This window comes from Eschrichtius robustus, chromosome 17, assembly GCF_028021215.1.
Source record: "Eschrichtius robustus isolate mEscRob2 chromosome 17, mEscRob2.pri, whole genome shotgun sequence".
NCBI classification, from domain to species: domain Eukaryota; kingdom Metazoa; phylum Chordata; class Mammalia; order Artiodactyla; family Eschrichtiidae; genus Eschrichtius; species Eschrichtius robustus.
The window spans coordinates 52,910,096-53,054,200 of record NC_090840.1 but is presented as its reverse complement, the minus strand read 5'-3'; the positions used below and the strand labels follow the sequence as shown (position 1 = coordinate 53,054,200).

Sequence of the window (144,105 nt, the reverse complement as noted above, 5' to 3'; positions counted from 1 at the left end):
TCTTAAACGGGGCCAATTTGCTCTGGAAAGTCAATTGCCCAAGTGACCTTAGTTGGAGAGTGGGTAACTTGCTGGGTATCTGTCTTAAAAAAACAAAAACAAAACAAAACAAAACAAAAAACCAAAAAAACCTTTTATGATTTCAGGGAGTCTGGTCACCAACTGGAGGCACAGGCGGCAATGGGATTTCAGCCCTGGCAGGTCCTGTGGTTTATTGATGCAGAACCGTAATAGAAAGTTCAACTGCTTTAGGAGTCAACCCAGTTTGTAGTACCAGCTGTGCCACGCGTCATCTCACAGTGCTTACCTATTCATCCCTTCCCTCTAACGTTTGAAAATCATCAGATCTTCATACTGTCACCAAGTTTGGTCTTTTCCAGAATGTCATACATTCTCTTTTCCAGTGGAATCGTACGGTATGTAGCGTTTTCAGACTGGCCACTGCCACTCAGTACTATTCCTTCATGTCTTCTCATGGCTTGATAGTTCATTTCTTTTTAGTGATAAATAATATTGCATTGTCTGGATGGACCACAGGTTATTTATCCATTCACCTACTGAAGGACATCTTGGTTGATTCCAAGTTTTGGCTCTTATGAATAAAGCTGTTATAAAAAACATCTGTGTGCAGGTTTTTGTGTGGAAGTAAGTTTTCAGTTCCTTTGGGTAAATAGCAAGGAACCAGATTGCTGGATCATGTGGTAAAAGTATATTCAGTTTTATAAAAGAAAAAAAAAAGTGCTAAACTGTCTTCCAAAGTGGCTATACCATTTTGCGTTCACACCAGCAATGCTTGAGAGTTCCTGGTGTTTAACCCCTCGCCAAGGTTTGATGTTGTTACTGTTCTGGATTTTGGCTATTCTAACAGGTGTTTAGTGATATCTCTATTTTAATTTGCATTTCCCTGATGAAATAAGATATGGGCATTTTTTCATGTGCTTATTTGTCATTTGTATATCTTCTTTGATGAGGTGTCTGTTAAGGTCTTTGGCCTGTCTTTTAATTGGGTTGTTGATTTTCTTATGGTTGAGTTTTAAGAGTCCTGTGTATATTTTGGATAATAATCCTTTATCAGATATATCTTTTGCAAATATTTTCTGCCAGTCTGTGGTTTAACGCCTAATTCTCTAGACCTCATCTTTCACAGAGCAGAAGTTATTAATTTTAATGAAGTCCAGTTTGTTAATTTTTTCTTTCATGGATCGTGCCTTAGGTGTTGTATCTAAAAAGTCATCACAGGGCTTCCCTGGTGGTGCAGTGGTTGGGAGTCCGCCTGCCAATGCAGGGGACAGGGGTTCGATCCCTGGTCTGGGAGGATCCCACATGCCGCGGAGCAGCTGAGCCCATGCGCCACAGCTGCTGAGCCTGTGCTCTGGAGCCCGTGAGCCACAACTGCTGAGCCCGCGTGCCACAACTATTGAAGCCCACGTGCCTGGAGCCCGTGCTCCGCAGCAAGGGAGGCCACCGCGGTGAGAGGCCCGCGCACTGCAACGATGAGTGGCCCCTGCTCGCCGCAACTAGAGAGAGCCCACGTGCAGCGGCGAAGACCCAACACAGCCAGAAATAAATAAATAAAATTACATAAAAAAAAAAAAAGTCATCACAAACCCGAGGACTTCTAGATCTTCTCCTATGTTATCTTCTAGGAGTTTTATAGTTTTGTGTTTAAATTTAGGTCTGTGATTCATTTTGAGTTAATCTTTGTGAAAGGTGTAAGATTTGTGACCAGCTTTATTTCTTTTTTTGCATGTGCAGTTGTTACAGCACTGTTTGTTGAAAAGATGATCTTTGCTCCATTGTATTGCCTCTGCTACTTTGTCAAAGATAAGTTGACTGTATTTATATGGGTCTATTTCTGGGCTCTCTGTTCTGTTCCATTGATCTATTTGTCTGTTCTTTCACCAATACCACACTGCCTCGATTACTGTAGTTTTGTAGTGAGTCTTGAAGTTGGTAGTGTCAGTCTTCAACTTTGTTCTTCCTCAATATTGTGTTGGCTATTCTGGGTCTTTTTCTTCTCCGTATAAACTTTAGAGTCATTTTGTCGATATCCACAAAATAACTTGCTGGGATTTTGACTGGGATTTCATTAAATCTATAGATCAATAGATTTGGGAAGCACTAGTTGGGAAGCACTAGCATCTTGGCAATATTGAGTCTTTTTATCTCTGAGCATCAACTATCTCTATTTATTTATTTCTTCATTGATTTCTTCCATCAGAGTTTTGTGGTTTTCCTCATATTGATCTTATATATATTTTGTTAGTTTAATGCTCAAGTATTTCATTTTTTGGGATGTTAATGTAAATGGTATTGGGGTTGCTTATTTGTTTGTTTTTAATTGGTATTGTATTTTTTATTTCAAAATTCACTTGTTAATTGCTGGTATATAGGAAAGCGATGAGATTTATGTTAACCTTGTATCCTGCAAGCGTACTATAATCACTTATTAGTTACAGGAGTTTTTTTTAGTAGATCTTTCCAGATTTTCTACATAGAAAATCGTGTCATCTATAAACGAAAACAATTTTATTTCTTCCCTCCCAGTCTGTATACTTTTTCTTTCTTTCTTTCTTTTTTTTTTTTTTTTCTTTTTTTGGTCTTATTGCATTAGCTAGGACTTCCAGTACAATGTTGAAAAGGAATACTGTAGTGAGAAGGAACATTCTTGCCTGTTCCTAATCTCAGCAGGAAAGCGTCTAGCTTTTTAGGATGATGTTAGCTGTAGGTTTTTTGTAGGTGTTCTTTAGCAGGTTGAGGAACTTCCCCTCTATTCCTAGTTTGCTGAGAGTTTTTATCTTGAATGGGTGTTGGATTTCATCAAGTGTTTTTTTCTGCATATATTGATATGATTATATGATTTTTCTTCCTTAGCTTGTTGATGTGATGGATTACATGAATTTTCAAATGTTGAATCAGCCTTGTATACCTACGATAAATCTGAAGTCTGCTCTTCTGAAATGAATATAGCTACTCCAGCTTTCTTTTGATTAGTGTTAGTGTGGCATATCTTTCTCCATTCCTTTACTTTTAATCTATATGTGTCTTTATTTTTAAAATGGGTTTCTTGTGGACAACACATTGTTGGGGTTTGTGTTTTCATCTACTCTGATAATCTCTGCCTTTTAATTAGTGGATTTTTACCATTGATGTTTAAAGTGATTATTGATATAGTTGGATTATGATACTATTTTCTATTCATTGCCCTTGGTCTTGTTGCTATTTTTTTCCTTCCACTCTTTTTCTGCTTTTTGTGGTTTTAATTGAGCATTTTGTATAATTCCATTTTCTCTCCTTTCTTAGCATATCAATTATACTTCTTTTTTTACTTTTTTTTTTAAAGTGGTTGCCCTATTGTTTGCAATATATGTTTACAACTCATCCAAGTCCACTTTCAAATAACACTATACTGCTTCAGGAGTTGTTCAAGTGCCTTATAATAACAAAGCATTCTTAATTCCTCCCTCCCACCCTTTATATCATTGCTGTCATTTATTTCACTTATACATAAGCTATAATCATTGAATATGTAGTTGCTATTACTGTTTTGAACAAACTGTTATCTCGTAAATCAATTAAGAATAAGAAAAATAAAAGTTTTAGTTTGCTTTCACTTATTCTTTCTCTAATGCTTTTCTTTCCTTTATTAGATCATGCTTCTGACCTATATAATTTTCGTTTTCTCTGAAGAGCTTATTTTAACATTTCTTGCAAGGCAACAAATTCCCTCAATGTTCGACTGAGAAAGTCTTTATTTCTCCTCAACTTTTGAAGGATGATTTTGCAGGATACAGAATTCTAGGTTGGTGGGTTTTTTCTCTTAACACTAAATATTTCAGTCCAGTCTATTCTTGCTTGCATGATTTCTGAGGAGAAGTTAGATATAATTCTTGTTTTTCCTCCTCCATAAGTAAGATTTTCCCCCCACTCTGGCTTCAAGATTTTTTCTTTATTTTTAATTTTCTGCAGTATGCATTTTATATGCCTAGGTGTAATGTTTGTTTTCTGCATTTATCCTGCTTGGTGTTCTCTGAGCTTCCTATATCTGTGGTTTGGTGCCTGACATTAACTTGGGGTAGATTCTCAGTCATTATTTCTTCAAATATTTCTTCTGTTCCTTTCTCTCTTTCTTCTCCTCTGGTATTCCCATTACACATATGTTACACTTTTGTAGTTGTCCCAGAGTTCCTGGACCTTCTATTCAATTTTTTTTTTCAATCTTTTGTCTCTTTGCTTTTCAGTTTCGGAAGTTTGTATTGACATGTCCTCAAGTTCAGAGGTTCTTTCCTCAACTGTGTCCAGTCTACTAAAGAGCCCATTAAAGGCAGTCTTCATTTCCATTACAGTTTTTTCTTTGTGATTCTTTCTTAGAATTTCCATTTATCTGCTTACATTATCCATTTGCTCTTGCATGTTGTCTACTTTTTCATTTACAGCTCTTAGCATATTAATCATAGTTATTTTAAATTTCTGGTCTGATAATTCCAACATTACTGCCATATCTGAGTCTGGTTCTGATGCTTGCTCTGTTTCTTCAAATTGGGTTTTTTGCTTTATAGTATGCCATGTAACTTTTTGTTGAAAGTCAGACATGATGTACTGGGTAAAAGGAACTTGGGTAAACCAGGCTTCAGTGCTGTGGTGTTAAGGTGGGGGTGGTGTGGGAAGCATTGTATAGACCTATGATTAGGTCTCAGTCTTTTAGTGAGCCTGTGGCCTTGGGCTATGAACTTCACAAGTGCTTCTCAGTTTATACGCCCATTAGGTGGGATAGTATGGCTAGAGTGGGCTGGGATTGGGTATTTCTCTTCCCCCGGTCAGTTAGGCTCTGATAAAACCCCAATAGATTAGCCTCTGGTAAGATAATTTCTCTGGAGAGCAGGTCTGGTTAAGAACAGAATGCTCTGACATATTTCAAATTGTTTCCTTTTCTTTTCCTCCCTGCCAGAAACGTAAGGGGCTTTTTCTCCAATATTCACTGTGAGAATCTGGTAGAGCTTCAGAAAATAAAACTCACAAAAGTGTGGGTATCCCCCAAAGACTGGGTCCCTATGGAGTTTTTAACTCTAGCAGTCTTCTGCACTGAGTCTCCAGGAGTTCATCTATTACAGTTCAGGTTTTCATACCGCCTACCGGTTCCCCTGGAGGTTTCTGCCCAGTAAGTTGTGATTCTCTGTTTCTGCCTGTTTGTCTCTCCAATTTTGGGAGCAGCAGTTTGCTTTGTGATCTCAATTCTCTAACCGGTCTAAGAAGAGTTGTTGATTTCCAGTTTGTTCAGCTTTTTACTTGTTAGGATGGAGGGATGGCGTCTATACTCTTTACATGCCAGACCAGAAACCCCAATCCTTCATTTTCTAAAATAAGTATTGTTTTAAGAATTTGATTGACAATTCCAACTGCTACTGCCTTAGTGGAACAAAGTTTCTCCAAGAAATTAAATTTAAAAATTCCAAAGCTACAATATTATATAATTTGGCATTATTATTAATAGAACACTGGTTATATCAATATGAAAATCATGATTATAACAGCATCATTAAATGATTTTGCTGAAATGAAGGGGAGAAAATAAATTTCATAGAGTAAGTTGTGTGAATTTTTATTTTATTACTTATCCAAACATCTACAGCCCTTCACCAGACTATGCAGACACACACGATAATATTAAATTTTTTCATCGCTGATAGCTTGTCCATACTAATTAAAATATAGCTTTATACATTACAAAAATTTTTATCTTAGGATAAAGGTAGGAAGACTGAACATATTTAACAGTTTGTTAGCTTGATTTATGACTTTTAACTGTGTAAACATAGAGGCGCAGCTACTATGGAAAACTGTATGGAGGTTCCAAAAAAACTAAAAATAGAGTTGCTATATGATCCAGCAATCCCACTCCTGGGCGTATATCTAGACAAAATTATAATTTGAAAAGATACATACACCTCAATGTTTATAGCAGCACTGTTTACAATAGGCAAGACATGGAAACAACCTAACTGTCTATTGACAGATGAATGGATAAAGAAGATGCGGTACATATACACAATGGAATACTACTACTCAGCCATAAAAAAGAATGAAATAATGCCATTTGCAGCAACATGGATGGACCTAGGGATTATCATACTAAGTGAGGTAAGTCAGAAAGAGGACAAATACCATATGATATCCCATACATGTGGAATCTGAAATATGACACAAATGAACTTACTTACGAAACAGAAACAGACTCACAGACATAGAGAACAAATTTATGGCTACCAAAGGGGAAAGGGGGTGGGGGAGGGATAAATTAGGAGTCTGGGATTGGCAGATACAAACTACTATATATAAAATAGATAAAAACAAAGTCCTACTGTATAGCATGGGAAACTATATTCAGTATCCTGAATGGAAAAACCATAATGGAAAAGAGAATGAAAAAGAATATATATACACGTATAACTGAATCACTTTGCTGTACACCAGAAATTAACACAACATTGTAAATCAACTCTACTTCCATAAAAAAAATAAATAAATAGAGCACGGTGCCCTCCTTTGTACTCTTGCCTGGGGCCCACAAACATGTGGGTAGGCCTGCTTGTGACCACTCACGTGATGCCCAGGCTTTAGGGGGCTGAGGAGCAAACAGCAGTAGGGGGACCTCCACTGGACGAGTCTGAACTGAGCAGAGGCATAGAAAAGAACAGAGGAAAAGAGAGGAACTTGGGCTGCATGGGCTCCTTCCCTCCTGAAGTTTCCTCCCAAACTCTTCTTGGTCTAACCCTTGAAAGCTCTCCCCATGGCTCCAGTCCCTCCAGGTGACATGTGTGAATTTGATGGCTTATTGACTTAATTTAGGGGAGTCTATGGGCACAACATTGAGGATAACCTTTATCTAAAAGCTTTCACTTGAAGTATGTTGCCTGTCGAGCCCTGCTATAAAAGCTAATTACTGCTCTGCAATTAGGTTCATGGGTGCCGTATGACCTAGTGGGGTGGGATAGGGAGGATGGGAGGGAGGCTCAAGAGGGAGGGGATATGGGGACATATGTATGCATATGGCTGATTCACTTTGGTGTACAACGGAAACTAACACAGTATTGTGAAGCAATTATACTCCAATAAAGATCTATTCAAAAAAAAAAAGCTAATTACTGCAGTGTTTGTAGCATAACAATTAACCTTTTGCTGTGGTTGTATCCATTATGGTTGGCCAGAAATAATACACCTTCTAATTACTACCTCCAGTATTACTGGAAAATAAAAATTTTGGTAGTAACATGACACTGCAGGAAAGAGCCACATATTTTCATGACAGTCTGATGTATAAGATTGCCTTGTTGGAGCTCTGGTATTGTCATTTGCAAGTAAAGAGATTCATAATGCAAACGAAAACCAGCTTCAGCTCTACTAATGCTTTGAGTTGCATTTTGTGCCTGTGATTTTACCCTACTTGGTTTTGTTTTTAGTGGCTTCACTACCTTCCATCTGGTCATCTTTAATATTTAATATTTTGTCCCTTTTTCTAGCCGATTAGCTATATTAAGTCAAACACTAGAAATTGTATTTCCCTAAATCTTTTTGCACCTAGAAAAGGGCTTCTGCCTCAAATGTAATGATAAAGATAATAACTAATGTCCTTTGATATGCAAAGCCAACTTTATACCTAATTGTGCATCATGGGCTGCTCATGACTATATGTCATTTTCTAAAATTGACTTAAAACAAATGGGATAAGTATGTGTTGTAGGGTGATAAGTGGAGGAAAATATGGAATTAAATTTTAAAGAAACTAGAATTAAAGAAATGTCACTGTTTCTGCTGTTCAGTAGAAAAGATTTTATAGAGGAGGTGGGCTTTCGGAAGCAACTGGAATGTAAAATTCTTGAGAGATTTGGTGTTCCAGACATGGTATGTGGATTGGGAAACAGGATAGTTTAAAACAATAGACCTTGTGTGTTTTCACTGGAAGGCAGAGGCAGATTTACCATGAAGCTAATGAAGCTCAAGCCTGAGAGCTCCATTTAATTTTACATTTGAAATCTGACCTTCTCTTAAAAAGAGTCCCTAAAATTTGTAAGCTTCAAGAAACTTACAATCAGAATTCATTCCTCTTGAAAGAAGGAAAACAAGATAGTGGAGGCCGGAGAAATGGGGTAATTCAGGTGGACTTTGAGGCAGTTAATAACAATTAGAAGAGTCTAACTGATTTCCTCTAGGTAAGGGGAAATAACAGGAGGTGAGGCTACTGACCTATGTTCTTATTAATAATAAACCTTGTAGAACTAGTTAACTTTTGTTTGTATAACTTTGGCAAAGCTTAAAACTTTAATTAATTAATTAATTTGAGGGGAAATGGAGTGCTGAGCCGGACACGTACATGCCCGTTCTTGTTGCAGAAATCTTCAAGCCAGGGAAAGCCGTGCCAGTCTTTGGCCCTCCACCCCTTCCTCCAATCTAGAGGCCCTTGCTGCCAAAGGGAGAGTTCATGGGAAAAGGAAATTCTTCTCCCACATTGCTTGGCCTGGCCCTTCACCTTCTCCATTAATGATGAGGCATTTCTTCCCATTGGGGTGGAAGTGGAGGGTGAGGATGGCGGATGGGGAGGTGGTCGTTATCACCCTCTTCCATTGGGTGGATTTTCTTTCCCACACTGCCTTATCGGAAAGTAGAATCCACACTCAAGGTGGATTCGGCCTCCAAATAAACCTACTAATGAACAACTAAAACCACAATAAAAATTTGGGTCAATTTCAATCTCTTTTTATATATAATTTCATATGATCACTTTCATTTTTAATTTGAACATGTACTTTTTACTTACATAACTATACTTTTGCTCAAATTGAATGGATTACAATCTTAAGGATAATATTTTATTTAAAAAAGAGAGGTGATTTAAACGGGAATTTTATGAATAAAATATTTCCATTTTAGTAAAAACTCTGGATAAAATAAATATTGAATTTGATGAATAAATCCACTGTAGCAAAAATGACAGTAAGAGAATTACATGGGTGGTTCGACAACCAGAGACACCAGGGATGGTAAAATCGTTTCTCTGGGCTTACTGTAATTATAAAACAAATATGAAAGTTACAGAAAGTTTTCCTAAATAAATTTAATTATTTAAAAACAAAAACACACTGACAGGTCTAGGCTTGAGTTGGGTGAGACCAGGACATGGTGGGAGGGATAGAGATGCAGAGGAGAGATAAAAAGATATACTTCTAAGGAGGTATAAGAAACTGTTGATGTTGGGTCCCTTGTGGCTGGTTAGAATATTAGAGTCTAAGGCAGAGGCTGATGTGCAAAGGGGACATTTATAGAGCATGTATTACTTTTATAAAAACATTTTGTAGGAAAATCTTACAATGTAGTATATATACAACAGAAAAGAAAAAAGAAAAACACAGTACTAAAACCAACAATGAGATACCACTATACATCTATTAGAATGGCCAAAATCCAGAACACTGACAACACCAAATGCTGACAAGGATGTGGAACAACAGGAATTCTCATTCAGTTGCCAGTGGGAATGAAAAATGGTACAGCTCCTTTGGAAGACTGTGTGGCAGTTTCTTACAAAACTACACATACTCTTACTGAGATAGGATGGGACCTGGGACCTGGGACCCTTTGCTGCAGTGCTTGCACCCAGACGCAGATCTCCTCGAGCAACAGAATACAAAGAAACTACAAGGGACTAAAAATAACTGCGTGCATGTGCAGTCGGGGTAAATCATGAACAAGATACAAAAAGGCCAAACCCAACCGCCACTTCTGAGGTGCCAGGAGCAAAAGCAGGACACTATGCGCGATCCCTGCACACGGCATCACGAGGAGGTGGGTGGACCACCTAAGCCGCCCCTCCAGCCTGACCCACCAATCCACTCCCACCCTCCCCCCATTTAAGGAACCAGCCCACCCCCTGCCACCCCTCGGAGAGCAAGCAAGGGCACCTCATACTTGTTTTCGCTCCCTCGTGCTGCAGCATGAGCCCCAGTAAAGTCTTGCCTGAATTCCTTGTCTGACCTCTTATCAATTTCTATTGATTAAAGCGTCCAGGGACCCTGGTCGGTAACTTTCCATACAACCATATGATCCAGCGATCATACCCCCTTGTATTTACTGAAATAAGTTGAAAAATTATGCCCATGCAAAAACCTGCTCTCTGATGTTTGCAGCAATTTAATTTGTGATAGCCAAAGCTCGGAATCAACCAAAATGTCCTTCAGTAGTGTTAGGGACTGAATGTTTGTGTCCCCTCCCCACTCCCAAATTCATATGTTGAAGCCCTAACCTCTAATGTGATGTTATTAGGAGGTGGGGTCTTTGGGAGGTAAGTAGATTTAGATGAGGACATGAAGGTGGAGCCCCCATGATGGGATTAGTTCCTTGCAAGAGGGAGAAGAGCACCAGAGCTTTCTTTTTCTACCATGTAAGGATACAGCCAGAAGGCAGCCATCTGTGAGCCAGGAAGAGCACCGAATCCACTGATGCCTTGATCTTGCACTTCCCAGGCTCCAGAACTGTGAGAAATAAATGTTTGTTGTTTAAGCCTCCAAGTTAATGGTGTTTTGCTATAGCAGCCCAAGCTGACTGAGACAGTGGGTGGATGGATAAATAAACTGTGGTACATCCAGACAATGGAATAGTATTCAGTACTAAAAAGAAATGAGCTATCAAGCCATGAGAAGACATGGAGGAATCTTAAATACATATTACTGAGAGAAGACAATCTGAAAAAGCTACAGAACTATAGTATGATTCCAACTCTATGACATTCTGAAAAAGGCAAAACTATGGAGACAGTAAAAGATCGGTGGTTGCCAGGGGTTAGTGGGGAAGGAGGGATGAATAGGAAGAGCACAGAGGATTTTTAGGGCAGTGAAACTATTGTACATGATACTACACTGGTGGATACATAGCATTAGACATCTGTTAAAACTCACTGAAGGTACAACACCAAGAGTGATCCCTAATGTAAAGTATGATCTCTGAGTGATGATGGTGTCAATGTAGGTTCATCAATTGCAACAAATCGTACCACTCTGGCGAGGATGTTGATAGTGGGGCGGCTGTGTGTGTGAGGGCAGGGAGTGTATGGGAACTCTCTGTACTTACCCCTCTGCTTTGCTGTGAGCCTAAAGCCAGTCTGAAATATAAAGTCTATTAAAAAGAAGAAAAGAAAAAGAAAAAGAGAAAGGAAGAGGAAAAGAAAAAGAAAGGGTTCCAGGAAAACTTCCCAGAAGATTGGAATCTTGCTTTTGAGAGCTTGATGGTTAGTCTAAAGGGATAGGTGAAGTTAGGAGTCCCTATCGGGACCTTAAAAAGCCACAGGCAAGAAGGAGTTGAGATTACAGAATAATATAATTAGTTAGACAAATGGGTAAAATAAAAGGAAGGTCTTCATGCAGGCACACAGGCATTCACACTACTCTGCTAGGGTCAAATCCCTAGCACTGGGATGGGAGTGGAAAGAGACAGAGGCTACCCACTCTCCCACGAGAGGTCTCTAAACACACACAGAATGGGAGGGAAATGAGTACTACCTCCTGCTCTAATGGAAAAATTAGATAAGGCAGAGGAAATTTCTAGAAAAGTGTGTATGTCTTGGTCATTTTTCATCCAGTTTGGCAATTGGAGTTCTCCCAAAGAGTTATACACTAGCAGACTGCAAAAAATGTTGGAATGGATATATTCCTTGGCTTTTTTCCTGTTGGACTGGTTTACCTATGGTTGAAGTATTGGCAGTCCATTTTATTCAACAAGAAAAACAGTGATTTAAGACATTTTGTAAATATCATGAGCTGCAGGGAAACTGTATCATGGAGGAAAAAAACCCGACACATCTTGGACATTAAGCATGATTATTAGATCTGCTTTTGTCATTTTATTTAGCATTTGATTCCCTGGTTAAGCCTTTTTGCATAAGCCCATCTCATGTATTTTTCTAAACCTAATTTATGCACATTTTCATTCCTGGGTAGGATGGAAACTCTCATACTGGAAAATTGATTCTCTTTTAGAAAAGGAGGTTTTTTGTTTTTTGTTTTTCTAATTGCTCCCATGCTTTGGGTAATGAGTCTTTTACAACATTTCTCCTGATCATGGTTCTAAACTTTAAGTATAACAATGAAATTCCTTAGAAACGGGAAGTAAGAAAAACAACTTTGAGATGGGAGAGGCCTGGAAAATGAATGGGGTATTCGGTGACATCCCAGGCTCTGTAAAGAGAGCCTGGTGAAAGGCATTGGGGGAGTATTTACAACTACCAGGTTTTGTGAAGTTATATATAGTTCCTGCAGGCAATCTTCTCCTTTACATCAGATAGCAAGAGGCAGAGTAGTGTGGCTAACATCTAGGGCTGTAGCTTTGGACTTCCTGAGTTCAAAACATAGGCTAGACATTTACTAACTCTGTACCTTAGATAAGTGCCTTCAGTTCTCTGGCGTGGTTTCTATATCTGTCAAATCAGTTCAATAATAATACATTTCTCACTAGGTCTTTTGAAGCTTAAGAATTAATTTACATAAAGCATTGAAACTATGGCCTGGAGAGTAGTAAGATGCCCAATTAATGTTGACCACTAAATCCATTGAAGAAAGCCCCTGGAGGCCTTCTGGAATATAGGTAGATGATGGTGGCATGACCTATTCTGATTGAGACATCGGGCATTCCCTGTCTCTTCCTTTCATCTCAGGAGGTGCTTTTGAGAAACACACAACAACCACTATTGCCCATGAATTTAAAGGTTAAGCTCTCTCATGTATCTGTGATCAGCTACAGGTCAGCTAGGTGACTCTGCTTCCAGGGGTTGGATGGCTATTGGCTGTGATACTTCTCCATATGGCCTGGCATTCTCCAGCAGACTACTCTAGCTAGGGTTTGTTCATATGGGTCTCAGAAATTTCTAGAAGGAGAGTGAAACTCTGCCAGGCCTTTTGAGATCTAGACTCAGAACTGGCATAGTATTCCTTCTGTTGCGTTCTGTTTGGTAAAGCAGTTCACAAGGCCAGCCCAGATTCAAGGGGTGGGGAAATGCCATCTCTCAATGGGCAGAGCTGCAATGTCATCTTGCAAAGGGGAGTGGAAAAAGGGAAGAAAATAACTGCAGCCATTTTTTGCAAACAATCTTCTACAGTGCCCAATTTAATAATTTCTTCTACAGATTTTCTGGCAGGTGGTCATGTAGCTGGAACACCTTCAAAAATGGGCAGGTCACTGTTTCACCCGGCAGCTCTCATTGTTAAAATGCTTTTCTTTATTATGCCTCTGTAGAGACACTGACTCTCACAGAATCTTAGAATCACAGAATTAAAGGTCATCCAGGCAATGAACTTTTTGAAGCCAGATTCCTGTACAGGAAGCCACATGAAGTCTGCAATTTCCAATGATTTGTCCCAGTTCTACCTTTTGGAGCAAAACAGTACATTCTGTATGTATTACTTATTTGTTTTCAAGAGATTCTAATTAAGGCCTACTTGGGCATTACATAACAGGTACATACTCTAATTCCCATTCATGCATTTTTTTCATTCACTTGTTCATGCATTTAATATTTATGAAACAGATTCCATGGGCCAGGCACTCATCTTAATATGAGTAAGAGCATGGTGTTTCAAAGCACTCATATTTAAAGCAAAGTTTCATTCTACCACTTGCCGACTATGTGATTTGGAAAATTTATTTAATTTCTCTAATTCTCAGTTTCCTCATGTGAAAATTGGGTATATAATATCTCTACCTCACAAGGTGGTTGTGATAATTAAATGAAGTAACAAATATAAAGTGCCTGGCCTTTAGTAGGCCCTCAGTTAATGGCAACTATCACTATTATTATTATTATCAAGGGATGATTATAGCCCTGGATATGTTTCCTGGGATCTCACGGTCTCCTGGGGTCTCAAATTACTCTCCACTTCTTGGCAATGCTTCTTTCTTTAGAATGAGTTATATTGTACACAGATAATATAGTATGGTGTAGCAATTTGAATAAATGGCCTTTCCAGTCAGACATAACTGGGTATGAATCCTGGCTCAGCCATTTACTATTCTGTGACTTAAATTCTCAAAGCCTCAGTTTATAAATCTGCAGAATGAGAATAATAATAATTTATAGATTCGGTATGAGGAATATATGAGAGAATGTACGTAAAACCCTTAGCATGGTGCCTGATACCTAGTGAGTCCCTCCACTGCCCACTCTCTACTAGATGGACGCTGTGAATTTTACTTGATGCTTTTTCATGATGTGCAGCATGGCATCATGGAAAGAATCAGAAGAAAACTTGGGTCAAGCCACTCTAGCTTTACCTTAATGTGTAAGGGAGGGGATGGATTCTGTGGTCCCCAGGATAGCTTGCAGCTCTAATAGCCTGCGATTCCCTTCCTCCAGGTTCTCTTACTCCTTTTATCAGAAGTAGAGTTATGTAGGAGTGTTGGGATGACCATAGAGAGTGCAAGAAAATGGAAATTCAAAGCCCTTGCAAGATTAAATGATCTCATATTGTGAGTCTCAGCTCCCCACGAATGTGCCAGGCCATGCTGTTGTTGATAATCAAGAATCGTGGTCTAGAAAGCCAAAGTTAGAGAGAAATTGCCCTCTTTTGCCCAGGCATCATGCCAGGAGTTTCACACAGTGCTAAAGGGCGCCACAGCAGCTGTAGCTCAGAGGACGGCAACTAGACAGTCTCTTTTGGAAAGCGGTAATAGCACTGTCAAATGTTACAGGTAAATGCTGAATAAGCTTTCTTACGTTTTCCTTTCTGTGTCCTCTAAAGTGTAGGAAAACAACTGTTTGACTGCCTCTTCATCTCATCTGCATTTTCTCACGTGCTTTCTCCTGATTTTCTTCAAGTGACAGTCTCGTATGCATAACCTATGTGGAAATAACTTAAAATTGAAAGACAACACTCACTGATGACCTGCGGCTAATCTCCCGCCATTGGCTTAAATGTTGTTCAGAGTTAGAAAGGAAGATTGTAGCAAATTACTGACTTCTATGTTCTAGTGCCTTAGACTGCTTTAAAAAAAAAAAAAAATTGATCCTAGTCTTAGCAAACGACGTCCTTAAGGACCACTCTCCCAGACGTGAGGACTAGATTTAACATGAGAGGGACAGGAGGATGGCAGAACTGGGACCCTGTGATTTTTTTTTTTTTTTTTTAACTTAATGTAAAGCTCTCCCACTAGTGTTAATAGCATATACACAGGAAAAATTCAGAGCGTACACGACTTTGACTGGCTTAAGTGCCATGGACATGTCATCAGGGAATACTAATCACAGCCCCCTCATCTTGCTACTGTTGTGTTAGGTTCCATTTAAAGCTCAACATTCCTTTTATGTTTACCCTTTCCTCATGGGGCTCCCTCGTAAGTTATCTAAGAAATGTACCATGTTTAACAATGTAGTTGAGCAAATATATATATATATATATATATATATATATATATTTTTTTTTTTTTTTTTTTTTTTTTTTTTACACTCATGAGAGAATGATTTCACTCCTGGGTGTGTCTCATTAGCACTGTTTCTGATTTGAACCAAGATAAGGTGCTCCTCCAACACCCTTGCAAGGATGGCTATGTCTTGTGAAATTCCTGTCATTTTCAACTGGAATATTGTTCTCTAAGCAGCTGACAACATATAGGCCATATCAATGTTATTTGCGTAAAAAATAAGTATCCAGATGTTACTCTGTTTGTCCAAACCATCAAAAAGCAGAAAAGATTGTGGGAAAGATAGCTAGTTTGGGCACAAAATAATATATTTTATAATAAATTATCATATTAGAACTATTATAAAACATTTACAAATCTTTCAGAATATGATAAGGAAAAGGTAAACATAAACATACAGTGTAATAAAGTGTGATTAAAGCCTCATAGCATGTCATAGTGGTGCCAGAGAAATCACCCCGGGGAACAAAACAGTAAAAAGCAACAAAACTTCTATCACTGTGTCAAGTCCAACAAACGTTATTTTGGCATAGTTGTGAACTTCTATAACGTATGATAATTAAGTCAGTTTTCCATAATAGTATGGCTTTAATAGTATGGTAATTATCAGTCAAGTTAAAACAAAAAACAAAAAACAACCAAACAGTCTATATATATTATAAGAAGGACAGAAAGACTAAAATCTCTTGCTAGACAAAGAGACAAAGAATAACATAGAAAAGGAAAATGTTCAGCAAATATATGCACAGAATTATAGCTAAAAGAAACATTGGGAAATGAATTAGACTACCATCTCTCTAAAGACTTCCTGTATCTTACCCTCTCCCTCCCAATAAAAATTTTGGAAATATTTATTTTAGATGATAATTATAATGAACATTTATTTGGTACTTAACATGAGTCAGGCATTTGCTGAATGGTTGTGTCATCTTGTTTGGTTCTACTAATAACTCTCTAATCCTGGGAGGTAAGTACTATTATCATTGCCATTTTTACAGATGGCTTCTAGAGATCGGGTAACTTGCCCAGGGTTACACACTAGTAAGTAGAGAGCAAGATGGAACCCAGGTCTCTCTGACCTTTGACCCTCTACCAGTCATTTGCCTGTTTGCTCTCAGCTCCAATCTAGCCCTTCCGTGATCTGCTCTGCATTGCAGGATGCTAAATCTGCACTGTCCAATACAGAAACCACTAGCCACATGTGATTCTTCAAGTTATATTAATTTAAAATTAAACACAATTTAAAATTCAGTTCCTCAGTCATAGCAGCCACATTTCAAGCACTCAATAGTCCCCAAGTGGCTAGTGGATATTGTATCAGACAGCAAAGATGATAGAACATTTCCATCACTGCAGAAAGTTCTACTGGACAGTGCTGAATTCTAGATCCTGAAAACTACATTTCCTTTCAATAAACTCCCAGTGCCAATGGAAGACACTGATGGGAGGTGGGAGAAGGGGAGAATGGCTACAAACTCTAGTGCCATTAGGCAGTTTTAGTGGCCCACAGCTGCTGCTGCAGTGGGTGGCAGCTGTGGCAGCACTGGGCCTCAGTGATGTGTCAGTAGTTCTGGCAACAATAGTAAGCCTCAGTTATTAGAGAAATGCAAATCAGAACTACAATGAGGTACTACTGTGTACTGGTCAGAATGACCAGTAACTTCTTAGAAACTCAAATTATCAGATCCACTCAGGACCTCCTGAATGAGATGTTCTGAGTGTGGAGCCCAGCAGATCTGTGTTTTCAGAAGCCCTCCAGGTGATTTTGCTACACACTGAAGTTGATTACCACTGGTCTAAAGACAACTTTTATTATCCATACCTGTAAATCCTCCTAGAGTTCCATAAGCGGGGTCCAAAAATTTCAGTCATTTAAAATGCAGGGTTGCATTATTGTGGGATTAATGAACTGATTGGCATGGGCTTTCTGAGGAGAATGAAAGCTCATAGAGTTGTGCTTTGTCTGAACTCATAGCAGGGCAAATTATGCTGGGGTTTTATGATAAATATATGTCTTCAGAATATATACACTCTATACTGAAATCCATGGTGCATTTAATAGACAAAAGGCTAGATGAATTTAAATAGAACTCAAGTTCATGGAGACCACTTGACACCTGTGATGTTTCACAGAATTGGAGGAAGCTTGGTTTTTTTTATTCCTACCTCTGCTTGTCTGATGGCTTCACTTTCTCAAGTTTGATTTTTCTTCTATAATTCTTTCTTCTCTCCTCCACCTGTGCAAAGATAGTGGATTTCCATATTTTGTGAAAAAGACCATCGCCTCCTGTATTGGAGAGGTTCCCTCCCCAGTTCCCCCCATGGAGTCTTTGCTTAGCCCAATGCATTACATTTAGTTGCCTGTGGATCTGTCATACCCCCACTAAATGGAGGACCTGACCCCTTGTGAGCAGAGACAGTTACTTACACCTCCCTGCATCCCTAGTTTTCATCACAAGGCCTGGTAGACAGCCAGAGTTCAAAATAATGGTTGAATGAATGAAGCAATGACTGAACGTTACAATTTACGAAATATATTCATCTATTCAACATCAAAATGTTTTGCATAGCAAATTTTAATACAAGAAATGCATGCCAGGAATTTTACCTACATGAATTTTAATATGTGAGGAACGCATGTACTTAAAATGCTGTGTACTGTGCTGTTTATCATTTGGTTCATCTTAACCTCATCAATTTTTCAGGAACTTCCAGCAGATTGCACCAATAAATACTGTCATGGGACTGAATTGGAAATTGGTTGATATATTTCAACATGAACTTAAAAAAAAAAAAAGGAAGATAAATAAAACTTTAGTTCAACTGATAATAATAATTAGCACCTGTTCGGCATTTTCCAGTTAACAAAGTGCTTTTATATCCTTGTCTCAATTCTGTCTCAAATTATGTCAACGTATTGAGAAAATTTTATTATGTACTTTAGATTTTTGTTGACATGTCATTAAGTCACAGTAGCAGGATAATTTATGCCAGTTAATGACTGTATTATTAGTTTATATTTATAATACACACCAATCTTTCAAAGATCATAATTTTCTTTGGAACATTTAGGCATGATCCTATACATGAGAACTGAACAGTAACTCAGACCACTAATAATTTAGTGAACTGTTTCCCTGGCTTATTAAACAGTAATGATTCCTTTCATTTATATGGTGTACTGTGAATACAAAGCACTTGCTGAAATGTAGATCCTCTGATTCTTGCAACAACCATATGATGTGGACCAAACAAATGTTACTTTGTGGGTGAAGAGACAGTAGTTCTCTTCCTCTCCTTCTTTCCCATTCCTCATGCCTCCTCCTGGGCCCCATTGCTGGCCTTCCCAGCTTGATTAGCTCAGGCTTAATATGTCATAAATCCAGTGATGCATGAATTGCAATTAACATTAGCTTCACTTAGAAAATTTCAAGGAAATACTTAGAAAGGTTAAAACTCAATATTTAAGGATATGCCACTATTTGGGAAAAAATAGGAAATAAAACAGGAGCCAAAGAGCCTTTAGCCTGTGGGTAATCACTCTTATAACTTAAGATGTGTATTAGCTCACGCTGCCATAACTAAATACCATAGACTAGGTGGCTTAAACAACAAAAGTTCATATATCACAGTCTGGAGGCTGGGAAGTCCAATATCAAAGTGCTGGCTGATTCGGTTTCTTGTTAGAGCTGTCTTCCTGGCTTGCAGACAGCCACCTTCTCACTGTGTGCTCACATGGCCTTTTCTCAGTGCATGTGCTTAGAAGGAGAAGGAGAGGGAGAGGGAGAGGCAGAGGGAGAAGGAGAGGGAGCTCTCTCAGGTTTCCTTTTATAAGTTACAAGGGCACTAATCTCATCATGAAGGCCCCACCCTTGTGAACTCATTTAACCTTATTTACTTCCCAAAGGCCACATCTCTAAATACCATCCCATTGGGGGTTAGGGCTTCAACATATGAATTTGGGGCTGATACAAACATTCAATCTATAACAAGATGTTACTGACTTTAAGACTGACAGTTGCTGATTTGCAATCAACAGATTTTCCCCCATTATTTTCCCTTGTCCCTTTAATACTCAGTTGCTTTCTTCCCAGTGAGCATGTTTTGCAGAGGATGCCTCTGATTGTTTTGGAGATGGACCATTTTCCCTTTCACACCGATAACAAGCCCAGAGCCTAAAGGCACCTGACAGAAAACACAGCCCTCAGGGGAGCACTATCTGTTCAGTACTTTGAAGTCGCACAATTAATACATAGTGCATACCCAAGATCTGGAGTATTGCTGAGTATTTATTGATTTAAGGATAAAGCACATACTCAAGGCAAAGCTCATCACAGTTCAGCAAAATTGTCTCATTGGTGTTTCAAATTTCAGCAGAACTAAACCACTCACTCAGGAAGACTTTACGTGCCATAAATGAGGTAGAACCAGCTGTTTATCATGTTGTGTAATCTTACACACCCTCTCCGCCTTGTTACTCAAAGCAATTTGGAGTCAGACAGACCTCATTTCAAATCCTAACTCTGAAACTTAGTCCTTAACGTGGCTTTTATAAACTCTTTGAGTCCCACTTTCTACAAATGTAAAATGGAGGTAATTATCTACCTCATGGACATTCGAAAGATTAGATGAGCTAGCACATGCCAAGTGTTCAGCAGAATGCCTAGCCAAGTAGCAAAGGTTTAATAAATATTTCAAGTTGTTTTACATTATTTTTCTTTTTCTCCTTCAATATTGGGTTTTCTCTATGTCCTGGATATTATATGCTAAGTATAAGTGGTGAACAAAGCAGATGTCCCCTTTCCCAACAGAGTTTAAAGGCTAATGGGAAAGACACTAAAGATGTAAAACAAGTGTCAATTACAAATTGTGATTAGGATGCTGAGAGAAAAGAACCTGGTGCCCTGGGAGAATAGCACAGGGGCCAACTGAGATCAAGCAGACAAAGAAGCTTTTCTGAGGAGGAGCCAGTGAAGCATAAAAGACTAGGAGGAACCACCTGGAAGAAAGGGAGGGAGCAGTATGGGGGAAGGTTCTGAAATGGGAAAAAGCTTGACGTGCTCAAGTATCTGAAAGATGAGCAGTGTGGATGCAGCATATGAAGGAGGGAGAAGATGGCTGAGAGTGAAGAGTGAGGCCAGCGACAGAAGCAGGAAAGCCTTGTCGTGTAAGAGTGAGGAAGAAGAGGGTGAGGAGGGAAGGGAAGGATAGCTGAGATTTACTGGGCACTTGCTATGTGCCAGCACAGTTCCAAGAGTTTTACATTTATGAACTTACAAAAAACTGTAGACAGGAGGTCTGCTATTATAGGCCATGGAATGGAGTTTGTTTTTATTTTGAGTGCAATGGGAAACCACTGAGAGATTTTAAGTGGGAGAGATACGATCAGTTTTAAATTTTGCAAAGCCCCTGCTGCTGTGTTGAGGAAGGATCAGAGATGTGCAAGAGTAGAAACAAGTCATTACATATCCAGCCACCCTTTTGCTCTTCCCCCATAACTTGACTAGTTGTTGTACATAAAGCGCTTTCCAATTAATGTATAAATTTATTATGGGAAGTTTATTGCAAGTGCAGCAGGAGAGAAAAGCAGAAGTAAAAATGTAACCACTGCAACATGTGATTGTTCTATACCTTGTATACAGCCTTGTGGGTGAAAAGTTTCCATTGAGATAAGAAGTCACATTTTGAGAGGGTAAAAAAAGGATGATGCTGATTCTTTGGTCTCCTAAGAATGGGACCTTACAGAATAGCAATCAGGTTCACATAAAGAGGGTCAATTGCACTTTTTCTGCAAGTCAGAAAAGAATTTTTTAAATGAGTCAAAGCTGGCCATATAAGGTGCCTACAATGGCATGAGAATCAGTCTAGTGAAATGTACAGTACTTCCGGGATCTAATGTACAGCATGGTGCCTATGGTTGACAATATTGTATTATATACTTAAAAGTTGCTATGAGGATAGATCTTAAATGTTTTCACCACACCCACACAAAATGGTAATTATGTGAAGTGATGGAGGTGTTAACTAACCTTATTGTGGTAATCATTTTGCAATATATATACGTGTATCAAATTATCACTGTTGTACACCTTAAATTTACACAATGTTATATGTCAATTATATCTCAATAAAGCTGGAAAATAAAATAAATTTTTTAAATAGATAAATAAATAATAAAAAGAAAAAAAAAAGTCTGGTACTTCCCCAAGTGTGTCAATGCCACCGCTGATGGATGGGGCTATCAGGGTGCTGACCAATTTGCTGAGTCTTAGCAGAAGTGCCGCTTCATCAGGAGAAATATTAACTTTAATATCTAACACTGGTTCCTTACACATGCATAATCCAATATAAAGAATTTAATGGGCATGTCTGAGTTAAAATCAAGGACTGACTACAGTGAGATTTCATGGTTTACTTTCCTCCCTCCATGCTTGATTTAGCAAATTAGTGACCTTAGAATTGAGAGTATGTCTGCCATCTCTTTTCTACCTTACATAGTGAATTAATTTTTTAAGGCTTAAATAAAAGTTCAAAAGGAATGGTTTTGAAGTTGACTTCTTTGAAGATATGTGAGAATTTGCAGACTCCTTCTAGATTGTGTTTAAACCTCTTAGTACGGCAGGACCTGGGTCTCTGGTTCTAGCAATCTTTGCAAGGCTCAGGTGATTTTACTGTGTCTAGTGTTTCAATCTGTAATCTTTTACGGTGAGATATAGTACTGGGGGAGACTAGTTAGACCACGGAAAGATCACCATGAGTTTAAAGCCTGTTTATTTCCATCTGTTAGAGAATCAGATTTTGCTTTTGTTGTATACAGAGTTAGAGCCAGGCTTATTGTTCTGACTGAGAGGAGGATGACGTCATTTCTCTGCTGACTGCAGTAATTGTTCAGGAATGTATTGATATGGTTTTCTATAGCTGAGTTTATAAGTGTTTTGCTTGTAAATGGCAGAGGTGTACAAGGGCATCTTTGCCTAGACAGGCCTTTGCACCCATGGGAAATCTCTGCTTTTCTTTCTCTCTTGGTCCCTGAGTTGTGCACAAACTCCTTTCCCCCTTCCTTTACCATTTCTTAAGCCCTGTGATCCAATGTCCTGGGATTTATCATTCAGGATTTAGTTACAGATAACAGAACACTCTTTCACTGGTTTTAGCAGAAAGGGATTTACTACAAAAAATTAGGTTCTTATAGAACTTCTGGAAGGGCTGGAGGGGCAGGGTCTAGGCTAAGCTCCCCAGGGATGAGCTCTAGTTCAGAGCTGACTTGGCCAGGGAATTGCTGTAAAGGAAGAGGAGAAAAAGTTAAGCTCTCGGTCAAAGCTTTTCCCATGAATTTGTCATTGATTAAATATATGGATCAACATCATTGCTTTATTATGGTGACGTTGGGGGAAAAACTGACCTATCTCTTAGGTAGTACAACATGGTCCACAGACCTGTAGCATCAGATCCCTGGGAGCTTGCCACAAATGCAAAATCTTGGGCCTCCACCCCCATTCCTACTGAGTTAGAAGCTCTGGGGTAGCCCAAGAATCTTGCTTAACAAGTCCTCCAGGTGATTCTGATGCAAGGGTGACCCACTGTCCTGGTTTCCCTGGGACTGCTGAAAGGATTCTTGGGACACAGGACTCATATTGCTAAAACTTGAAGAGCCCTGGGCAAGCCAGGACAAACTGGTCACCTCAGATGCAGCTCAGATTTGGGAATTACATCTTAGGCCATCTATGGAGCCGCTTGTAGGCAGGGAATAAGGAGGGTGTTTGTGAGTCATAGATATGAGGCACAATATTATTGAAGCAACGTGACAGCGAAATTCTGCTCTCTCAAAATAACTTCAGTTGAAACAGCAAAACGCTCATTTGTCACTCCTGTTCAGACACAATTGAAGAAAGAAGGTGTCAAAATTCTGAGCTGAATGACTTCTGAGTGTGAGATCTGACAAACTGAGAACGTGTGTGTTGCAGATAAATTTTCTCAAGTCATACACTCCGCTATATACATTCCTTTTCCTATAACTGAGCTTAATTTTCATCTCAGGTCCCCATCCTGCCTGATGGCAGACTGTAATCCTCGCCATTCTGAAGAAAACTTAGTCAAATCAGAGTTTTCTCATTCAAAGCAGGTGGGTTTTTTTCAGTCAGTTCATGGTTTTCCCTACCACCCCCCCATTCTCTGGATTCGGTCTAAATTCCGGGGAGCATTCACAGAGCCACAGTGTTGAAGGAGGGGGAGGCATCTGTCCCTGCCGGCATCTATAGAGATGTACTTCATCCCTGCAGGAAATTTCTAGGACATCTGGGCTCTCCATCTGGTCTCTGGTGGTTAGTCCAGGAAGTTCACCCTGCATCCCTCTCATCTCAATCTCAAAGCATCTTCAGGTCTGCGGGCCTCTCTCGGCTGTTCTTCCCCTCATCACACAGTCCAAAGGATGCTTATCTCATCTGGGGTGAGAAAATTTGCTCTTGCATAACCCTATTCTCTATATTGATGGTTTCAACTTTACACCTTGAGTTCTTCAGGAATGTGGCAGAGATTGCTATTTGCAACATTATATTCATTCTCCCTTTCTACTTCCCTAACACAATATTGATTTTATTTATATCAGTTTTGTGCCCTACAAAAGATTATATTTTCTAGGCTCCCTTGCAGCTAAGCATGGCCATGTGACTAAATTATGGCAAATGAAATGTAAGCCTAAGTGTTGTGTGGGACTTCTAAAATGGCCATGTAAGTGAGTTGACTCAATGGGAAGGGGCTTTGCCTTTCCCTAGTTCCTATTTCTTCAGATGTGGATATAATGGTCGGAGCTCTAGCAACCATCTTGTACCAGGAGGTAGTCTTGCAGCTGCAAGGAACAAGGACTAGGAGGGAACTGAAATATAGAGGAAGTCTGAGGATCTGATGACAATACCAGCTTTACACTACCAGACTGCTTTCATAAGAAAGAAATAAACTTCTATATTTACTATATTTACGCCTTTTCCGTTTTTTTTGTTTGTTTGTTTTTCTGTTTTCTGTTTCATGCAGCTTAACTAACTCTAACAAGGGATTGGCTTTTGTTCTTGAAAACCCTTTTCTCTCAAGCTACTTTCTCTGTCATTCATTTCAAAGGTCTACATTGAAACTTAAAAGCTAAAATCAGATTCCCTTTGTTTCTTTGCATTTATATTGTAACAACCCTTTCCATAAGGAGGACATCTTCTTGCTGCCTGAAGGAGTAGAGAGAAAGAAGCAAATGTTAATACTTCCAAATGTTATTATCTTCACACATGAAATTTATCCAGACTGTCACCATGTCTCGGATTAAAGCCTGTAATTTAGAGCTTTACAGATCTAAGAGAAACCAGAGAGAGAAATGAAAGATTTTCAATAAATTTGATGAGGTCCAAAATTTTCTCAATAAATTTGACAATGTCCAGCTCTACAGGAGTTTGTTTGAAAACAGTGGCTGCAGATGGCATATTCTGACCTGTCACTCCCAGCCACTGCTACTCAAGCCTAAGAGTTCTCCCCTCAACAGCTGAGGAGTCAACATCTGTATCATATTTCTCTGTATCTCCTGCTGAATTTCACAGTGAGCCCTTAGTTCACATTTCCTTATTGTTCTGGGGCTTGTCAGTTTGCCCCTTCGTGGCACAGATCACCAACCTCATGAATAACTGCAGCTCCTCTGTGCTGACGAATGTAGCAAATATTCTATTCCTTCTTAAGGAAGTAATGGTTATTCAACCATGGTTAACTAAATTCAGTTTCCTGAAATAGGTATGTATGACAGGGCATGTCTATCATTCTTAATTTTATTTTTCTGCAAGGTTGTGATGAATTTGGTTACCTAAGTTGATGGAATGGATGTTGATTTAGCTCTGGAACCTAGAGAAATAGAATTAATTCCAATAAATATTCAGTTTGTGTTAGAACATACTAAAATAAAAGTAAAGATATTTATGTTTCATCTCCAAGATTATATTCCCCCTTTGAAGGTCTACTCCCCTTCCTTTTTTAGATATTTATACAACCTAACTTCAAGTTTTACAGTATCAATTTACATGAATTAACTTGATTCTTTGATCACGCACCAGCAGCACGACCATGTAGACAAGGAGGCTGTGTGACATTTTTTCAGGACAGTCTTGATTTTTGTTTAATTATCTTATACTCCACCCCATTCCACAAAGAATACGACACCGCTCACAAGAGCATACACAATACTACCAATAAAATTCAAATACAGAATCAGGACCAAGGAAAATCAAGATCAGAACAAAGAAAACTTAAACATATAAACCCCAGGAACCTGAGCCAGCAATTGTCCCATTTGTCTTTGAGCTTCCGGAAAGCCAAAGCAAAAGAGAAGGCACAGTAAGTCACATAATTCTCATTATTAGAAAAAAGGAAGCAGACAACTTCCTCAGGAGGTGCATATTTTGTCCTGGAACCAAATTCTCAGAGAAACTTATCTTTTTATTTATTTATTTATTTATTGACTGCGCTGGGTCTTCGTTGCTGCGCGCGGCCTTTCTCTAGTTGTGGCGAGCAGGGGTTACTCTTCATTGCAGCGTGAGGGCTTCTCATTGTGGTGGCTTCTCTTGTTGCGGAGCACAGGCTCTAGGCACTCAGGCTTCAGTAGCTGTGGCATGCGGGCTTCAGTAGTTGTGGCTCGCGGGCTCTAGAGCACAGGCTCAGTAGTTGTGGCGCACGGGCTTAATTGCTCCGCGGCATGTGGGATCTTCCCGGACCAGGGCCCCAACCCATGTCCCCTGCATTGGCAGGCGGATTCTTAACCACTGCGCCACCAGGGAAGCCCTGAGAAATTTATCTTCTGGGATTTTATAAGGGGCCCCAAGTCGCATGGTGGACAAAATCCTCAACAATATTCACAGAGTAGCAAATTGTTTGTGACTCACTTTGTTTTACTTTAAAACAAAGCTGAGGAAATAACAGTTAAAATTCTGTGAATGACCTCTCAAATTGATATTCTAGGGAACAATGTTCTGAGAATATTAGTATGAGTGTAACTTAAAAATGTGTTCCAAGCTCAAATAAGTTTAGGAACCACTGAGTTAATCAAAGTCAAGCAGATTTCTTTGTTGCAGGATTTCTCACAAGCTTTGATGTGTAGATGTGCGTTGTGGTTCTCAAAAAAAAAAAAAAAAAGGACTACACAATGCAGTGGCTCTTATTTTACCATGGAAGCTTTTCTTCTGAGATTCACCTAAGAATAATCCCCAAGTTCTGTGACACATAGTTTGGAAAGGATGAGAGATGGTAAACTGATAGAAATACAATGATGCAAGGGTAGGGCAGCTGCTTTTGTGATTAAGAGCATGTGCATTGGTGTTGGGTAGATTTGGGTACAGATCCTGTCTCTGACACCTACTGGTTGCATGACTTTGAAAAAGTTACTCAAACTCAGTGAGTTTTAGTTTCCCATTTATAAAATGAAGTGCATTAATTAGCAATATGTTTGGCTACAGGAATAAAAAAATCTGTCAGAGTTACTGGGGATTCATTTTTCTGATATATAAAGTCCAGGATTGGTCCATCCAAGAACCAATGAAGCTATTCATGAATGTTGTCTTGCTCCAGGTTCACTCTGTCTTTCTGCTTTGACATCCTTAGCATGAAGGCCTCTGTCTTCATGCTTATTGCCTCATGGTTGCAAAACGGCTGCTGTACCCTCATTCTCAAACCAGCATTTCAGTCACAAAAGAGGAAAGGGATGTAAATTACTTTTGAGTAGCCATTCCACAGGGTCAGCCATAGGGAAATAATAAGAGACTCTCCCTCAAAGAATTATTTTGAGAATTAAGTGAGATAATGAGTATAGAGTGCTTACATAGTGCCTGGCACTAGTTAGTGCTCAATAAACATCAGTTATTAACATTCATATATAGCTTTGGATTCAGTGTGATACAACTCTAGCAATTAGAGTTCTGAGAAGACTGAAGAACACATTCTTCAGCCAGTGACCAGGGACCATCTCTTTTCTCAGTGGGGCTTAATTAGAAGCAAAAGATCAGACTGACACTGTCTCTTCTTATAAGGCTCTGGAATACTGGCAGGTAGAGATGCTGTCTGAGAGCAGGTACTCTAGGAAGTAGACAAGCAGGAGGAAAGCTGGCATCCTATTGTACAAACAAGGAACCTACCAGGACTCTCCTTGAGAGGAGACCCATCCATCTTTAAATAGATGCACACTATGGGGTTCCTAGGTCAGAATTTGATTAGGAAGCAATTTTGATGACAAAGCTTGGTCAAGTCCAATAAATATCTATAGCACAGAATGTAGTCAGGATGATTTGGGGACGTCTCAATTCTAAATTTTCTGTCCCATTGTCAGACCATGGATATAATGATGAATCCTGACTTTTGGGTCACAAAATAAAGTAACTGTATATAGAGATAACATTTTGAAATATTAACTAACGAATACGTGTTGAGCATTTACCATGAATCCAATATTGTCTCATGGTCATGGGGAACTGATTAACAGTTTTTTGAGACATTTTGGGAAATATTGGGATAAATATAGTACATATTAGGAGAAATTCATTGGCAATTAGAGGGAAAAGAAAGAAAAGTATTACAAAAATAGCTTAACTTGGGGCTAAACATTGTCATAGGTAATGAAATTCAGGCTAGTATGGTGATGAGGAGGAAGAGGGTGATGACATTGATCATAGCTGAGAGCAATGAAGCTGTCTTTTTTTTATGATAATGAGATGACTTGGACCACTCCTAAGGATGGGAGCTGGTTGCCAGAGGAACCAACCACCTGATTAGAGGGAGGGGCTTTCAGTCTCACCCCTTGATCTACTGCGAAGGGAGAGGGGCTGGAGATTGAGTTCAATCACCAATGGCCAATGATTTTGATCAATCATGCCCGTGTGATGAAGCTTCCATAAAAACCCAAAGGATGGGGTTCGGAGAGCTTCTGGGTAGGTGAACACATGGAGGTTTGGGGGGAGCAGCAAGCTTGGAGAGGGCGTAGAAACTCCAAGCCCTTTCCCCTTACTTTGCCCTATGCATCTCTTCAATCTGGCTGTTCCTGAATTATATCCTTTTATAATAAACCAGTAATCCAGTAAGTAAAATGTTTCTCTGAGTTCTGTGAGCTGTTCTAGCAAATTAATTGAACCCAAGGAGGGAGTGTTGGGAACCTCTGCTCTACAGCAGATCTGTTAGAAGCACAGGTGACAACCTGGACTTCTGGTTGGCCTCTGAAGTGGTGAAGACACTATCTCCAAGTAGATAGTGTCAGACTTGAGTTGAATTGTAGGACACCCAGCTGGCATGGGAGAATTGCTGGGTGGTGTGAAAAAAAACCCCACACGTTGGAGCCAATTACTCCAAAATTTGTATCTCCAGGCCTGACCATGCTCTCCTACCCCCAAGCCACAGACTTGAACATCCATCTGCCTTTCTGACAATATCTACTCGATGTCTAATAAGCATTGAACACTTCAGTCCCCAAACAAACTCTTCATTTCTCTCCCAAACCTGTTCTTCCCTCTATCTTCTCTTTCTCAGTAAATGATACCATCAACCAGTCAATTGCTCTAACCCAAAATCTAAGAATCATCTATGATTTCCTCACTTGTTCTCTGGCCCAATTCTAGGCCCAAAATGAAATTTTAGGGGCTTAACCTCTAAAGTGTATCCAAATCCATCTACTTCTCAAATCAGTAACCAGAGGGACCTTTTAAAAATAACCCCCTCCCCACCAATTCCTTGCTACAGCCCATGAGGCTTTGCCAACCTGGCCTTGGCCTTGCTGTCCCGTCTCACCTCCCTCCCTCAGCTCCAGCCACCCTGGCCTTTCCCAATCCTCAACCACACTCAGAGCCTTTGCACTTGTCCTTGACTTTGCCTGGACTCCTCTTTGCCCTGATCTCCATGCAGCTGGCTCCCTCTTGTCACTCTGGTATCAGCTCAAACATTCCTTCAGTAGAGAGGCCCACTCTGACCACGCATCCTGTACTGGGACAGAGTCTGCCTGGGGAGCGAGAGCTGGGCTGGAGCCCTTTGGACTCCTGCTCAAGAGGACAGCTTGGGAGGGTGATGGGCTGCAACAGAGGGAGTCTTTGGAGTGGACCCCTGGAACCAGAGGCAGAGTGGGGAACGGCAGCCACACAGCCCCCAGCACAGGAGTGGCAGTTAGAGAGGCCCAGCAAGGGAGTTTATGAGGAGACAGAAAAGTGCTCAGGCAAAAACAACAACAAGGAAACAAATAAGAATTTACAGTGTCAGAAGACCCTGACAACTAAAGCAAGCTTTTAACTGTGAAGTAAGAACTCTCGATTCCTTTCCCCTTATTATTTGGCAAATTCTGGAATAGGGCAGTGAGCAGGGAAGTGATGTGAGCTGATGAGAACCCCTCCTCTACAGCAGGTTGGCCACTTCCTGCAGGCCCTAGCAAGGGGGAAGTTGAGGAGAAATCTCTGAGTGCAGACTGACTTGTTGATACCTTTGTAGGACTTGCCATTCTGATTTCTGAATTGAGACCAAGTTTACAATCTTCAGTGACTACAGGGCTTTCTCTTACCTAAGAGTGCTCAGAAAAGTCTTAGGACTGCTGGAAGTGGCAGGAGAAAACCTTCCCATTTAGGATACATTTTAAAGGAACGCCATATTGTAATCATGTCCCAGGAGCTGTGCTACCCACTGTGCTGCTTACACTCACAAGCAGCCCAGCCTGGAGCTGAGCCTGGGTCTGTCTCCCAGGCCCTTGACCTGAGGCTGTTAAATGTGATCAAGGCTTCAACAGTAAATGTAGGGTTACCAGAGTTTCACCCACTCTATCTGCTTTGTCCAGAGGCATTCCCATGTTTTAACCTTGAGACAAAATGAAAGGCAGAGGACTAGGTACCAGGTGAAGGAACAAGATAAAACCCCAGAAAAACAACTAAATGAAGTGGAGATAGGCAACCTTCCAGAAAAAGAATTCAGAATAATGAGAGTGAAGATGATCCAGGACCTCGGAAAAAGAATGGAGGCAAAGATCGAGAAGATGCAAGAAATGTTTAATAAAGACCTAGAAGAATTAAAGAACAAACATCTAGAAAAATTAAAGAACAAACAGAGATGAACAATGCAATAACTGAAATGAAAAATACACTAGAAGGAATCAATAGCAGAATAACTGAGGTAGAAGAACGGATAAGTGACCTGGAAGACAGAATGGTGGAATTCACTGCCGCAGAACAGAATAAAGAAAAAAGAGTGAAAAGAAATGAGGACAGCCTAAGAGACATCTGGGACAACATTAAACACACCAACATTTGCATTATAGGGGTCCCAGAAGGAGAAGAGAGAGAGAAAGGATCCAAGAAAATATTTGAAGAGATTATAGTCGAAAACTTCCCTAACACGGGAAAGGAAATAGCCACCCAAGTCCAGGAAGTGCAGAGAGTCCCAGGCAGGACAAACCCAAGGAGAAACATGCCGAGACCCATAGTAATCAAACTGACAAGAATTAAAGACAAAGAAAAATTATTAAAAGCAACAAGGAATAAATGACAAATAACATACAAGGGAGCTCCCATAAGGTTAACAGCTGATTTCTCAGCAGAAACTCTACAAGCCAGAAGGGAGTGGCATGATATACTTAAAGTGATGAAAGGGAAGAACCTACAACCAAGATTACTCAACCCAGAAAGGATCTCATTCAGATTTGACAGAGAAATCAAAAGCTTTACAGACAAGCAAAAGCTAAGAGAATTCAGCATCACCAAACCAGCTCTACAACAAATGCTAAAGGAACTTCTCTAAGTGGGAAACACAAGAGAAGAAAAGGACCTACAAAAGCAAACCCCAAACAATTAAGAAAATGGTAATAGGAACATACATATCAATAATCACCTTAAATGTTAATGGATTAAATACTCCAACCAAAAGACCCAGGCTCGTTGAATGGATACAAAAACAAGACCCGTATATATGCTGTCTACAAGAGACCCACTTCAGACCTAGGGACACATATAGACTGAAAGTGAGGGGGTGGAAAAAGATATTCCATGCAAATGGAAATCAAAAGAAAGCTGGAGTAGCAATACTCATTTCAGATAAAATAGACTTTAAAATAAAGAATGTTACAAGAGACAAGGAAGGACACTACATAATGATCAAGGGGTCAATCCAAGAAGAAGATATAACAATTATAAATATATACGCATGCAACATAGGAGCACCTCAATACATAAGGCAAATGCTAACAGGTATAAAAGAGGAAATCGACAGTAACACGGTAATAGTGGGGGACTTTTAACTCCCCACGTACACCAATGGACAGATTATCCAGACAGGAAATTAATAAGGAAATACAAGCTTAAATGACACAATATACCAGATACATTTAATTGATATTTATAGGACATTCCATCCGAAAACAGCAGATTACACTTTCTTCTTGAGTGCACACGGAACATTTTCCAGGATAGAACAAATCTGGGATCACAAATCAATCCTCTGTAAATTTAAGAAAACTGAAATCATATCAAGCATCTTTTCTGACCACAGTGCTATGAGATTAGAAATAAATTACAGGGAAAAAAACTTAAAAAACACAAACACATGGAGCCTAAACCATACGTTACTGAATAACCAAGAGATCACTGAAGAAGTCAAAGAGGAAATCAAAAAATACCTAGAGACAAATGACAATGAAAACACGATGATCCAAAACCTATGGGATGCAGCAAAACAGTTCTCAGAGGGAAGTTTATAGAAATACAATCCTACCTCAAGAAACAAGAAAAATCTCAAATAAACAATCTAAACTTACACCTAAAGGAACCAGAGAAAGAAGAACAAACAAAACCCAAAGTTAGTAGAAGGAAAGAAATCATAAAGATCAGAGCAGAAATAAATGAAATAGAAACAAAGAAAATAATAGCAAAGATCGATAGGACTTCCCTGGTGGTACAGTGGTTAAGAATCCGCCTGCCAATGCAGGGGACACAGGTTCGAGCCCTGGTCTGGGAAGATCCCACATGCTGCGGAGCAACTAAGCCCGCGTGCCAAAACTACTGAGCCTGCGCTCTAGAGCCCAAGAGCCACAACTACTGAAGCCCATGAACTTAGAGCCCATGCTCCTCAACAAGAGAAGCCACTGCAACGAGAAGCCCACACACCACAACAAAGAGTAGCCCCTGCTCGCCACAGCTAGAGAAAACCCATGTGCAGCAACGAAGACCCAACGCAGCCAAAAATTAAAAAAATAAATAAATTTATTAAAAAAAAAAAAGATCGATAAAACTAAAAGCGGGTTCTTTGAGAAGATGAACAAAATTGATAAACCTTTAGCCAGACTCATCAAGAAAAAGAGGGAGAGGCCTCAAATCTATAACATTAGAAATGAAAAAGGAGAAGTTACAATGGACACCACAGACATACAAAGCACCATAAGAGACTACTACAAGCAACTCTATGCCAATAAAATGGACAACCTGGAAGAAATGGACAAATTCTTAGAAAGGTATAACCTTCCAAGACTGAACCAGGAAGAAATAGAAAACATGAACAGACCAGTCACAAGTAATGAAATTGAAACTCTAATTAAAAATCTTCCAACAGGGCTTCCCTGGTGGCGCAGTGGTTGAGAATCTGCCTGCTAATGCAGGGGACACGGGTTCGAGCCCTGGTCTGGGAAGATCCCACATGCCGTGGAGCAACTAGGCCCGTGAGCCACAACTACTGAGCCTGCGCGTCTGGAGCCTGTGCTCCGCAACAAGAGAGGCCACGATAGTGAGAGGCCCGTGCACCGCGATGAAGAGTGGCCCTCACTTGCCACAACTAGAGAAAGCCCTCGCACAGAAACGAAGACCTAACACAGCCAAAAATAAATATAAATAATAAAAATTAAAAAAAAAAATCTTCCAACAAACAAAAGTCCAGGACCAGATGGCTTCACAGGTGAATTCTATCAAACATTTAGAGAAGAGCTAACACCCATCCTTCTCAAACTCTTCCAAAAAACTGCAGAAGAAGGAACACTCCCAAACACATTCTACGAGGCTACCATCACCCTGATACCAAAACCAGACAAAGATACTACAAAAAAAGAAAATTACAGACCAATAACACTGATGAATACAGATGCAAAAATCCTCAACAAAATACTTGGAAACAGAATCCAACAACACATTAAAAGGATCATACACCATGATCAAGTGGGATTTATCCCAGGGATGCAAGGATTCTTCAGTATACGTAAATCAATCAATGGGATACACCATATTAACAAACTGAAGAATAAAAACCATATGATCATCTCAATAGATGGAGAAAAAGCTTTTGACAAAATTCAACACCCATTTATGATAAAGACTCTCCAGAAAGTGGGCATAGAGGGAACCTACCTCAACATAATACAGGCCATATACGACAAACCCACAGCAAACATCATTCTCAATGGTGAAAAACTGGAAGCATTTCCTCTAAGATCAGCAATGAGACAAGGATGTCCACTCTCACCACTATTATTCAACATAGTTTTGGAAGTCCTAGCCACGGCAATCAGAGAAGAAAAAGGAATAAAAGGAATACAAATTGGAAAAGAAGAAGTAAAACTGTCACTGTTTGCAGATGACATGATACTATACATAGATAATCCTAAAGATGCCACCAGAAAACTACTAAAGCTAAGCAGTGAATCTGGTAAAGTTGCAGGATACAAAATTAATGTACAGAAATCTCTTGCATTCCTATATACTAACAATGAAAGATCAGAAAGAGATATTAAGGAAACAATCCCATTCACCATTGGAACAAAAAGAATAAAATACCTAGGAATAAACCTACCTAAGGAGGTAAAAGACCTGTATTCAGACAACTATAAGACACTGATGAAAGAAATCACAGCTGACACAAACAGATGGAGAGATATACCATGTTGTTGGTTTGGAAGAATCAATATTGTGAAAATGAGTATACTACCCAAAGCAACCTACAGATTCAGTGCAATCCCTATAAAATTACTAATGGCATTTTTTACAGAACTAGAACAAAAGGTCTTAAAATTTGTATGGAGACACAAAAGACCCCGAATAGCCAAAGCAATCTTGAGGGAAAAAAATGGAGCTGGAGGAATCAGACTCCATGACTTCAGACTATACTACAAAGCTACATTAATCAATACAATACAGTACTGGCACAAAAACAGAATTATAGATCAATGGAACAGGATAGAAAGCCGAGAGATAAACCCACGCACATATGGTCAACTAATCTATGACAAAGGAGGCAAGGATATACAATGGAGAAAAGACAGTCTATTCAATAAGTGGTGCTGGGAAAACTGGACAGCTACATGTAAAAGAATGAAATTAGAACACTCCTAACACCATACACAAAAATAAACTCAAAATGGATTAAAGACCTAAATATAACGCCAGACACTATAAAACTCTTCGAGGAAAACATAGGAAGAACACTCTTTGACATAAACCACAGCAAGATCTTTTTTGACCCACCTCCTAGAGTAATGGAAATAAAAACAAAAATAAACAAATGGGAACTAATGAAACTTAAAAGCTTTTGCACAGCAAAGGAAACCATAAACAAGACGAAAAGACAACCCTTAGAATGGGAGAAAATATTTGCAAACGAATCAATGGACAAAGGATTAATCTCCAAAATATATAAACAGCCCATGTAGCTCAATATTAAAAAAACAAACAACCCAATCCAAAAATGGGCTGAATACCTAAATAGACATTTCTCCAAAGAAGACACACAGATGGCCAAGAGGCACATAAAAAGCTGCTCAACATCACTAATTATTAGAGAAATGCAAATCAAAACTGCAATGAGGTATCACCTCACACCGGTTAGAATGGGCATCATCAGAAAATCTACAAACAATAAATGCTGGAGAGGGTGTGGAGAAAAGGGACCCCTCTTGCACTGTTGGTGGGAATGTAAATTGATACACCCACTAAGGAGAACAGTGTGGAGGTTCCTTAAAAAACTAAAAATAGAATTACCATATGACCCAGCAATCCCACTACTGGGCACATACCCAGAGAAAACTATAATTCCAAAAGACACATGCACCCCAATATTCATTGCAGCACTATGTACAATAGCCAGGTCGTGGAAGCAACCTAAATGCCCATCGACAGACAAATGTATAAAAAAGATTTGGTACATATATACAATGGAATATTAGCCATAAAAAGGAACGAAATTGGGTCCTTTGTAGAGACGTGGATGGACCTAGAGACTGTCATACAGAGTGAAGTAAGTCAGAAAGAGAAAAAAAATATCGTATATTAACGAATATATGTGGAATCTAGGAAAATGGTACAGATGAACCGGTTTGCAGGGCAGAAATAGAGACACAGATGTAGAGAACAAACGTATGGACACCAAGGGGGGAAAGCGGCAGGGGTGGTGGTGGTGGTGGTGGTGTGATGAACTGGGGGATTGGGACTGACATATATACACTAATATGTATAAAATCGATAACTAATAACCTGCTGTATAAAAAAATAAAATTCAAAAAAAAAAAGTTAGCCTTGATTTTGCTCAAGAAGTAGTAGGTGAACTGTCCCTATCCTTCTTTTAGAGTTCTCAAAGCTGTCTTAGAAGGATCTTTTCTTTTAAAGGATCAATTTTCTGTGCTCATTCAAGTGATATATTTGAATATACATATTTAGTTGAATCTTTCCTGGTTGTGACAGCCAGGGAGAAAGCTGGGATGTCTTAAGAACAGACAGAACCAAACAGGTCTGCACAGGATCTGCAGGGGCGTTGCCAGCTTTGTCCAGTATGCTGGAATGGGGCATTCTGTCTTCCTAGAGAACAGCATCGCATATTTGATACCAGCAGCTGGACATTATTAGTGCCAAGGAAAATTGTGGAAACCCCAAATCCATGGCTGTACCACTCCTCACACGGGACTCCTTTACATCTAAAATCATGTCTCACTTGCTAGTTACCAATCTGGGGACGACTACCCTCCGGAGAACTTACCAATGAAAGCTCAGACAAGTTTAAAGGGACAGCATAAAGTTTCCAGAACCCATAACTAACTAAGCAAGCTTTCTTCCTCTGCATTATCCTGGGTCAGTTCTTCTGCCCAGAGTAAAGCACAGGCTCCCTAGGAAGATTTCTTGAAGATGGTTGCTGTCTTCATCTCATGATGCCCAAGGTACATTTTGTATTGGATAAGAAGTACTTATCTTGGGAAAAAGGTACATTTGTGGTGCATGAGAAGAAACAAAGTACTTAAGTAAGGAGCCAGCTCTCTGGTACATTTACCTTTAAGAGCTGAATTTTATATGTCAGGCCTTGCCCATGTCCTGGAATTTTCAGGGCTGGATAACAGTTCAACAATAATAAACGACCTTGAGTTTATCCTCATATGTTGGGCACTGTGCTAAGAGCTTTACATATATCAATACATCCTTACTAAATCCTCCTGCTATCATTGAGACAGGCTGGGACCTGGGACCATTTGTTGCAGTGCTTGCACCTGAACAAACGTCTGCTGGCGCAACAAAATACAGAGAAACTATAAGGGACTAAAAATAACTGCGTGCACGCTCAGTTAGGCCAAATTATGAACAACAAGATACAAAAAGACCAAAGACTTGACTGCCACTTCTGAGGAGCTGGGAGCAAAAGCAGGGGACTGTGCATGCACCCTGCACACAGCACCACCAAGGGGGTGGGCAGACCACCTAAGCTGCCCCTCCCACCGCCAACCAATCAGCCCCCATCCTCACCCCATTTAAGGGACCAGCTCACCCACCCCCCCCACCCCCCCCCCCCCCCACTTCAGGGAGGAAGCAGGGGAACCTGTTACTTGTTCTGGCTCCCCCCTGCTGAAGCAGGAGCCCGAGTAAAGCCTTGCCTGAATTTCTTGTCTGGTCTCTTATCAATTTCTATTGTTTAAGGAGGCCAAGAACCCTGGTCAGTAACACCATGAGATACTCTTAGCTTCATTTTATAAACAGGCAAACAGGAACATGAAGAGCATAAATGACTTACCCAAGGTCATAAACCTAGTAAGTGGCGAAACCAGGATCCAAACCCAGGGAGTCTGATTTAAGACCTCTCAAAGAGTTTTGGAGACACTAATTCTGTCTGTGATCTGCTAAGGCACTGGTTCTAAATCCTAAATGCGCGTTAGAACCGTCTTGGGAGTTTTGAAACGTCTTGATATACAGGTTGCACCCTAGACCAATTAAATCAGAATCTCTGGGGGAGGGAACAGGCCTGAATAGTCTTTAAAGCTTCCCAGGTGATTCCAATGTGCAGCCATATTGCAAACCGTCAGTGCTAAGCAATCATAATTCTTTCCACCTGCTAAAATTTTTTTTTTCCCACTAGAAACTAATTCTATTCCATTTCATCCCTTTCTATGAGAAACAGTGTTGCCCCTTCTCCTGGGGGACCCAGCTAGCCCAGGCCTTCATCTTCCTATTCTAGAACAAAGAGGAAGGAGTGATTACTATGATAGATCTATAATACTTAGGTTTGCAATACGTTTTAGAAAGACCCCCAAATTTACTAGTATTACCTTCAGAAGAATTTTAATATTGTGGCACAACCAAAAGATGGCTATTGCCTTTGCTGCTGTTAAGAAAAAAGTTTAAAAGAAACAAAGATGAAATTTCACAGATTTGTATCCAGGGTGCTGTCATTGATCCTGGCATTAACACGGACAACTTGGAGGTGCTGAGACACCAATGCTATAAAAAGGGCTGTGAAGTCACTTGCCATCCATCATGACAGGAAGAAGATTAACACATTCTAGGTACTTACTCATGGTGCAGTGGCCAGAGCAGGCGTTTTCCCAGACAGGCAGACATAGGTTCAAATCCCAGCTCTGCCATTTAGTAGCTGCGTGGCCTTTGACCTTCTAGTCTCCATTCCTTGGAGAATGGAGACTAGAAGGTCAAAGGCCACGCAGCTACTAAATGGGGGCTAACAAGGCTCATGTGGCGGACAGCTTTATTGATTACAAATCGTGTGTGTGACACACCAAGCACTGTACCTGGCACAGGGCAGTGATTATTATTACGTGGCACACAGTATGTTATCTGTGTTATATCATATAACATGTGTTATCTCACTTAATTCTCACAACACACTCTCAGAAAGATGCTATTATTTCCCCTGAGAGTCTCCACCATTTGCCCCGGGGCACAAAGCTGTTAGATGCCAGGTTAGGATTTGTCTCCTGCACCTGAAGCCTGTCTTCTCTGCTTTTCCTGGCTGGCTGGCTGCAGCCCCTTATTTCAGAGGCCATCCCATGGTTGATTTATCTATTAGAACAGAGGGAGACTTTCTCTGGATAATAAAATTTAAAAAGCGAACAAATTCAGCCACCTCCCTGGCACACGGCGATGTTATGAAAACGGCTATTTGGATCAGAAAGGGCAATATTATTTACCCTTTTTCCTGTTAACATTAAGTCCTACCTGGAGAAGGTCTAGTTAAGAAATTAAAACTGCAACGCTCACTCTGGCAATACGTGCCCAGACTTAGCTCTCTGCTGGGTTGCAGTCTGGGTGATCCATTGTCTGATAATGTCAGGATTGTTTCACTGTTTCATATTCCCAAGAGAATTAAGTATACATCCCTTCTGATTCTGGCTTTTATGGTCTTCCATCAGGGATGATTTTAAGGAACAATTTGAAGTAATTTAAGGAGAATTAAATATTGCTGAAGTAGTTTAGGAACTCACAGCAAGGGAGGCTGGTAAACATGGCCCAGCTGAGAGAGCCACCCGCCCTGTCAAAAAACCCAAACAAGTTTTTTCACTTCGTCTTATACTGTCTTACCAAGAACCCTGTTGATCAAAAAAAACCTTAGGAATCACATTGGTTTGTCCCTTCTCTTCATTTCCTACAACCGATCCATGAGCAAATCTTAATGTTTCTATTTCCAAAATGTACTCAGCATCCATCCACTTCTACCCATCTTCACAACCATTATTCTGTTCCTTATATCTCTCCCCAGGGCTACTGCAGTGGCCTCCTAAATGGTCCCTGCTTCCATTCCTGCCTCCCTCCAATCCATTCTCCTGTTAACATTTTTTTTCAGCATTCATCACCACCTTAAATTATCATAATAATTTCTTTCTTTATGTCGTTATTGTCTGTTTTCTCCACTAGAACACCAGCTCCACGAGGGCAGGGTACCAGTCTATTTTATTCCTCACCATATCCCACCTTCTGACATATTGAACTTCTTGATAAATACGTATGGAGTAAGTGAAAGGGGAAGTGAATATAGAATGTTAACCATTAAATCATGTTTGTAGTTTGCCTACACAGAAAATTCTCCTGCGATTGACTTTCCAGAATGTGGAATGGGGTAAAAGGACCTTCTATATTTCGATGACTCCTAAAAAGAACATGAAAACAATATATTGGGAACACAGTTTGGAGCAGGGGTTGCAAACACAAATGTCTCAGGGCTCCAGCAGGTAACAAATGGGGAGGCTGCCATGTGTCAGCCACAATGAGTGGTGGGGGCCCTCACGAGCTGGAGACCCCCAACTTCAGCTAACACAACCTTATCAGCTCCGGCTTACTGTATGTGAGTGACAATAAGGGCCCAAGGATGAAAGGTCTTCCAAGTTTTCAAAAGAAGATAGAAAGTTTGTATATTAATTAGAATTAGGTTTGGCTGTGAGTTATGACCTGAAAAAGCAGCTTAAATGAGGTAAAAGTATATTTCTCTCTCACAAAAAGAGGTCCGGGATGTATGGTCCTGGGCTCATGGAGACTCAGTGGAATCAGGGATCTGGGCTTCTTCTAACTTGTTGCTCAGCATGGCATGTCTTCCATTCCCAAGGTTACCTCATGATCCTGGGGACTGCTGTGACTCCAGCCATTACCTCCTCATTCCAGGAAGCAGGAGGGAAAAAGGGGAAGAAAGGGCCTGATCATTCTTTTACAAGGAGACTTCCTGGAATCTTCCAAGCGTCACTCATTTCATTGGCCAGAACTTAATAATGTAGCTACTCCTAACTTTAAAGGAAGCTAGAAAGTATAATCTTTATTCTAAATGGGCATGTGCCCAGATAAGGAAGAAGAGGAGAATGGATACTGGAGTTCTAAACTAGGCGTCTCTGCCAGAGCTGACTTTTTCTGTGACATTCTCAAGCTTTAACACCTTAACAGCCAAACAAAGCACGCCTGCCATCTGGTTCAGCAGAGCTGACAGTTTGGTGAACCCTACTTAGGGGAGCAAATAAGGATGGGATACATTTCTGTGGCATGTGCGGCAGCCAGTGAGCAGGGCTGGTGAGGGTCATAAACAGCAGGTCTTAGGGCGTGGAAGCAGCAGTGTGTTCAGGTGGCCTGGGAGGTGGGGGTCGGGTGGGAGCACTGGGTGGGGGGTGACAGCCGGGAAAGGATGAGGAGGTACAGCCCTTCACCTGGGCACCCAGAGAGCGCTCGGGTGTTGCCAGAAGTGGCTGCCCTGGCTTCCATCTCCTTTAGGTCTTAGCAGCTCTTCTGAGGGGGGCAATTTCAATCTCCTCTGAATCCTAAAGTCTCTCCTCTTTCTGACCTTCACCGAAGACGCCTCTCACACTAGGTCAGGGTCACCCTCTCTGGAGGGAGAAGGGAGCCTGGCCAGACCCAAATGCCCCAGGAGCTCACCAGCCCTCTCTTGTCACTGCTGTCACCCTCTTAGATTTGTGCCCAGCTTAATCTCAGCTCCGTGGCAATTCCCCTCCAAATGAATCTCCCAGCCACGCTAGACCTTCCTGCTGGGAAAGGCCTCATATTATACAGTAGAAAAATCCCTGGATGTGCCAGCAAACTTCCCTCAATTGAATCCCTGCTCCTCCACTTACTGGATGAGTGGACCACAAATACTTCTTAAACTGTAAATGTAAATTGTGTTCCCCTTACCTATTTCACAAGGCTTTTTGGAGGATTCACAGGTATCACTTAACGTAAAAGCCCTTTGTTTAAAAGAAACAAAAAATCTAACCAGCTCTACACACAAATTTAAGGTTCCAGTAAAGATTCTCTGTAACTGTCCATGTGTTTGAAATTGATGACTTTACTGACACAAACTTTGCAATAGAAAGTGTTATGCTAATAGGACGGTAAGACTCAATTCCTGTATCATACACACATGAAAAAGTTGCCAGATGAATTTCCAGTAACATGGTTTAACTTCTGGTCTTGGTGAAATCCAGATTGTTCTGGAGAGGGGAAGATCATATATGCCCTTCATTCTCCTCTCCTCCAGAAGTGAGAAACTGTTTCTATATAAGACAGAGACACCCTCTCAAGTTGATAAATTCCAAACAACAGTGCCGCAGTTAAGTGATGCAAAAACAAGGTTGCAAAGAGGAACGAGGCTTAGCTGGTGACTGGCTTAGCTGGTGAAGAAACACTGCACAAAAACACAGTGCACGTGCCCTGGGACAGCAAGCCCTTGAACTTGCAGGATCAATGCCAAACTTTGGCAGTGGGTGGCTCCTGCTGAATCATACCAGAGGGGTCGTGGAAGTCACAGGTTTTGCTTTATTATTATATTTAAAAGTTTCGGAACATGAAGTTTCCTAAAAGCCCTTTCTCAAAGAATCACAAAATGACAAAGGTTTGGGAAAGTGTAGTTTTGTGCATAGTAAAGGCTTGGACAGTGGTTAGGAGAATGCCCAGATCTGGAGTTTAGGACAGAAACCTATCCTGGCTATAAAATTAAGATTACACTGCAGAGCAATTCACACCATACACTATACCCCAGCGTCTAAGCCAGGCCCCTAGTTATTAAGTTCACTGTCAAATTCAGGATATACAACCATGACTGGCCAGACTCCAAATCTCTCAGCATCTGCACGGTGCCTGACACAGGGTTGGCATTTAATGTTTACTGAATAAATATACAATCCATGGAAGGAAGGAAGGAAGGAAGGAAGGAAGGAAGGAAGGAAGGAAGGAAGGGACATTGCCCACTTGTGTTTGAGGAATAACAGAGTTAGCAGGTAAAGAGGCCAAGTATCTGAATTTTTAACCTTCTCCGGACTATGACAGATAAACACACACCATCAGACTACCTATTTCTGCTAAACATGGAGTTTATTGGTATCATTCGGTACAACTTTAGTCCTACCTTACCCAATTCCAGGCATGTTAACAGTCCTTTAAAAATCATGCTACATTACTTCGGAGGAAAATACTTCCTCCTTAACATGTTTAAAGAAATGCTAGAAAATTTTATTCCTACCGATTTTGTTTTTTTTACTGCCTCAGCTACAGATTTCTAACACAGTGCATGTGGATCTAATGTCCATGTGAACGCACACCAACTAGGTACTGACTTTTTAAAGCGATTCCTTTGCAGATACCAAATGACACAGCCCTGGGCTGTGCAGAGAGGCCAAAGGGAAGCCAACATGTTCCAGATTTTCTCCCTCTTGTGAGCCTGGTCTTTGATTAACAACTGCAAATGGCCTTATTGGAGAGAAAAAACACAAGAACACAAGCAAAGGGAAGTGGAAAGCTGGAAAAATGCAATGTCTGCTGAGCCTTGAGGGCTCCGAAGTGACCACTACTGTGATATTATGGTTCAGAAGCTGACGTGGACCCTGGCCCGGGGGGATGCTGAAGGCAGATGAGAGAGAAATGGGTGTGACTGTATCGCAGAGGCCCTCCCTGGGATACACCATAGGTGTTGGTGGGGTTAGTTTGTGTAAAATTGGATCTGAATCTGTCTCATCCTGAGCTAAGGAAACAAGAATAACAGTTTTCCTGTTTCTTGATTCCTCATACATGTGGGTTTAGAGTTGGGTGAAAGCCAACTTTTAAGTGAACACGGTAAGCTGTGAGATGGTGGTATTTCAAAAAGGAAGAATGATAGAATAAGCTTGCCTGAAACAGTGCGCACGACCATGGCCAGGAGAGCTCAGAACCGACTGTGACTCTTTCAGGCAGGAACCTACCCCTTCTACTTTTCCATTTCCTAAACTGGCCCGTGCTTTTGCTCGCCACTTTTCCATCAGACCACACTGCAGCAGTTGCAAGGGGCAAACTGAACATACATTTGCAGTTTATTACCCTATGGGAGTACTCTGCCAATACATTTACGTGATAAATAGGAGGCTGAGAACGTCCCACCAGGCTAAGACAGTCTCCCAAGGCACTCAGCAGCGTTCCCACACAGCAAGGGCCACCCACGTCTTCAAGGTTCCGCGATGGGGTCCAGGATGTGAAGGGCACCAAAGAAGTCCCTCTGCCCTTCAACTGGTTGAACACTCTGCTAGTTGACGCAGTTCTTTGTGATTCTTCGACTTCTGTCCACCTGTCGGATGCTGTCCGCGACGTTAATGGTGACTTCCTTTCCAGACGTCCGCTTAGCGTCTCTTTTAGCCTGTTAAAAAGTTTAAACACTGTGAATTGAGTTACTAGGAAATATCCAAAGGTCCTGACATTTGCATTAATCTCTTGAAGTCGTTACACACACACACACACACACACACACACACAGATGGAGGAAGAACGACCCACAAGGACACATGCACATATACTCCTTTTCATAGGCTGCTCTGTTGAATCTTTAATACCAACCTAGTGCAGAGCTTGGCATAGAAATGCTCGGTAAAGCACCGTGGAATGAATGGATGAGTGAATTGGCGAAGGTCCATCAAAGGGCAATGTGATTCCATATATATGAGTCAGCATACGGTATTTGTTTTTCTCTTTCTGACGTACTTCACTCTGTATGACAGACTCCAGGTCCATCCACCTCACTACAAATAACTCAATTTCGTTTCTTTTTATGGCTGAGTAATATGCCATTGTATATATGTGCCGCATCTTCTTTATCAGGAAAAAAGTGGTAGACATAGAAAATGGACTTGAGGACATGGGGTGGGAGGGCGAAGCTGGGGCAAAGTGAGAGTAGCATCGACATATATACACTATGGAATGTAAAATAGATAGCTAGTGGGAAGCAGCAGCATAGCACAGGGAAATCAGCTCGGTGCTTTGTGATGACCTAGAGGGGTGGGAGAGGGAGGATGGGAGGGAGGCTCAAGAGGGAGGGGATATGGGGACATGTGTAGGCATACGGCTGGTTAGCTTTGTTGTGCAACGGAAACTAACACAGTATTGCGAAGCAATTATACTCCAATAAAAATCTATTAAAAGAAAAAGGGTTGCAGGGCAGAAGTTGAGACACAGATGTAGAGAACGGACATATGGACACCAAGGAGGGAAAACTGCGGTGGGGTGGGGATGGTGGTGTGCTGAATTGGGCGATTGGGATTGACATGTATACACTGATGTGTGTAAAATTGATGCCTAATAAGAAACTGCAGTATAAACAAACAAACAAACAAAACAAAACAAAACAAAAAAAGGGCAATGTGAGAGGTTTCACAGCTGGCTTTGGTAGAGCAGCTAAGGGTTTGAGCTTCGGAGTCAGACAGACTTTGGTTTGAACACTGACTATATAATTTCACTGTGGGCAAGTTTTTTCTAACCTCTCTAACCCTTAGATGAGTTTCCTCACCCGTAAGATGCAGGATAATAATAGTACCTAACGCATAATGTTAATATAAGGATTACCTAAGGTAATGAATGTAAGGTACTTAGCACAATGCCTGTCATTAACTAAAAATGAGGGGTAAAAAAGACTTGATAAGTATAATAAGTAAAAAGTAGGATATATTATCCATTTCTTTTTTTCAATTTTTTTATTGAATTAAAGATTCTTTAAATTCCATAGTGCCTTACAATTTTCAGAAGTTTCACACACATGATTTCATGTAATCCCATAATAACCCTTTTTTCCCCCCAACCTTATATTGCCCCTCCCTCCTTACCTCTCCCCATTGGTAAGCGCTAGTTTGTTCTCTATATCTGTAGATTATCCGCTTAGAAGTGAAGATAAGTGAGGAAAGTCCAGAATCTATATTAAGTACTAAAGTATTGACTAAATTGCAGGTTCTTCAAGCATACGTGCACAATCCTCCCATTTCCCCTCAAGGGAAGACAGCTGGACCAGTGGGGGGTCATTCTGTGCCCGTTCCATTCAGTGATCACGTGCTCGGAGTGAGCCTGAGACTGGCTTCACGAGTTGTCTCCATCGGGGATGGACAGAGATGTGTGCCCCCAACCCCCCTCCAGGAAGGCCCTCTGCCCAGCTGCAGAGGGTGCAGCAGGCAAATAGCCTCCAGCTGTCCCTTCAGGGCGGCCTCAGCTGCAGAGAGACCCCTCACCCAGGGCCTTCCCTTCCTAGGTGGCCCAATGCAGGGGTATAAACGTCTGGCCATTTGACCCAAAGCAGGCCAGCTCTGACCTGCCATTTAGCTTCAGAGCTTCCCATGGGGTGGGGTCAGCAGAGGCTGTGGGCGGGCCTGCATTGTGGCTCCACTTCTCCCTCTGCCCGCTCCTGCTTCCGGCCCTCCCTCCCGCAGTGTTGACAGGGCACTTCCCAAAGAACATCTCATATAATGACATCTCAGAGTCAGCTTCCCGGAAAACAGTCAGTCTCAGATCTGTGGGAGCATCTCCCCATTCTGGATGTGAGTCTAGTGTTGATAGATGCAGATTTTTCATACAACATGGTCCCTGCACATAAACCAAGTACCAATACTTCATCTGTAGTGCATCCCAAGAAATGGTGGTCTATCACATCACTGGAGAAAAATAAATTGCTCTATTGTATTTATTAACAAATGATATGCAGGTTTCTAACAAGGCACATATATCCTGTGTAGTAGCCGCTGGTGATGCCCCTTTCAGATTCCGTTTACTTGGCTGGTGCATCCATCCCTCAGCTGCTTTGAGTTTTGGCTGCTAATCACTCAGAGCTGCACCCTTCTTTGGAGACTTGCCCTCATCTGATCAGAGCCACCTCATCCAGAAATACCAAAGAGGTTATACCCTAATTTCTAGAGACAGCCTAAAGCCAATGCCTGATTATTGGGAATATAAAAGCTGGTCCTTTTGCCTCAACGGGGTATAAATCTATGATGCCATTCATGCTCTGGAGTTCCCTTTGGGATCAGGCTGAGGCTACACTACAGCTGTTCAGTTGAGCTCACATATTTGCTGAACTCGGTCCTCTGCCCTACCCTGTTTCCCACTACCTTAAGGGTTTCTTTCACCTGAGACTATGCTTTCACTCACTTACTTGCACAAGAATCCTCATCTCAGGCTCTGCTTTCAGGGACCCTGACCTAAGATAATACTCTATGGGTAATTTGAGGGATGTTTAAGGATCATTTTGACTATATGCAACTTTAGCCTTATCCATTGATTTCATGAGATAGGATTTCATTGTTTTCCTCTTCAAGTTCCCAGTGCCTAGCACAGTCTGAGACCTAAGAGGCCCTCCATTTTTTTTTTTATTGTTATTTTATCCAGTATTTATTTAGTACCCATATATTTACTGCTTTTTTGGTTCTTCATTCCTTGCTATATTTCTGAGGTTCTTTCTGGGATCACTTTCTTTTTGCCTGAAGAACAGTGTTTAAAATTTCCTTTAGTAGGTGTGTGCTGGTAGTATACTCTCTCAGGTTTTCTTGGTCTGAAAATGTCTTCATTTTACTTTCTTTATTGAAATACAGTTTTTCTGGTACAGAATTCTAGAATTCTAAGTTGACGGTTACTTCCTTTTAGCATCTTGTAGATCTCTTTTCACTGTCTGCTGGCTCCCAAAGTTGCGTGTGAGAATTCAGCTATCATTCTAATTATTGTTTCTTTTAGGGTAAAAGATCTTGCTTTTCTGGCTACTTTTTTTTTTTTTTTTTTAAAACATCTTTATTGGAGTATAATTGCTTTACAATGGTGTGTTAGTTTCTGCTTTATAACAAAGTGAATCGAGGCCTTCTATTTAACTTTGGTTGAATAAATGGATGAATGAATGAATAAACACCATGCATTTCTTTTTTTTTTTTTTTTTTAAATTGGAAGTTCTTTTTTTTTTTTTTTTTTTTTCTATTTATTCATTTATGGCTGTGTTGGGTCTTCGTCCCTGTGCGAGGGCCTTCTCTAGCCGTGGCAAGTGGGGGCCACTCTTCATCGCGGTGCGCGCGCCTCCCACTATCGCGGCCTCTCTTTGTTGCGGAGCACAGGCTCCAGACGCGCAGGCTCAGCAACTGTGGCCCACGGGCCCAGTTGCTCCGCGGCATGTGGGACCCTCCCAGACCAGGGCCCGAACCCGTGTCCCCTGCACTGGCAGGCAGACTCTCAACCACTGCGCCACCAGGGAAGCCCCAACACCATGCATTTCTTAATGCAGCCCTGCTTTAACAATCAGAAGTCAATGCTGTCTAAGGACTTATTAACGCTCAGTTCCTCCAAGCCTGAACTGGCACCAGGGCCTAGCAGTGACTTTTATGGGTTTATTTTCCCCTAAAAGCAGAGAACTCATAAAGTCCCACAACCAATTTTGTTTCCGAAAGAAAACGGTGGCAATTATGAGGCTAATTCCATCTGATTTCCATTTCGGGTGTTAATGCATAAAAGCTTCGAGGACTGGGACGTGGAATAGAGACACAGAGGCCTTATTTGAAATGAGCCAAGTTGAGGACAGCCATTCCCCTCAAACCGGTGGGCAGTGAGAGAGCTTTCCAGAATGGAAATGTAAACTTTCTGAACTGCATAACTGCTTTTCTTTAGAGTTATTGGCAAGATTTCACAAAAAGTTATTAAAGATTCTACACAGAAAGTGCTCTGCTCTATGTTTCAGTCTGTCTTCGTAAGCTTAAAAATTCAAGCAAACATTCAATAGTTGGATGATTCTTAATTTTTCAGCCTGTTTAAGAATCAAAGGCTACAAAATAGTCATTCCCAGAACAGCCACAGAATGTGTATGGTTTGCATCTCAAGTAGAGTGGGGCAATCTCTTAAATCTGTGTAGCAAAAGCCTGACAATGGAGATGTTCAGAGGACAAGCTTCGGGGCCAGGCAGACCTGGATTTGGCACAAGGCTTTGCCATTAGTTAGCTGCATGAGGCACTGCTTTAACCTCTGAATCTCAGTTCCCTCATCCAAAAGCGGGGATAATACCTACTTCTTAGTGGGGGTTTTTGTTTGTTTGTTTGTTTTTGGGGGGGAGAGAATTAAGCATGTCACTTAGCACTAATAGGGTGATCAACTTCTCCTGGCTTGCCCAATGCTGTCCCGTTTTCAAACAGAAAGTCCCACATTCCAGGAACCGCCTCAGGCCCCTGCAAACCAGGACAGTTAGTTGCCCCAATTATATAATAGCTTTTGACATTAATTCTATTCGCAAAATAATGTCAGTCAAACATACCAAATTTAAATCAAAAACTTTCTTGTTCTACTGAAACCATGACTATTGCTATGACTACTTCTAAATACCAATAATAATAATAACTCTACGAGATCCACATTTGGATAAAGAACAAACTGGAGTTCTGTATTCTAATGATGGGCACAGAAGGTTCCAAGCCATAGACAAATCCACTTTCAAATAATTACACTGTATTTAATTTGGCAAATTAAACAACCAGAACAACAATGCATTGACTTAAGGTGTTTTATAAAAGAGAAACTTCCGAGTCCGAGACCTCAGAGAGGCACCCACCCTTTTTATAGCAGCGCGATTATCTAGGAGGTTGGTAGTTGCTGAAATCTAGTCACAACTTGGAAACCTCAGATTTGAAGCCCAAATGAGAGGGACAAAGATGAATGAGAAAGAGAACCACAATGCCAGATAGTTTCTCTAGAAGTTCCAAGAAAGAAGTTGCTTTGCCCTCCTCTGAGAAAAGAGCTATATAGATACACGGAACAATTACACCATTTGTACCTCTGGGACTATGACATTTTGTATGACATAGATATTTTCCCCTCTGATATGGTTTTTAGCCAGCCAAACCTTTTAATTTAGCAGCCAACCCTCTTTATTCAATGACAGGAAAAGAAAATGTGTCCCTATTGCAATTACTGTCTTAAAAAAAAAATCTTATACTTCCCAACTCAATGCTGAGAGAAGCCTATTTAGTACCTTTTCCTTTTGCAGCTGTCTGCTAATTTCACTTCTAAAATTCTTGTTTTGTGAGTTTTATCACCATTGATTTTTGTTAATGGGCCACACTCTTGTTTCTCACCTGGTTTTACAGCTTTTCTATTCTTCCCTTGCCTCATTTTAACTTCTGCAGGTTTAGAATCATAGATTTTAGTCCTCTTGATACTGCCTCTTTAATTAAAAGTCATTTATTGGCCGCCATTTCTCAAAGGTAACCAGATTGACTGTGATAAATTCCTGGCAGATGGACGTGTTTCTCTTGGGGTTTAGAAGTCAGTGACCCAGCTCATTCTCGTGGAAGGAGGCCCGGACCCAAGAGGGCAGCTAAGTCAGCTCACCTTTTCTCATTTTCTCCCAAATGGAAAGAACGATGTTCTCTGCTTTAATTTGACTGCACAAATATACCTAACACGGGCTGCACCAACCTTTCCACAGTTCCTTGTAGACAACGAAGAAAAAAGGCTTACCGAGTTCATGATTTATCAGACACCAATTTTCTGCATAACTAGTATTTTTTAATTATAGAAATGATACATAATTATGGTAAAAGAAATTCAAAGAGTAGAGAAAAGCACAGTGAGAAGTAACACTTGTTCCCATGCTCTGGCCATGCTGTGTTTTCCCCAGAGGTAATCACGGCCAGTCATTTCCTAGGGAGTGTTGCAGGGATTTTCTAAGCAGACACAGTATGGGGCTGCCTTATTCTCTCTCCCGGTATTCTGTACTTTCTTCTTGGCCTTTAACCAGACTTTGGATTATATATTTATTTGCTTGTTTACTTGCTTATTTCTACATCTTCATCAGATTAAAACTTCAAGGAGGGAGGGACCCAGTCTGTTGTGTTCACCACAGTGTCCTCAGCATCTAACTTGGTGCTCATCACATAATAGACCTCTGACAAATAATTTGATGAAGAACATGTGTGTGAAGATACATCTTCAGAAAGAAAGAGAAAAAAATCCTGGGGAACAGAACCTGTCTGCATTGCCCTGCCTAAACATTCTAGAACTTTCCTAGGATTTCAATCATGCTCGTGATTGATTGTTCCTTGCACCATCCCTGAGGCACGGCCAGGAATGTAGCTGTGTTCACTTTTCCTGAGGAGGCAACTGAAGTCACTCAGGCTAAAGCAATTTGCTTGAGGCCAGTGTCAACAGAGGTGGTGAGTTGAACTAAAGATGGTGGGAGGCTGGACGTGGGCTGTGGGCCTCACACCCAGCCTCCCACAACTGCCAGTGCTCACACTAAATTCTCCACCGTTTTGCTTCAGGAAATGAGAAGGAAGATCATGAGGTTTAGAGGGAGACAGACCTGGGTTTGAACTCCAACACAGCCAAGTCACTACTCCTTCTGCCACGCTGGCCAAATACTTAACCTTCCCGAGCCTGTTTTCCCAGCTGGGGAATCATGCTACTTACCACTCAGAGCTGTGAGGGTTAAAGAGGAGGCCATCCACATAGCGTGTCTGGCTCACAGCAGACACTCTGACAATGTTAGTTCCTTCCTCTCTGCCTTCCTGAAAGATTAAAGCCTGAGCCTTGTCAGCTGCAACTCAAGACATTTTTCTTCTTTTCAGTCAAGTCCCATTAAAAGGAGACACACAATAACAGACTTCGAGCTGTTCCCAAATTCCATGAATTTATTTGCTGCTGCTTCATTGGCATTAATGAGAGGTCATTCAGGAACCATTTGATCTTAGCAACTCCACCAAGGGCCAGGATGCTAGCCTCCAGGGGCAGGGATCAGACTATGCCTCAGGCAAAACTCTCAAGAACTCCCCAAACCTCAAGCAAATCCCGTGCAGACCACAGCCACTTGTACTAATTCAGGCTAACTCAGTCTAGGGGTTTTTATTTATCAGGTATCGGATGCCAAAGGGAGTTGTTGCTTTTCAACTTAAACCTCAGATAGATCAAACACTAGGAGGGCAGTAGAATCTGCTTTAGAAGAGCAGCTGGGCTCCAACAGAACAGTCATCAATCACTAAAGGTGGGGAAGGGAGTGAGTGGGGAGTGGAGCCATGGGAAATTTTTCTAATCTTTTTTTTTGGCTGCATCCAGTCTTAGTTGTGGCACATGGGAATCTTCGTTGAGGCCTGTAGGATCTTTCACTGTGACACATGGGCTCTTCGCCGCGGTGCGCGGGCTTCTCTCTAGTTGTGGCGCCCGGGCTCCAGGGTGCGTGGGCTCAATAGTTTGTGGCACTCAGGCACTCTAGTTGAGGTGCGAGCTCAGTAGTTGTGGCGTGAGGACTTAGTTGCCCTGGCGCATGGGGGATCTTAGTTCCCTGACCAGGGATCGAACCCGCAGGTGGATTCTTAACCACTGGACCACCAGGGAAGTCCCAATTTTTCTAATCTTAATGAAGTCCTAGGCCGACCTCATTCAAGCAACAATCAGTGAGTACATAGTAGGTGCATACCCCTGAAGCAGGCTCAGGGGGCAAGGGAAGAATACAAAGAAGAAGGAGGTCTCTGCCCTGAGAGTCTTCTAATCGAATTGGTTTTTCTGCAGACCCTAAGGTGAATACTGAGTTTTGCAATTCTTCATCTACATAAGGTAACAGCTGATATATAGATGCATTGTGGAAATCACCACACACACACACACACACACACACACATCCCTATGCTGCTACATTGCTTCCTTTTCCCAGGCTTAAACTAGAATATACATCAAAGTGTCCTTCTAACAGGTTTCCCTCTCTGGTTGTCCTCAACGGTTTCTTTTTTTCGCTCTCCTTTTAATGTCATGTTTTTGTTTCTCTAGGAGAAACTCATATTTACTTTCCAAACTCTCCTCACGGATCTCGTATTACCACCATCCAGGAGAAATTCTGGGCTGGTCCCATCCTCCTTTCTGGATTAGGCCTCCCTCTTTGGTCACATCCACGCGTCTGAGGCTTCACCTACCTTTCCTGGACCGCACCAAGCCTTGCTGACAGTCAGACACTGGAGGGGGTGAGGGGGAGGGGTGGGCAGGAAGCGCAGGAGGCCGAGGCTACTTAGCTGAGAATCAGTCCAGGCATCAGCTCATTTCTTTGGCAAGGTCCGGCCACTTTGCCAAGAATAATAAAGCAACTAAAAACGATGCAACTTCTGAAGACGTGAAGGCTCACTGGGAGGCCAGCCAGACTCAGAGCTTCGTCTGCCCCGAGCTACATCCACCATCCACTTTTCTACCTTAGCTGAACACTTGAGGCGATACCTCTGGAGTAGAAAAACAAGAGTCCTAAGCCTGAAGAAACGGCACATTCACGTTGGAGAGTAAATGTCTGGAGGCAGCCCAGAGTTCCTGAGCAATTAATGAGCAGGAGAGAACAAGCAGCTACAGAGCTTCCCCTCGCGTTGTTTGTTGAGCTCAGGGAAGGCGGGGGGAGGAGACAGTCGATGATTTATCAGATGCTGCACAGTCAGAAAGGTCCCAAGTGACTGGAGCAAATCAAGGTTTACTAGAGAAAGAGCGCCCCACTGAGACAGTTCCAATTTGTGAGACATCATTTGTGCCACAATCTTTCTGCCAGTTAGCACCTATTAACACTGGGCATGAGACAGGGGCCAGAGGGAATTGAAAGAAGAAGATGTGGTTTGTTTGGCGAGACAGAGCGGAGAAGGGCTCCGAACGCTGCTGCTCACAGCGGCTCACAGGCCTCAGCAACGTCAGCTGCCCCTCATGGCCCTTTGGAAAGTGACCTGAACTGTGGACCACATCTATGTTAAATCAAGTAGTTGCTATCCCCTTCCAGGGGCCTTTGCTTTCCTTCGCAGCACCATTTCAAATCTGTCTTCATTTATTCTGTATTATCTGCCTCCCCAGGCTCAGCGCCATTAAAATTGGCAGCTGCTGTCTTTGCAGGAGCAAAGGGTGTGTACCGAGAAGACTGCAGAAAGCAGGGAGACGAAGCACGGTGGAACCAGGTGACAGGAAGCATCAAAAAGGACAGACAGAGACATTCGGATTCCGAGGAAGTAGCACCACATTGCTCAACTCCAAAGGCAGCATCTGCGTTGCAGGCTGTGACTGCCCCGTGCACACAATGCAAGGGAGTGGTAGAAGCTGCTTCCTGAAGTTGCACAACAGAGGCCTGAATAGAAGACCCTACAGGGTCCCCGTGGTTTCACTGAGCACCTACTATGCACAACATCCTGAGCTGGGCACATGTTCCAGAACCTGGGAGAGTTCAAGGCACATGCTGCTGCTATATCACGTGCCCCTTCGTCCCAACCCTGGTCCACCACTTTCACCTGGCTAGCCCTCCCCCTTCCTTCTCCTGCTCTCAGATATGGCTTCTCTTCCCCCAGAAAGCTTTCTCTGACATCCAGGTTGGGTTTATTCATTCAATCCCTTGACAGACTTTTGTTGCTCCCCTGCTAAGTGCCAGGTGCTGTACTGAGCACACAAGAGGTGCCCCTCCTGGGGGTTCCCTCAGCATCACATGACCCCCTGTATAATAGCACTTACCACACTGTGTTATAATAGTGTATCCACTGCAATGTCTCTTCTACTAGACTGTGAACTCCTTGAGACCAAGGACTCTATTTTATTAAACTGTGCCTTTCTAGAACATCAAAAAAGAAAAAAAATTGGCTACTGCTTCAGAGCAAAGGGCATGTGTGCCTGTTCCACTCTTGGATCCTTGGCATCAGAACAGTGCCTGGCACCCAGATGGCACTCAGTGGACGAACATCAGATGAAGGAATCCAAAGAGTGCTTACAGGACCTGATGAGGAAATTTTCCAGGCCCAGTGAGGACTGGACAAACTTGGTCTATAAATCTGAACGGGAACACTGTGTAGACACGTGCATGAGGATGCATGCTTTATGAACGGGTTCTTCTGGAGAAGGAAAGCTTTTTAAAAAGTGCCCAAGAACCATCAGCTGATGGCCCGATGATGTCCAGGGGAACGCGGTGAAGTGCTAATAGTTCATCTTGGGGGAGCAAAGGCAGACCGGATAAGGTGAGCCCGACACTGCCTGAGCCAGACACAGAAAACGCAGGAAGCTCTAGCCTGGAGTATGAAACAAGCTAGGAAGAGACAGTATGTCAAAGGCCCTGGACGGAATAGGAAGAAAATTATTTTCCTTAGGCAGATTCTAGGCAGCTGAGATCTGTGTTGGTACGAGATAGCTCTGCTGACAGAAGCTTCAATCAGAGGTTGACTTGTCTTGTAAGCTGACACCTTAAGTAGAAACCTTTGCCTTTGAGGAAGTCAGGATGCCTGGTGGCTGGTGAGGTCTCAGGACAGGAAGACCCCCTGATGCATTTTAGCAATTGTCTGAATGCTTAAAACTGAAGCGATCTGCTCCCTGATCTTATTTTGGAAATACTTACAACACAGCATCGTTCACTGAATCGTGAAAACAAAATTTCACAATTTTGTTTTGTGGCCAGCTTATCAGTGTGTGACATCTGCCCCCTGGTGCTGTGTTGGTCAGGTGTGTGGTCCTCACTCCCCTGCGACACAGTTTTCACTGTGGCTGGAGCCTGGGGCGGGCTGGCTTCACCCGGCCCCATTTTAACTACCACACAAGCTCCCAGAGTGCACACGTGTGTGGTGTGGGGAGAGCTTTCCTGAGCCGCCTGAGTCTCCATTCTTATCTGTGAACTGGAGACAACAATATCAACACTGTAGAGTCATTGTGAGGATCAAGTGAGATAATACAAGGAAGTGCTTAGCACCCCAGGCGGCACCTAGAAAGCTGCTCTCACGGGCCTAAGAAAGACAGGACTAAGCACGACTTACTGGCCTTAAATTCTTATGGTCCATAACTGGAACTTATCTGCTGCTGGTTAGCATGTAAAGTGGTATAACCACTTTGGAAAACTGTGTCAGTATCTATTAAAGTCAAATATATCCCCATCCTATGAGCCAGGAATTCTACTCCTGGGTATATACCCCAGAGAAGTGAATGTCCACCCAAGGGTACAAGAATGTTAACAGCTATATTGTTCACAATAGCCCCAAACTGGAAACAACCCAAATGTCCTTCAAGTAGAAGGGTGAACTTGTGGTATATTCATTTAATGAAATATACATAGCAATGAAAACGAGGAAATTTTTGCAACTCACAGCAACATGGATGATTCTCACTAGCATAATGTTGAACAAAAGAAGCCGGACACGAAAGAGCAAATACTGTATGATGCCATCTATAAAAGTCAAAAATAAACAAAACTGGTCTATAATGCTAGATGTCAGAAGAGTGGTTATATTGTTGGGGTGTGGAAAGTGAGTGGCACACCCCAGTCACCGTGGTGAGGGGCACACAGGGGATTTTTGGAGTAGTGATACTGTTCTGTGTCTCCATATGGAAGATGGTTACATGGGTGCGTCACCTTATTAAAATTCATTGAACGTATGACAGAGTTGTACATTTTTCTATGTATACGTTATATGTGGTAGATTGCACTATTGCTCCTAATCTTTTCCTGTCTCTCTACCGGGGACAGAGTACACTTCCTTGTCCTACTGATGTTGGGTTTGGCCAATAGGAGGTTAGATGGTATGGTGTGAGCAGAGACATGAAATGTGTTTGCCCTCTTGGGTTTCTGCCATAGCCATGGTAATATACCTCAGAGAGCTGCTGCTCTTTTAGCCTGATTCACAGAATAAAATACACAGAACAGACTGAGCTAGACCTGGAGCCTGGAGCCTGAAGTCAGGCCTAGCCATTCAAACTGTGGCTGATTGTGAGGAGAAAAAGATGGTTGTTTTAAGCCACTGAATGTTGATTTGCTTTGTCATGCAGCATTATTGTGGCATTAGCTGACTAATACATTATTCTTTGACAAAAAAGTACTTTAAGATCTCTATGCTCCACTTTTCTAATCGTCACCTGTTTCAATTTAAAGTTACCAACACCCATCTCTAGCACTTATATGACTTGTTCATGTCATCAATCAAGTGCATCTCAGTTTCCTTGTCTCTGAAATGGGATGACGCTTACTTTACATGCTCTTGGGAGGATTCAATGAGGCAGTAGACCTAAAAGCGCTTTGTAAATTGCAGAACACAACTTTAAAGTGATGGATGTTGGAAGTGAGGTTGGAAAGCAAGCATGTGCCAGGCAAAGCCGCTTCCTCCCATTCATGGAACATCTTGGCTCAAAAGGTGAGGGCACAGTGTGGGGAGGAGGTTAGGGTACAAAAGTCAGGGCCTGCCCTAGAGCAGTGACCAAGCTTCTGAGCATAGTTCTGTGGGGCCCAGACTGCCTTGGGAGATGGCAATGATGCTTGGGCCTCTAGAAAGCCAGCTTATGCACAGACAAAGCAGGCAATACAGGACACCAGGAAGGCCACTGCTGCCCTCGGATCTACCCCCAGCCCATGACCTTCTACACGTCTGAAGAGCCACCATCAGTGTTTCCTTTAATTGGCCTGTGGTGCTGGGTGCCTTACTGCCTTTCTCACAGCACCTCTCAGTTCACAAAGAACTGGCCCACCTGTTCTCTCATCTTGGTACCATTTCCATTGTGTGGATAAAGAACCTGAGACTCTGGGAGACTGAGTGATTCCTGCAAAGCTACTTAGTTAATTGAATTTGCAACAGGTTTTCTGACCAAAGCTTGGAAAGGGAACTCACTGATGTGGGCAAGAATTCCATCATTAGATAACCCAGTTGGATCCTCAGAAAAACAGATGGCGCTGGCCTGAGGGACAGGACCAGTACGTTTTGACAGGGGAGAGGGGAAAAATGGATTTGGAGTATTGGGTAAGTAGTGGACTTTGAAGGTGGGAGCTAGAGGGGATGGGGAAGATGAGGAAGCGAGAGGGAGGAACGGAGTGGGGAGAGGAGGAGACTGCAGACCGCTGCGCTGGTCTGCTAAGGAGCGGTCAGGGGCAGCAGGAACACTTCCCAACAACAGCTCTGAGAGAAATGAAAGAATCAGACACGATGCCAGCTAGGTCCAGGGACTCCGTAGCCCTGCCTCATCTCCAACAGCAACAGTGTGGGGTGATGCTGTCACCACATTCTGCAACAAGAACCCCCCTTGCAGACCCTCCCACTGCCCAGCTGGTTGGAGGGTGTGAGGTAGAACACCAGGCTTGTCTCCTACCACGCTGGTCTTCTTCCCTGCCAACCCCTAAGATGGTCGACTGCCTGGCCTGAGACTAGTTCCCGTAGCCAGTACAGACCTCACTATCAAGATGCTGAGAGCTGCAACAGCAAAGGAGGTCCTTGAACAAAGCTGTGTTTAAACAAACACACACTTCCTTTAGAGCGCAAATATCAAGGACCCATTTCCGCTGATTCAACGAAACACAGCCTCAAGGCAGGGGGTGGGGGGTGGAGCCTTGCTATTTTCTTTGCACCAATTTTCACACGGGTGGGTGGAGAATTTCCTTTGGCAAGGTGGGCTGTCACCGCTCCTTCCCTGGGTGCTGTCTCAGCTTGGCTCTGCCCTGAAGCAACCTTCTCCCCCTGCCTCCGGTCCCAAGTCTGTTCTGTGGCTGCGACCTACCTCTGTGGTCCGGAAGCCATTCTGTTTCTGGGTCAGGGGGCCTGAGCTGAGGCCCTGGGGATTTGGGCACTGGGTCCCACAGCTCATCTTCTTCTCTGGGTTGGATATTCCACTTGGGGCTGTCGATCGGGGCACACTGTTGGAGGGCACGCCATCTTCCAGCCCACCTGGGGGAGGGAAGCAGAGGATGCGACTAGCGTCTTGCACATAGCAGTTACTGAAAACAATCTCCATGAGTGTGGAAGAAAAAGACAGCCAAAAAGAAGAAAAAAAAGTCAAGCAGAAATCCCACCATGCAGAGCTACCATTTTCTATAAGAACATGTGTGGTTGTTTTTTTTTTTTTACAAAAATGAGAATGTAAAATAATTTTGTAACCTGAAATTTTAATTTAATAATACATCAATGACATTTTTCCATACCCTTAAATATCCTGCCATATTATTTTTCACATACTTACTCTGTCATTGTATGGATGTGTCACCATTTATTTAACTAAACCCCTCTAATTGGATATTTGTTTTCACTTTTTCATATCAAACGTTACTGTGATGAAACTCCTTGGGGTTAAAGCTTTATTCTTAATTACTTCCTTAGGATAAATTCCTAGAAATGGGTTACTGGTTTGAAGGTTATATATCGTTTTTTACATAATTCCACCTCAAGGTATTGGACTGAGCATGTGTTCCTTCCATGAAATGCCAGGAAATGATAGAATGAAGTTTAAATATAGCCTCATTGAAAAGCAAGAGGAGGGAATTCCCTGGCAGTCCAGTGGTTAACTCTCTGCACTTACAATGCCAAGGGCACGGGTTCAACCCCTGGTCTGGTCAAGGAACTGAGATCCCACAAGCCACGTGGCATGGCCAAAAAAAAAAAGAGAAAAGCAAGAGGCGGACTACAGAGAGAAATTCATGGATAACGAGTATCTGATTGAAAAGATAAAAGGCGGCCCAGGGAGCATGAGGGCGAGTGCCAAGTGGGAGACGAGAAGCCAGCAGAGGCTCTGTCATGGCCGCAGGGAGGCCAAGGGCAGCCAGGTAGGTCAGTCATTCTACTCCTCCACCAGCTGAGGCCAGTCAGCAATGACGGAGCAGTCTGTGAGGGTAGGACATTGTGATATGAAAAGAAATATATATTTGGTCTTTGTCCCCAGTTCCTGGCATAGAGTTCCTAAATCTCTTGCCATTTCCTGAGTAACAGGGGTGACAGCAGCACCTTTTGTTACAACATTTGGTATTTGCTCGCACTTCATGACACAGAGCTCCCAAATTCCTTGGAATTTCACGAGTGATAGGACAGAGAGGGCACTATTTGTTATAACAAGGCAACTCCTGGTGGCCCCCTAGATAGCTTCAGAGGGGGGCTGGTTGCCAGGAAGACCTAACCTTGATTAGGAGCTTGGAACTTTCAGCCCCACCTTCCAACCTCTGGGGAGGGCAGAGGGGCTGGAGACTGAGTTAGCCGCATGATGAAACCTCCATAAAAATCCCTAAGTGACAACGTCTGGGGGAGCTTCCAGGTTGGTGACAGCACATATGTGCTGGGAGGGTGGCACACGCCAAGTCCACAGCATCAGAAGCTTGTCAGAAGCTCCTGCACTTGGAACTCTTTTGGAGTTCTAGGTACCTCTTTATCTGGCTGTTCATTTGTATCATGTATAATATCTTTTACAATAATCTGGTATACATAAGTAAAGTGTTCCTGAGTTCTGTGAGTCATTCTAGCATATTACTGAACCTGAGGAGGGGGTATGAGAACCCTGATTTATAGCCAGCTGGTCAGAAGTCCAGGTGGCAGCCTGGGACTTGCAACTGGTGTCTGAAGTGGGGGAGAGGCAGTCTTGGGGGACCGGGCCCTTAACCTGTGGGTCTGTGCTAACCCCAGGTAGTTAGTGTCAGAATTGAATTGAGTAGTAGGACACCCAGTTGGTGTCTGGAGAGTTGGAGAATTGGTTGATTTGGGGGATAAAAACCCACACATTTGGTGTCAGAAGTATAGTGAGTAGAAACAGCACAGAGAGGGCCTTGGCTCAGAGAGAAGGGCAGTGCTCTCAGGGGCTAGTGACACCTGAGAGAAAGAGAAAAGGCGTGCCAAGAAGGCTGGCTTTCTGAAAACAGTACCAGTAGAGTAAGCCAATAGTTGTTTCCATCCTTGCCTTCCAAGCTGGCTTCTTAAATAGATGCAGCTGATGTTCTAACAGGAAATTTCAGTGACAGAAATTAGTACAAAAATAAGAATATACAAACAGTTGGAGAAGGTCAACACCAAAAAAGAGAGACAACAAACTCTATAATGGAGACCTCAAAGGAAATGGAATTAATACAGGATGTAGCACAGAATTTTAAGTAAGTGTATTTAATCTGCTCAGAAAAATAAGGGAAGATAATATGAGGACAAGAGTGACCAAAAAGGTTCAATTAGAAATATTTGGAATAATAATTTCGTTTTTTAAAAAATTTATTTATTTCTTTATTTTTGGCTGCGTTGGGTCTTCGTTGCTGTGCGTGGGCTTTCTCTAGTTGCGGGGAGTGGGGGCTACTCTTTGTTGTGGTGCACGGGCTTCTCACTGCGGTGGCTTCTCTTGTTGCAGAACACAGGCTCTAGGTGTGCAGGCTTCAGCAGTTGTGGCTCGCGGGCTCTAGAGCACAGGCTCAGTAGTTGTGGCGCATGGGCTTAGTTGCTCCGTGGCATGTGGGATCTTCCCGGACCAGGGATTGAATCCGTGTCCCCTGCATCGGCAGGCGGATTCTTAACCACTGCGCCACCAGGGAAGTCCCTGAAATAATAGTTTTAACTGTTGAAATGAATTTTAAAAACTCAATAGCGAAGCTGAATAGCAGGATAGACACAGTTAAAGAGCAATTTGGTGAAGTGGAAGAGCAAGCCAAGGAATTCTCCTGGAAGGGGTAAGTGAACGTATGAAAAACACATTAGGAAACACAGAATAGAAATCCAGAAATTACAACCTTAAGCTAAGAGGAGTTCCAGAAAGAAGGAGCAGAAAAAAACTGAGCAGAAGCCAATACTCACAGAAATAATACTAAGTATTTCTCAGAACTGAAGAAAGACATGAAAGCCCAAATTGAAATAGCCTACCAAGGGAATGTAAATTGGTGAGGCCATTATGAAAAATAGTATGGCGGTTCCTCAAAAAACTAAAAATAGAGTTGCCATGTGATCCAGCAATCCCAATCTTGGGCATATACCCAGACAAAACTATAATTCAAAAAGATACATGCACTCTTATGTTCACCGCGGCACTATTTATAGTAGCCAAGACATGGAAACAACCTAAATGTCCATCGACAGATGAATAAAGAAGATGTGACATATATATATACAGTGGGATGTCACTCAGCCATAAAAAAGAATGAAATAATGGCAACATGGATGGACCTAGAGATTATCATACTTAGTGAAGTCAGAAAGAGAAAGACAAATATCATACGATATCACTTATATGTGGAATCTAAAATACCCCACAAATGAACATATCTATGAAACAGAAACCGACTCACAGACATAGAGAACAGTCGTGTGATTGCCAAGGGGGAGGAGAGGTGGGGGAAGAAAGGATTGGGAGTTTGGGATTAGCAGATGCAAACTAGTATATATAGAATGGATAAACAACAAGGTCCTACTCTATAGCACAGGGAACTATATTCAACATCCTGTGATCAACCATAATGGAAAAGAATATGAAAAAGAATATATATGTATAATTGAGTCATTTTGCTGTGCAGCAGAAATTAACACAACATTGTAAATCAGCTATACTTCAATAAAATTTTAAAAATATATATGAAATAGCCTACCAAGCACTTGGCAGGACAAATAAAAAGAAAAACACAACCCAGACAGATCTTAGTGAAATTTCAGAATGTCATTGATAACAAGAAAAGTTTCAGAAGAGGGAAAAAAAATCAAGAATGAGATTGACATCAGGCTTTTCATCAGCAACTAACAGATGTAAGGAAACTATGCAACAATGTCTTCAAGATTTCAAAAGATATACACATTTTAAAGTCTTTTGCAATTCATTGCCAGATTTATCTCTATAAGTCTTTCTCCAATCACCCTATTGCCCTTCTGCTAACAGTATATGAAATGGCAATGTTCCCCAAACCCTCACAAACACTGAACATTTTCTTGCTTCTTATCTTTGCCAACTTAAGAGGCAAAATAAATTATCTCATTGCTTTGGTTTATACTTCTTGATTTACTAGAGATACTATTTATGTGCCTATTGGCTAATTGCATGTATGTGTTTTTTAATTGTCAAGTCATTTGCCTATCTTACTTTTGGGGTGTTAGCCTAGGTTTGCTTTCAATCAAACTTAACGAAAACAAACAAAACCCTTTCCCAGAGTGTTGAGAAATTATTTGCCATGAGGCAGGCACAGTGTGTCTGATATACTAAGGGAGGGAGGAGCAGAACTGATGAGGCTGCAGTCCCAACGCAGCGGAGGGAGTAATGATCCAAAGGACACACATGTCCACATGTCACCCACCTGCTCTGCAAAGTGCAGGCTCTCGACCATGGCCATGGGACAGAAATCAGAATTCAAAGCATTGTAAGTCACAATAGAAGATGCCTGGTCCAAAGTTTCCTGACTGGCATGCACTGTGATTAAGTTCCAGATGTGCAGAGAAATGGATTCCTTCAGCTGGGCTCGCCCCAAATCTTTGTGCCCCTCTTCCTCCACCAGCTGGCAGCCTGCCCCCCTTCTCTTCTCATCCTCCCACCATCCTGTATCAACAGTGCCTCAAATGCATGTGTATAGACACCCCAGCACACAAACTCAATCTCCATCCCCACTGCTCCTGCAAACAGCTGTCCCTTGGCCTAGGGGAGTGCAAACCCGGAGAATGAATCAGGTGAAGAGGACCATGAAGACCCTGGAAGCAGGTTTGGTGTGATTTGGGCTGGTAATTCCAGGGTCCTGGCACCCACAGAAGAGTCTAAAACAGAGCTTTGGGACTTCCCTAGTGGTCCAGTGGTTAAGACTCAGCGCTTTCACTGCTGTGGGCCCGGGTTCAGGCAAACTGTTGTTACTGGTCTGCTGTGGGATAAGTATAACAACTGAACACAAGCATTTGGAAATATCTATGGCAATCTGACATTGCTGGAACACCCAAGATTGAACTTGTCTGATCCAAGAGGGTATAAGACCAGTACCAGTGCTGTCAAACTCACATGGTGAGTCACAAGTGCTGTGAGCTGTGTATTAATCACGCACATAGGATCACATATTTGTCTGTGATGGACTGGGGGAAAAAAGGCAACTGGTCCTGAAGAAGGGATGGAGGCTTTGGTAGGTATGATCCCTTGGCCCCTGGATAACTTGCCTTGTATGGAAGGATGGAGCCTGGGGGTGGTGGGCAGAAAGGGGGGCCTCTAAAGCACAAGACCAAGGCAGATACCTTGCTTACCTAAGTGTAAGGTGCTTCCTGCCCTTGGGGCTGCTGAGTGGGATTCAACATTGGCCAGTACTGCCTTGACTGTTTACTGCAAGGGGCCACGTGGATGTTACCATTTTCTCTGTGGGTCACAACTTGGTACCTGGGTTGAGGGCAGGTAAGAGACCCTACTGAGCCATCCACTGAATGCACCATGGTGCTTCCAGCTTGCATCCAGATGACCCCCACTCTGTCCCACCCTAAGACACTTTAAGATGCAAACCTGACCCCAGTCCTCCCCTTGCCCATGGTCAGGCCCCTAAGGGGGTTAGAGGACATGAAACACAGCTCCCTTCCCCCTTCCCCCACAAGGTAACCCAGTTGACCCAGGAGGAAGGTGGCAAGGCAGGCAGGGGAGGCTGAGGGCGCCAGGGGCCAAGAGCAGACAGTGGAGAACACATCGAGGGAAGCAGAGAGGCAACAGGAAGTGGGCCCAGGCATGATTTAGAGCTCCAAGCCCCTGGCACACGTGCCATTGTTCCATAGGATTTCACATACAAGACACAAATTCAAAGACAAAATTATTAAGAATTTCAAGACGGTGACTGCAGAGCATTAAATCCTAAGCACAGGCCCCTTCTGAGCCCGGCAGGCCCTGTGGGGCTGCACTGGTTGCACACCCATGAAGCCAGTCCTGACAACACTTAAAAGAGATCAAGGCAGAGCTGCCGTGGCTGAAGTACAAATAGGCAGTCCTTCCCTCTAAGCAGCGCAGTTATTCCCTGGGCATCTCTACTGAGCCTCAGGGCTTCTAGAAACACCGCTGGAAAGTCACTCATTTGGTCTAGTGTTTTCAGTTTTCATTGGTAACTGAACAAAAGTTAGAACTCTGTTTCCTTTTTTTCTTTAATATTAATTTTTATTGGAGTATAGTTGTTTTACAATGTTGTGTTAGTTTCTGCTGTACAGCAAAGTGAATCAGCTACACGTATACATATATCCCCTCTTTTCTGGATTTCCTTCCCATTTAGGTCATCACAGAGCACTGAGTAGAGTTCCCTGTGCTGTACAGTAGGTTCTCATTAGTTACCTATTTTATACATAGTAGTGTGTATGTGTCAATCCCCATCTCCCAATTCATCCCACCCTCCCTTCCCCCCTTGGTATCCATACATTTGTTCTCTATGCCTGTGTCTCTATTTCTGCTTGGCAAATAAAGAACTCTGGTTTCTTAATCCCCAATCTGGGGACTTCCTCATTGATTAAACGGGAAGAACAATTCCTACTTCACGGGCTGCTGTAAGGATTAAACAAGACTATATATTAAGGTTCTAACGTGTTTGGCACATACATTGTACTTATTATTACTTATGGTCCAACACCAGCTGCCTTGTCTCCTCATGGCATCTCGCTCCATTAGCCATATTAGTTACATTCTTGATTTATGAGTCACACAATCAGGCCCTGTGAAGTGCTAAAAGACTGGCCCACTGAGGGTGATACACAAGCAGGAAAGCTCTGACCATAAGCAGGGAGACAGGGCCAGGCTTGGGGCTGGCATTGCCAGCGAGCAGGAACATCTGCTCAGTGTGGTCAAGAGTTCACTGCAGGGGGTCAGGAATATGGGGTCATTTACTGTTACTTCTGCCTGCAATAAATCAGGTGGTTTTGCTGCATGGATTTAATTTGACGTGTATTTTCTAGTTCCAGAAATAATAAACTCAATATTAGAAAACCTGCAAACTATAAAAGCGCTCAAAGGAAAAATAATTTTTACCTCATCATGCAGAGATAACAAGGAGGTGATGTCCTTCTGACAGATGCTATTGGTGCCCCCGCCAAGGTTCACTTACCCGACCCCTGCACGCATCCCCCAGCTGTGGTGGATGCTGGTGGCTGATAGCTCAGGACTGCCCTCTTCTCCTAAGGCTTGTCCTTGGCCAAAGGAGGCCCCCTCACGGGCAGAGGCTTGGCTGATTATGTCAGGTACAGCCCATGGCCGATAAAGTGTCTAAAAGTGTGTGGGTGGGATAGGTGGGGGAGAGGTGTGTGTACGACAGCCCCCAGCCCCCTTGCCCCTGAGCAGGACAATTTCCACAAAGCAACTTTTCTCCAGAGTAACTCAGGGGATCAGGCCGGGGTTAGACTGATCCTGAAACTGCATCTTTGCCCAGCTCCCGCCCATCCTGCTTCCCTTGTTCCCTCCCTCACATGGTTCTCCTCCAAGGAGCATCTCCAGGAGTCACTCGCATAAAATCCCCATGTCGGGCTCTGCTTCTAGAGAACCAAACCTAAGACAGCATATATACCCTGCATGCTGGATACGTTCTGTCTGCCCCTCCACACTCACTCTCCCCTCCTCTTCACCCTGCTCCAGGTCCCAGAACGCTGACTTGAAAGCACCATATTAACAGGCTCCCTCGCCCACTGGCTTCTAGTTGGGTTTGCCAATGGGCATCACTAGCTACTGAGGTGGAGGTTTTTCAGCAGCATTCTGAGGTCAGGTCTTTATTTTCCTAGCTCCCTCCCGGCAGGGTTTCCACCGGTGCACCGTGTCCTCTATACACTCCTCCACCAGAAAAGGGTAGAGAACCAAGAAAATCCAGGGAGGTTGTGTCATTAGGAGGTTCCTGAGGACTTCAAGGAGAGCTCACAGGAGTGGTGGGAAGAGAGGACAGATGGTAAGTTGCTGAGTAGGGAGGTACAGATGCTGTATCAGTCAGAGTGCATAGCTGCAAGCAACAAAAATGGACGCCGGTGAATTAAAGTAGAAAAGTGGCTCATTTAAATGATCTGAGGTGCTCAAAGAACATCTGGAAGGGCTAGAGGTTGAGACACAGAGGCTATCAATCAAGGAACAATGTCCCAAATCCTTCTATGGAGCTTGTCCCACCAACCCCTGGACCCTGGAAACTCACCTCAGCATTGCTGCCACACTTATACTAAAACATTATTGTTGTTTTTCTGAAATTCAAGTTTAATTGGGTGTCCTGAATTTTATCTGGCAACCCTACTGGGTGCCAAGTGCCCCAGACTGGGGGGGACATTGTTGTGAAAGTTGCATTGTACTAGACCCCGATCTCCATCTGCATCTCTACTCCACACCACCTCTCTCATGCCGAGTGCGTGGAGGAGCGACCCTTATTTTATAGGAGAGAAAAACTGAAGTTTAACTCAGGTTACGTATATTTCCGAAGTTTGTGGTCTTAGTAAGTATTCACATTTCCTTTGAGGAAAAACTCCCAAGCAGGCAGTTCTCATATTTTAGTGTGCATGAGAGCCACCTGAAGTATCTTTTAAAATACAGATCCTTACATCTAATTCCCAGAACTCCTGATTCAGTAGGGGCCCAGGAACATGCATTTTAACAAGTTCTTTCCATCCTTCTTCACCTCCAGTGATTCTGAAGCAGGGAATTCTAAAGACTACACTTTTAGGCTCCTGACATAGAGATCAACACTCCTACTGGTTTTGAAGGTTGACTGAAAAATGTCCATCTCTATTTCTTTCCACAGTGGTAGTAAATTGAGGGACATTTGTGTGCCCCTAGGGTATGTCTTTTTTGGACACCCTTCACAAAATGTTCATTCCACCCAGAAGACAAGCCAAATCACTGACTTTGCCAAAAGATGGGAAACAGCTGTGTCCAAAGCTCGATGATAAATTGCAGCCAAGGACTTGCTGCCAGTTTCTTGCTATTTTGGAAATGGAGCTGGGAGAGGGGCAGAGCATAGAAGATAACGATGATAGCCAGAAGCCATGTGGGGAGCAGGACAAGGGGCAATTCCTCCTTAGCCCTCAGTGAAGGTGATCACAGATTTCAAAGTCACTGAAACCACCTGCAGGTCATTCCCTCAATGATCAAAATCCAAAGTATAAGTCATTAGCAGTCTGTTTGGGAAGAATCTCCTAAAGTCACATCAGATAAAATTCTGGCTCATCAAACACTACCTGGGCTCAGACTCGGAACACATAGGTGATGGTAATTCTGTGTGAACTGAGTTACAAATTAAATAAACTGCAACTACCCAGCCACTTACTGAGAATCTGTTTCCTCATTTTTCAAAATGAACTAGAATAGGAAGGTGTCTGTCATTTCTTCAATCTGATGGGTAATTTTTGAACATACACAATGTGTAAGAGGCTTATACGAAACTTTTTGTATGGCTAGTATAAGAAAATCCTTAAAAATGGTGAGCAACCCTTACATTTACTGTCAATCGATTTTGGGCAAGGGTGCCAAAGCAATTCAATGGGGAAAGAACTGTTTTTTTCCAGTGTGTAGGATAACTGAATATCTACACGCAAAAGATTGAAATTGGAACCCCACCTCGCAATATATACAAAAGTTAACCCAAAGTGGATCAAAGATCTAAATGTAATTGCTTAAACTATTTAAACACTTAAAAGAAAACATAGGCATAAATTTTCACGGCCTTGGATTAGGCAGTGGTTGCTTAAAAATGACCCCAAAAGCATAAGCAACAAGAACAAAAAGTAGATAAATTGCAGATCATCAAAATTTTAAACTTTTGTCCTTCAGAGGACACCATGAGTAAAGTGAGACGACAATTCACAGAACAGGAGAACAATTATTGAAATTATGTATCTGGTAAGGGATTCTTACTCCCCAAAACTCATACAACTCAACAATAAAAAGACAAATAACCCAATTAAAACATAGGCAAAGGAAGTGAATAGACATTTCTCCAAAAAAGATATGCAAATAGTTAATAAGCACATGAAAATATGTTCAACAGCACTAGCTATCACAAAGATACAAATCAAAATCACAATGACATATCACTTCACAACCACTGGAACGGCTACAAAAGAGACAGATAATAAGTGTTCACAAAGACGTGGAGGATTTGGAACCCTCATACACTGCTGGTGGGAATGTAAAATGGTGCAGCCACTTTAGAAATCAGCCTGGCAGATCCTTCAAGGATTAGACATAGATACCATACGACCCAGAAATTCCACTCCTAAGTATATACCCAAGAGAAATTAAAACCTACGTCCACACAAAGACGTGCACATGAATGTTCATAGCAGCATTATTCATAATAGCCAAAAAGTTGAAATACCCTAAATATCCACCAATTGATGTATGGATAAATAAAATAGGTATATACCTACAGTAGACTATTATTTGACAGCAAACAAAATGAAATACTGATACATGCTGCAACACTGGTAAACCTTGAAAACATTATGCTAAGTGAAAGAAGCCAGTTACAGAAGGCCACATACAGTATGATTCCATTTACATGAAACGTTCAGAAAGAGGCAAATCTATAGACAGAAATGTAAATTAGTGGTTGCCTGGAGCTGGGGTGGTTGGGTGGTGGGGATGAGGAACGACTGTTAATAGACACAGGATTTCTTTTTAAGGTGATGAAAATGTCCTAAAATTGTGGGGATGGTTTCAGAGCTCTGAGACTATACGAAAAACCATTTAATTGTACAATTGAAATAGGTCAATTGTATGGTACGTGAATTATAGCTCAATGAAGCTGTAATTTAAAAAATGGTGAGCAACACATTTTGGAATGTTATACTGTCTAGAGAGAATGAAGCACATTTGGATTTGAACAGCAATAGGGAGAGGGACTGACCAGTGGATTTCAAGTCTATACGGACACCTGCAGCACTAGCCTCACACTCCCCAAAGGTCACGGGTCCTGACTAGGAGGGCACTGGAGATGAATCACCAGCCTGTCACATCTGCCCTTGGCCGTGGGGCTTGGTGGTGGAAATGGCTCCGCCACCGTGGTACCCAGCAGCATGCAAGAAAGACGCCTGCTGAGAGGAACAGCTGGAACGGAAAGGACCACGAGAAGGAAAGAAAGTCCCATCTGTCCTTGGTGAAATCAGGCCTGACTTCTTCTCTCCCCAAAGAGACACCCAGGAGGCAGCCCAAAAGGAAAACTCAAAACCTCAATTTTCTTCTCCCTACTGGTGCCCTGACAACCTGTCAGTCTTACCCTTCCCTCTCTCTTTGATCCCCTCAGTGGCACCTCCCTTCCTTGCGGCTTCCACCTCTGCTCTGAGATCGTTACAGAGCAGATTCTCCAGGGTGGGTGAGGGCCATATCTCTGCGTTAATTACCATGCGGATGTCTCGAATCTGTAATGAAAACTCAGTTCTCCCTCCCATCAAAGATCTTATTGCTTTTCTCTTCTGACTTACTTCACTCTGTATGACAGGCTCTAGGTCCATATATGTATAGCTGATTCACTTTGTCATACAGCAGAAACTAACACACCACTGTAAAGCAATTATACTTCAATAAAGATGTTTAAAAAAAAATCTTATTGTTTCTAAGGTAGGCAATACTGCTATGACCATAACAATACCTTATGCTTTTCTGAAGCCTTCCTCCCAAATTGCTCAAAACACTTCTCTGATGTCCTTCCCTGTCCTCTTTGTCTTTCCTTGAATAATTCTTTTTTTTATTTTTTGGTGGCTATAAGGTTACAGGTTATTTTTGTTTGTATTGAAGAAATTTTTTTTTAATTGAAGTATAGTTGAAGTACAATATTATAAAAGTTACAGGTATATTGAATAATTATCTTAGACTTTAAAAATGTCTACCTTGTGTATTAGTTTGCTACGGCTGCCACAACAAAGTACCACAGGCTGGGTGGTTTAAACAATAGAAATTTATTTTCTCACAGCTCTGGAGGCTAGAAGTCCTAGATCAAGGTGTCAACAAGGCTGGTTTCTTCTTCTTTTTTTTTTTTAACATCTTTATTGGAGTATATGCTTCACAATGTTGTGTCAGTTTCTGCTTTATAACAAAGTGAATCAGCTATACATATACATATATCCCCATATCTCCTCCCTCGTGTCTCCCTCCCACCCTCCCTATCCCACCCCTCTAGGTGGTCACAAAGCACGGAGCTGATCTCCCTGTGCTATGCGGCTGCTTCCCACTAGCTATCTATTTTACATTTGGTAGTGTATATATGTCCATGCCTCTCTCTCTCTTCGTCCCAGCTTCCCCTTCCCCCTCTCCGTGTCCTCAAGTCCATTTTCTACGTCTGCGTCTTTATTCCTGTCCTGCCCCTAGGTTCTTCAGAACCCTTTTTTTTTTTTTTCAGATTCCATATATATGTGTTAGCATACGGTATTTGTTTTTCTCTTTCTGACTTACTTCACTCTGTATGACAGACACTAGGTCCATCCACCTCACTACAAATAACTCAATTTCATTTCTTTTTAAGGGCTGGCTGCTTCTTAGATCTCTCTCCTCGGCTTGTAGATGGCTGTCTTCTCCCTGTGTCATCCCTTCGTCTATCAGTATCCTAATTACATATTCTTAGAAGGACACCAGTCATACTGGATTAGGACCCATCCAAATGACCTAATTTTACCTTAATTACTTCTTTAAAGGGTCTATCTCCAAATCTAATCACATTCTGAGGGTACTGGTTGTTACATCAATATCCCAATTTTGAGGGGACACAGTTCAGCCTGTAACACCTTGCTTTTCCTTTTATAAAATAATGTTTCTATTTTGCTGATATAAGAAATAGGTGTTTCATGTAGAAAACTTGACTATATTGGAAAGAAAAATATAAGAAAATGAAAATTATTCATAATCCCACCAACCAGGGATAGCTGTTAGTTGATGTTTTCCCTACTATGTCCTCAAACATTTTTCACTGCATTGACACACATAGTTTTTAAGAAATGAGATTATACCCTAAGCCTGTCCCATTTTCCCCCTTATCTATCACACCATTTCTACTCAGGCTCATTCCTCCTTCATCTGTTTCTTTCTCTTCATAGATCACTTATTCTTTTATCATCCGTCTTTCAATTATCCCAACATTTGAAAAATATTTATTCAGTGCCTACTATGTGCCAGGCGCTATGCTGGGTGCTGGGCTTATACCTGCGACTGAGAGTCCAGTAGGGCTGCAGTCTCTCAGCTCAATCCTCCCCCCACCCACCTTCCTTTTCCTCCTGCCTCTCCTGGTCTCTTCTAAGTCCCCGAGTTCCACGCTGGAGAGGATCCCGAGGACGGAGGGAAAGATTGAATTCTCATTGATGGGAGAAGGAAGACAAGAATTTGAACTGGTGTTGACACAATTCTCTGTGAGAGATGGAGGGCGAGGCAAGGCAGAGGACACTTAGAAGACAATAAATCAGATCCATCATGTATCTGACTCTGCCTTCCTCATCCACGTGGCCCAGTGTGGAGCCCACCTTCTTACTCAGGCTGAAACTGCCTCTCCAGGGAACTGTTCACCTGAGCAACCGCCGGCACCTTGACAAGCGGTGTCCTTCCCATGGAACACTCTCTAAGGGAGATGCACCGATGCCTCAGAAGAAAGTCCCACGAGTCGGGTGGGAGAAGGACGCTCCTCCAGTGGCTGGGGCGGTCCTTGGCCACGGCCCTGCCCCTCGTGATCCCATTTCTTGGTAAGTAAGCTTGAATGGGGAGGCTTACTTTGATCTTTTTTTCTTACCTCATTTCCTTATGTGTCCAGACAGGCATCCTGCTTGTGGCCTGGCTTCTTTCCACAAAGTCTGCAGATCTAATCAGTCAGGGATTTAAAAACACCTGGGGGGCTTACACCTCACACTGCTCCAAAGGCGGCTGGCTCCTTGAGGGTCTCCATGGCCTGCCCTAGACTCTTGCTTAGTCAGTGAAACTTGTCCTCAGGGAAAAAGTCTTCCAATGCAATTTTCTTTTTGCCTTGGTTCAATCACTTTTGGGGTGGTTAGCCCTTTAAGGAAGTGGCAGCTGGCTTCCTGTTTTTTTGTTTTAAACTCCTTGACATTTTCTAAGTTTAGTACAACCAGCTTCTTCAGCAGGCTCTTTCCAGGCCAGCTGTAGCTGGTACTAAATTGTTCTCTTAGCTGGACATTAGAAATTTCGTGATAAAGCCTTATTAGATGTAAGAAGTATATTTGGGTCAATCAGAATTAGGAGATTTAGGTCAATTGAATTGAAATTTTAATTCTTGAACATTTAAAATCATCCAAAGCAATCTATCAGTCCTCTAGCATCTCTGAGTGCCTCCCCTGTGCCTACCGGCACTGGGCTGTCCTTAGGAGATATAAAAGACTTGCCTGCCTGGATCCTTCCTGCTTCTGTAATTTAATTGGAAATTTAATAGGTTATTTAAGAATTCCTGGAAAACAGAGCCATGCAAACTTTAAATAACAAAGTATCATTTCTTACCCATCAGAGTGGCAAAACTTAAAAAGTCTGATAATATTAAATGTTGAAAGGGTGTCTGTGAATGAGTTCTCTCACATATTACTGGTGGGAGGGCAAACAGAACTATACATTTTGGAGGACAATTGGTAGAATCTACACAAGTGTAAAATGTGTGCACATCATGACTCAGCAATTTCAGTCGTCAGTATCTACTGTAGAAAACCACTTACCAGAGGCCTGTCAAGGATGTTCTTTACACCCCCTAACAGTGAAAAATGGAATCAACGTAGCCATTCTTCAGTTGGGTAATTACTAAATTAACTGTGTTTTATCTATACTGTGGAATTCTATACAATAATTTTAAAGTATACAGATTTATGTAGATAAAAGTCCAGTATATAATAATGAATGGAATAAAGCAAGTAGAGGATAAATATGTACAAATGACAGCTTTTGCGTAGGAAAGAAAACACTATATTACATACTATGTTATTATTGTTATTTTTTTGCATAATGATACACACACACATATAGATGTGTATAAATATATCTATCTATCTGTATGTGTGTGTGTGTGTGTGCATGTGCATGTGTGTGTGTGGTGTGTATACACCCAACAAACTGATAACAATGTTTGTCTCTAGGGAAAAGACAGGGGACCAAGATCAGACGGTGGTTATGGGGACTTATCTATTACAGTTCTACTGTTTAAATATATTACTTGTGAAATAAAAATGATTTTTTAAAAAATAGAGCTAGGTCATATTCTGTCTTTTCTCCTTGGTAATGGCTTTGGACCCACCCAGAATATTTGGCTATTTGGCTATTTGTTTATTTATTGGCTGTGCTGCTCGGCTTGCAGGATCTCAGTTCCCCCACCAGGGCCTGAACCTGGGCCACGGCAGTGAAAGCACCGAATCCTAACCACTAGGCCACCAGGGAACTCCCAGAATATTTGGCTATTTAATTTTTACTTGTTAGATTACATTTAATCATCAAATATGCAATCAAAAATGGTAATCAAATATAACGACGCCCAAGAACAAGGACGATACACAAGAATTACTGCATTGCTATTAGCCTATTCTATAAAGGCAGTTCAACCACTTTAAAATCAAGGGGATGAGGGACTTCCCTGGTGGTCCAGTGGTTAAGAATCCACCTTCCAACGCAGGGGATGCGAGTGCAATCCCTGGTTGGGGAACTAAGATCCCACGTGCTGCGGGGCAATTAAGCCCGCACTCTAAAGCCGGCGCGTGGCAACAAAGATCCCACGTGCCGCAACTAAGACCTGACGCAACCAAATAAATAAATTTTAAAAATATATTTAAATAAATAAATAAATAAAATAAAATCAAGGGATGAGATGTCTGACTCTCTGTGGGGCAGTCAGACAGTTCACTGAGGCACCCTAACAGTACATGTGGATAGAGCAAATTATAGTTGTTGGTAAGGACCTGGGGATTACTCATGTGACTGAGCTCAGATGTGGTTAGTCCTCACAGGAGAGAGGACTCTTGAGCAGTGTTTAAAAGGAAAGACTGGGCGGTTTTGGCATGAAGGGTAATAGAAGAAATGAAACAAAATTCACATTTGTGGGCTCCCAATAAGTGCCAGCCCCATGCTCAGAGCTAAAGATATAAAGATGGAAAGACTCCTGAAATAACTGGTAGCTAAGAGTATAGGTCTGGAATTTGATTCCCAACTCCACTTCACTATCGCACCAAGCTTCAGAGTAGGTGTTATGAACCTCCCCCCCTCCTTTTTTTTTTTCAGAAGCGGAAACTGAAGTTCAAGGAGGTTAAGTAACCTGCTTGAGGTCAATACCAGGCTTCTACCCAATGTCAGTCAGACTCTAGAACCTTTGCTTTCACATGCATTTGTGTTTACTCACATCATTTAAAAAAATCTACAACGAATCATATTCTCCCTTTGCAGGGCTAGGCACTAACAAGGAGATGTATGGTGCCATCGAATTAAATGAAAGGCTGTTTGTTTGTTGCTTTATAGAAAATCCACAGCTCAGAGGTCTTACTCCTCCAGGGTGGAGCAGGTCTTTGGAATACTTCAGAATCCAAGTAACTTGCCAGCAGAATCAAGGTCACACTGAAGCACAGACAGCGAGGAGATGAGTATATTTAATTAAACCACCTTTGTGCATTTTCTACCCGTCGGACTCCTGATATTGTCGTCCTGCCAGGTGCTCAGCCCTCTGGTCCCCCATGGAAAATTCAGCGTCTCTTCCCTAACACTCATTTTCTACACTCAGCACCTCCCGTTTCAGGGATGCAGCCAGTTGGCCTTGGACAATCTCTACTCCAGGTGGGAACATGACTACTTGCTTGGGGATGGAAAATAATTCCAGGGACGCTCACAAAGCCAGGGTGTTGCAGGCATCTGGTGATCCAAGCAAGAGGGCAGAGAGAAGCAGCCAAACAAGGAGGAGAAGGGATGGTGGCCTGTGGATCCATTCCTCACCAGGCAGCCGGAACAATCTTTTAAAACCACAAATCTAATCCCGGCCCACCCCTCCACTGACTTCTCACCGCCTTTAGGTGAAAGACCCCAATCCCTACACGCCCACAAGACTCTTGGTGAGTTCTCCTGCCTCCTTGGGCTTCACGGGTTCACGTGTGCTATGCTCCTGCCCTGTTGTATGCAAAAGGTGCCTCACCCCCTATACACGCTCTCCCTTCTACTCACAATGCTCTTCCCTCGGCCTGGCTGATTCTCCGTCTCAACCTGAGCGTCACTTCCTCGGGGGGCCTTCCCAGACTCCTACCTCACACTGACTTGGGTTCCCCTGTTTCCCTCCCAAAGCACCCTGTACGTCTTTGAAGCATTCATCACTGTTGGAATTTTTTGTTCCAGACCTGCCTGCCCCACTAGTGTGGTTGCTCCACGAAGCCAAGGACCGTGCCTATCTTGTTCATGACCAGGCCTGGCATGTATTAGGCATTCGAGAAATGTCTGTTGGAAGAGTGGCGAACCACTGAGCAGGTTGCCAGAGCTGGTATCATCACTCAGGAAGAAGCTGCCATATAGACCTCTGTGTGTTCAGTGTTTTCTCCCTTGATGTACTGAACAGCCGAAATTCCAAAGGAAGAAAGTGCAAACGTGCAACATGCCAGCAGTTCAAATGACTGTGGAGGTATCAGGGAGTAGAGGAAAGAGCTCACATAAACAGTACAATCAGCCCCCAGGAGAGACGTGTCAAATGCTGCCAGCCACTCACCCCACACTCCTCTTCAGGTTACTGTGACTCCCAGGGGCTCCCAAAGCTGCCGTCTTTCCAGGATTTGGGGCTGCGTGCAAACCCAAAGGCAGTACTGTAGGTCTCCCCAGATTCCATTTGCCCTTTGGGGGCTCGTGCTGCAGGAAGGAGGGATGGCTTCCCCTTATCATGAATGTCACAGCCCTCTGGCAAAAGCAGTTCTCCCACAACCTCAGCCCAGTAAGGTCACCCTGTACCCACCTACAGGAAGGGCTGGTGACCAGACTGGGCAATGCTGCCTGGGGGCTGGCGACGGTACAGGCGAGAGGTGAGTCACACCGGCCTTTCCTTTCCCCTCTCTACAGATGGCTGCCTCACTGCTGGGAAGGGGAGTTTTGATGGTGGGGCCTGGGAAAGGTGCCAAGGGCCTGACCCCTGGGCCTTTTGAGTCCAGGCAGGAAGGTCTACAGGGCCAGCTTTGTACAGAAGAAGAAGAACCCCCCAGCCTCCAAAGTGCTCCCTCTTTTCCACTGATGCTTGAAATTCCTTACCCAGGGGACAGTATCTTTTATACTACGATTAGTGCTAAGGTTTAAATTTTAGTTCCAGGAGAGAGAGCATGGTAACTTAAATTCACCTCTCTCCACCTCTCCCAATCTTTTAAAAGCAGAGAGGACTCTTGCATGCCAGAATGACCTCATGGCTTGCTTCTGAGTTGAAGAATCCAGGTAATTAACGGGTAGAAAGGAAATCAAAGAACAAGGAGACATTAAGTTGATTTACTTATTAGGGTCTAGGCGGAGAAGGAGCAAGAAGCAGAAAAGCCATGTCAGGGACAGAAAGAGGAAGGAGAGAGATTTAGGGAGAAGGGAGCCACTGCCTGGTTTGTAAAAAATGTCTGAGTCAGAGGATTTCAAAGAGGTTTGGTTGTGCATCAAAAGAAAACTCCTTCCAAAATCCTGCCATTTGTGACAACATGGATGAACCTGGAGGGCATTTTGCTTAGTGAAATAAGCCAGACAGAGAAAGACAAATACTGCACGGTATCACTTATATGTGGAATCTTAACAATAATAACAAAAAGTTAAACTCATGGAAATAGAGAGTAGAAAAGTGGTTACCAGGGGCTGAGGATGGGGGAAATAGGGAGAGGTTGGTAAAAGGGTACAAACTTTCAGCTATAATATGAATAAGGTCTGAGAATCTAATGTATAACATGGTGACTGTGGGTGATAATACTATATTGTATAATTGAAATTTGCTGAGAGTAGAACTTAAGTGATGGGTATGTGTTAATTAGTTCGATGGGGGGAAATTCTTTCACAATGTACTCATATATCAAGTCATGTTGTACACTTTTAATATCTTACAGTGCTATTTGTCAATTATACCTCGGCAAAGCTGAAAAAAATAAAAAACTCCTTCTTTCGTGATACTTTTCTTGTAAGATAGAGCAGGACTTGAATTGCTTTTTTTCCCTTCATTCCATATCTCTGAATCTGCCTCCATTTTGAGACTGAACTTCTTGGGGCCCTAAGTGCCTGTGAGCTGAATGACTTAAGTTCATAGTCATTCAGCAAGCGTCACTGGTGGCCTGCTGGCTGTACGTACAGGACACGCATGCTACAGTGGGGCAGCATTGGAGCCAGGCAGGCCTGGGTTCAAATCCCAGCTCTGCCCCTTACAAGCTGTGTGACCTTTCCAAAGTGACTTAATAATAACGTTCACCTTTTTTTCCTTTTTAGGCCTACCAAGTATCAAACTCTCTGCTATAACTATTTCCATTTTACAGACTAGGACACTGCCTCGGAGAAGCCACGAAACTTGCTCAAAGACAAACAGCCTGCCAATGGCGGAACCAAGACTCAATACTCAGATCTGTGTGACTCCAAAGACATCTTGTTCCCATCTTCTGTCTGTGTCATTGCCCCACTACTTAGCATCACTAAGCCTCAATTTCCTTGGGTAAAGGATGAGAATTATGATATCTGCATCAAAGATTGGTGATCAAAGGGAAAAAGGGTAGGTGAGCCTCACTCTGGGCCTGGCACACAATCAGGGTTGATTTCTCAACTTCCCACCCCCAGGCACAACACGAGCTGATATCAGATCTTTTCTTAAGAATAAAGGGATGCGGGGGTACTAGGTGGGTGAAAGAAAATGGAGAAAAGAGATGGAGAGAAGAGAGTATTATCAAAGATCAACTGTGCCAATTCTACAACTTTGTCCCAGATCCGGTCAGGGCACAGCAACTCCTAAAGGGTGTAGGACCCAGAGACTACAGGGCCCCAGGAAGCCCATCAAGAGGTCAGAAGGTTGAGCTAATGCAGGAGCCCCAGATTACAGAGCTGGCTGGTACATTAGGGTCTCTTTACTATATGTTATTAGAGGGCTGATATGTGACACATGTGACAGGGATAAAAGATAAAACACAGTATCCACAAGCCCTCACTGGGCCTCACCTTCTTTAGAAGGACAGATCATTTGGTGCGTGGCCAGCTATGGGTCTTTGTTGTGCTGAAGAGAAATGCACAGAGCCAGAGAAAACAGGTCATGGACCAGCGGTTCATGAATATTTACTGCACTTTTCCGACGTGCCAGACTCTGCTCTAGGGCTGGGACCCAGCAGTGAAGGAGGGAGAGACTCAGTCCTTGCCCTTTGGTGGAGATGTTCAGGATGCAGGCAAGAAAGATGTCCAAGAGGTATTGTTGGTGGCAAAGTACAAAAATAGGCCAAAGAGAGGCAGAGGCCAGAGCACGGGTGGTCATAGGCACCTTGTCAAGGAGTTTGTCCTGTGGGCAATGGCAGCCGGAGAACAGCGTGGAGGATCCACTGGAAGGGCTTGAGCCTGGAGGCAGGGAGTCCAACATGGAGAGCCTTGCCTTTGGGGCTCTGCCCCCTTCTGGAGACTCCCTTAGCCCTCTGAATGCATTTTTAAGGTGATTATCTTCCCAGCTGGAGTCACCAAATTGGAAACCACTCTCAGAAGGCTGCGACTGGTAACTATGCCACTTCAGAAAGATGCCTTTTGCCGAAATACACACCTGACAAGTGCAATTGAATATTTAGAAAGAAAGGGGCAGAAAAGGAAAACAATAGTAAATTAATTAGGATAATCAACTGTAACCACAGTCTAGATGAAAAGGTTTTCAGTAACAATTTCAAAAGGACACAGCCAGAATGGACAGGATTAAGCTTCACAAGCCATTTTCTACAGCTCACTGTGAATGTTTAAGTAGTTGGTGAGATCTAAAATCCCTCTGCAGCAGTCACATAAGACAGATACCATGAGATTTCTATCAGAAGCAGAAATAAAAACTCCAGTGGGGCTGCTTTGATTTTGTATTTCTAAAATGCACTAATTGGCCCTTATATCCCCAGTTCCTGTCTCTGATCTTTCCCTGGATAGTTTTAAAAGCAGGTTTAAGCTTAATTTTTTCTTCTTTGAAGTCAAGTTCAAGCTTCCCACCCTCAACAAGTTCCTGCAAGGTTCCAGGAGTAGGTGCAGTTGGCTTTGCTATAAATCATATTACCGTTCTCGGTATTTACAGAAGGAGGTGGCTCTTCCAATGGAAGGGTTTGGCCCACGTTATCTGTAAAGTCAGTAATCTGCTTGTGTGACCTGATTCCATCCCAAATGCACGGATTCCATTTTGAAACAGGTTCTGCTGAGTTTGGTATAATAGAACCAAGGGACGTGAAGCCTGAGAAAAATCAAAATCCCTTCTAGGGATTTTCTTCATTGTAAAACAATAGCAAAACTGATTTTTCTCCAAGTTTCCCAAAGTATCTGGATCAGACCTCAGGAACATACCAGAAGGTAGGTAGCCCTGTGGGAAAACTTAATGAGCCCAAGGTCAGGCAGGGACTTAGACAGATGCAGTCCTGGGACTGGCATACTCAGGCCACTACTGACCCCTGGCTCTGTTGTTGCTGTCCCAAAAAATCAGCACATGGTGGCTCATACTTCACTGAGAAGATGGAAACTCTAAAAATCCTTTCCGGGGTGGAGCCTGTGCAGGGTGGCAGGGCGCCAAGGCCCAAGCCGCGGGACCTGAGCAAAGGCGGTGCCGAGGCCACTGGGCCCCAGTGGGCCACCCTAGCCGCTGCCACGGGCATCAAATCTTTAGAAGTTATCAAACCTTTCTGTTCAGTTCTAACCAGAAATTCAGAAACCTGAAAGGAAAATCCAGTTTAGAGAGAAGGTACTATGGACTGCTATAACCTTCTTCATCTTCTTACTATGTTGTCAGATGCCACTATTTGGAATCATGTCATCAGATTCTGCAGATCCTTTCTACTGGATGAGGGTTATTCTTGCATCCAACAGAGGAACTTTAATGGAATTGGGTATCCCCCCAGTTGTAACATCTGGTTTGATTATGCAGTTGTTAGCAGGAGCCAAAATCACTGAAGTTGGAGATACACGCAAAGATAGAGCCCGAATCCACGGAGCCCAGACACGTGAGCATCAACCCCATTAAAGAGCGTTTTCCAAAATTGAGAAAAAACAAAAAAAATCTTTTACCCGCTCTGTGATAATATATTCCTCTCTCAGAGACTACATCCATCTTCACCTTCAATTTCAACTTCATCCTCAACTGAGTCAAACTTCAGTTTAACTCACATCTGATATCCAACCCTCTGCTGCTATCTGTTCACCTCAACCAGTACCTGCTGAACCCAATACACGCCAGACATTTCACCAGACTCTGGTGCCTCACAGAGACACAGTTACAGTCTTCACCCAACAGGTACTCACACTGAGCGAGAGAGTCAGATATAGAAATCACTGCAGTCCTTATACATCAAGTCATCCTTGTGCTCCAGTCTCAGAATGACATCAGACTGAAGGAAACCACGTTCAACACTCCTAAATTATTAGAAAATAATCTAAATCCTTTACTCGCTTTTCTTAGAGATAGGCAAAAGGAGTTCCAGTCATAATCTACTGCAAAACTTTATAATATCCCTAGATCCATACTGAATTAGTAATTTGGGAAACCAAATTATGGGCATAGTGGAAATATGAGGAAAAGTTCAACGACATGGAAGATGATGGATTAAAGAGGATGAGACTGGAGGAAGGAAACTTGGTTAGGACTCTTACACTCTCTGGAACCAGGAGGGGATGAGGACTTCAACTCAGACAGTGGGGTGGGGAGTGGGTTGAACGGGATGGATTCAAAAGAGAGTTCGGGGAAACAAGAGGGTGAGATTCAGGAGGAGATGGCCACGGTCCTGCAGAACCAGCTGCAGTCCAACTTTTCTACATGGAAGTCCCTCAGGTCATGTTAGACTCAGCGTATACAAAGTGAGCTTACCATATTACCTTCGAACCAGTTCCCTTCCTGACTCTCTCATGTATGTCAGTTATGCCATGAATTTTCTATTTCTAGCCTCTGGTCTTAAAAGCTTGTGAGTTATTTCCTTTCTCTTTTTCTTCTTCCCTATCATCAAGTCTGACACTAAGCTTTGTCATTTCTCTCTTTTATGCATCTTCCCAAATAGCTCTTTACTCTCCTTTTGCTCCCATTGGAGAGGTCCGGCTCACCTCTCCTCTAGATTACTGCAAGAGCTGCCAGCTGGCCTCCTTGATTCCAGTCTCTCTCCACTGTCCAGAACATCTATATCATGATAGAAAGACGAATCTTCCCAAAGCCTGGCTTTCCTCCTCATGCCATATTGCCACACTGCACCAGATCCGAACACCTCTGCCCTGCTCTAAAGAGCTCCATTGTGTGGCCTCACTGTCATTACACAGCTTGCTTCTAACTACACACCTTACCCTCCAGGCAGGCTGGCGTCCTTATACTCCCCAGAAGTGCCAAGCTCACGCCCACTTCGGTAACACTGCTCAGGGTGATCTCTTCCCTGCAGGGCTCTCCTTCCCTCCTTCACCTTTCCAACCTGGTGAGGAACGACACGGACCAGTGCTTGCTCAACAACATCCACACCTGTCATCAACATCCCCCAGTTCAGCACTAAATGATTCCTTGTTTATTCCAAGTGCCAAGGTATTCTCTCCCTAGCTACAATGTTCATTCCCTAGGGAATAAAGTCCCGTCACTTTGCCCAGCTACTTCTGCTAACCTAAGAAGAAGAAAGATCTCAAGGGAACTTTGGCATTTTAGTTTTTGCTCTCGTTTTAAGAAAAAAACACTGTTTTTCTTAAGTAAAACATGGGAAATATAACAATAATTTTGGAACAAATTTGCACACAATTTGTTCTCTAATTCATTTTTAATTATTAAATTACATATTTTATTTAAAATGAAACTATAACATAGGTTTAAGTCTTATAACCTCTTAGAAAACATGAATATCACCATCTCTACAAACTATAGTGGATATAGTCCATTTTTTTTCCTTCATCAGAATTTTTAATGGTCCCAAAAAGAATCAGAAGGGAGTTTCTATTTATAGAGAGCCTATTACATGTCAGGTACTGACTAGTTGCTTTCTTTTAAGCCTCCCTACTATACTGAGACAGGTACAAAGGCATTTTTTTCTTTAAAATTGACTTTTATTTAGAAGATATGCTTAAAAATAGCACTTGGGTATGAAGTTGAAGAAATGCAGTTTAAAATCTAATGGAAATTAAAAGTACTTCAATTGCCACTTTTTTAAAAAAAATTAATTAATTAATTAATTTTTGGCTGCATTGGGTCTTCGTTGCTGTGCGTGGGCTCTCTCCAGTTGCGGCGAGCAGGGGCCACCCCCCGCCGCGGTGCACAGGCCTCTCACTGCAGTGGCCTCTCCTGCTGCGGAGCACGGGATCTAGGCGCACAGGCCTCAGTAGTTGTGGCACGCAGGCTCAGTAGTTGTGGCGCACAGGCTTAGCTGCTCCGCGGCATGTGGGATCTTCCCAGACCAGGGCTCGAACCCGTGTCCCCTGCATTGGCAGGCAGACTCCCAACCACTGCGCCACCAGGGAAGCCCCAATTGCCACATTTTGACTTTTCCAAGAAAATAATGAAACATTGCTTTAGAAAGTTGCCTAATAAAATAAAGATGTGAGATTTCACAAGAAATTTTAAGAAAAAAAATTTTTAAGCATGAATAAATTAAGATATAGAAAAATATAAGTGTTCATCACAGTTGAATACACTGTGGCATATTATCAAGCAAATATCAAACAAAGTGTTTATACATTTCAGGTATTGAAAGGTTGAGGCAGGGGAGGGTGTGTCAAATGAGGGGACTCTATAAAGAGTATAACTGGAGGAACATGCAGGCAATACTTCCTTTCCATCAGAGGTTCCTTTAAACTCCCTGCACCTTCCCAGAACCCATGCTCCCCACACCGTGCAGTCCAGTTTGCTTAAGCATAAAATTATCAATCCTTTCTCATTTTAAAACGATATATTCTTCATTAGAGATTCTCTCCCTGATCTCCGTAGTAATCCCACAGCCCCATTGATAGAACCTAAGATTCCAAACCACTGCAGTCGGCTTGTCCCTCACGGCTACAGTATCTTTTTCCCAGTAACCTCACCCTCCCACCTTCTGACTGGGTCATCTGAGTTGCAGCATGTGACCAAGGGCAAAGCCAATCAACACTCTGCATTCTCAGGGACCATGGGATTGGCTCAGGGGTATCACATGACCCAAGCCAGAAACTCTCAGGACCTCTGCAGGAGCTAATGGAAGAGGCTCTTTTTCCCACTGGACTTGAATCTGGGAGCTTTGAGGTGGGGCTGTGGCAGCGCGAGAGAAGATCCTTTCTGAGAATGGAGCCCACACAGAATAAGGGGCTTGAGAGACAGAGAGGGAGACATGGGGTCCCTGACATCATGTAAGCCTTGAACCCAGTCTCACCGCAAGGCAGTCCTACACCTGGCCTTTCTGTTACCTGAGCCAATTACCGTCCCTTTTTTGCTTAGAGTTTTATCTTGGTGGATATTGATCTGTTTGTTTATTACTTGCCACCAAAAGAGTCCTAACTGACTCACAGTGTAGATCTTCAATAGCACTCATCCAAGTTCTGTTCTGAGTTGACTGGACATCAACTCACAAAAGATTCTCTCAAGTTCAAGCTTAAGCTGAGACCTGCACTGGAGTTCAGGCATGTCAGGGCCAACTGGTGGGAGCTAGCGGCATATTTGCATTAGCCTCCCCCAAATAACTCACCCTAAGGGAAGAGGAGCCAGGCCCAGCAGGCCTCACCCAGTACGGAGAAGAGCCAAGCCTCAAGGTCGGAGGGGAGGAGCAGTTTTAAAGAGAATAGCCCTGAGATCTGTCTTCTGTCCACAACCTGACCCAAGGGAGCATAAGCAAAAATTCAGAAAGCTGCTTGTCAGAAATTTATCTAAGTCATAGGGTACAAACACCACCACTGGGGGACCCCGCTAAGATTACAGCATAACACAGAAATGGGAGAGAAGTCTTCTTTCCTACTTGATAATATAACTCTGCTCATTCTGGACATCCCGGGCCTAGAGCAGGGTTTCTCAGCCTCAGCGCTATTGGCATTTGGGGATGGATAATTCTTTGCTGGGGTGACTGTCCTGAGCATTGCCGGAGGTTTGGCAGCACCCTGGCCTCTACCCACTAGATGCCTACAGCACCGCCCCCGAGTTGTGACAACCCAAAATGTCTCCAGACCTTGCCAAATGTCCCCTAGGGGGCAAAACTGCCTAGTTGAGAACCTCTTCTTTAGAGTCTTAGTGGTTGTGGCCATAACTAAGAGGGGACTTCAGTGCCCACTGGAAGTGGCGGTGATGCCCAGTTGCAAAAATAAAGGTACTTGAAAGATATGCCAGTGCCCGGGATATGGGTGTGGGGAGTGAGGACAGCAAGTGAGGGGGCAGTTTCTAAAACAGAAAGTCAAAAAAAAAAAAAACCCAAAAAGCAAAAACAGGACCCCAGGCTAGCAGAACAGCAGCTGGCCAGCCCCACCTTGGGGACACCCTGAAATACTTTGGGAGACTGCAAAGGGCTAGGGGACCGAGAGAACAAGTAAGCAGTGGTGAGAAACAGTGAAACATGCTCTTTGTTTTTCCTGTGAGCTCCTCTGTACCCAGAGGCCAGTGAGACCTGAGGATCTTTGGATTAAACCTGGAAAATCCCATAACTTTGAACCATACCAAATAGTTTTGGCTCAAGATTACCCACTACTATTCTCTCGGTCACAAGTCAATTTACCCACAGCCAAAGGAGAATGAACTCCAGACTCTGTTTCTGGGGTGTGGACATTCCAGTATGTGCACTGGCAGACAGAGAATGCAAGAAGGTGTTTCCTAGGCAAATTTAATCAAGTGTCTCCAGGGCAGCAGGAAGATTAGCTTGGGTGAAGAGGCATTGAGACAGAAAACAATCCCTGGGCAACGGAAGTGGAGCTTGGTGACAAGAAGCAAGGCCCCTTGGAATTTTCAAAAGGAACCAGATTCATTGACTCACCACATTTTCCTTGGCCTCTTATGTCTGATGCTGAGGTGCTATAGTGTCATGAGAATTGGCTTTACTGTCAGACAGAGCTGGAGTCCAAGCCCTTCAACATCACCTATTTGTTAAATGATCTTGAGCAAGTTACTTCTCTAAGTGTCAGTTTCCTCATCTAATAAAGCAGCTAGAGCAGGCCTGACACTAGAGCAGGTGCCTTACGACATGCTAGCTGACTTTCCCAAAGGGAAGCAGGAGGTGACTCCTGGACATTCCTTCAGTGGATAGTGATCACTGGGTGCTGTTACTTGATGGACCCTGTGGGGGAATCACAGGCCAATGAGGCTTGGCCCCTGCCCTGAAGGGGCTTGACATCTCATTCTTCAAGCCCACTGAACAAACATTTAAATAATGTGCAAGTATAGAAGTGGGCATGTGGGCTACAGTGAATGCTAATGCAAGACCCTGGCAACAAGCAGAGGAAAGAAAAGAGGACTCATATAAAAAGGAAATGGAGGGTGGGCCCCACTCTCCAGGCATAGTAAGTGGGGAAGGAGACAAAGTAGTGAATCCAAGCTTCCCACAAGTGTCCACTCCCATGGTGCCTTGTATTTCAAGTTCAAAGCCCTTTACACACTTGTGACTATTTCATTAATGACTTGGTTACTGTTTGTCTCCAGTGTTAGAGAATACGCCCCATGAGGACAGGGACTGTGTCTAACTTGCTCTACACTATACTCTTAGCACCAGCACTTAGAAGATACTCAGAAATAGTGTACATCTTGATATGATACTATGCATAGAAAAATCCTAAAAAAGCCCCTGGAAAACTACTACAGCTCATCAATGAATTCAGTAAAGTTGCAGAATACAAAATTAATACACAAAAATCTGTTGCTTTTCTATACACTAACAATGAACTATCAGAAAGAGAAATTAAGGAAACAATCCCATTCACCATCACATCAAAAAGAATAAAATACCTAGAAATAAATCTACCTAAGAAGGTAAAAGACCTGTACTCAAAAAACTGTAAGACAATGATGAAAGAAATTGAAAATGACACAAACAAATGGAAAGATATACCATGTTCTTGGATTAGAAGAATTAATATTGTTAAAAGAAGACCTAAATAGACATCTCTCCAAAGAAGACATAAAGATGGCCAACTGGCACATGAAAAGATGCTCATCATTGCTAATTATTAGAGAAATGTGAATCAAAACTACAAGGAGGTACCACCTCACGTGGGTCAGAATGGCCATCATTAAAAAGTCTACAAATAACAAATGTTGGAGAGGGTGTGGAGAAAAGGGAACCTCTTACACTTTGGTGGGAATATAAATTGGTGCATCTATTATGGAAAACAGTATGGAGGTTCCTCAAAAAATTAAAAATAGAGTTGCCAGATGATCCAGCAATCCTGGTCCTGGGCATATACCCAGACAAAACTATAATTCGAAAAGATACATTCACCCCTATGTTCATAGCAGCACTATTTACAATAGCCAAGACATGGAAACAACCTAAATGTTCACTGACAGATGAATGGTTAAAAAAGATGCAGTATGGGAATCCCCTGGAGGTCCAGTGGTTAGGGCTCCACGCTTCCACTGCAGGGGGCACGGGTTCGATCCCTGGTTAGGGACCTAAGATCCCACAAGCCACATAGTGCAGCCAAAAAACAAAGAGAAGAAGATGGGAAATATATATATATATATATATATATATATATACACACACACACACACACACACACACACACACACACACACAATGGAATATTAGCCATAAAAAATGAAATAATGCCATTTGCAGCAATATGGATGGACATAGAGATTATCATACTTAGTGAAGTAAGTCAGAAAGAGAAAGGCAAATACCATATGATATCACCTGTATGTGGAATCTAAACTACAACACAAATGAACATATCAATGAAACAGAAACAGACTCACAGACATAGAGGACAAACTTGTGCTTGCCAAGGGGGAGGGGTGGTGGGGAAGGGAAGGACTGGGAGTTTGGGACTAGCAGATAGATGCAAACTAATATGTATAGGATGGATAAACAACAAGGTCCTACTGTATAGCACAGGGAACTATATTCAATATCCTGTGACAAAAAATAATGGAAAAGACTATGAAAAAGAATATATATATATATATATATACATATATATATAAAACTGAATCACTTTGCTGTACAGCAGAAATTAACACAACATTGTAAATCAACTATACTTCAATAAAAATTTTTTTAAGAAGTATGGTACTGGCACAAAAACAGTCACACAGATCAATGGAACAGGATAGAGAGCCCAGAAATAAACCCACACACTTATGGTCAATTAATCTCTGACAAAGGAGGCAAGAATATACAATGGAGAAAAGACAGTCTCTTCAATAAGTGGTGCTGGGAAACTGGACAGCTACATGTAAAAGAATGAAATTATTATAGAACATTCTCTAACACCATATACAAAAACAGTCTAAAAATGGATTAAAGACCTAAATATAAGACCAGAAACCATAAAACTCCTAGAGAAAAACATAGGCAGAACACTGACATAAATCACAGCAATATTTTTCTGGATCTGTCTCCTAAAGCAAAGGAAATAAAAGCAAAATAAACAAATAGGACCTAATTAACCTTAAAAGCTTTTGCAAAGCAAAGGAAATCATCGACAGAATGAAAAGACAACTTATTGAATGGGAGAAAATATTTGCAAATGATATGACCCATAAGGGGTTAATATCCAAAATATATAAACAGCTTATACAATTCAACATCAAAAAACCAAAATTCTCAACTGAAAAATGGACAGAAGACCTGAACAGACATTTTTCCAAAGAGGAAATGCAGATGGTCAACAGGCATATGAAAAGATGGTCAACATCACTAATAGACAGGGAAATGCAAATCCAAACCACAAAGAGGTATCACTTCACACTTGTCAGAATGGCTATCACCAAAAAGAACACAAATAACAAATGTTGGCAAGGAGGTGGAGAAAAGGAAACCATCGTACACTGCTGGTGGGAATGTAAATTGGTGTAGCCACTGTGGAAAACAGTATGGAGGTTTCTCAAAAAACTAAAAATAGGACTTCCCTGGTGGTGCAGTGGTTAAGGATCCGCCGGTCAATGCAGGGGACACGGGTTCGAGCCCCGGTCTGGGAAGATCCCACATGCCACGGAGCAACTAAGCCCGTGTGCCACAACTACTGAGCCTGCGCTCTAGAGCCCATGAGCCACAACTACTGAGCCTGCATGCCACAACTACCGAAGCCCATGAGCCTAGAGCCCATACTCCACAACAAGAGAAGCCACTGCAATGAGAAGCCCGCGCACCGCAGTGAAGAGTAGCCCCCACTCGCCGCAACTAGAGAAAGCCGGTGCACAGCAACGAAAACCCAACACAGCAGAAATTAAATTTAAAAAAAAATAAATAAAAATTTAAAAATAAATGGGACTTCCCTGGTGGCGCAGTGGTTAAGAATCCACCTGCCAATGCAGGGGACACGGGTTCAAGCCCTGGTCTGGGAAGATCCCACATGCCACGGAGGAACGAACCCCATGAGCCACAACTACTGAGCCCGCGCGCTTACAGCCCGTGCTCCTCAACAAGAGAAGCCACCACAATGAGAAGCCTGTGCACCACAATGAAGAGTAGCCCCCGCTCACGGCAACTAGAGAAAAGCCCGCACGCAGCAACAAAGACCCAATGCAGCCAAAAATAAAATAAATAAATTTTTTTAAAAACACCAAAAAAAATTAAAAATAAAAATAGAACTACGATATGACCCAGCAATTCCACTCCTGGGTATATATCTGAAAAAAACAAAAACACTAATTCCAAAAGATACATGCACCCCAATGTTCATAGCTGCATTTACAATTGCCAAGATATGGAAGCAACCTAAGTGTCCATCAACAGATGAATGGATAAAGATGTGGTGTATATATACAATGCAATACTACTCAGCCACAAAAAAGAATGAAATTTTGCCATTTGCAGCAACATGAATGGACTTGGAGGGCATCATGTTAAGTGAAATAAATCAGAGAGAAAGACAAATACCATATGATATCACTTATATGTGGAATCTAAAGAATACAACAAGCTAGTAAATATAACAAAAAAGAAACAGACTCACAGATATAGAAAACAAACTAGCGGCTACCAGTGGGGAGAAGGAAGAGGGGAGAGGTAATAAATATAGGGGATTAAGAGGTACTGTTATGTATAAAATAAGCTACAAAGACATATTGTTCAATACAGGGAATATAGCCAATATTTTATAATAACTATAAATGGAGTATAACCTTTAAAAATTGTGAATCACTATATTGTATACCTGGAACATATAATATTGTACATCAACTACACTTCAATTAAAACCAAAAGGAAATAGTGTACATCTTGAATTCCAAACAGCACATTTTTGTTTCTGATATTAGAGTATATTTTTAAGTTGATGCCATATTTTATCCTCTCAGTGTTTTCCCCTCTTAAAAGCTGTTAAGCTGATCTCACAACCTGCAGAGTTCTTAGAACTGCAGAAAGGTGTTTCCTAGCTAACTGAACAGTGCAAGCAGGGAGCGGTAAACTGCTCCAGTCTCCTCTCCTCCCTTCAGAGGTGAGGGATGGGTTTCCATTCCAGTTCTAGTGCCCCCCCAAAATTCAGCGACTGAGATGCCCCACCATTCAACCGTTTCTAAGAAAGACATTGTTTCCCACAGGTGTATTTGGGAAGGAGAAACAAACAAACACAAATTTAAGGCAGGTGCGCCTAAGAAAACAGACTTCTAGGTCAGCACATACGGCACCTTTGGAATTGCAATACCAAGCTATTCCTTGGAGGTAAGATGTGTTCCATGGAAATGCAGTTGACCTTCAAGAACGGAGTCCCAGCGCTGGAAGGATGCACACCTGGCTCTTGGTAAAACGCACACTGGTTTCTGTTTTCCCAGACCACGTATGAGGCAGTAATGCAGGCCAGCTGGGTCGAGAAGCCCTGGCATAAACTAAAGTATAATGCCTTATTAGGGGGAAAGATAGTCTCTTAAGTAAATGATGTTGGGAAAACTGGATATCCACATGCAAAAGAATGAAACTAGACCCCTGTCTTATATCACTCACAACAATTCGAAATGGATTAAAGCCTTCAGTGTAAGACCTAAAATTGTAAAACTCCTAGAAGAAAATACAGAAGGAAAGCTCCTTGACACGAGTCTCAGTGATGATTTTTTGCATTTGACAGCAAAAGCACAAGCAGTAAAAGCAAAAATAAAGAAGTGAGACTACATCAAGCTAAAATTCTTCTGCACAGTGAAGGAAACCATCAGCAAAATGAAAAGGCAACCTACAGAATGAGAGAAAATATTTGCAAATCGTGTATCTGACAAGGGGTTAATATCTAAAATATATAAGGAATTCACATAACTCAACAGAAAAAGAACAACCCAATTTGAAAATGGGCAAAAGATCTAAATAGACATTTTTCCAAAGAAGACATACAAATGGCCAACAGGTAAATGAAAAGGTGCTCAACATCACTAATTATCAGGGAAATCAAAACCACAATGAGATATCACCTGACACCTGTTAGAATGGCCATTATTTAAGAAAAAGAGAGAAATAAGTGTTGGCGAGGATGTAGAAAAAGGGAACACATGTGCACTGTTGGTGGAAATATAAACTGGTACAGCCATTATGGAAAACAGTATGGAGGTTCCTCAAAAAAATTAAAACTAGAACTACCATATTATCTAACAATTCCACTTATGGGTATATTTGAAGGAAATTAAATCACTATCATCTTGAAGAGATACCTGCACCCCCTGTTCATTGAAGCATTATTCACAATAGCCAAGGTATGGAAACAACCTAAATGTCCATTGGTGGATGAACGGATAAAGAAAATATAGTATGTACATATACATACATAATAGAATATTATTCAGCCATAAAAAGAATAATTTCCTACCATTTGTGACAACACGTATGAGTCTTGAGGGCATTATGCTAAGGAAATAAGTCAGACAGAGAAAGACAAATACTGTATGATCTCATTTACATGTGGAATCTGAAAAAACTGAACTCATAGAAACAGAGAGTAGATGGGTGGTTGTCATGGGTGGGCGTGGGGAGTGAATGTGGTCAAACTTCCAGTTATAAGATGAATAAGTTCTGGGGATTTAATGTATTGATACATCCTAATGACTATAGTTAACAATACTGGATTATATACTTGAGAGTTGCTAACAGAGCAGACCATAAAAGTTCTCACCGCAAAAAAAAAAGGTAACTATATGAGGCGATGGATGTGTTAACTGACCTTACTGTGGTGATCACTTTGCAATATACATATATCAAATCATCATATTGTACACCTTAAACTTACATGCTATATGTAAAGTTTATGTTATATGCCACTTATATCTCAATAAAGCTGGAAAAAAATAAAGTATGCTTCATTAGTACCATGGAGGTTAAACCCTTATGTTCAAAAGTACCCTTCAGATATGGATTTTTTCACAAATGCATTAGAAAGGATTAGTATACTTATTATAGTTAAACTTATTATGTTTATTAGTATACTTACTCTATTAGCACAATGAGTTGAATTGTGTTCCCCCCCCCCCAAATTCATATATTGAAGTCCTAATCCCCAGGACCTCGGAATGTGACCTTACTTGGAGGTTGCTGTAGATGTAATTAGTTAATTTAGTTAAGATGAGGTAATTGTCCTAATCCATGATAACTGGTGTCCTTATAAAAAGGAGAAATTTGGATACAAACACACATAGGGAGAAACCATATAAAGGCAGAAGTCAAGTTGATGCTTCTACAAGCCAAGGAACCCTAAAGATTGCCAGCAAACTACCAGGAGCTAAGAGAGGCTTGGAACAGGTTCTCCCTCACAGCCCATAGAAGGAACCACCCTGCCGACACCGTGATCTTGGACTTCTAGCCCCCAGAATAGGGAGAGAATAACTTCTTGTTGTTTTTTATTTATTTATATTTATTTTTTGGCTGTGTTGGGTCTTCGTTTCTGTGCGAGGGCTTTCTCCAGTTGCGGCAAGTGGGGGCCACTCTTCATCGCGGTGCGCGGGCCTCTCACTGCCGCGGCCTCTCTCGTTGCGGAGCACGGGCTCCAGATGCGCAGGCTCAGCAATTGTGGCTCACGGGCCCAGTCGCTCCGCGGCATGTGGGATCCTCCCAGACCAGGGCTCGAACCGTGTCCCCTGCATTGGCAGGCAGATTCTCAACCACTGCGCCACCAGGCAAGCCCCAATTCTTGTTGTTTTAAGCCATCCCATCTGTGGTACTTTGTTGCAGCAGCCCTAGAAAACTAACACACTTAGTATCAAAGAGAAAGGACTAGCAGAAATCAGAGCTGGTGACAGGTGACTGAATCCTTTCTTTCTCAAATGGCCCTGCTTGGGGGAGGAAAGATACACGGTATCAACAGACTCCAGTTTACAAACTCCCCAGATCACTCACTGAGGTGTCTTTGGTTACAAGTTTCATCACTTAACCTTGAGGCCTGGGACAGAGCCCCACGTGTTACTCTCAAGCACCAGTGTCTTTTTTTTTTTTTTTTTATAGGAAGGAATTAAGCTCACACAGGAACAAGGAAAGGTATTTATAAACTTCAGATTTTGATAAATTAAGTGTATATGTTACAACTGTAGGATAACCACGAGAATAGAAAGAGACTGCGAAAATTCCAAACTAGAATGGGGGAAAAGAAAGGAGAAAAACAACAGCAATCCAGAAGCTGAAAACAGAGGGAAAAAAACAGAAAAGTTGGGAGAAGACAATTTGAAGAATTTCATTGGTCCATTTCTCAGCAGAAGTAGGAGGTGCAATGCTCCCCTGAGAGGAAGGGGCCAGTGATGGGAATGGGGGTCTGCAGGGCGGTGAAGGTTTGGAGGGTCAATGAAAGGAATGAGAGACGAGGCCAATCTAGATTGAGTCAAATGGTCGACTTGCAGTAATCAGGGCCTGGCTGAGGGCTGGCACGGTTTTGCAGGACAGCCAATTAGCTATAAAAGACCAAATCAGGCAGAAAGTTGCTTGGTGAGTACAGAACAGAGCACAAAGAATGAGAAGCTTTTGAGGCTATTCCAGCCAGGCTTTGGAGTGGTGAAGCCCAGGACAGGAAGATTGCTCTACTCTCTGTCATGACACTTGTGCCCTCCCTTTACAGAGGGCTGGATAAAAAACTGAGACATTCTATGACACAGATCCTGCTTTCAACAGACTCCAAAGGTAGCCCTACATCAGGCAAGTTATAAATCAACAAAGTAAATGACAGCCCTCTGTGCTCTAGTCCAGATAGGTCTCCCGAGCCTGCCCCCCCCGATGGCCTTCTGTTGTCTGCAGTCGAATAGTCACCAATTCTCTTTGGATGAGTCACCGCTTCTGGTTGCCCCTCTCATCTACGTTAAGTTGATTCTCCTTGGCTTCAAGTTCAGAGGTGACTTCTTACTGTGTTTTTGTCCATCAACCCCACATATATTTACATTTTGAAGTCTCTGGGCCTGTTTGGGAGGAGCAAAGGGTAGCAGAAGGCAGCACAGACTGGAGGACATACAGACTGAATTCCACAGTCACCAGCTGTGTGACTAAACCTCTGTGAGCCAGCATTTTCTCACTTGTAAATTAGGGCTTGAATGTTGACAGATTAAGATAATTTATAAAGCACCTACTTTACTGTCTGACACACAAAAGACACTCAATGAATGGCAGATCTCAAGGTTTCGAGCACAACTCTGACTGGGGACATGGTGTGGCAAGCAGAAATAATGCCCCTCCACACACACCACAAATGTCTGCTCCTAATCCCCAGAACCTGTGACTGCATTAGGTTACATGGCAAAGCGGAATTAAGGTTGCAGATGTAATTAAGGTTGCTAATTCCAATTAAGGTTGCTATTTTAAGCTGACTTTAAAATAGATTATCCTGGATTATCCAGTGTAATCACACGAGTCCTTAAAAGTAGAAGAGGGAGGCAGAAGAATAAGACTCAAAGGGTGACATGGCTACAAAAGGAAGGCACGGAGAGATGCAATTTCGCTCGTTGGCTTTGTGGAGGAAGAGGCCATAAACGAAGAAGTGTGAGCAGCCTCTAGAAGCCAGACAGAGCAAGGAAATGAATTCTCCCTTAGAGCATCCAGAAAGGAAAGCAGCCCTGCTGACACCTTAGCCCAGTGAGACCCCTTCAGGCTTCTAACCTAATAAATTGTGTTGGTTAAGCCACTACATTTGTGGTCATCTGTTACAGCAGCAACAGGAAACTAATATACCCGGCATCATGGAAGTTTCCCCCCCCTGCTTTCAGGGACCACACATGGGAATTCAGTAAGTACCTAACAGCGCTCTGCAAACTTGGGTATTCCAAAGACACAACCATGACTTCTATGCCTGGGACCAATTTGAGTAATTATACACCTAGGTTAGTGGGGCAGTATGCAACAGGGGTGATGGGGCTGGGTAGGTGCAGTACTCATCCCAAGCTCTGTGCTGGAAAAGTACTGACCACTGCTAGTGATTCTGTGGCAGCTGTACTGAAGCCTAAATGGTCCACCTACTGCAGGGACCTCCTGACACCTGGGGCAGGGTGGCTCTCCCACTGGTCCCTATTTTCTAGTTTACTTCTCTCTGGACCCTGTAGTGAGTCACGAGGAAGGACGGAAGATCTTCAAGGATGCTGAAGTTGGAAGCCTCTTCCTTGAACTGCTACTGTGTGTGAGGTTGACGCCCTGCATCTAAAATATTTTGGAAGCAGACCCTGTGCCAGCCAGGCCTGGATTCTGCCAAGATTTTTTGGAGGTTAGCATTCAAACCCCAGTTCCAGAGGCCGTATCTTCCCCGTGGCCAAGCACGTGAGCCCTGGTGCAGGCAGCCTGGAAGACCCAGATTCAGGTTCCCGTGCAGTCAGCTCCCTAAGGACCGATGATGACTAGTAACAACGAGCCGCTGGCACTGCTGGGTTCTGAACGCTGTGTGGTTGCTTCCTCTGCCTTGGGCTCCACTGTCTCCTGTTCTCCGTCTTGGAACTGTGTTCCTCCCACTAGCCCACTCTGTCCTACCTTTGCCCTTATCTCTTAGCTATAAATCTGCTCCTTTCTCTCCCTTGTTCTTCACAGCTCCCCAATTCCGCATCCCCCTCTCTTATGATTCTCTCCTGGGCTGCCAGGAATCCCAGGACCTCGCATTCCCTCTGGCCAAGAGCAACAACTCAGGGCTCCAGCAGTGGGTACAGCCACCCCTCCTTGACCAGGAACTGGGAATTCTAGTCCTCATTACACATCCCTAAGCCCTGAGACCCTAAGGCCACCATGACCCTCGACTACCCCCATCCACCTCAGTACCATTTCCAGTACATCAGCACATAACCAATGCTCACAAAGTTGTAATGACTCCACAGTGACTGGCTCAAATCCATTTTGGAACAAGAGAGAGCTTAACTGAATGCACTCTGCCAGGAACTAGCTGTCTGCCTTTAGAGAAGCCATCTCCACTCACAGCTGGAAAATGAGGAGGCTGGACCAGACCTAGGGAATGTCTGAAGCGCCTGTTCTGCTAAAAGTCTGTGACTCTTGGTAGAGCTCATTGTGCTTCTGTCCAGCACAGTGACCCTGTAATTGGTAGTTTTATTTGTGAAGAACAATTACCCAAAAGCTGGAAGAGATGATAAATGTCATGCTAAGAACACTTCCTAACAAGCTCACCTAAAGGTCTTCAGGCTCCATGGACCCTGAGAGTCTAATACCGTGGTTCTTAACCAGGATGACGTTACCCGCTAAAGACATCTGGAGACGTTTTGGTTGTCAACTGGGGGGCAGCTACTGGCATCTAGTGGGTAGAGGTCAGGGATGCTACTCAACGTCCTACAATGCACCGGACAGCCTCCCACAACAAAGAATTTTCCAGACCCAAAATGCCAATAGTGTTGAGGTTGAGAAACCCTGTTCTACAGTATGCAACTTTGTTCGCACATTTGGTCATGACCCAAATACTTTATAATTCTGGGAACTGATAATGTGTTTCTTTTCACTTGCTAGAGAGGGTAACCCCAAAGACTATGGTTTTTTTTTCTTTTTTGCCCCATAGGATATAACGAGTTTTATATTTAATTTAGTAACTTTATTTCAGCTTCCTTCTTTCCACCGCCTATTAAAAAAAAAAAAGTGTCTCATATTTTTTTCTGAGCTATATTTTGTTTTTAAATTAAACTTTTTATTTGTGTAGATTCACATACAGTTGTAAGAAATAATGCAGAGAGCTCTGTGTGTCCTTTACCAGTTTCACACAGAACTATATACAAGATCCCATCCAGGGTGCTGACATGGGTACAATCCATCCATCTTACTCAGATTTCCCCAGCTGTGCTTGTATTCATTTGTGCATCTGTATTTAGTCCCATCCAGTTTCACACATATGTAGGTTCGTGTAGCCATCACCACAGTCAAGATACAGAACAGTTTCATCACCACAAGGATCCCTGTTGCCCTTTTAATAACCACACCCGCATATTCTCTTTTGACCTGGCTTTATCATCCTGCTGTGACCCTTATTAATGAGTTAAAGAGTGACATCTGCTCACTATTTGTATGAGAATTAAGGTTTTAACATTTTGAGAAATACACTTTGACATATTCCTTTGCCATTACAAAATTACCCTACTAAGTAGCAGCTCCAGGCTGAGCTCTGATGACAATGGTAGACCAGATGGTTCCTAATTTCTCCACCATTGAGTATACTAATGAAAACCATCACTCTATGTGCCAGGAACACAGAATGACTGTAAGAGAGCTACTTCTCTTCTCTGTGATTCAGTTTCTTCTTCTGAAAAATGGGAACAATAATAGCTCCTATTTCAAAAAGGTCATGGAGAATTCAACAAGTTAATACATACAAAGCGGGGGCTTCCCTGGTGGCGCAGTGGTTAAGAATCTGCCTGCCACTGCAGGGGACACGGGTTCAAGCCCTGGTCTGGGAAGATCCCACATGCCGCGGAGCAACTAAGCCCATGAGCCACAACTACTGAGCCTGCGCATCTGGAGCCTGTGCTCTACCATGGGAGAGGCCGCGACAGTGAGAGGCCCGCGCACCGCAATGAAGAGCGGCCCCCGCTCGCCGCAACTGGAGAAAGCCCTCACACAGAAACGAAGACCCAACACAGCCAAAAATAAATATAAATAAATAAATAAATTTATTTTTAAAAAATACATACATACAAAGCACGTGGAATATTGTGTGGCACATAATAAATTCTCAATAAATTTCAGTTACGGTATGTTCTCTCATTTGATACCCACAACTACCCTACTAGGTAAGTGCTCTTATTATCCCAGGACAACAGATAAGAAAACCAGGGCTCAGAAAGTTCAAGTAACTTTCCCAGAGTCTTAATCTAGTAAGAGACAAAGTCAGGATTAGAACTCTGGACTCCGTGACTCCAAGTATCACCTTTGCCCTACTCACTTTGTGGGAATATTAGGCAGCTGTACGCAGAGTAAAAACCAGAAACTCAGGTTCCAGAGGAACACAGGTTGTTGAGGAGGTGGGGAATTTTGCATGGGATAGGTGGCTATCAAAAGAAACTGAAATTCTGAGATCCAAATATCCCCACCATCTTATTTCTAGAGTTTGAGGACTATCCATCTGAACAACAGAAACCCAAAGGAAAACCTTTGTAAAATGAGTAAAAGAATATTTTGTCTAAACTTTCTTCCCACACAAGGCTGGAAACACATGGGGAAAAGAAACCAGTACTCATCAGCTCAAACTCATTCAAGCCTAGCAAAGGGACAGTAGTCAGTAGAAAGGGAGGACAGGGTCCCAGAGCCTCCACCCTCAAAAAACAAAAGTTTTTGATCCACAATTCTTCCTTTGAAATATTGATTTACACTGAGGCATAATGAAAAACTTCCTGGGTCATGACTTAAGCAAGATAAAACCCCAGCCAATTGGTAGCCTAGGAATTGAAAGCCCACAGTTGGAAAAGACTGGAAGGAAACCAATCATAAGCAGAGATTGAACCATCCTCACCAGCCCCTCCCATCTCAACTTCTTTGGAGCTGAGACCGCAGAGGGCAGAGGTTCCCAATGCTGGGTCACAGGGATGAGATCTCCAGTGTGCTGCACGATGAGAAAAATGAGTAACTGAAGAGGGTAAAACAGTCTGCCACATTCTGACCGGCTCTGTCCTGTATAATTGCATGCATGGAGATGGAAGTGGGGAAGCCTCCTTCAGCAGTGGTTCCCATATTTTTTAAATGATCTGAAAAAATTGGGGGAATCATGGCCAGACTGCTAGCTGCCATCTAATGTTAATCCTTTGCTTTTGCCTTAGTAACAGAATCTTGGTTTTTAGCTTGGCATGTTGCCACTCAGCTAAAAGACTTTTCCCAGCTTCCCTTGCAGCTAGATGCGGTCATGTGACTAAGTTCTGGCCAATAAGATATAAGTGATATAGGATACTACCAGGAAGTTTCCTTAAAGGAAGGAGGCAGGTCCTTCTCCTTTCTCTTCCCCTATCTTGATATCTGGAATGTGAATGTTATGCCTGGACCGTAAGTTTAAAGGCCACCTGAGCATGGCAGGGCAGTAAGCTCATGGCAGAGCAGTGAGCTAGAGGAAGCCTGGGTTCCTGAGGACTTAAGAGCTGCCATACTGGCCCTGGAGGGAAATAAACATTCATCTTGTTTTAAATCACTACTTTTCAGGTTTCTTCTTCACACTTAAACCTAAGCCTAATTGATACAGGAAACAAAACAGGGTTTTGGACTTTGTATTTTGCTAAATAAAGCTTGAAAAGATCAAACTACTATATACCACCACACTAAGAAATATCAGAATAAAGAATTGTCTTTTCAATTGACTAATTTTTTCATTCGCTCAATAAACTGAACATTTACTATGTGGCAGACACTGTACTAGGGGCTAAGGATACAGCAGTGACCATATGAAGAAGACATGGCCCCTACCCTTGTAGGGCTAACACTTCAGTGACACTGTGACAGTCTCACTAAACTGGCTCTGTTTCTCGTTTTGCTGCAAGCCAATGATAACTTGGTCAGGACTGATACTGGTCCATATGCTATTATTTGGGAACCACTGCCCAGGTGGGTTATGGTAAAGTCTGCAAATTCAAGTACATATTAAGCATTGCCTATAGCTTGAAAAAATGCTATTTCTCACATGTTAACTACTGTTTTGCAAATGTAGGTGAACTCAAAAAAGGAAACTCATTTAAAAGCATTACTGAATTCATAATAGCTTTTTGTCAATTGGGAGGGCAATTTTTCTCAATTTTTTAAAAATTAATTAATTTATTTATTTTTATTATTTTTGGCCACATTGAGTCTTCGTTGCTGCGCACGGGCTTTCTCTAGTTGTGGCAAGCAGGGGTTACTCTTCGTTGTGGTGTGCGGGCTTCTCATTGCGGTGGCTTCTCTTGTTGAGGAGCACAGGCTCTAGCCATGTGGGCTTCAGTAGTTGTGGCACGCAGGCTCAGTAGTTGTGGGTCACGGGCTCTAGAGCTCAGGCTCAGTAGTTGTGGCGCACGGGCTTAGTTGCTCCGCGGCATGTGGGATCTTCCCGGATGAGGGCTCGAACCCGTGTCCCCTGCGTTGGCAGGCAGACTTGCAACCACTGCGCCACCAGTGGCGCAGTGAATACTGAAAGTTTTGGACATTATATTGAATACTGAATTTTTTGACATTATAAAACAATCCTTGTACTCAGAATGGTGAAAACTGCTAGAACAAACAAGCCATTTTTTTCTTCTTATGACCATTTTTTTCCTAAGCAAGGATTGTGAAAGATCACTGATTCCTGTTTCCATAGTTTTCCATGTTAGCCCTGAGAAAAGACTCTCCCCTTTAAAATTCTTGGCTTAGAGACCCTGATAGTTTCTCCCCATTAAGGGTACACTTTCTAATCTATTTACAAAGTACCTTGTCCCTTAAGGATTCCCCTGAGACACTGCCCTTGGTGAGATCTAATGGCATTAACCCATGGGGGTTGGAATGGAGTTGAGGAAAGGCTAAATAGGTAATCAAAACCTCTGCCCTCGTATCCCATAAAATGGTGTTAAAAGAGACAAGCTGCTGAGAAGGTGATGCAGAAATCCTCTGCCAAAGTCCAACTGTGGGTGCAGAACCCCATCCCGAGAAAGCAACACCATATTGGAGCTTGGGACCACACAGTCCTTTGAAGTGGTCACCTCCAGGCAAAGAGTTGAAAGCAATGCAGGTGATACCTAAGAACAGTCTGAGCACTGAATTTAATAGGGAATAAAAGACCACGTGAAACCCTCTGTCTAGTTTCTGTTCCCAGGCATCCTAACATACTTTGTGCAGTCCAGCCTTAGAAAGAGGATTCCCCCTACAAATCTACCTTGGGAGAGACTGCAAGAACACTTATGAAGCAAAGATGTCAGGCACATCTGCGAGAGCATTTATGACCTGTATAATAGGTAGAACTGTCAGAAGGATCTGAATGTTACACCTCACAGTTGTAAAACAGTACAAACAGATAAGATAGTAAGAGGCAGCAAGAAATACAAGATGCCCTTTCTGATAGGGGGACCAAAGAAAAGCATGTGGCGTGGCCTGCAGTTGTGGCCAGTCTGTGGACTCCAGTAACCTCAGGATGGACCCAGACTTGTAAATTTCCTCAGTGACACCACTATGATTCAGTCATTCGTGAATTCATCTCAAGTGATGTTTCCCAGAGTGAATTCTTTGGAACATTAAGTTTCCAGAATGATAACTGGGTATTCTGTTATGGTAAGTTTGGGCAACTCTGCATTAAACAAAGATGTATTTGTTTCCTGTGGCTACTGTAATAAAGTACCACAACCTTGATGGCTAAAATAAGAGACCTTTATTCTCTCACAGTTCTGAGGCCAGAAGTACAAATTCAAGGTGTCAGCAGGGCGGGCCACCTCTCTCTGGCCTTCCTTGCCTCATCTAGTTTCTGGTGGCTGCTGACATTCCTTGGTATTCCTTGGCTTGTGGCTGCATCCAATCTCCGCCTCTGTCTCCATGTGGCCTTCTTTCTCTGTGTGTGGTATAGTGTTGAAACTCCCTCTGCCTCTCTTTTTTAAGGTTGCACATTGTTGCATTTAGAGCCCATCCTGATAATACAGGATAAGCTACTACTCTCAAGATCCTTAACTTAATCATATCTTTTGTCATATGAGATAATATTCACCTTTTTCCCATATAAAGTAATATTTACAGGTTCTGGGGATTAGGACTGGTGACCTGGCTTTGGGGCCACCATTCAGGTAAACAGGTTTATTTACTATAGGATTTCTCATAGCCCTTAAAATGCTCATCTACATTGTGACTCTAAGAGGAGTTCACAGCGTGGAGCATTTCCCAAGCTTATCCAACCAAAGGGCATAGCCCAGGCGCCTTCCTAGAGTGAATCTAAAGAAGTGGGTGCCTGTATCCTCAGGTCTCTTCCAGGTCCAAATATCTACGAATTATCCTTTGTACATCGTACATCTCCAAACACACTCGTCTAGGGTTTCCTCTGACCCTCATCCACATCTTTGTACTGCATAAGGTGAGCCCAGAAAATCAGCTAGCTGATATCCCCAGAGCAGACACCCAAGGTCTGGGAAGGGCAGCAGCGGTGCCGTAAGCACCGCGGAGGAAGCCCTGCCCAGGTCTTGGCCCGAAGTTTGCTTTGCTGCTGGGCCCCTGGCTCTGCCTGACATGAGAAGCTGTGGTCTTGTTTCAGTTTGTTCTCATCAAACACACAAATGACTTTCTCCTTTATTTCCAGAACACGCTGGCACTTTTTTGAGGGGTGATATGCCAGAGGGGTTTCCCTGACAACCAAGTTGGAATTTGTGTATTTGTCCTTTCCTGCAAGAAGTGCATCTTGATGCAGGAGACTTGAGGAGTAGCTTCAGAATCTAGTCCCTCTTCAGAATCTAATGAGCCATCAGCTTCTGGGGTTCAAATCCTCCAAAAGCTGTACTGTGTCCTGACTGTATAATTTTCATTCTCAGGGCTGTTTACAGGGCAAGGCCATTTTTTTTAAGGTGTGACTTTTATAAGGACTTTTTGAGGATGTACATGGTTTTGTATATTTTCTAGCAGAGAGAAAGCAACGTCTAGGCATCTGGTGTGTATCTGGGGACATCTGGCATGGAATCAGGCTGTCTGGTGTTGGCCCCAAGGTGTCCAGCATGAGCCCCAGCGTGTCTAGCATAGATCCTAGGGACATCTGGTGTGGATCCAGGGCATCTGGCATGACCCCGGAGTGTCTGGTGTGGATCAGGGTGTACAGCATGACCCTGGGGTATCTGGCATGGGCCCTGGGGTGTCCAGCACAGATCCCAGGGATCCAGTATGGATTGAGGTATCTGGCATGGGCCCCAGAGTATCTCTGCTAGGATAACTCTTGCTCATTGTGAAAACGGTTTCCTTTCCATAGCCTCTTCCTTCTTTATGTGATAGGTTTGAAAAGTAATTTCTCAAGGGCCTTCTGGCTCCTGTGAATATTGCACGACTGGGGCAAGGACCATAACTAGTTTTGCATTCTGCACTTCATGTTACACACTTCCGGCACAACTGTTACCCGTTACTTAGATTCAAATTCAACTTTGTTAAAGTTTAAGTTGAGTAATGTTTTCCCTGATCCTTTTTAAATTTTTTGAAACATGGCATCATTGATACCCAGTTGATTTAACTTTAAATACACAGGTTGGAAATCTCTGGCCTTAGTGGATGGTTTTGGCATAAATATCATTAAAACTTTCCTTCACCAACTGACTACTACATGTTGGATGCTTTCTTACATCTGGGTTAATGTGCCTAAAGACGCAGGGGCCAGCAAATTCCTGGGGGGACTGAGGTTATATTCTTGTGCTTCCATTTGGATGATAATTGTGAAAAAAAATTATTATATGCATATTTGTGATCATCCGGATGACTTCAACTTAGAATTCCATGATTTGATGCCCATGTTTGCATTATTTTTAAGGCTGTGTTGGCACCAACTCCTTAAATAGTCTTGAAGTATGAAGAAAGGAGTGTATAAACGGGACCTCTGCACTATGAAGGGGAAATGGCTTCATGGATAAAGACTTCTGAGTTATTTAAGTAGAGAAAAGGTAAGAGACTTGTGTCATCACCCAACACAAGGATATAGAGGGCACTGAGCTGGAAACAATGGTATCCCATTGTAAGCAGATGTGGTGTACAGTTCCCATCCTTAGAGGAACCGACCTGCAGTAAGTGTAATGGATGGTGAAAATTGGCATCACTGTTAAAATGAAAAATAACAGTGATAATGACAATGACGCAAATGATGGTCCACCACTGTGTTCCAAAATCAAAAGCATCAAGTGGGGCTTCCCTGGTGGCGCAGTGGTTAAGAATCCGCCTGCCAGTGCAGGGGACATGGGTTCGAGCCCTGGTCTGGGAAGATCCCACATGCCACGGAGCAACTAAGCCCGTGCGCCACAACTACTGAGCCTGTGCTCTAGAGCCTGTGTGCCACAACTACTGAAGCCTGCATGCCTAGAGCCCGTGCTCCACAACAAGAGAAGCCACTGCAATGAGAAGCCCGCACACCGCAATGAAGAGTAGCCTCCGCTCGCCGCAACTAGAGAAAGCCCACGTGCAGCAACGAAGACCCAACGCAGCCAAATAAATAAATAAATAAATAAATAAATAAAATTTCCTTAAAAAAAAAAAGCATCAAGTGGACAAAAGTGAAACAGAAAATAAATAAACTTAAATTTCTACCACTAAAACTAACAGTTGCAATTCAGTTTCTACAAAACAAAATTACCTGTTAAATTAATGCTATTATTCAGAATGCAAATTAATAATAATTACTAATTAATTATTAAGAAAATTACTAATTATTCAGCTATTCTTCAGGCTTTCTTATTTGTGGGTTTTCCCTTTGTAAATTATTCTTTGTTTTATGACTGTTTATGAGCTGTTAGGAGTGGCTTTTCCCAATTCAATGTGTACATTCTTAAGCAAATTTTAAATTTAAGTTATCCGTGGGTCAATTAATCTTTACACCTGTGAAGCTGGCATTATTTTTTTCAACCTCCTAATTTATCCTTCCCCCCTCCTCTCCCCTTTGGTAACCATAAGTTTGTTTTCTAAGTCTGTGAGTCTGTTTCTGTTTTGTAAATAAGTTCATTTGCACCATTTTTTTAGATTCCACATATAAGTAGTATCATATGATATTTGCCTTTCTCTGTCTGATTTGCTTCACTTAGTATGATAATCTCTAGGTCCATCCATGTTGCTGCAAATGACATTATTTCATTCTTTTTTATGACTGAGTAGTATTCCATTGTATATATACACCACATCTTCTTCATCCATTCATCTATTGATGGATATTTAGGTTGCTTCCATGTCCTGGCTATTGTAAATATTGCTGCAATGAACACTGGGGTGCATGTATCTCTTTGAATTATGGTTTTCTCCAGGTATATGCCCAGGAGTGGAATTGCTGGATCATATGGTAGCTCTATTTTTAGTTTTTAAAGGAACCTCCAGACTGTTCTCCATAGTGGCTGTACCAATTTACATTTCCACCAACAGTGTAGGAGGGTTCCCTTTTCTCTACACCCTCTCCAGCATATATTGTTTGTAGACTTTTTGATGATGGCCATTCTGACCGGTGTGAGGTGATACCTTATTGTATCGGTAATTTTGATTTGCATTTCTCTAATAATTAGTGACGTTGAGCATCTTTTCATATGCTTTTTGGCCATCAAGAGTTGGCATTATTTTCCCCATTTTTACAGGGAAACTGGTGCTTAGAAGGTCTACAAATTAGTCTCAGCAAATAAGAAGCAAGCCAGAATAGAATGTAGGCTACATAATTCTCACAACCTTCTACTGACTTCCTAAAGCAAAACATGCTTCCTTGGATAGGATGTTTGGCCTCTGGATCATTTTGTCAAAAAATAATTCACCCAAAGGCAACTCATTGAAAGACCAATTTGCCAAAAGCTAATTAGTCAAATACTCTTTTCACTGGAAAAACAAAAAAGCCAAACAATCAAACCCACAGGCACCATCAGACAATTACTTTTTTAATAAATTTATGTATTTATTTATTTATTTTTGGCTGCATTGGGTCTTCGTTGCTGTGTGCGGGCTTTCTCTAGTTGCGGCGAGCAGGGGCCACTCTTCGTTGTGGTGCGTGGGCTTCTCATTGAGGTGGCTTCTCTTGTTGCGGAGCATGGGCTCTAGGCGTGCGGGCTTCAGTAGTTGTGGCACGTGGACTCAGTAGTTGTGGTGCATGGGCTTGGTTGCTCCAAGGCATGTGGGATCTTCCCGGACCAGGACTCGAACCCATGTCCCCTGCATTGGCTGGCGGATTCCTAACCACTGCGCCACCAGGGAAGTCCCCAGACAATTATTTTAAAGGCAGTCTAGAAAAGTCTGCTGGAACCATACACTGTCCCATGCAGATGCAGAAGGAGACAAGGACAGGGGCAGGGGTTAGAAAAGGGACAGAAGCAGAGCAGAAGTCCAAAGAGAGAGTAAGGACAGCAAAAATGGATTTAAAGGAAAGCCTAGTCGTTCACACTTAAAAGAATCCTGGAGTAACAATTCCAAGATAAAGCAGCTGCAGCAAAGTTGAGGCAGAACCCAAACTGGGGTGCTACATAATGACAATTTTATAGTGTTCAAGAAAAATTAAAACATATACTAAATGAAACTTCCAGATAACAAATGGTGTAGAGGACAAATTCCTGTTTCAGGGAAAATCACCTTCCGTTTCTCAAAGCACATTTCATTTCTAAGAACACTAAGTTACATAACAATATTCATCTGTGTTAGTTTCTGGGGGCTGCCGTTAACAAAGTACCACAAACTGGGTGGCTTAAAATAACAGAAATTTATTTTCTCACAGTTCTGGAGGCTGGAAGTCTGAAATGAAGATGTTGGCAGAGTTGGTTCTTTCTGGAGGCACCGAGAGACACAGTCTGTCCTATGCCTTTCTCCTGGCTTCTGGTGGCTGCTGGCAATTCTTGGTGTTCCTTGGTTGGTAAATGCATCACTCCAACCTCTGCCTCTGTCTTCACATGGTGTTCTCCTCTTTGTGTCTGTGTCCAAATTTCCTTCTTATAAAGACATTAGTCATTGGATTAGGGTTTACCTTAATCCAGTATAACCTCATCTTAACTTGACTACACCTGCAAAGACTCTATTACCACATAAGATCAAATTCAGAGGTTAGGGTCACTGGGCGGGGAGGGGGGCGGGCAGCGGTTAGGACTTGAACATATCTTTCTGGGAGACACAATTCTATCCACTACCTCATCCAATACAAAACCGCCAGAACCATCAAATCCTTTTTCCCTACTATAACCAAGGGTTTTATTTTATTTTAAGCAGGCTCATTGAACTCCAATTTTTAAATGGAAAATTTTATAATTGCAATTGCAGTTAGCTCTATTCTACTCCCAAGTCCCACTAAAACAAATGTAAGGGATTTTTTTTTAATGGAATAAACCCACAAGGACAAAGAGAAGAGGAGAGAAAACATAATACAAAATTTTGGAAGCTGGAAAGGAGATGAGCATGTGGTTACTGGCTTAGCCGTCTAAGAAAGATGAATCCTAACAGAAGATGGGAAAGCTGAGAAGCATGAACATGGTTCATATCCTTTAATTAGAGACAGGAATTAGAGACAATGGAGACTTTTGGAAGTGGGAGAGAAGGAATTTGTGGGAAATCAGGTTAAGAAGCAGTTAGAATCCCAGGTTCTCTCCCCAACATAGTAGATCTGAATGACTGACCCTCCTCCACCCTGAAGGAGGTTGTAGTGTTATTTTCTGGTGAAAATTTCTGGACTGAGGATCACTTAGAACAATGGTGGTCAGGGCTATTAAACTGAAAATAGGGAGCATGAGACACCAGACTTCTTCCCCAACTCAAACAGGCAGACACCCTCCATGCAGGAAATTGGAAGAATCTGCCCAGTGGAATCTGATCACCCCCTCCTTTCAAAAAGGCCTAAAAATACAAACATCAAGAGTTCCTCAATGGAATGACCCAGCCAGATACTCCACAGTAAAAAGGACAGACTTCAAGCCCCAACTTTGTGCATGGAGCTTCCAAAATCTTAGTGGTCTCTCCTTATATATGAGCAAACAGCCAAGGGCTGAAAACTTCCAAATGAACAACAGGCAGAAAAACAAACAAGGGAAAAATAAACGGGAAGAAACGAAGACTGTAGGGGAAACAACCTAATTAAAATCATCACCAAAAAGCTACTGCATGTAAAAAATGAGAATGGATGCTACAAAAAAGGAACATTCAGAAAACCGAGAGGTTTTAGAAATTAAAAATAAGGTAGGAAAAATGAAAATTCCACAGAAAAGTAGGAAGATAATGTTGGGGAAATCTCCCAAAAAGTAGAGCAAAAAACCAAAGAGAACCTTCTAATTTCATTCTTTCACATGTAGCTGTCCAGTTTTCCCATCACCACTTATTGAAGAGGCTGTCTTTTCTCCATTGTATATTCTTACCTCCTTTGTCATAAATTAATTGACCATAAGTGCGTGGGTTTATTTCTGGGCTTCCTATCCTGTTCCATTGATCTATGCGTCTGTTTTTGTCCTCTAACACCATAAACAAAATAGACTCAAAATGGATTAAAGACCTAAATGTAAGACCGGATACTATAAAACTCCTAGAGAAAAACACAGGCAGAACACTCTTTGACATAAATTGCAGCAATATTTTTTTGGGTCCGTCTCCTAAAGTAAAGGAAATAAAAGCAAAAGTAAACAAACGGGACCTAATTAAACGTAAACGCTTTTGCACAGCAAAGGAAACCACTGACAAAAAGGAAAGACAGCCTACTAAAGGGGAGAAAATTTTTGCATATGATATGACTGAGAGGGGTTACTTTCCAAAATATACAAACAGCTCATACAGCTCAATATAAAAAACACCCGATTAAAAATGGGCAGAAGACCTGAATGGACATTCTCCCAAAGAGGAAATGTGATGGCAAACAGGCATATGAAAAGATTCTCAGCATCATTAATCATCAGGGAAATATAAATTAAAACCACAATGAGATATCTCTTCTACACCCGTCAGAATGCCTATCATCAAAAATAACACAAATGACAAATGTTGGCAAGGATCTGGGGAAAAGGAAACCACCGTACACTGTTGCTGGGAATGTCAATTGGTGCAGCCACTGTGGAAAACTGTATGGAGGTTTCTCAAAAAACTAAAAATAGAACTACCATATGACCCAGCAATTCCACTCCTGGGTATATATCTGAAAAAACCAAAAACACTAATTCAAAAAGATACATGCACCCCAATGTTCAGAGCAGCACTATTTACAATAGCTAAGACATGGAAGCAACCTAAGTGTCTGTCGACAGATGAATGGATAAAGAAGCTGTGGTATATATATATACAATGGAATGCTACTCAGCCATAAAAAAGAATGAAATTTTGCCATTTGCAGCAACAGGAATAGACTTGGAGGGCATCATGCTGAGTGAAATAAGTAAGACAGAGAAAGACAAATATCGTATGATATCACTTATATGTGGAATCTAAAAATACAACTAGCTAGTAAATATAACAAAAAAGAAACAGACTCACAGATATAGAGAACAAACTAGTGGTTACCACTGGGGGTGGAATATCAGGTTGGGGGAATGCGAGGTACAAACTATTGGATGTAAGATAGGCTGCAAGGATGTATTGTGCAACGTGGGTAATTTAGTCAATATTTTGTAATGACTGTAAATGACTGTATCCTTTAAAAATTGTATAAAAAATTAAAAATTAAAAAAACCCAATGGAAAAATAAAACAAAACAGAAAAACCCCAAAGAGATGTAAACTAGGAAAGAAACGATAAGAAAAATAGAGGATCAGTCTACAAGAAAAAATAACTTGAGAAAATATTTCCATAATTGAAAGCTCTTAGGTTCCAGATTTTTAAAAAAGTCTCGCAGGAGGGAGGAAAGGGTATGCAGGGGGATGGGGGCAGGGTGGGGAGGGTAGGGATGGGGGAGGACGCCAAATTTCATATGAATGATCACAAATCAGAATGACATCAGATTTCTCAACAGCAACTTCGGAACCTAAGGAATGTGATTTCCATCCTAGACTTTTATATCCAGCCAAGCTATCAATTAAATAGAGAAGGCATAAAGAGATGTTTGAAATGCAAGGTCTCAAAAAACATTACCTCCCTGTAAATCAACTATACTTCAATAAAAATAAATCAATTAATTAAAAAAAAAGTTACTTCCCACATAGGAAGGTACTTGAAAATGTTTTGGGCCAAAATAAAAGAACCAACCAAGAAAGAAGACACAGGATCCAGGAATTCAACACAAAAGAGAGGCCAAGGGGATCCTCAGATTAATGGTGAAGGCAGATTCTGAACCAAGAGCTGTGCCACTCTCCTGGAGAGCAACTAGCCCAGGACTGCAGCAGGTCAGAAAGCTCCAAGGGCAATTTCTTCAAAAAGAAAATAACTAAAAAAAAAAAAAAAGAAAATAACTGAAAGAATTCCTAATGTGCTTGAACATGTTGAAAGGAGATTTGCACAACCAGAGGACAGTTTAATGTGAATTAGTGATGAGTTCAAATTAAAAAAAAAAAAATTCTTAGCGCAACAACAAAAAAAATTGTGTGAAAGGAAAAGTAATCACAGTATATTACATGGTTCAGCTGTAAACAGTGTTAACAAAATGTACCAGTAGAAACAATGAACACTGATCTAACCAAGCTATGTACAACTATATTGGGAGTGGTGCAGGTGGGGGTGAAAGAGAGAAATCCTCACCTTCCATGTGGATAATTAATAGATCAGGCCTTAAACTGAAACATCAGGACAAGATCTGCATATTATTTAGAGACAAGTAAATACCAAGAGAATCAGTTGAAAGAGGTGAAAATAATGTCCCCTTGGGAATTGAAAAACTAGGAAGTATTAACAGGGGGCTGTTGATTTTCATAACAAGCCTTACAGAAATGATTGACTCTGAAGTATGCGCATGGACAACTGAAAAATATTTTTAAAATTTTAAAATGTAATTGGATCAAGTTACTCTCCTGGTCATAACAATTCCAAGGCTTCTCACTGCTGTTCGGGTGACATCTCAGATCCTTATTACGGCGGACAGGGTTCTGTGTGATCCAGCCCTGCCTGCTCCTCTCACTCACTGCTCTCAAGATGCTCCAACTGCACTGCATTGGCTGGAGGCCTGCCCCAGGCCTTTGCACGTGCTGTTCCTTTCGCTAAAAATGTTCCCATGTCAACCCAAACCTGGTGAATCCCAAGCACTCTTCAGTTTTTAACACAAACATCGATATCTCAGAGGAGTCTTAGCCAACCCTTAGATTAGGTTACATTTCTGAGTTTTATTTTCCCATAGTACCTGGCTTCTCCTGTAGCACTTACGATTGTAATTCATTAGCTGTGTGAATCAGTTAATCTACCTCTTCTTCTACCTGTGTTTTCCAATACAACAGCCACTAGCTACAATGAGCTATGCAAATTTAAATTGACATTAAAGAATATAAAAAATTCAGCTGCACTAGCCCCATTCCAAACGACCCATAGCTGTCGCTACTGTATCGGACAATGCAGACATAGAACCTTCCATCATCACAGGAAGTTCTATTGCACAGAGTTGCTCTGACTGTAAACTTCACAAGGGCTCTTCATAGATCTATCCTGAGTGCTTAGGACCATGTCTTGCACTTCGTCAGGGCTCCCTAAATAACTGCTGAATAAATTAATTCATTCATTTTTTAAGGTAAAAAGTAGGGACACTTCGATGACTAGGAGGATGTCAACATTTGGTCTGCCTTAGTCTCAAGCCCTTCAGTAATGTCTATTTCTATATCATCCCAATAGCAAAACCTGCACCAAAGAAAATTAAAACTTAGGTAACAAATAAATATTCATGACATCATTTGAGGCATAATTGTGGAGTCAAGTGATTCATAAAGGCAAAAGGATTACATTTCATCCAGAACTAGATTCTCGATTTGTCTTATGAACCAACCATTCGAATTAACCTGTAAGACATGTATTTTCAGAGTCCATTTGGATGTAAGCATCCTAATGTATCTGTGACTGTAGTAAGCGAAGTCATTTTGGGCATTGTGGAGTATAAATCCACTTTAGATGCTGTATTCAGCATTACACACAGAGAAAGGGATTAAATAGGTATGATTTTCTCTTAAGAGGATTATTACCAGGCTTTCAAAGATGCCCAAGCACCTCATTAATGGTTAATGTGTTCATTGGGTTTGAACAAATTCAACAAACCAGAGACACATTCAAATATATTTATCTGAATAAACCACTCAGGAGATTTAAAAAATAAAATTGGATCTTTCTGGATAACAATAAATCACTAGGTCCCTCTCCCCAACCTGCTGGCTATGGGAGAACCCGCTTGCCAGTGTCCTGCCCATATTTCAAAACATGGAATCTGTCTTCAGGTGCTCCCCAGTGACAACATCTTCATTTCAAGCCCTGATTCAAGGAGGTCCCTGGCAACCAAGAAAGTATTCCTGAGGCCTGAAAAAAGCAGTCTGGGAAAGCAGGGCTCTCTCTTTAGTGATGAATATGTAGTTTCTACCTCCCTTTTTATCTGCCTCCCTCGCCTCTTGTTCTCTCACTCTCTGAACAAAAACAACCACAGGGTAGCCCTGAGCGTTTCAGGAGCAGAGACTGGTGGAAACAAGTGCTTCTGTAATTACAGAAGCAAGTGGATTCTAAGAACCAAGCATGACACGGAGTGGCAGAAGTTTAAATTCCGGGTCCCTAAAGGAACTTGTGAAAAGATGACCTCCTCTCCCAAGATATATCTGTGCCCTGTACCCACTATGTGTGTCGTTTCAGGGAAAAAACAATGGTGGCCCTACTCAGACGACAGAACTAGGACCTCTGAAGTTGAAATTGTATAACCTAGAGGAGGAAAGGACATGGGGAGGAGCACAGGGGGACAAAGTCACAGCCATAATGAATGATGGCTAGCGTTTACTGAGCACTACTGACAGCTGAGTCTTCGACATATATCACACCATTCTATCCTCCCCATGACATTCTGGGGGTGCGTTGTATTATTTTTTAAAAGTGGCATAAAGAAAGTAAGTGCTGTGTGGCCTCATCTGCAAAGTGGGTGTAATCTGACCTCATAGGGTTGCTACAAATATTCAGTGAGTTTTGTTATGTGGTTAGAACAGTATCTGGCCCAAAGTAAGTAAAATACACAAGTATTTGTTATATAAAAACAAGTAGGGACTTCCTTGGCAGACCAGTGGTTAGGACTCTGTGCTTCCACTGATGGGAGCCCGGGTTCGATCCCTGGTTGGGGAACTAAGATTCCGCCAAGCCGCACAGCGCGGCCAAAACAAAAAAAGTAAATCCCTATTTTACAGATCACAGATTTTTAAAATGTTTTCTAGTTTGGGTCCTGTGGCTGACAAGCTGTGGGACTTCAGGCAAGGCCCTTAAGCTCGCAGGTCTTGATTATCTCATAAAGACTTCAGGACTTGTGCTTAACAATTATGTGGATCCCTTTCAGCTCTAAGCTTTTTCTGATGAGCACAATTTCTTTGTAACTTTTCCTTCACCTTACTCCCCTGTCCTCATGATCTAGTGGTCTTAACAGGTGCGGAGAGGGGGAGTATGGAAAGGAACGGGGACGTTTTGGGTTGTCTTGATGATGAGAACCATACTGCAATTTGGTGGCAGGGTCAAGGGATGCTTAATGGTTATGCCTACATGCAGCAGCCCCACCCCAAATGCCAACAGCTTCCCTATGGAAAACCCAACCAACCTCAGAACGTTGGTAGAAATCTTGATGCAATTCATAGAAAAGCAAAGGGAAGTTTTTCTGTCAAAGCAATGGAACCGCATGGCCATGCAGCCACACAGCCATATAGTAAAGTGGCTGGCCAGCCATGCAGCTGTGCAAATTGTGGCCGGATAGCTATGCTTCCATATACTCATGCAGCTAAACAACTGCACAGCCATGCGATCATGCAGTTATGTGGTCATGTAGCGAAGCAGTCATGAGGTCACTGCAGCACACAGTTATGTGACCGTGCAACCACACAGCTAAATGCCCATGGAGCCGTGCCCGAAACCCCACTGCGTTACAGCCAAGCAACAGCCCATCATCTTCTTCAAATGCAAGATAGAATAACACACTGGTGTTTGCCTATCTTGTCAATCTCACAAAACATTAATGGAGCTCCTATTTCCCAGACAATGAGCAGGACAAAATTTCTGCCCCCAGGAAGCCCTCATTCCTGCAGAAGGACGGACCTGTGCACATGCACCCAAGGCTGACCAGAGAGCAGTGGAAATAATGATTAGAAGAAAAAGAAGAAAAATAGGGAAGTAGAGAAACAGAGATTGGTTCTACCTGGGGAGAACCTAGGGCGGTTAGGAGGTTTTGCAGAGGGCGTGGCTTTGGGGTTGGATTTGTGCGCTGAGCAAATGTGAAGGTAAAATGTTCCATCTGAGCAAGCAAGACTAAAGACATAAAGAAGAAAGGAAAGGGCAGGCTTAGGAAGCAGTGAGGGTCAAGAGTGTGGAGCTGGTAGGGATAGAAGGTTCAAGCCAGAGGGCCAAGGGCCTAGAAAGCCATGCTGAAAATTTTCTTCATTTGTCCAGTGGGAAACAGGGCTCATGAAACATTTGGGGGTCTGAGTGACAGGATCACATCCATGCTCCAGAAAGATCCTGGCAGGAGTGTGAGGAATGACTGAAGAAAGGAAAGGTCAGAAGTAAACGAGAGGCTCAGAGCCTCCATGGGGTAATCCCAGCCCTGCTTCCCACTGCCCCAGGAACGAAGTCCACACACCTGCCCATCACCCACAAGGTGCTACTACATATTCCATCCCTACACATATCCTCTCCTACTATCCCCCTCTCTCAGTTCCCTCCAATCACTGTGGCCTCATTCTGTGCCTCCATCACACCAAGCTCATTCCAGCCTCAGGGCCTTTGCACTTGCTGGTGGCTGTCCAGGAGCACGCTGGCCCCTAATGTTCACAAGGCCAGCCCTGCTTTTCACTCACAGTTTAACTCACATACCACTTTCTCAAAGAGGCCTACCCCGACCACACAATCTGTTAGCCCTCACCCTATCCCAAGCTCCATCTATTTCATTACCTTGGTTTTTTCACGGTGCTTACAAATATCTGAAATTACTTCGGTGATTTACTTCTCTGCCCATCACCATTACACCCAACCTGAATGTAAGCTCCAAGAGCAGAGCCTTGTCTGTCTCGTTCACTGCTACAATATCTAAAACAGTGCCTCCTACCGCCCACAGTGGGTGCTGAAGAATATTCGTGGAAAGGAAGGAAGGAAGGGAGAAAAGAAGGTTGTTCACTGGCTGAGAAATCCAAAAAATTCAGCTGAGCCTACGGTTTGGGGAGAGACAAGTATGGGGCAACGAGAGAGGAGGGGGATGCCTGCCTCACCATCAGGATACCCCACATGCAGGAAGGTCCATGGGAGGCTGTTCAAAGGTGAGCATTAAGGAGGCCCTGAGCTAGGGCACTGGTCCTGGGGCCTGAAGACAACTATTCATTCCAAGAGACATTTCAGACACAGTCTGTGGGATTTGGTGCCCCATCAGATGTGCAGAAAAAGAGAGAGAATGATGGGAGTAAAACAAAAATAACTTCGAAGACTTGCACCCAATCAGAGGATGACTGTGGTAAACTGAGAGGGAATGCACAGTAGGAGAGGCAGGTGTGTGGAAGAAGAGATGAATTTGGTTTTGGGAAAACTGAATTTGAGGCACCTGGTTGACAGCAGCCAGATGTCTTTCAAGCAGTTGGAAATGTGATGATTCCCCAGGAGTGAGCATGCTGAATGAGGAAAGGGAGCCAGGACAGGGCATGAAGAGCCACATACCTATGGGAGGGGGGTGAGGGGAAACCGGGAAAGAGGAGCCAAAAAGGGAGAATGAGGCAGAGAAATGTAATCAGAGGTAGAAGGGAAACTCACCAGTGGCGGGGGCGGGGAAAACTCAGGGAGAAGGTTGATTTCCAAAGTGGGGAGGAGGGCGTGGGCAGAGGAGATTAGCCAGATCAACAGTGCTGAAAGCTGCAGAGAGGTCAAGGGCAATGAGCGCTGACTCTGCATTTACAATATCGCTCTTTGGGAGAAGAGCTTCAGTGAATTCGTAGGCACAGAAATCTCCTGTAACACAATCTACCGTGTGTGCAGGAATCTGGACCCATCTGCGTCACCCCTGTGAGACTTGGGGAAAAAGGAAACTGATGCAAATGCTAACTCGCATGAGGCTTGCTGCGCCATAGTGATCAAGTCCTTTGTTTCTGACCCAGGAGTCTCATGTCTTACCAGCTTCCAAGACACTGTCATAGGCCAACTTGTCAGGTAAAATCTCAGACCCTTAACAGTTCTTAAAACTGCCATGCTCTTCTAGAACCCTGCTGTTCTTTCATCAAGGGATGGTGTCTAATTCCCTCCCTTTGAATCTGGGCAGGTTTGTGACTCAATTGTAAGCAATCGAAGGCAGGAGAAATGACACCGCGTGACTTCCAAGGCTAGGTCACGAGAGGTAATACAGCTTCTGCCTTTTTAGCTGGGACACGTGCTGGAGCTTGAAGTAGTTATGTAAACAGTCTGACTGCTCCGAGGTCACTGTGCTGTGAGGAAGCCCAAACTAGCTCATGCAGAAAGACCATATGGAGAAGCCCTGGGACTGTGCTCATAAGGAAAGATGCTCAGCCAGCCCCAGCTGCTCCACCTGAGAGCAAACACCCAACAATTTCATTCACCAAATAACTTAGGGACTTTTTGCTCTTCAAAATATCTCAGTCATCCTCAAAGGATGAAGATTCCCAACTACTGAATATGGTCAAAAGAATAGGCCTAGAGATGTAAACAGATTGTATACACCTAGGAAAAAGGCAATTTGCCCATAGTCATATGAAAAGACAGTGACCTCACTCACAGTGATGCACATTAAAACTAAGTGACAATTTCTTACCCATTAAAGGGACAAAAACCCCTAAATTGGACAATATACTCCGTTGGCAAGGCTATGGGACAACAGGCACTCTCAGACACTGCTGATGGGAATGCAACATAGTACAAGTGCTGTGGACGGGAATTTGGCAGTACCTGCTTGCATTCAGCCTTTGACCTAGTCATACCACTTTTAAGAATCTACCTAGGGCTTCCCTGGTGGTGCAGTGGTTGAGAATCTGCCTGCCAATGCAGGGGACACGGGTTCGAGCCCTGGTCTGGGAAGATCCCACATGCCACGGAGCAACTGGGCCCGTGAGCCACAACTACTGAGCCTGCATGTCTGGAGCCTGTTCTCCGCAACAACAGAGGCCGCGGTAGTGAGAGGCCCGCGCACCGCGATGAAGAGTGGCCCCCGCTCGCCGCAACTAGAGAAAGCCCTCGCACAGAAACGAAGACCCAACACAGCAAAAATAAATAAATTTATAAAAAAAAAAAAGAATCTACCTGAAGATACACTGGCAAAAGTGAGAAAACACATGGACAAAAGTCTAGAAACAACCCCAATGAACTATGACATATCCACACAATTGAGCAATACGTAGTTATGAAACGAAATGAGAAATTTATCTATATACTGCTCTGAAGTGATCTCTGGAATATACTAAGTGAAAAGGCCAACATACAGAAAAAACAGAGGGTATAGTACGCTACCTTTTATCTTTAAAAGGGAGCATGTGAATGTATGTGTATGTGTGTTGTGTGTGTGTGTGTGTATGCATATATTGTATAAATATATGAAAAGATAACCAAAACTAGAGGAGGACAAAGGGAACAGAGTAGATGGGGCAGAAATAAAAGTTAGACTTCTTAAATGTAGCTTGTTTTGTAGATTTGTCATTGGACCCATGTAAATTTTTTACCTAAATATAAAACAAAATTAACCTGAAATTTTAAAAAGCAACAATTTGGCCACAAGATAAAACAAATAACCTACCTCTATGGCAAGTTGATAGCTTAACGATACAGCAAGAAATTATTTCAAGTTACTGTAAAACATAGCAATCTAACTGTATATTTCTATTGTGCTACATCCTAAGGACAAAACCCCATAAAAATCTAAAAATATTTTCAGTAACATATTGTTAAATATATTAAAAGTAAATAAGTAATTCTAATGTTGTTAGGAACCAAGATTTTCAGCACCTAAAAAAAACAAATACAAAAATAAAAAAAATAAGAAAAGCCCTACAATTGAAAATTTTGAATTGATAATATCAATACAAATATATCATCTCTTTAAAAAAGAAAATAACTCCTAGCTCTGTCCTCTGAAAAGGTCTATAAACAACAACCAACCCAACAGCAATGAGCACCCCAGGTGCCCAGGCTGCAGTCTCTAAATATCATATTTCAATTAAAGGAACCAGGACTCCTTAGAGAAATGGTTAATTCCAAGTCTAGCACAGGAAAAATACAACATAAGTCTAGAAAAAACATCATACCAGAAAGCAAGGACTATCAAAGACTATTGGAGTTGTGTAAAAAGGAATCAAACCAAGGGGCTTCCATTAGTCAAAAATGGAACAGTTCAGGCACACACAAATAATAATAAGTGCAATGAATTAAAACTCATCAAATAGAGGGGAGACCTTCAAGATGGCAGAGGAGTAAGATGTGGAGATCACCTTCCTCCCCACAAATACATCAAAAATACATCTACATGTGGAACAACTCCTACAGAACACCTACTGAACACTGGCAGAAGACCTCAGACTTCCCAAAAGGCAAGAAAATCCCCACGTACCTGGGTAGGGCAAAAGAAAAAGAAAAAAGAAGGACAAAAGAATAGGGACGGGACCTGCACCTCTGGGAGGGAGCTGTGAAGGAGGAAAAGTTTCCACACACTAGGAAGCCCCTTCACTGGCAGAGACGGGGGGTGGGCAGGGGGGAAGCTTTGGAGCCACAAAGGAGAGCGCAGCAACAGGGGTGCAGAGGGCAAAGCGGAGAGATTCCCGCACAGAGGATCGGTGCCAACCAATTCCCGCACAGAGGATCGGTGCCAACCAGCACTCACCAGCCTGAGAGGCTTGTCTGCTCACCTGCCGGGGTGGGTGGGGGCTGGGAGCTGAGGCTCAGGTTTCAGAGGTCAGATCCCAGGGAGAGGAGTGGGGTTGGCTGCGTGAACACAGCCTGAAGGGGGCTAGTGCGCCACGGCTAGCCGGGAGGTAGTCCAGGAAAAAGTCTGGAGCTGCCGAAGAGGAAAGAGACCACTGCTTCGGGGTGCTCGAGGAGAGGTGATTCCTTCCCTGTCTGCCCACAGAAGGCAGAGCACCGCCTAAATGAGCTCCAGAGACGGGCGCGAGCCGTGGCTATCAGCTCGGACACCAGAGACAGGCATGAAACGCTAACACTGCTGCTGCAGCCACCAAGAATCCTGTGTGCGAGCACAGGTCACTTATCCACACACTGCCCCACCCCGCCCCTGTCCTGGGAGCCTGTGCAGCCCGCCACTGCCAGGGTCCCGTGATCCAGGGACAACTTCCCCAACAGAACACACGGCACGCCTCAGGCTGTTGCAACGTCACGCTGGCCTCTGCCGCCACAGGCTCGCCCCACATTCTGTACCCCTCCCTCCCCCCAGCCTAAATGAGCCACAGCCCCCTAATCAGCCACTGCTTTCACCCTGTCATGTCTGGGCGAGAACAGAAGCCTAAGGGCAACCTACACCCAGAGGTGGGGCCAAAACCAAAGCTGAACCCCAGGAGCTGTGCGAACAAAGAAGAGAAAGGGAAATCTCTCCGTGCAGCATCAGGAGCAGCGGATTAAATGCCCACCATCAACTTGAGGTACCCTGCATCTGTGGAAAACCTGAATAGACAACGAATGAACCCAAAATTGAGGCGGTGGACTTTGGAAGCAACTGTGGACTTGGGGTTTGCCGTCTGCGACTGACTTGTTTCTGATTTTTATGTTTATCTTAGTATAGTTTTTAGGGCTTGTTATCATTGGTGGATTTGTTTATTGGTTTAGTTGCTCTCTTCTGTTTTTCTTTTTCTATTACATTTAAATTTTTTATTTTAATAATTTTTTTGTTTTAATTATTTTATTTTATAATTTTTTTTTCTTTTTTTCTCCCTTTTCTTCTGAGCCATGGGGCTGACAGGGTCTTGGTGCTCTGGTTGGTGTCAAGCCTGAGCCTCCGAGGTGGGAGAGCTGAGTTCAGGACACTGGACCACCAGAGGCCTCCCGGCCCCACACAACATCAATCAGCGAGAGCTCTCCCAGAGATCTCCGTCTCAACGCTAAGACCCAGCTTCACCCAACAGCCAGCAAGCTTCAGTGCTGGATGCCCCATGCCAAACAACTAGCAAGACAGGAACACAACCCCACCTGTTAGCAGAGAGGCTGCCTAAAATCATAATAAGTTCACAGACACCCCAAAACACACCACCGGACGCAGCCCTGCCCACCAGAAAAACAAGATCCAGCCCCACCCACCAAAACACAGGCACCAGTCCCCTCCACCAGGAAGCCTAAACAAGCCACCCCCTGGGGGCAGACACCAAAAACAACAGGAACTACAAACCTGCAGCCTGTGAAAAGGAGACCCCAAACAGAGTAAGTTAAGAAAAATGGGAAGACAGAGAGATATGCAGCAGAAGGAGCAAGGTAAAAACCCACCAGACCAAACAAATGAAGAGGAAATAAGCAGTCCACCTGAAAGAATTCAGAGTAATGATAGTAAAGATGATCCAAAATCTTGGAAATAGAATGGAGAAAATACAAGAAACGTTTAACAAGGACCTAGAAGAACTAAGAGCAAACAAACAATGATGAACAACACAATAAATGAAATTAAAAATTCTCTAGAGGGAATCAATAGCAGAATAACTGAGGCAGAAGAATGGGTAAGTGACCTGGAAGGTAAAATAGTGGAAATAACTACTGCAGAGCAGAATAAAGAAAAAAGAATGAAAAGAATGGAGGACAGTCTCATAGACCTCTGGGACAACATTAAACACACCAACGTTCGAATGATAGGGGTCCCAGAAGAAGAAGAGAAAAAGAAAGGGTCTGAGAAAATATTTGAAGAGATTATAGTTGAAAACTTCCCTAACGTGGGAAAGGAAATAGTCAATCAAGTCCAGGAAGCACAGAAGAGTCCCATACAGGATAAATCCAAGGAGAAACACGTCAAGACACATATTAATCAAACTATCAAAAATTAAATACAAAGAAAAAATATCAAAAGCAGCAAGGGAAAAGCAGCAATTAACATACAAGGGAATCCCCAAAAGGTTAACAGCTGATCTTTCAGCAGAAACTCTACAAGCCAGAAGGGAGTGGCAGGACATATTTAAAGTGATGAAAGGGAAGAACCTACAACCAAGGTTACTTTACCCAGCAAGGATTTCATTCAGATTCAACGGAGAAATTAAAACCTTTACAGACAAGCAAAAGTTAAGAGAATTCAGCACCACCAAACCAGCTTTACAACAAATGCTAAAGGAACTTCTCTAGGCAGGAAACACAAGAGAAGGAAAAGACCTACAAAAACAAATCCAAAACAATTAAGAAAATGGTAATAGGAAGATATATATAGATAATTACCTTAAATGTAAATGGATTAAATGCTCCAACCAAAAGACATAGACTGGGGCTTCCCTGGTGGTGCAGTGGTTGAGAATCTGCCTGCCAATGCAGGGGACACGGGTTCGAGCCCTGGTCTGGGAGGATCCCACATGCCGCGGAGCAACTGGGTCCGTGAGCCACAACTACTGAGCCTGCGCATCTGGAGCCTGCGCGTCTGGAGCCCGCACTCTGCAACAGGAGAGGCCGCGACAGTGAGAGGCCCGCTCAACACGATGAAGAGTGGCCCCCGCTCACTGCAACTAGAGAAAGCCCTTGCACAGAAACGAAGACCCAACACAGCCAAAAATAAATAAATAAATAAATAAATAAATTTATTAAAATAAAAGACATAGACTGGCTGAATGGATACAAAAAGAAGACCCATATATACGCTGTCTACAAGAGACCCACTTCAGACCTAGGGACACATACAGACTGAAAGTGAGAGGATGGAAAAAGATATTCCATGCAAATGGAAATCAAAAGAAAGCTGGAGTAGCAATACTCATATCAGACAAAATAGGCTTTAAAATAAAGACTATTACAAGAGACAAGGAAGGACACTACATAATGTTCAAGGGATCAATCCAAGAAGAAAATATAACCCTTGTAAATATTTATGCACCCAACATAGGAGTACCTCAATACATAAGGCAAATGCTAACAGCCATAAAAGGGGAAATCGACAGTAGCACAATAATAGTAGGGGACTTTAACACCCCACTTTCACCAATGGACAGATCAACCAGAATGAAAATGAATAAGGAAACACAAGCTTTAAGTGATACATTAAACAAGATGGACTAATTGATATTTATAGGACCTCCCATCCAAACACAACAGAATACACTTTCTTCTCAAGTGCTCATGGAACATTCTCCAGGACAGATCATATCTTGGGTCACAAATCAAGCCCTGGTAAATTTAAGAAACTTGAAATCATATCAGGTATCTTTTCCAACCACAATGCTATGAGACTAGATATCAGTTACAGGAAAAAAATCTCTAAAAAATACAAACACATGGAGGCTAAACAATACACTACTAAATAACCAAGAGATCACTGAAGAAGTCAAAGAGGAAATCAAAATATACCTAGAGACAAATGACAGTGAAAACACAACGGCCCAAAACCTATGGGACGCAGCAAAAGCAGTTCTAAGAGGGAAGTTTATAGCAATACAATCCTACCTTAAGAAACATCTCAAATAAACAACCTAACTTTACACCTAAAGCAATTAGAGAAGGAAGAACAACAACAACAAAAAAAACCAAAGTTAGCAGAAGGAAAGAAATCATAAAGAACAGATCAGAAATAAATGAAAAAGAAATGAAGGAAACAATAGCAAAGATCAATAAAACTAAAAGCTGGTTCTTTGAGAAGGTAAAAAAATTGATAAACCACTAGCCAGACTCATCAAGAAAAAAAGGGAGAAGACTCATATCAACAGAATTAGAAATGAAAAAGGAGAAGTAACAACTGACACTGCAGAAATACAAAGAATCATGAGGGATTACTACAAGCAACTATATGCCAATAAAATGGGCAACCTGGAAGAAATGGACAAATTCTTAGAAAAGCACAACCTTCCAAGACTGAACCAGGAAGAAATAGAAAATATAAACAGACCAATTACAAGCACTGAAATTGAAACTGTGATTAAAAATCTTCCAACAAACAAAAGCCCAGGACTAGATGGCTTCACAGGCAAATTCTATGAAACATTTAGAGAAGAGCTAACACCTAGCCTTCTCAAACTCTTCCAAAATATACAGAGGGAGGAACACTCCCAAACTCATTCTACAAGGCCACCATCACTCTGATACCAAAACCAGACAAAGATGTCACAAAGAAAGAAAACTACAGGCCAATATCACTGATGAACATAGATGCAAAAATCCTCAACAAAATACTAGCAAACAGAATCCAACAGCACATTAAAGGGATCATACACCATGATCAAGTGGGGTTTATCCCAGGAATGCAAGGATTCTTCAATATATGCAAATCAATCAACGTGATACACCATATTAACAAATTGAAGGAGAAAAACCATATGATCATCTCAATAGATGCAGAGAAAGCTTTCGACAAAATTCAACACCCATTTATGATAAAAACTCTCCAGAAAGTAGACATAGAGGGAACTTTCCTCAACATAATAAAGGCCATATATGACAAACCCACAGCCAACACCATCCTCAATGGTGAAAAACTGAAACCATTTCCACTAAGATCAGGAACAAGACAAGGTTGCCCACTCTCACCACTATTGTTCAACATAGTTTTGGAAGTTTTAGCCACAGCAATCAGAGAAGAAAAAAAAATAAAAGGAATCCAAACTGGAAAAGAAGTAAAGCTGTCACTATTTGCAGATGACATGATACTATACATAGAGAATCCTAAAGATGCTACCAGAAAACTACTAGAGCTAATCAATGAATTTGGTAGAGTAGCAGGATACAAAATTAATGCACAGAAATCTCTTGTATTCCTATACACTAATGATGAAAATTCTGAAAGTGAAATTAAGAAAACACTCCCATTTACCACTGCAACAAAAAGAATAAAATATCTAGGAATAAACCTACCTAAGGAGACAAAAGACCTGTATGCAGAAAATTATAAGACACTGATGAAAGAAATTAAAGATGATACAAATAGATGGAGAGATATACCATGTTCTTGGATTGGAAGAATCAACATTGTGAAAATGACTCTACTACCCAAAGCAATCTACAGATTCAATGCAATCCCTATCAAAATACCAATGGCATTTTTCACAGAACTAGAACAAAAACTTTCACAATTTGTATGGTAACACAAAAGACCCTGAATAGCCAAAGCAATCTTGAGAAAGAAAACCGGAGCTGGAGGAATCAGGCGCCCTGACTTCAGACTATACTACAAAGCTACAGTAATCAAGACAGTATGGTATTGGCACAAAAACAGAAATATAGATCAATGGAACAGGATAGAAAGCCCAGAGATAAACCCACACACATATGGTCACCTTATCTTTGATAAAGGAAGCAAGAACATACAGTGGAGAAAAGACACCCTCTTCAATAAGTGGTGCTGGGAAAACTGGACAGCTACATGTAAAAGAATGAAATTAGAACACTCCCTACACCATACACAAAAATAAACTCAAAATGGATTAAAGACCTAAATGTAAGGCCAGACACCATCAAACTCTTAGAGGAAAACATAGGCAGAACACTCTATGACATAAATCACAGCAAGATCCTTTTTGACCCACCTCCTAGAGAAATGGAAATAAAAACAAAAATAAACAAATAGGACCTAATGAAACTTAAAAGCTTTTGCACAGCAAAGGAAACCATAAACAAGACGAAAAGACAACCCTCAGAATGGGAGAAAATATTTGCAAATGAAGCAACTGACAAAGGATTAATCTCCAAAACATACAAGCAACTCATGCAGCTCAATATCAAAAAAACAAACAGCCACTCATTTATGTATCTTTTCCTATGGCTGCTTTGGTGCTAAAAACAGCAAAGTTGAGTAGTTGCAACAGAGGTCAGTGGCCCATATAGCCTGAAATATTTACCATCCGGGCCTTTACAGAAAAGGTTTGCCAGGCTCTGATCTAGGACCTCCCTTCTCTACAAGAGGTCCAAGCATCACTTGAGAGCTTGTTAGAAATGCAGAATCTTGGCTCCACCACAGACAGAGGGAATGCCTCTCAGTGTTGACCTAAAGAAGCTGTTAAAAATGCAGGAGTTCCGGCCCCACCCATCTACCATATATGAAGCCCCAGGTTTGGGGTGCAGGCTTTATTTTAGGTTCCCCAAGAGAACCTGATGTGCAGCCCTTGGGCAAGGTACCTCACCTCCCTGACTTCCCCCAATCTGTAAAATGGGGGTAACAGAATTAGATACTGAATACGCAAGTCCTGGCACATGCTGGGCACTCAGTTAACAGAAGCCATGCTCACGAGGCAGTGGCTATGTTCCTTACTGTTTGCACACACATCACTTATCTCCCCAGCAAGCAAATCTGAACCTGGCTGCTATGAAGACTGTCCTTGAAAAGTGGCTCTTGGACGTAATAATTTATGAAAGCCTCGTTGTCAAACACAACTGTTGTTTATGGAGGCGTTTAAACCTGTATCGTCCCTCCTGTGAAGGGCGCTGGCCATCGCCACTTCCCTTGTAACTGCTGCTGTGCTGTGCCCTGTTGTTATGGTGACCAGTTTCCCAAACAGCCCTGCTATTTTCTACAAATCCTTTGGTTTCCCTGTGCCCTAAAGTCCACCAGACCTAGAGACAATAGCAGGGTGATTTTTTTTTAAGTTTCATAGGAAATATTGTCAACTCTTTAAATTAGACAATTGGCTGTCTGCTGCTTCTCCAGCAGAAGCCCCCAGCCCGGGCATCAGAGTGACCCTGCACAGTGAACCTGCACAAATGTTCCCACTAATTGGAAATCGGTACCACAGAGGATCAGCTGGCACATCAGTTTCCGGCTGACATGAACTTTGCAAGAAAATGAAGCGGAAAACAAGGAAATGTCCACCACACGTTGCGTGTACACAGCACAGAGTCTGATGTCAAAAGACCATTTTAAAAGATTTCAGTTTGGGCTATTGCTGCAGTATTTCTGAGATTAGTTCAATATTGGCACATGTAACTTTTTCAGCAAATATTCACCTTTATGAATTCACTTGACACATGGGAAAGCTAAAAACACACAATTATTATTATTATATATTATTATTACAGCAAAATCTTAATACTAGTAATTATGTTGTCTTGGTTTCTGGCAGACCTACCCCTCCTCCCCTCTCTACTTCCTTTTCTCCTTTCCCCTGACTCCTGCTAGTTTTCTCTCCTCTGACATAGTCTTAGGATGAAAGGCACATGCACCTGCCTGCAGCCTACCCAATATCTGTTCTCCCCGTTTTTTCTTTGCAAAAGGACCCATTACTTTTAGGGTGTCATGAGCCCAGCTAAAAGCCTTGATCTCCTAGGCTCTTGAAGCCTGTGATAGCCATGTAACACGGTCCTGGCCAGTGTGACATGCAAGCAAAGTTTACTGGATTCTGGGAAAGCTATTGTTTTACAGATTAAAAAAAAAAAACTTAGGTGGAATGCTTCTTTCTACCTTTCCCCCTTCTTCCTATCTAAAATAAGATGCCACAGCAACTTGCAACTATGAGGATGAAATCCACACAACAAGGATGGCAAAACAATAAGCTCAAAGAGCCCAGGTCCTTGATAGCGGCCCTGAGCAACATGGCTACCAATCTCCAGACTTTTTGTTAAGTGCAGAAAAAAAATGGAACCACCTGTGATGGCCTCATCTATTGTTACAACAAGGAACAACCTAGAATCCAAACAGGCAGATCTGAGGAGAGAGGATGGCTAAAGATGTTTAAAAACGCTGAGGTGGCAAGAAGGATAGACAATAGGTGATTGGAGGAAAAGATGGGAGAACTCACAGAAAGTCTTCCACTTTTTTAGCATTCAGAGGGCAAGAACAGAATAATATCGGGAGTATTACATGGGGACTAAAACAGCATATTAATAAGGAACTAACAGAACTGCCGAGAACTGGTAAGGACACTGAGCTTCTACGCATGAATCACTACTGGATGCAATCGCCAACACTCATGACTTTCAACAGCAATGCCAAGCAACTCAGAAACAGAGGAGGGGTGACCCCGGGTTTGCGATTGGCGAGATGAGTCCAGGGCGAGATTGAGGAGGCGAGGGGATCCTGGGTGCCAGGATGGGCAGCACTGAAACACTATGCCCTTATTCTGCTTTATTACCTTTAAGGAAGAGGAACCAGTGAAGAAGATAATGGAAAAGAAATACCACAATCTTGGTCTTAGTAAATGTGAGATAAAAGTAGCTATGTCGAAGGAACATCATCAGCAACAGCAACAGTGGGGATCCAGAGGCAGATTTGCAGAAAGAGCTCGTGCAAGAGGTGGGGACCAGCACAGTGGTTATGGGAAAGCATCCAGGTGAGGTGGTCATCAGAATAGCTACAAACCATACTAAATTGTTCCATTTGCAACTTATCCCCAACAGGTGGTGAAGCAGTATTTTCCAAATTGAAGATTCATTTAAAGGTGGCCCCTGCCACCTGCTGATAGCCGTTCAAACTAAATTTTTTGTATCAAGTCCCCGAACGGAAGTATGATGTTGGGTCCCTCTGGAGTTTAATCCTGAGTTCTCATTAAAAGAAATTTGCTTTCATTGCTTTATTTCTTAATTGCTATGCTTCAGAATCAATTTGTGTTTTATGCCCTGCACTCCCTAGTATTGTAGAGCAAGTCTTGTGTAAAAAGCCCAGTGTGACAGTGTCATGATGTAGTAGGGTCTTACTGGTTTTTTAATAAATCCTTTTGTATAAAAAGAAGAAAGAAACACTATGCCCTTCATATTTGTGAGTACATGAATTCTGCAGTGACTCCCATCTTATAATGTGGAAACTGAAACCCAGAAAAGCTAAGAAACTTGCTCAAGGTCACACAGCTGGTAAGTGTCTGTTGCTAAAGTCTAATTCCTTAACCACCGAACTATACTATCTCCAAGCCAAATAACAAGGAAGATGATGATGATGATGATGATGATGATGATGAAGAGAAAAGTTAGGACATGGTCACATGAGAAGGAGCTGGTAAACAGAGAGATCAGATCTGGCTGAGTGGTCCCGCAGGTGTGGCTGTCTGACGGCTGTGGGTGCAGTGGCTTGGAGGAAACGGTCTAGAGGCTCTGGGTTGGACTTCCAGGCTGAAGCGTATCTAGCTAGGAGCTGCTGACTCAGCCTTGCCCAAATGCCCATTAAAATGCCTATAAAGACAGAAAAAGACCAAGACTCACAACATTACCCAAAGTAAGGACTAATAGACAACCTAATCCCGGAATCTGGGAAAAATTGGCACTATCCGTAAAGCAGACAGAGCTAGATTAAGGAACATCTACTGAGGCTTCTGGCTTTGTTTCATTACACAGAAGCCACATGGCAAGATGTAGGCAGACACTCCATGTCTATCCCGCCTGACACAGAGACCCAGAGCTGCAGTGTATGGGGTTGTAGCAACCCCAATGCTGGGCAGCCAACCTGCACGACCTCATGGGCATTTGAGACTCAGACAGAGAGCTGGTACACGTACACACACACACCCCATGTTTCTACATCCATTAAGCAACTCTAAACCCCAGCAAACAGCTAGGTAGACTATTAAACAGCATCCTCAGCCCGAGCCAATTGTGGGGGATGGAAGGGAGGTGAAAGGGGGCGGTGGAGGGGTTACACACAATGGACTCACACTACGCATTAGCCTAGCATATAACTTATCTGAATTCAACTATGTGTGCTTAGTACTGAAAGAAAACAGGGAGAAAAATCCCTTCGCTGATCCACGGTCTTTGCCCCCTGCTCTTCCCCCATTCAAACTAGACTTTGGCTGCCGCCACCTCTAAATATTTTCCTGAACACAAAGAGAAACAAAAGAGTTTTTTCTCTTGGCCTTTGAGCTTCCAAACAATTTGAGGGATTTTTTTCCCATGCCCCCTCAAACTTGAAACATAAACCCTACAGAAGATACAATGTGCACCATATACACCTAGATGCAGGACCTTAAGGACAAAACCTAAATGTTACAGAGGCGTTATTTCCTTCTGTGTGCTTCTCTGCACTTTCTAGATTTTCTTGAGGAGCACCCATTTCATTTGAAACCAGAAGAAAATCTTATTCTGCCCAAAGACTATTCCATCTTTAACGAGCCCATCAGGTGAGTGGGATGCAGGTGATTTTCTGAGCAGCCCCGGCAGCCCTGCTTGGGGACACTCAGCACAGGCAGGGGGTGGCATTAGTGTCACAGCACTGCACGTGTCCCTTCAAAGACTCCTGTCCTCATCCTTGAGAACGCTGGCAGGAGGCTCCCACTCCAAGTGGCTCATATTTTCAAAAAAGCCAAACCAGATGGGGTGGAGGACGGCCCTAAATTTGTGCTTAGTCGTTAGCACTGCCCTGCATTTAGAAACTAGAGAACTGGATTCTGAGCTGGGTGTTTCCACTTCCTGGATGGGTGACCCCGCTCAATCTCTTTTATTATTAGTATTGTTATTTTTAAAATTTTATCGTAGTTGATTTACAGTGTTGTGTTTAAACCGCTCAATCTCTTAATCTCACTGAACCTCGTTTCCTCATCTGGTAGATGGTGATAGCAATGATTTCTGAGGTTAGTTTAGAGAGTTATGTAAACTAACATCCCAAGAGAAAAATTCTCACCTATAGTAGATGCTCAATAAATGCTATTTCAATATAAATGACAAGGAAAGAGACCCAGTCTCTGAAGGAAGTGTGAGATAGTGACCACAGAAATCCTCTCTCTTATTATTTCCAAATGTTCAGTGTCTGTGCTCATAAATACATGTTTATTAGTCTTCTGCAGCTGCTGTAACAAAGTACCACAAACCAGTTGGCTTAACAGAAATGTATCATCTCACAGTTCCGGGAGGCTAGAAGTCTGAGATCAAGGTGCTGGTGGGGTTGGTTCCTTCTGAGGGCTGTGAGGGACAATCTGTTTCATGCCTCTCCTGTAGCTTCTGCTGCTTGGCTGGCCATCTTTGGCCTTCCTTGGCCGTTCAATCTCTGCGTTCATCTTCACATGGCATTCTCCCTGAGTGTCTGTCTGTCTGTGTGTTCACATTTCCCTTTTCATATGGACACCAGTCACATTAGATTAGAGCTCACTGTAATGACCTCATTTTAACTTGATTATCTCTGTAAGTACCCTATCTCCAAAAAACGTCACATTCTAGAAAAGAACATAGGCAAAATGTTCTCTGACATAAATCGTACCAATGCTTTCTTAGGTCAGTCTCCCAAGGCAATAGAAATAAAAACAAAAATAAACAAATGGGCCTTATCAAACTTACAAGCTTTTGCTTATATAAAACGAAAGGTTTTTCATAAACAAAATGAAAAAACAACCTATGGACTGGGAAAAAATATTTGCAAACAATGAGACTGACAAGGGCATAATTTCCAAAATATACAAAGAGCTCATACAACTCAATAACAAAAAAGCAAACAACCCAATAAAAAAAATGGGCGAAAGACCTAAATAGACATTTCTCCAAAGAAGACATACAGATGGCCAATAGGCACATGAAAAGATGCTCATCATCGCTAATTATTAGAGAAATGCAAATCAAAACCACAGTGAGGTACCACCTCACACCAGTCAGAACGGCCATCATTAAAAAGTCTACAAATAAATGCTGGAGAGGTTATGGAGAACAGGGAACCCTCTTGCACTGTTCCTACAAATGCACTGTAAATGTAAATTGGTGCAGCCACTATGGAGAACAGTATGGAGGTTCCTTAAAAAACTAAAAATAGAGTTGCCATATGATCCAGCAATCCCACTCCTGGGCATATATCCAGAGAAAACTCTAATTTGAAAAGATACATGCACCCCCATGTTCACAGCAGCACTATTTACAACAGCCAAGACATGGAAACAACCTGAATGTCCATCAACAGATGAACAAAGAGAGAAGATGCAGCACATATATACAATGGAATACTACTCAGCCATAAAAAAGAATGAAATAATGCCACTTGCAGCAACATGGATGAACCTAGAGATTATCATACCAAGTGAAGTAAGTCAGAAGGAGAAAGGCAAATACCATATGATATCACTTATATGTGGAATCTAAAATGTGACACAAATGAACTTATTTACAAAACTGAAACAGACTCATAGACGCAGAAAAGAAACTTATGGTTACGAAAGGGGAAAGAGGGTGGGGGAAGGATAAATTAGGAGTTTGAGATTAGCAGATACAAACTACTATATATAAAATAAACAACAAGGTCCTACTGTATAGCACAGGGAACTATATTCAATATCCTGTAATACACCACAATGGAAAAGAATATGAAAAATAATATGCATATATATGTATAACTGAATCACTTTGCTATATACCAGAAACTAATACAACATTGTAAATCGAATTCAATAAAAATAAAATAAAAACAAAAACCAAAAAATGTCACATTCTGGAGGTTAGGACTTCGACATATACACTTGGTGGGACACAGTTCAGCCCACAGCAACATTCTGAAAGAGCTTTATCTCTGGAGAGAAGGAGGCAGTTGGGCGGGGGGCAGAGTGGGAGGGGAGCACGTGAGGAAGTGAACTCTGCTGGTGGCTGGGCTGGAAGGGGCTGGACCACAATGTGGCTCAGGGTTCACCCACCCAGTCTCCTCTACAGACGGAAGCAAAGGTGGCATTGGGACCAGCCAGAGAGCCTCTGCAGGAGTCCTGGCAGGGTCAAATAGTCTTCTGAGAGGGGCTAGAGGCCATGGGCCTGTCACAGAAGGGCTCCTGGGATGAAAGCCCAGGCACCATGGGTAAGGAACAACAGGCTCAGACTCCCAGCTTCACTAAAGGACAGAATGGTCTTATCTGCGGGAAGGGGCTGAGGGTCACAGGTGCACAGTTCCCAGGGTGAAGGCAGGACCTCCAGGCATTGGGGGATTGCTGAGTGCACGAAAAGACTCCCTGCTGATTGAGAGGGGACTCTCTTCCTCGCATTGGGGCCCAAGCCTGGAGCCTTAAATTCATTTCTGATCAGAGCCAGAATAGCTTTATCTAGCGTCCAATGAAGACATGGTTCACTGGACTAATGTCCAAGACAAAATCATCTAAGATAGGACTCAGGAAAGAGGGTACAAGACAGACAGACAAAACTCACTTGCCTAGCTGGATCATTCATCCACCTAGGTACTTTTACAGTCATTCAACACACATGTGGTAGATGCCAGGCACGCAAATGCCAATCATGCAGTCTGCAACCTGGCAGAGCTCACAGGCTAGCCCGAGACACAGACGGGAACAAGCCCGGCAGTGCAGTGTGACCGCTGCTCTCACTGGGCTGGACAAAGCACCTGGAGAGCCTGGGGCAGGACGGGTGACTGCTCAAGAGACCGGGGCCATGAGAGGTGAGACTTCCTAGATGTTGATGAACTGCCCAGGTTTGCTGCCACCTGTTTCTTGAAGTGATTTTTGCAAAACCACCCTTATAACAAAGGGGCTTGTGTTTGGCAAAGGGGGCGTAGAGAGGTGGGGATGTTTTCTTACTATACAAACCACCAGATAGAGAAGAACCCGAAAAGGACGAGCAGATGGAACTTTTGAGGAAAGAAAACATGATCTCTGGGCACTGCAGGAAGAACGAAATGGACACAGAGAAGTTTTAGGAGATGTATTCATTCAAGAGAGATCGCTTGAAGTCCTACTATAGCCAGGCCCAGCGTTAGGCACAGGACTACAATGACCAGTGGAAAGACACCTTACCTAACTATCAGAGCAAGTCATTCCCATGGGGGCAGACCTTAGTAATTGTTTGAATATCTTGTCATAACCTATAATGGAAAAGAATCTGAAAAATTATATGTTATATATATATATATATATAATCACTTTGCTGTACACTTAAAACTAACACAACATTGTAAATTAACAATATATTATACTTCACTTTAAAAAATTGTTTGAAAATATAACCAAGTGGTAACAGGTATACAGAGAGAGCTGGGGGAAGCGGGGAGGCTTATCCACCAGGAAGCCCCTGGTGGGTTCTGCACAGGTGCCCTCACTCAGGGAGGGAAGCAGGGTAACCGGCTGTGCAGGTCTGCAGGAGCAGCCCTGCTTTCTTCTGCAGGGAAGCCTCCTGCAGGGGTCTGTACACACTGGCCCCTCCCCAGGCAAAATGAACTACTCAGTCCTCCGCACTCCCCCAGCACCCTTCCTTCAGGCTGTTCCAGTGTGCACCATGCTGACCTGAAGTGTGTCCACCTGTGTCCCCTATACTATTAACTTCTTCAGGTCGAGGAACATATCTCACTCATCTTTGTGCCAGCGGTATATTGAATAAACAAACGAGCAAATAAATGCCCTTTATCTTTAGACTTCCAACATCGGGCAACGACGACCTAGACTATTGTCTTCATGGCACTATCAAAATGAGTCAAGGTCAGTAAGTTTAAACATTAAACTGAAACCAACAAGATTAGTTTTAACAAGAAGAAATATAAAAATCCCAAATTTGGGATATGGAAATCAATAGTACGAATGTAGGATTCATTAGGGAAAAAAATTCACTCATTCCACAAACATTTATTGAGTGTCACCTATATTCTAGACACTGTTCCAGGTGCTGGGTATGTAGAGTGAAAACCAGACAATGTCACTGATGTCATAGAACTTAAATGTGACTAGAAAGAAAGATCTAAGGGTTTTAACTAATTGCAAGCTTCATGTGAGTCATCAAGGTAACATGGCAACAACAACATCAGGAAAACAAACAAATCCTAACCTGGTTTTAGCTGCATCGGGAAAGGGTCAGTGTCCACATCATAACAGACCTCATATTTCCTTCTGCTGTTCAGCCGACGTCAGCAGCTTGGAGGTAACCATAGGTCTCTTGTATCAAGAGGGACTTTGACAAACCAAACAGTGCATTTGTAGGGATATGGTCAGTGCCACAGAAGTCTGAGAAGTGACTGAAGGAATTGCATGTGTTTGGCCTGGAGGACCAAAGGTGAGAGAAAATACAACAGCAATCTTCAAATGTTGAAGGAACGATCTATGCGAGACCAGGTGGAAATTACAAGGCAGCAGGAAGAGTTTCTTGCAAGGGAAACTGCTCGACAAAGGTATGGGGAGACCTCCTTCCCTAGAGAAGAGATATCCCTTCCTCAGAGATGCTGCAGAAGAAAACTGTGCTGAGACCAGACTAGACTACCAAGAGATCACACTAAACTTTGAGTTCCATCCACTGTCAGATCAAGAACTCTATAGTTGATCCCCCCATTCATCAGGAAGGCAGGATTTAGGAGTGCGGGCTTTGGATTCAGAAAAAGCTGGATTCGAGTCTTGGATCGGGAAAAGTTACTGCACACTCTAAGCCTCATTCCCTCACTTGCAAAAGAAGGATAGCAATAGTTCTACCTCATCCCCCCTCGTGAGGATTAAGCGAGATGATTTACATAAAGTGCTACTAAGTACAGCGCCTGGCCCTTGGTAAGATATCAATAAATGTTAGCTAATGGTAATATTAAGTGCTCTTCATTTCACCTGACATATTTCAATTGATTTAGATAAATCATTTTGATGTGAGTCTAATTCTGCAGTCTTCCATCTTGCATTCACTAAAGCACTTACTATAGCAATTTAAAACTATAAAGTGAAGCATTTTAGAGAAATTTGAAATGTTTTATTCTCTAGAGACATTAGAAAAATACTAACAATAGAAAAGGGGAGGGACCTGCCAATGCAGGGGACACAGGTTTGATCCCTGGTCCGGGAAGATCCCACATGCCGTGGAGCAACTAAGCCCGTGCGCCACAACTAATGAGCCCACGTGCCACAACTACTGAAGCCCACGCACCTAGAGCCTGTGCTCCACAACAAGAGAAGCCAACGCAAGGAGAAGCCCATGCACCACAACGAAGAGTAACCCCCGCTTCCAACTAGAGAAAGCCCGCGCGCATCAACGAAGACCCAACCCAATGCAGCCAAAAAAAAAAAAATCTATAGACTATCTAAAATAGTCTATGTCCTATACTAGGTTTTAAAAAAAAGAAAGAAAAGGGGATCTTTACGGATGTAACTTAAGGGACTCGTGATTAAATTGAGGTGAAGCTAGGAAGTTATTCATGTATGCAATGGCTGAGCTAGGCTGGGGCAGAGCAACCTCAGAGACCCCCTTTCTCCACAGGAGACCTCCACCAGACCACAGAGGTAAAAATCAATCCAGCAAACTGATTTTATGAGAACTAAATCACACCAGACCAATTTAATTTCCTCCAGTGACAGAGAGACAGGCTTCGATGACACAGAGAAGCAATGGATATCAGATACTGCTGCTTCAGTTAGGTCCTTAATTCCAGCCTACATAATAGCCAAATCTAAAAATCAAATTCTGCTGGCAAGTGGAAGTGATCCCCAAACACAGAGATCAAAGGCTCAGGATCATGTAAGGATCCTGTAAGTAAGGAGAAGAAGGAAAGAAACTCTCTCCTTTGTGGAACTGGCAGAAAAACATGCCTCCTTCCTGCTGTGAAATGCAGAATTCATTCAGCAAATAACACTGAACACTTGTCATGTGACGTGACCTCAATTTGGACTGGACTAAGAGAAATAGACATGAGGTTTACAAGCAGATGTGCTTAAATCGGGCTTTTTGGTAGATATGGGTGTGGAGTTGAGGTTGAGGGGTGGTGGCGCTACAGAAGAAACGGCATCTTTGAGCTGGGCCAGGGGTTTCAAGGGGGTAGGGTAAAGCTGGGGGCACTTGTTAAAGAAAAGCTGTGGGCTCAGAAAGACACTTGGAGGAATCTAGGTTAAACTCATTCAAGTGGGAAAACATCAGCAGCAAGGGATGAAGGCAGAGCAAAGGGGGAGGGAATCTAGGAAGAGCTGACAGGGAGGGCAGGTTTAAACGGAGAGCCTACTCATTCAAGAAAATCCCAGCCGGGGGCTCCACAGTGTAACTGGCTAAGCACAAGATATAAAGATGCATTAGCCCACTCCCTGCCCTCAGAGCTCCTGAGGTTGGGATGGCCAGAAGAAAAGTGGCTTCAATTTGCTACTAAAGGAGAGTGACCAGAGGCCCAGAAAGAAAGGACTCTTGAGGACTGAGGGAGCAGGGGGTAAGAACTGTGAAAGCACTGTGAGGCTGTGCAGTGCAGACTGGGGCAACTTAACTGAATCCCATCTGCCTTCAACAGATGACCTTCAGAGAACCTCTCCAGCTCTAGAGTCCTAGTCATGAAGCCATTAGTGATGATTTTACAATCTGAATTACCCTAAATCCAGCTTTCCCTCTTGTCCCCCCATCAGAAAAGAGTTGATGGAAACAGGAAAAAGTGGCATTCTGGCTTCTTATCACCACACAGTCACTGCGGGCCAGTGGGTGCCCCCTAGGAGACTGGAACTGAATTCACAGGTGGTGTACTGGCAGCAGGTGGGTGAGGCTGGGGCAGCAGGAGGGAAGAAAAGAATAAAGGATGCTGGCTAATCTCGCAGGGTGGCTGAAACCCAGGAGAACTGTAGCTTTCTCCAGTGACCCACTCTGACCAAAGATGACCAGTTGCTAGTCTGAAAAATCCACAAGAATCAAGAAGGCATTTTTCTAAAGGCTCTAAAGGGAATGCCAGTGGATTTCCAGGGACGGCTTGAGTCCATCTTGATCTTCAGAAATGTTCCTCTCCTCTGAGGCTGATGGAAATTTCTAGGGAATTTCTAGGGAATTGAAATGATCCTGCCAATTTCAGGGCGCTGTTCTGAGACTGGAGCCGAGCCCTTCCTGTGAATGATTCAGGTCTTCAGGACCACTTGCCTGGCAGGGCTGTCCCATGTTTGGTAGGGTACCACGAATGAGCATGCTTGTCCCAGACCCCACCTGTTGGGGGAACCAGATCTCATGATGCATGATGGGACATGACTCAGGATGGCAAAGTAATAAATGAATAAGCATTGGAAACAAATAAATATGTACCTATTTAGCCATCCCATAATAACTCTCTCACACTCGTACACATGTACACACACACACCATATACTTCCAGTCACCAAGGCAACCATTCCCTGAAGCTGTACTTTGTTCTTTTCCACGTTAGATATTTTTAACCTTATTTCCTTGAAGTGCAGCTCTGGTCTTTTTGAGTGTCTCCTGAGAGGTACCATACCTCCTCAGGAAATGCTGCTACATCTAACATTTACCAGGTCTATTTTGAAGGTTCATGCCTTATCCTCATTCTGACACTGAATTCAGCCAACACCATTTGAAAGCACGCTGAAAGCATCAGCAATACGAAATAACCATTATGATTGCTACTGTGAGTCAGAAAAATTAGAGACAAATGAAGTATTATGCCTTGCACAATTTTCACTGACGGTTCTCAGCTTAAAAACAAAATCACAAAGTTCATGTGAAAAAGGACCCAGCTTGGTCCTAAAAGATGGAGACAGAGTCTCAGGATTAAAGTGACAGCTCTTATTTAGGAGGCAGGAATTTAGGACTACTGATGTGTTAGGAGTAGTTGACATTTCTCTCCTCCTCCTTATAATATATGCTATTCTTCAAATTAACCTCATTTTCTATTTTAGATTTCAATATTCAAAAATGCCAGCAACATAAAGGGAAATAGTTAAAACATTCTTGTACAAATATTGATCTGGCTTCTGACAACATCCATGTAATAAGCAGTGAGGTTTTTTCCGTTTAACGTCACTAACAAGTTTATGATTAAAGGTCAGTCTGTGGCAACAGTCTGTTTTCATCTCTACGCTACAATTATTACTGTCTGCTTTAAAAGAAAAAACAAAATCTGATTTGCGACTGGTCCAGAAAGTTCTTTGCATATCCGTCTATCAGATTTCTGCCAGAATGGTAAGAGTATTTAATTTATAGTCGTAATTCGCTTTCATGCCCTGCCTCATATAAAGAAGCATCGAGGCACCGTAGGGTAGAGACGAAGTCCTTGCTATGGAACAACTGCTTGAAAAGTAAGCTGAAGTGCAGAACTAGTGATGGGGCGGCCGTTGTTTATTTTGCCCTGAACTAGGATTCTGGTTTTCAAAACCCGAGACACGGGAGAAAAGGGGGAAGCCATGAGGAAGAAACCACCCAGGTAATCTGGGCCAGTCTATAAGTCAAGGGCGAGAGGGGCCAGGCGGCCAGTGGATGGAGTGGCGCGGCTGGGTGCCCAGGCGGCCAGAGGAGGAAACGAGCCGAAATCCAGCGGAGGCGAGTCCAAGCGGGCGAGAAGCCTGGGTGGGCGGCGGGATAGGTGTGCGAGCCGCGCGGGTTGTCCTCCCACCCCACCCGTCCCCGGCCAATGAGCAGGCACGGGCGGAGGCCAAGAGGTGCTGGGTTTCCGCGAGGCCCAGGGGATTAGCTCAGCCTTTTGTAGGGGTCTCTGGTTGGCCCTGCTCCCTGGGCCTGGGTCGGTCAGTCTGTCAGCAGGCAGGTGCTGTCTGTCTGTCTCCCGCCTCCCCCCTCCCCCGGCCCCAACACCACCAACACCATTCCGCACAGAATTCTCTGGGGGACTGGGCTGCCCCGGCGCCCCCCGTCCCTCCCGCGTCCCCCTCCCGTGCCCCGCCTCCCAGCGCTGGGGGTCTGCGGGAGCCAGGCGCACTCACCTGCGTGCAGGCCGCCCGCCTCGGGGCCGCTGTCCGGGGTGGCGTTGCTGGGCGACGCGTCCGAGTCGGTGTAGGTGAGCCATGTGGACTCCGTCTCGCGAGTCCAGCTCTCGTAGTAGCGGGGCTCGATGGCATCCGCCCGGCTCCCGCCGCAGCCCATCCTCCCGCGCTGCTGGCGCGCCCAGCGGCCGCTCGGTTCGCAGTTCTAGCGGCGGCTCAGCCCCGGCGGCGCAGCCCGGCCCGGCGAGGAGGCGGAGGCGGCGGCGGCGGCGGCGGCATCGCGTCCCTCGACCCGCCCGCGCCGCAGCCAGGCGCCCAGCTCCCGCGGCGCCAGCCGCCCCCTCCGCCGCGCCCGCTCCCCGCGCGCCCCTCCTCTCCTCCTCCTCCAAGGCCCTCCCCTTCCCCACCTCTCCTCCCCCACCTCCCCTCGCCCTTGCTGCCCTACCCCCAACCCCGTGCCGAGTCAAACACTGCCCCGCATGCTCCCTCGGTGCGCCCCAGCCGGACGTGGGACGCAAGAGCGGCGGCCTGAGAATAGGAGGAGGGCGGGATGGGGGTGGGTGCATTCCGCGAGGGGTTCAGCCTCGCCGGCTAGGGTTACCCCTTTATTTATCCGTCTCTCCCAACCTCCCTCCCTCCCTTCCTTTATTCCTTCCACCTTCGTTCCATTCATCCATCCTGGGGGCTTTGGAAGGTACCCCAAGCTTTCTGGCCACTTGTTCAAAACCAGTGGAGCTGGTGACAGCCCAGAAACAGGGAAGGAACTATTGCTACTAAGAATTAAGGAGCAGTCAGACCCCCTGCCTGTCCCAGTTGGTTTGAGGAGCAGGGAGTAGGGCCTATAATTTCTGAGAGAGTTGGGCTGGACTCTCTTTCACTAACACCCTTTCCAGTTCTGTGACTTCGAACTTTGTTCTCAAGAAAGCAAAAGAGGATCAGGAATCGCAGGGCAGCCGGAACACTCTCTCTGGATGGGGCTGGGAGGTGTGGCTGGCTTCCCTCCAAACCCACTGAGGGCCTTGATATTCCAGGTGCACACTCAGCTCTGCGTGCTCCATGTGAGCACACTTAGAGCTCACACTTGGGTAAGCCAAAGAATTCGCCTGTCCCAAAGGAGCCAGGACACGTGGTAAAAGAAGGAAACTGCCTTAAAGAGACAGCGAAGAAAGAAGGGTTGAAAGCATAAATCCTCAATGACCAGGCTCTGTCAGAATGTCATAGTGCTGAGTAAGTATTGTTTTCATTTATTCAAGATTATATATACACTTTTAATTGAAATATATTTGATGTACAATACTGTGTTAGTTTCAGGTGTACTACATAGTATTTGACATTAGTATCCATTATGAAATGATCACCATGATAATTCTAGTAACATCTGTCCCCATAAAGTTATTACAATATTATTGACCATATTCCTTATTCTGTATATTACATCCTCGTGGCTTATTTATTATATAACTGAAGGTTTGTACCTCTTAATCCCCTTCACCTATCTCACCCACCTTCCCACCTTCCTCCCCTCTGGCAACCATTCTTTTGTTCTCTGTACCTATGAGTCTGTTTTCAGCTTGTTTTGTTTGTTTGGTTTGGTTTTTAGATTCCACATATAAGTGATATCATACAGTATTTGTCTTTCTCTGTCTGACTTATTTCATTTACCACAATACTCTCTAGATCCATCCACGTTGTTGCAAATGGCAAGGTTTCATTTTTTAATGGCTGAGTAATATTCCATTGTCTATATACCACATCTTCCTTATCCATTTATCTGTTGATGGACACTTACGTTGCTTCCATATCTTGGGTATTGTAAATAATGCTGCAATGAACACTGGGGTGCATATATCTTTTCAAATGAGTAGTTTTGTTTTCTTCTGGTAAATACCCAGAAGTAAAATTGCTGGATCATATGGTAGTTCTACTTTTAATTTTTTGAGGAAACTCCATACTGTTTTCCATAGTGGCTATACCAACTTACATTCCCACCAACAGTTCCTGAGGGTTCCCTTTTCTCCACATCCTCACCAACACTTGTTATTTGTTGTCTTTCTGATGATAGCTATTCTGGCAGATATGAGGTGGTATCATTGTGGGTTTGATTTGCATTTCCCTGATGATTAGTGATGTTGAGCATCTTTTCATATGCCTGTTGGCCATCTGTTTGTCTTCTTTGGAAAAATGTCTATTCAGATCCTCTGCCCATTTTAAAATTTTTAAATTATTTTTGATGTTAAGTTGTATGAGTTCTCTGCATATCTTGGATATTGGAATTGTTTGCAAATATCTTCTCCTATTCAGTAGGCTGCCTTTTTATTTTGTTGGTAGTTTCCTTTGCTGTGCAAAAGCTTTTTAATTTTATGTAGTCCCATTTGTTTATTTTTGCTTTTTTTCCCTTGCTGAGGAGACAGATCCAAAAAAATATTGCTAAGACCAATGTCAAAGAGCATACTGCCTATGTTTTCTTCTAGGAGTTTTATGGTTTCAGGTCTTACATTTAAGTCTTTGATTCATTTCGAGTTTATTTTTGTATATGGTTTGAGAAAGTAGTCCAGTTTCATTCTTTTGCATCCAGCTGTCCAGATTTCCCAACACTGTTCATTGAAGAAACTGTCTTTTCCCCATTTTCTGTTCCTGCCTTCTTTGTCATAGATTAATTGACCATATAAGCATGGGTTTATTTCTGGGCTCTCTAGTCTGCTTTGTGTCAGTACCATATGGTTTTGATTACTGTAGCTTTGTAGTATAGTTTGAAATCAGGGAGCATGATACTTCCAGCTTTGTTCTTTCTCAAGATTGTTTTGGCTATTGGGGTCTTTTGTGTTTCCATACAAATTTTAGAATTATTTGTTCTAGCTCTGTGAAAAATGCCATTGGTATTTTGATAGGGATTGCACTGAATCTATAGATTGCCTTGCAGAGTATGGTCATTTTAACAATATTAATTTTTCCAAACCATGAGTGCAGTATATCTTTCCATTTATTTGTGTCATCTTCAATTTCTTTCATCAATGTCTAGTTTTCCAACTCTTTTACCTCTTTGATTAGAATCATTCCTAAGTATTTTGTTCTTTTTGATACAATTGTAAATAGGATTATTTTCCTAATTTCTCTTTCTGAAAGTTCATTTTTAGTGAGTAGAAGTACAACAGATTTCTGTATATTAATTTTGTATCCTGCAACTTTACTGAATTCATTTATTAGTTCTAATAGTTTTTTGGTGGGGTCTTTAGGATTTTCTATATATATTATCATACCATCTGCAAACAGTGACAATTTTACTTCTTCCTTTCCAATTTGGATTCCTTTTATTTCTTTTTCTTGTCTGATTGCTGTGGCTAGGACTTCCACTGCTGTGTTGAATAAAAGTGGTGAGAATGGGCATCCTTGTCTTGTTCCTGATCTTAAAGGAAACGCTTTCAACTTTTCACCACTGAGTATGATACTAGCTGTGGGTTTGTCATATATGGCCTTTATTATGTTGAGGTATGTTCCCTCATTCAACATATATTTACTAAATACCTATTATGGCAAAACACTGCTAGTAGATCTAATACATTTTGTTTATTACCAATTGTATATATACTGTAATGTGTACTGTTATTATATCTTATAAAGTATACAGAATATAGGTATAGTATTAATTATATCCTATATAATGGATAGAATGTAGACTAGGTTACATGGTCTATAGCACTCAGTATGTAGCAACTAGTAGGTAGGCCAAGTCCAGGGCATTCCTGGCACATAGTAGGAATGAGTAATGTGGGCTAAAGAAGATCTAGTTTAGCACAGAGCTGTTAGACGTCCCTCCGGCAGGTACTAATCAGGATCCATAATGCAGAAGTGAGCAAAGACTCACTGAGCCAAGATCAGGGGCTCCTCCTCCTCATGCTGAGCCCAGAGCCTGCCAAACCCCAGGGCCCAGGCTGGCCATTCCTCTGCAGGCTTTGCTTCTCCTTTTAAGACGCCGCAGCAGGTCTTCTCAACCTTGTTTCAGCTGCCAGAGCATTGTGAGCAAAGGAAATGAGATGAGCATGAGAGGAGGTGCAGGAGTAGTCTGGGCCAGCCCAGGCATGGAAAGGACTATAGAAAGGGATTTAGACTTCATCCTAAAAGCAATGGGAAACACTGGAAAGCTTGAAGCCACGCACTGCCAGCATCAGATCTGCTTTAGTGAACTGTCACTCTGGAGGTAGGTGGAGAATGGGTGGCAGAGAGGACAGACTTGGTCCTGGGAGAGCATTAGGAGGCTCTCAGAGAGAGATGATGATGTGGGAGGATGCAAGGAGTTGGGTGGATAGGATTGCCAGTTACTGAGATGAGGAGTCCTAGAGGCAAACTAGTATTGTATCTGCATGGAGAGGTCTGGAAATGGCAGGTAGATGAGGAATACTGTTTTGGTTGAATTTGCAATGCCTCTGAGACATGAGTTCACATAGGTAAAGCACTTAGCTTAGTTGCCAGAATATAGTAAAAGTGGCTTTATAAGTGCTAGTTCTCCTTATCACATGGCTCTAAGTCTAGAACTCAGGAGAGAGGTCTCAGCTAGAAAATTAATTTAGGAGGCATCAGCATATGAAATATACCTGAAGAAATGTCTCTCTCCCCAAATAGCTTGGCCTTCCCTGTTCTTGTTTTCTAGTATCCAACCTCCCCAGCTCCTGCCTCCCGCCCCCAACCCCTTGCAGCTCAATCTCTCCTGTCTTGCTCCCTTTCTTATGAGAAGCAACTTACCTCTGTCCCAGCATCTGACTCCTCGTTTGATATTTCAACCACAGCTTAACACTTTGTTCAGGCGTATCAAAGACTTGAAGGACGAAGATATTGTCCACACTCAGCTTTGAAAGATCCTCCATTACCAGGCAGTGGAGGATCATAAATAACAATCATTTTTTCTTGTCACATATTCAGATTCTAAATAAGGTATCTAATATATGTACCAATTGGGAATAGGGCCAATTGACATTTTGCCAGTGACCAGAGACAGGAATGGAAAACTGCGTAAACCGGCATCATGTTTCTGATTGATTCCAGCGATGTTTCAGTGCCCATGTGGATTAACGCCTCAGAAAGGTACTCTGCCAACGCAGCTTCCTGAGGCTCTGGGAGGAGGCTGAGCTGGAGTGGTGAGTGTGAAAAGAGGTAGGAATGGGGGTCATCAGAGTCAGGGAGCAGGTGCAGTGAAATTGTGATCTCATTGACTTCGAGCTGCCCAGGTGACATGTGTAGGAAGATGTCAAATTGGCAGTTAGATGAATACAAAGCTGGAGTCCAGAAGAGAGGTCCAGGCTGGGACCATAGGAGTCAGTGAGATCCTAGGGAGGTAGCATGGGAAGAGAAGTCTGGTAGTGAGCACGGAGGATGTTCAACATTTGGAGGGTGAGTGGAGGGAAAGAGCCAGCAAAGGCCATTGAGGGGAAATCGTAGAGGAGAGTGGCACGTCAGCGATCTTGAGAGGAGAGAGTTCTGACTATGCATCTACAAAAGGCAGATTGCATCACACGGAGACCGAGAAGCGGACTGTGGGATCTATCGTCAGGGAGATCGAGTTCAGTGGAATGTTGGCAGTGGAGGCCAAATTGAAGTGGGTTCAAGAGTAAAGGAGAGGCAAGGGATGAGACAGCAATGTAGCAGCTGGAGGGAAAGTCCACATTAGAATTCTTTTTTTAATTGAAGAAACTAGAGCGTGTTTAGGGCTAGAGGAGGAGGTGAGGATACTGAAACCTGAGGGTAGGAGGGGGAGAGCAACAGAAGTGCGATGGGATTGCCCCCGTGGGAGGAGGGCACCTCTATCTGCGCTTTTGTAACAGGAGTGCAGGAGGAGGGCTGGGAGGATTTCAGATTTGGAACTAGGATGTTGAGGGTTCTCAAAAGCGATGGGGTTTATCTTCTCTGTGAAGTAAGAAGCAAGGTTAGCCACTGAGAGTGGGGTGGAGGAGGATTTCAGAGACTGAGAAAAATAGAGAAGGATTCCATCATTATTACAGAGACTGGAAGACTGAGCTGTAAGTTTTGGGGGGCAGTCCTCAGCCCAGTTGAGGCTGCTGATTGTGGAGATTCCTTAGCAGAGTTCAGCTACCCGGCAAGTTCCAGATGAGTGAGGGTTCAGCCAAGCCT

The 144,105-nt window shown here is 42.7% G+C and overlaps 1 protein-coding gene across 1 annotated transcript; it reads right to left on the bottom strand.

The window, feature by feature from the left end:
* Window positions 1-43,464: 43,464 nt before the first annotated feature.
* BAALC (BAALC binder of MAP3K1 and KLF4) lies at window positions 43,465-138,145 on the bottom strand. The gene is made up of 3 exons (XM_068526066.1): window positions 137,986-138,145; window positions 57,900-58,066; window positions 43,465-43,806 (listed from the first exon to the last, which is right to left on the bottom strand). The coding sequence occupies exons 1-3, from the start codon at window positions 138,143-138,145 to the stop codon at window positions 43,696-43,698; spliced, it is 438 nt and encodes a 145-aa protein (XP_068382167.1). The 3' UTR covers window positions 43,465-43,695.
* Between the last annotated feature and the right edge of the window lie 5,960 nt (window positions 138,146-144,105).

What these genes read in the sequence shown, in the direction of transcription:
- BAALC (XM_068526066.1), bottom strand. Translation starts at nt 138,145, where the DNA reads ATGGGCTGCGGCGGGAGCCGGGCGGATGCCATCGAGCCCCGCTACTAC. An exon ending in GGCGGGCGGCCTGCACGCAG is followed by an intron (nt 58,067 to 137,985) that starts GTGAGTGCGCCT and finishes TCCCTCCCCCAG; the next exon opens with GTGGGCTGGAAGATGGCGTG. An exon ending in ATGGCTTCCGGACCACAGAG is followed by an intron (nt 43,807 to 57,899) that starts GTAGGTCGCAGC and finishes ACTTTTTAACAG; the next exon opens with GCTAAAAGAGACGCTAAGCG.